At 41.8% G+C, this 142,493-nt stretch overlaps 4 protein-coding genes across 9 annotated transcripts; 2 read left to right on the top strand and 2 right to left on the bottom strand.

Annotated features, from left to right (window-relative positions):
• The first annotated feature begins 3,300 nt into the window (after nt 1-3,300).
• 42sp43 (P43 5S RNA-binding protein) lies at nt 3,301-5,324 on the top strand. The gene is made up of 9 exons (XM_061712601.1): nt 3,301-3,345; nt 3,416-3,510; nt 3,694-3,787; nt 3,895-3,983; nt 4,137-4,210; nt 4,356-4,436; nt 4,516-4,745; nt 4,847-4,900; nt 5,032-5,324. Exons 1-9 carry the CDS (start codon nt 3,301-3,303, stop codon nt 5,290-5,292), a joined length of 1,023 nt encoding a protein of 340 aa, XP_061568585.1. The 3' UTR covers nt 5,293-5,324.
• Nucleotides 5,325-25,430: 20,106 nt separating this feature from the next.
• Nucleotides 25,431-65,594, bottom strand: LOC133421720 (SH3 and cysteine-rich domain-containing protein 2-like). 3 transcript variants are annotated; one of them, XM_061711456.1, is made up of 11 exons: nt 65,113-65,594; nt 54,048-54,396; nt 52,091-52,185; nt 47,549-47,633; nt 43,137-43,252; nt 39,216-39,285; nt 38,922-39,028; nt 38,728-38,816; nt 33,224-33,275; nt 32,069-32,206; nt 25,431-27,523 (listed from the first exon to the last, which is right to left on the bottom strand). In XM_061711456.1, the coding sequence occupies exons 1-11, from the start codon at nt 65,197-65,199 to the stop codon at nt 27,425-27,427; spliced, it is 1,287 nt and encodes a 428-aa protein (XP_061567440.1). In that variant the 5' UTR covers nt 65,200-65,594; the 3' UTR covers nt 25,431-27,424. The 3 variants fall into 3 exon arrangements, with proteins under 3 accessions (XP_061567440.1, XP_061567438.1, XP_061567439.1); XM_061711454.1 differs by lacking the exon at nt 65,113-65,594 and having other exon boundaries at nt 39,216-39,279; nt 54,048-54,392; XM_061711455.1 differs by lacking the exons at nt 39,216-39,285; nt 65,113-65,594 and having other exon boundaries at nt 43,109-43,252; nt 54,048-54,392.
• A 7,417-nt stretch (nt 65,595-73,011) lies between these two features.
• On the bottom strand, nt 73,012-88,958 carry fbxl20 (F-box and leucine-rich repeat protein 20). Its single transcript, XM_061711464.1, has 15 exons — nt 88,601-88,958; nt 83,806-83,867; nt 83,063-83,117; nt 82,880-82,954; nt 82,657-82,751; nt 82,481-82,549; nt 82,297-82,392; nt 82,031-82,157; nt 80,597-80,671; nt 80,019-80,149; nt 79,748-79,808; nt 79,572-79,616; nt 79,422-79,478; nt 76,367-76,579; nt 73,012-74,312 (listed from the first exon to the last, which is right to left on the bottom strand). The coding sequence occupies exons 1-15, from the start codon at nt 88,640-88,642 to the stop codon at nt 74,205-74,207; spliced, it is 1,311 nt and encodes a 436-aa protein (XP_061567448.1). The 5' UTR covers nt 88,643-88,958; the 3' UTR covers nt 73,012-74,204.
• A 6,893-nt stretch (nt 88,959-95,851) lies between these two features.
• On the top strand, nt 95,852-121,558 carry cdk12 (cyclin dependent kinase 12). 4 transcript variants are annotated; one of them, XM_061712589.1, is made up of 15 exons: nt 95,852-96,440; nt 96,537-97,709; nt 99,407-100,114; nt 101,914-102,093; nt 102,187-102,326; nt 102,412-102,582; nt 107,879-108,068; nt 109,739-109,795; nt 110,092-110,193; nt 113,181-113,258; nt 115,146-115,262; nt 115,352-115,483; nt 117,717-117,940; nt 118,144-118,566; nt 119,925-121,558. In XM_061712589.1, the coding sequence occupies exons 2-15, from the start codon at nt 96,568-96,570 to the stop codon at nt 120,335-120,337; spliced, it is 4,077 nt and encodes a 1,358-aa protein (XP_061568573.1). In that variant the 5' UTR covers nt 95,852-96,440; nt 96,537-96,567; the 3' UTR covers nt 120,338-121,558. The 4 variants fall into 4 exon arrangements, with proteins under 4 accessions (XP_061568573.1, XP_061568575.1, XP_061568572.1 ...); XM_061712591.1 differs by having other exon boundaries at nt 95,852-97,709; nt 118,144-118,536; XM_061712588.1 differs by having other exon boundaries at nt 95,852-97,709.
• The last annotated feature ends 20,935 nt before the right edge of the window (nt 121,559-142,493 follow it).

Genomic DNA, 142,493 nt, shown 5'->3' with positions numbered 1-142,493 from the left:
AGAAAAAAAGAAATCATGAATAGCCACCCCAAGTTATCTTTCCACATAAATTAAGTTCTAGGACATTATCATAGAATTCAGACTATCACAGTGGTAACAAATTAGCTAAATCCAGCTAAAACACAACACAAGAAATCAGGGATGCAAACACAAACAGTATAGGATGAAAATAGTAGATACTTCCAGAGCAGCAGTTCTCAGGGAGCTGTCAGGGCAGACACAAATCCACATTTCACACAATTCACTTCATTACCATATTTTGGGAAATAAGCGGGCCGTAACCTAAAGCTGACAAGTTTGCATCCCTGATCTTAAAAATATAATCAATGAGAGCTGAGGTTTTGCATCCTTAAAGTTAGTTACACTAAACCTGCAACAATCAGTTCACAACATAACATGCATACCAGTGAAATACATACCATATTGTGATTGTGGTCACCCTTGATAACTTGGACAAGAAACGTTAACGTTAGTTAGTGGTGATACACAACTATTGTATGTGCTGCATGATTAAGTCGTTTTTCGAAAAGAAAAGGTACAATTTAAATATGTCCAAGCATCCCGAATCATACCCACGTTAATGACGTTTATAATAAACCAAACCGTTTGTAAATCCGTCAAGATTTCAGCAAGTTATGAGTATTTCTGTCTGTACAGACCACTCACCCTCCAACAGCAACAACGATAGCGCACCAAAGAGTCCCCCGACCTAAGATGGCCGCCGGTGAACGACGCTGGAGACTCCGCCTTGAGTCATCTAGCCTTTATATATATATATGGGTCCACTGGTTGACATTCAGCTTGAATCATTTCAGGACTCTTCCAAGTTGACTCACTGGATCACTAGCCAACACGTAGTTGAGTGCAGCAGCTTTCCCGCCACTTGCAGGCCAAGCCTTTTAACGGCAACCAAGCGACCATAGAACCCAACAGAACTGCGCCCAAGACTAGTTTTGGATCTTGTTTCTTTATTGAAATAAGGATGCTTATTTGATAGTAATTAAAATTAACATTATAGATTAGCACAAACCAGCCAAGCTAAAACAGCTAACTTGTGGTAAAGCAGACATGTTTCAGCGAACCTCCAGGGCTGCTTATTTCTACAATTTGCTCATTTTGGATTGACCAATGTTGGGCGGTGTGAGTTAGGGCCTGTTCAGACTGCAGGCAAAAGAGGCCCAAATCTGATTTTTTGGGGGTCAGATGACCAGATCAGACTTCTTCAGGAGTAGCGTGAACGCACAAATCTGGCCCAGATCTGATTTTTTTTAAATCTGATGTTTTAAAAATCCGATCTGGGCCACTTCCATATGTGGTCCTGAATCAGACCCAGGTCTGATTTTTTTCAATGTGGCCGCAGCGTGAACAGCCAAGGTGGATTTGATACGACTTTTACGTCAATCTACATCAACGTTTGTCACTGTTTATCCCTACCATAGTTCCAATCTGTTGCCTTTGCCCTCTTTGTTATTGTTCTTCTGCGCATGCGGGTCAGTTCTAAACTGCAAACAGTTCACACTGGAATCTGATATAAGCCACATTTTAAAAGGTAATGTGATCAACCAAACAAAAAATCATGAAAATCAGATGTGTGGAAAATATCTGAATTAAGCAGTGTGAACAGGGCCTTTGTGACATCAGGGTGTTTGTCCAGGTCATGTTTGAAACATATTTATATAAGGTAGCTAGGTTTAGTTTGGTATCACAACACAACACATATTTAAAACCTTAGATTCACAAATATAGCTTGTTTTCTTAAAAAGCATAACCACGTATCGTAGAGGCCTCTCCATCCAGAGAGGTGTTCTTCAACCCTGATCCTACAGGACCCACTGCCCTGCATGTTTGAGATGTTTGTCTGCTCCGATACACCCGATTCAAATGGTGTTTTCACCAAAGTCATCAAGTCTGTCCAGATTAACTCGGTGTGGTGCCCCAGGGTGACCACACTTGAAGTGCCCCCTCCTCCCACATTTTACGGTAAAAAAAGGGAAATTTACTATGGTTATAAAGACTATAGATGTACATGAACCTATTGCTGGAGTACGTGCTCAACACTAAATAACAATAAATGTAAGACAAGCAACCAACTAAGAGTAACACCACAGATAGACATGAGTCTACAAACGCCATACTGATGCTCCAATCAGAATGCTGTCTGAGGACTACATGCAAAACTATTACAGCATATGACTAAACAATCAAACAGGCCTACTGAACGAGCTGATGTGAAGGTAGGGAACAGCACATTAATAAAATAGCAATGTGTAGGCTGTTAGATTTAAAGTTATTAAATTGTTAAGGCTCTCACTCAAACGTAATTCTTTTTATTTTATTATTATTTTCATGTATTTTTATTATATCATTGGTTACTGCTGTACCTGTTTGCTCATCATCCAGCAAATATATAGAGAAAATAACAAAATACGACATATATGTTCCAGTTAGTCATTTGATCTGGTGCCCCCTCATTGGTTGCTGCCCCTGGGCGCTTGCCCGGTTCAGTATACAGGACTGTCTCAGAAAATTAGAACATTGTGATAAAGTCCTTTATTTTCTGTAATGCAAAAATGTCATACATTCTGGATTCATTACAAATCAACTGAAATATTGCAAGCCTTTTATTATTTTAATATTGCTGATCATGGCTTACAGTTTAAGAAAACTCAAATATCCTATCTAAAAAAATTAGAATATTCTGGGAATCTTAATCTTAAACTGTAAAACATAATCAGCAATATTAGAATAATAAAAGGCTTGCAATATTTCAGTTGATTTGTAGTGAATCCAGAATGTATGACATTTTGTTTTTTTTAATTGCATTACAGAAAAAATAAAGAACTTTATCACAATATTCAAGTCTGTCAATGCCCCATTAATTTGAGCCAGGTGTGTTCAAGCAGGGTCAAATAAACATGCAAGACAGCTGGGTCGAGAGTTTGAGAACTGCTCATATGTTTTACAAAATAACCCCCCCATCCAGCCTTATTTTTATTTCTTTCTTGTCTTGATTAAACACAAAAAACACAATCTACCCCTGTACAGAAGCACTGATGAGCATCAAATGTTCTAACAACGGGTCCATGTGCCTGTGGCTGCACGGGCTCAGCGGGGCAATTAGGTTAATTAGTTTCACATTTCCATTTGTGAGCGACTTGTGTCCGACCGCATGATGGCAATTAACAATTAATTGCTTTCAAGAGGCTACAAAACAGACTGGAAAGGGTGCGGCTTCCCGTTACAACGTTTTGTTGTATCAAGAAAAGAAAAGAAAAAAACAATTACATTTAGTGGAAGACTATGACCGAAGTTGTGAAGGAGCCCGAGAGGATGCGCACTCTAGAGGTAAAGATTCAAATGAATTGGTTTTATTTTTGTGAAACGGGAGTGTTAAGTGTGTGCCCAATGTCCACAGTCGTTTCCGTGCCCAGTTGCTGGCTGTGCCCGTGGTTTCAAGAAAAAACCCCACCTGCGCCGCCACATGCTCCAGCACGGAGGCGTCAAGATTCAGTGAGTAAAGCCTGATTTATGGTCCCGCGTTAAATCGACGCAGAGCCTACGGCGTAGGGGGCGCGGCGACGCACGCCGTAGGCTCTGCGTTGTAACGCGGAACCATAAATCAACCTTAACAAGTCACCTCACTTTTTTTGCTGTTCAATCGACGGCTTATTTCAAACTTTCTGACTTGTGCAGATGCGCGTCCGAGAACTGCCCGAAGGCCTTCTTCGACGCCAGGAGGCTCAAGAGACACGCACACTTTGCTCACGGAGAGAGCGATTATTTCAAGGTTTGTAGTGCGGAGTTCAGCCGCCAGATGGCGACAAAGTCGCGTTTTAGTCGCACGTTTGACCTCGTTTGTCATTTTTAAACCACTTCTACGTTTTCCTCCCATAGTGTAACCAACCGGAGTGCTCCTTGACCTTCAAGAAACGCAGATTATATAAGATGCACTTAAAGGAACACAATGTGCCTGTTGAATTCAAGTATGTTGTGAGCCTTGTTCAACTTATTGAGTTGTGCCATTTGAGGCTGTTCTGTAACAACTTTGCTACTTGGAGGCCAGGAACATCTAAAAGATGGGTGGGTGTGTTTGTGTGTGTTTTATATTTACCTTCTGTCTTTGGCTGGTTACTAAGATGTTCTCAGGCTGGATGTACAGCTACATTTGACTCCCACATTGCCCGCAAAGCCCATGTGAAGAAGCATGCAGGTTGGTCTGAGTCACTCCTTTCTTTTTAGCATCTTAAAAAGCAGCAATGTGTAACTGTTTAATGTCTTCAGGATAAATGGCTGTCATGACTCAGTTAGGCTTAGAAAAGAGCAAAGGGGCGTCTGATGATTTTTGTCGTCTGCAGGTTACCGCTGCCCTAAGGCTGACTGCCAGGTACTTGAACATAGCTGGGGGAAACTTGTGAAGCATATGGGCACACACCCAGGTAAGTGTAGGTAATTGTAAAAAAAAAAAAAACTACATCAAAATGTATCATGCTTGCTGCATTTCCAATTGTGTTCCAGTCATACGCACATGCAGCGTGTGCAAGAAGACGTTTCAGAAGGTGGGTGCCCTGCGGAGGCACAAACGGGTCCATGCTTCCCATAAACCAGTCCTGGCCTGTCCCAGGGAGGACTGCCCGGCCTACTTCTCCACAACCTTCAACCTGCAGCACCACATTCGCAAAGTGCACCTTGAGCTCCTCAAGTACAAGTGTTCCTTTCCCGACTGCCCGCGCATGTTTGCCATGCGGGTGGGTATGCATTAATATGACTCCGGAAACTAAGAAGTGTACAGAATCAAATGTTGAACATTCCACTACCATTTTTCATGACTGTATAACTTATTGTACAGGAGAGTATGACCAGACACCTCCTCCGCCATGACCCAAGTGCTGCTGTTCTGAAGGTAAGCCCCCATGTCTGTACTGTTTACTCTTGACTGACTTATAACTCAAGTTCTTCAGGCTTTTAAACAAATGAGAAGCTGGTCGTATCAGAAACTCCAATTTTAGCTTGTGTAAAATCTTCACTCTTCAGAAACGTCCAAGATCCAAAAAATCTTGGCAGAAGCGTTTGAATGGACAACAGTTTCCCTTTGTGGAGGAGAACCTGAATCGCCTCTTCAGTCAGCGCATGCGCATCTCCAGACGCACCAAAGTGGAAACCAACCTCTCGGGTCTGTTTAACGAACGCAAGATCCCCCACTACGTTGATCCGGAAGTCAACCTCCGCGGCTTGTTCGGGATCAAAAGGCCTTATCCTCTGGAGGGCCCTGAGGCCGTCGCAGTGGAAGGATAAGTGAAAATGTAGACAAGCAGAATTTATTTTGACTGTGAAATTGGGTCTCAAGTTTTATAAGTACAGTAGCTGACGTATGCTAACATTGAACATTTAAGTTTTCAGACTTACTAAAATGTTTTTGTTTTACTTTGACCCAATAAAATGAGTTTGTTTTTGCATCAAGTGACATTTAGTCTGACTTGTCTTTGCATTCCGTTCATCAGTAGCCCCTGATCAGTTTTAGTCACTCATTTAATTGCAATGAGAGCGTCGTATTGCTTGCTGGCCTGCTCAAACAGCTGCTCTCCTCCGGCATCCTTTGTGCCGCTCTGGCTGCACATATCGGTTGACATTTGAGCGCGTTGGAGCTCATTAAATATGAACAAAGTGCTGTGAGTGAGGGTTTAATCAGTGTGAAAGTTTGGGGGCGGCTGAGGCGTTGAGCACAAACTAGATGCTGCTTTGCTGTTGCATCTGCATTAGAGGTTTAATCTCAGTGCGTGTGGACTCTTAATATTTGGTAAAACAAAGAAAATGGGTTTCATGTCGGAGTGTAAATTTAGCCACTTGTTTAAAAGGCAGTGTAATGCACCGTTTCCACCTAACTAGCTGTCCTCTAAGGGCTCAACTCTAATTTCTACCTTTTGAAACTCTTCTCCTTCTGGAGACTACCAGGTTATAAATGGTTGCCTATTGTGATCCTGTAGTGACTGCCAATACTTGCATTATATTTGGAATCTTAAAGTGGATCTCAGCGGTTGCCTAAATATTGGTACTAAAATGTCATGTTTAAATCATCAAGATTTTTAAAGGTCTCAAACTTGGAGTAAAGGGAGTTCTCACTAAAGATGTTGAACTCTCAGTTGCTCTAAATGTTTTGTTTTTTCTCCCCTTTGACATTTGGAAAACTATGGATAAAAGCTCTTAATGGCCCTGTACAAAAACAAATGCTGAGCTTAAATGGTTTCACATTTTGACTTTTGATTCAAGAGTTCCTGTGAAACTATTCATTTTCTTGGGCCAGTGGAGCAGGACGGAGCCCGTTCCGAAGCTCGTCTTGTCAGGGTGAGTTGTGTCTTTACCGCACTTTTTCTTTGCTGTGAAGGTCATTTTCTACCACCGCAGCCTTGGGCAACTTCTGCTGCTCGTTAGGATCCATGCATGAGCTTGTCCTGCAGGTTCAGTTTGGGTTGTTGCTATGAAGCTCATTTTACAAAATGCAGATCACGCCATGTCATTTTTGCTTTGGATGTGCAGTTTGGTTCAAATGACAAGTCAAAAAGCCAGGTTTTGTTTCTATGGTGATGCAAAGTTGAGGTTTTCTGAATCTTCAAATTTCATGCCTTTTATGGTTTTGGACAACTGGCTTTCAGGTGTGTGGAATTTTCAAATAGTAGGATGTTGTATACGGTACTTTCCAGAGGTGCCACAAAGTCCAGCGTGAATGAGGCTTTCTGGTGTTCACGGGGTGAGTGCTGGACGGATCCCAGCAACATGATGAATCACACGTTTAGCTGCATATCCGTCATTCTCTGGCTCCCAGAAAAGGCCATGCCAATTATGCAGAGAGAACATGACCTTTGCAACTTTTTGAGGTGGATTTTGCAACATGTGCTTCACAATGCAGCACAAAGAGGAAAAAAAACAGGACATGGGAGTCTGCAGTGCCATCCCTTCATTCACAACTGCTTAATTAGCAAAACTTTGATGCAGTCTCAGGCTGTTGCCAGAGAGTTGCCCAAATAAAAATTCCTTTTCACTTTCAGTTTGTGATCCCACCTGTAAAGACCATTTTTACTCCTTTTCCAGTAATACTGCAAGTACTGGTTCAAAAGCTCAGCAATACATTTCTTTTTCTGTCATTTGGTTGGTTTTTTTCTTCTCCCCACTCAAGGGGAAAAAGTGCTTCAATAAAGATTGAATCACCTTTATCCTGCAGTCGACAGTCTTTACTCCAGTGTCAACACCTTGTCGATGAAATTGCCTCAACCTTCAGGAGCTGAAATTGACCGTGTGGCCTCACGGGCAGCACGATGACTCATGTCGCATCTCCACTGAAAATCTTCTTTTCGGTGACATAAGTACACTCTTTCTGCAAAAAAACTGGCGGATATCTTGCAATCAGCAGTGCTGCGATACTACAAAGGAATGATTTTTTTTTTTTTTTTTTTTTTTTTTTTTTTTTGGTACCATAAGCTTTTGAAAAATGTAAGTTAAAATGTTTTTATTTAGCGTTGGTGACAAAAGAAGGCAAGAGGTTGAGGAAAAAAAAAAACCTTTCAATCTCATTCACAGAACATCTAAGAAGGAAACAAAATTACACCCGCTGAGCAAGGAAAATGAAACAAGGAACTTGATCAAAGTAGGTTAACCGTGCACTCGTCATGCCCTGATTTAGCCTGCTTCTTCCAGAATAGATGACCCAAAACCCTTCCCTCCTTTTTCCCATGGCTCTTTCTGAAGCCTTTCATAGCTGTAGTAAAACCATACATGCCGACCAAACCCACAAGAGTTGCAAAATGAGCATAAGATATCGCCCACGCAGGTGCAAAGACGGTGGGGTCATCTGAAGGACTGGGAGTGCACAAAAATGAGACGTAAACACACAATCTTCGGAAATGACCATTTGTAATGTTAAATGGAGGCAGATTGTGCAAAAGGTCAGTGTGTAAGTTTTGACAATCTCTCTGCTTTTAAGATCAGGTTTAAAAGGCTGGACTCATCAGAGTCCGTTAATAACTTTTAGTCACAGAATTTCTAGTGCTCACATTTACATTTGGCAGGTGCGGTGGTCCTGTTCTCCTCAGTGTGATGCATCCCTCGCCTGACTTGAGAATAGACAGGTATTTCCCTGAGGAGATGCCTAGGAAGAGGGAGGTCCAAGCCTCTGTGCTTACACTTCTTCCCCTGTGACCCAGAGTTGAATGAGCAGAAAAGGATGGATTGATGAATCTCTTCAGAGGTTGGTCTGTCTTCCGTCATCTCGGACCTCCAACCCATCAGAGCGGATGGCTGCACTTTCGGAGTCTGGTTCTGCTGGAGGTTTCCTTGCTCAGGATGGGGGATTGCTCGGAGGTGATAATTCGATATAGTGTGTTGGGTTCATTATCTAGGCGGCTTTTTAAGGACTTACCATTGTTTGAATTTAGGATATGGATTCTGCTGGGATGAATTACAATGAGTTGTATTAAATTGGAGCTCAATTGATTTAATTGGACTGAATTGTGTGCAAATGGTCTTGAAATCTGGGTTTATTGTTTTTTTTTTTCTATTTCACTCATGCATTTCGACGTGTTTTCTTTTTCCCCATTTTATTAGTGCAAGAGAAAAAGCTGCAGATGAACTGTTTAGCCAAAGTAAGAGTGACTATCTGGCCCGTCTCTGCCACAGCCACCTCAGACCAGCCTCAGAGGGTTTTCACGAGCTTCTCCCGTCAGACACTCGTGACTGGATTGCAACGTGTTACACACCAAGTTAGAACAACCCATCTGACAGGTCGAGGTGATTTGCACAAAATATCCAGGATCAAAGTGCTGCCACCTGTCAATGCCGCTTGAAAGGATTACAAACAGATTAATTTTGGTAATTCAATTCCAGCAGTTCGTCTCTGAAGCTTTGCTGACAAACGAGACAACCGTGCTCCTCTTTTATTTGAACAGTGAAATGAATCCCTGCCGAGAGACCAACATGATCTTATCTTTCAAATTAAACTTTAACCCTCTCCGTCGTCTTCATCAGTGATCTTCGGGCAAACTTAAAACCTCTGAGAGTCCCGTAGCAATTGCTTTCCTTCTGTTTTGCTTGTTTTCCTGAAAAGTTAATCAAGCTGCAAATCCATGAGTCAGACCAAATAATAATAATTAAAAAATCCTTTGAGGCAAACGCAGCATGGCGTCCTCTGATAGGGATGTAATGCATTGTGGGAAACATTTTGCCTGCACGAATTGATATGGTTCTCAAATGGGCTTTCCAGGCAGGAGGTTTGGGCTCCTAGGAAACCGCAGCAGACACAGCAGTGAGCAACTCATCCGAGAGGCGTGGATTGATAACGTTTGTTGTCAAACTCTGTGATGTAGCCGTTGGAAGCTTTTCTCTCCACTGGACCGGGGCATCATCGACTATTTCGTCCCGTACTTTATGTCTGCGGTTATTATAAACACTCTTTTGTGACTTAACCATCAGCCGTTGTCTATCATTTTTTCCTCCATCAGTAAATCATGTCTCTTCATACAGCAAAGCTCTCTTTGGCTTCTCTGCCCGTCTTTCTCCGCCTGTCTGGCTGACGTGATTTTCACATCAAAATATTCTCTTGTAATTATTTTTTTCCTTCTTTTGTCTGTCTATGCAATTTGTAGGCCTTTCTGTTTCACTCAAAAAAATCATGCATGGACAACAATCCGTGAAATGGGCCTAATAAGACGCAGAGGTAGTGGCAACAGTTATTTTTCTCTTTTATGGATTGCTCTGTGTCTTGTTGCTGAATAATACGCCGCCAGAGCTGACCTGCAGGGATTCAGTGTGCAAACACACGTGCTGGTGATAAACTGCGTTAAGAAAAACGTTCACAATTTCATCCCTTTATGCAAATAGTGTATTTCAAACCAAAACACTAAAATGAATCATTTCAGCAGACTATCAAAGCCGCTTTGATGAGATTAGCAGTGATTTTCTTAGCCAAAGATCTGCACTGGCTGATATGAGGCCTGATTACCAGAGACATACATTTACATCTGATTACACTTCCTTTCGTTGACGTACACATTACAGCATCCAGTCATTTCCTCATAGTTGCTCAGTTTGCTGTTTCATCAATCACAGCCTGGATTTCGATAAGTGTCTTGTGTTGCCGTCAAGCTCCATCAGTAATTAAAAGTGCTACAAGTGATCAGATCAGGGGATGTGACAGTTATCTGACTTTGCGACATCACGACTTCAATCCAATAAAAACTCGATCAGACAAGTTTCAGACCTCGTTCAGTTCGTCTTCTTGTTTCATTTAAGGTTTTTGTGTCTGTTTGCACACCTCTTGGGTCCAGTACTCGAGTTGAGGAAGGATGAGGGGGGGATGGCATCCCCCCTGAAATAAAAATGGTCAAAATCATCCCCCCTGTAAAACTGCAATCCCCCCTTTCCATCCCTTTTGTCATTTCATCAATGAATGTGGTTTTACTGCTATTTCAACATTTAGAGTCATCACCAGAAAAATAACACCAGAAAAATGTGACAATTTTCACCTGTTTCAGGTAAATTTTCACTTGAAATAAGTAGGAAAATCTGCCAGTGGGACAAGATTTATCTTCTTATTACAAGCAAAAAAAATCTTGTTCCACTGGCAGATTTTTCTACTTATTTCAAGTGAAAATCTACTTGAAACAGGTGAAAATTGTTGTTTTTTCCAGTGATGAGTCTTGTTTTAAGTGTAATGAGATTTTTTTTACTAAAATGAGACATTTGAACTAGAAATAAGACAAATATTCTTGTTAAGATTTTGAGTTTTTGCAATGATCCATTTTACTTATCCTGTGAAGGACAGAGGCATATTGATAATTTCAGAAAACTGTTTTTTATTTTTGTGTTTTGATGTATTTGATGTAAGCCCAGTGGATATTTAAAGCTTACAGAAGGCTGCATTTAACTGCTGCTATGTCATTCCTGCAGTATTTCTGCAGGAATTCTATTCTATTGGTCAGTGCTATTATTTGTAATATATTATATTATTTGTAATCAGCACAAATTATCTGTCTCCATATGATAAAATCCACCATCCCTCCTGATTTTTTTTTACAACTCGAGTACTGCTTGGCTCTGTGCGAGACACTTCTAATTGATTTTAGCCTGGTGTTTTAACAACTGCAGAGGAAAATGAACGGAGAGCAGCAGGCGGGCCGGGGTTCGTTCAACAGCTGTGCGGTTCGGAGGGATTAGTTTTCATGAGCCCAGCGGTGTCAGGGCAGGGGAAAGGTCACACGAACCAGCAGGCCCAGAGAAAGCTGTATTATACGCACTTCTGCGACTTTATTGATCCCTTTAAGGGGAAATGTTATCATCATCTCAGACAATGACATGCATCGAGGGACCAACTGAAACGGAAGTTGGGCGCAGAGGATGAATGCTGCAGCAGCTGTAAATACAAGCCCGGGGCTGACGGCAGGCACGGGACTCAGATGGGAGTGTTGAAATGATTTCATACTTTTCAAAGCAAATGGATATCTAACAAAAATAAAATACACACTGCACATAATTCAACAGTGCAGTTTAAATATGTTACACCCACCCACCAGGGGCTGAAGAGCCAGTCATAAGCCTCGATAAATCAGGGAGCTTGCATTAGAAAGGTCACTAAAAAATGCTCTGACCCTGATCCTCTGCATCCTCTTCTCACACTTCAACTGACTTCATGTCCTCTTTCACGACATCTATAAACCTCCTCTTTGGTCTTCTTCTCAGCCTCCCTCCTGGCAGTTTTAACGCCATCATCCTTCTACTGATACATTCACTATCCCTCCTTTGTCTAAACCAGGGGTCGGCAACCCGCGGCTCTAGAGCCACATGCGGCTCTTTAGCGCCGCCCTAGTGGCTCCTGGAGCTTTTTCAAAAATCTTTTTCTCTCTTTTTTACTCTTTTTTTGTTCTTTTTTTGTTCTTTTTTATTTTTTTTCTCATTTTTTCATTTTTCTCTTTTAACTTCCTTTTTCCTTTCCTTTTTAATCTCGACATTTCGACTTTTTTCTCGAGATTGTACTTCAACATTAATCTCCACATTTCGACTTTTTTCTCGAAAATTTGACTTTTTTCTTGACATTTCGACTTTTTTCACGAAATTTTTACTATTTCCTTGACATTTCGACTTTTTTCCCGAAATCTTGACTTTTTTCTCGACATTTCGACTTTTTTCTCTACATTTCGATTTTTTTTTAGACATTTCGACTTTTTTCTCAAGATTGTACTTCAACATTAATCTTGACATTTCGACTTTTCTCTCAAAATTTCATAATTTTTCTCGACATTTTCACCTTTTTCTCGAGAATTTCGACATTTTTCTCGAAGTGCATAGTGAAAAAATAAATCTCCCCCAGTTATATCTAATATAGATACATGCAGCATGTGTTACCTTCATTCTAAGGCTGATACAAGACTTTTCATTTTTTGCGGCTCCAGACATATTAGTTTTTTTTTGTTTTCGGTCCAATATGGCTCTTTCAACATTTTGGGTTGCAGACCCCTGGTCTAAACCATCTCAGGCTGGCCTCTCTGACTGTCTCTGCAAGACATCTAACATGTGCTGTCTCCCTGACATTCTCATCCCTGATTCTGCCCGTCCTTGTCACTCCCAGAGAGAATCACGGCAGTCCTCACAACCCTTAAATCCCACCACACAATTACCTCCAAAGGTAATATGAATCCAACTGTGTTGGATTAGGTGAATTTTCAACTTTTCCCTCAGTGCTCCATGTGACGGATATGGCCCAGATATGTCTGTCAGTTGCACTCGTGACTTACAGTAAGACGTAGGGTAAGTGCAGGCTGAAGTGCAAACTGGGAATAAGATGTTTGAGACAGTTTGAGGTCTTTAGCTTAATTGGCTGTTTTAGAAAAAGGCTTTTGTGTGTGAGTTTGTGCACTCGTATGCAGAGGTGTCAAAAGTATTCACATTCATTACTCAGGTAGAAGTATAGATACTAGAGTTTAAAAATACTCCTGTAGAAGTTGAAGTATCAACTCAAGTTTTTTACTCAAGTAAAAGTATAAAAGTACTGGTTTCAAAACTACTTAAAGTATAAAATATAAAAGTAATGTAAGGGGGAAAAAAGCCATTAAGGACAAAAGCCATTGAAAATGAATGAATATTAGTATAATGCAAATATATTAAAGAACCATATATGTGTACTATTGAGCATTAACATGTGTTTCAGAGGGCAGAAGATATGATGACTAGTTGCCTATAAGTATTGTAATGGTGCAAAAAGTCAAACTTCAGAGGCATGTTATCATTTATCCTAACCTTTATTGGAATGTACATCCAAGTTTAGTTGCAGGAATCTGAGGGAACGGATGTAAGAACAAAACTGGACAAGAACATCTGAAACAACCACAACCAAATTCACTCTATCCGGATGGAGCAATTTAACTGGATAGTTTTTTTTAAAGGCCGAAATGAAATAGAGTAACAAGGCTGTTTTTAAAATGTAAGGAGTAAAAGTAAAAAGTCGTCTGAAAAATAATTACTCCAGTGAAGTATAGATAACCAAAATTTCTACTTAAGTAAGGTAACAAAGTATTTGTACTTTGTTACTTGACACCTCTGCTCGTATGAATATGTTTGTTGGGGGAAGCAGGGAGAGCGTTTACTTCAGATGACACTGGGAGATAAATCTGTTGCAGGGCTGATCTGGATGTGCCAGACTTCTGCCGACAAGAGACTTTGTGAGAGATCATGTATGATGCTGGAGGCTTTCCCGGCGCGCTGTGCCTTGTATATGTTCAGGAGAGGAGGGATAGATCATCATCCTCTCTGTGGTGCTCACCGTCCTCTGTGGCCCACAGCAGTTGAGTTCTTTTAAATTTCCCGAAGTCCTGCGGCGTCAGATAGCTTAACGGGTTGAGTGGCGCCTCGTGTAAAGAGGCTTAGTCCTCATGCAGCTGGCCCAGGTTCCAACACCGGCCCGTGACCCTTTGCTGCAGGACTTTCTCCGCTTTCTCTGCCCACATTTTTCCTGTCCGTGCACTTTCAATGGAAGCCCCGAGTGCTGTTTTTTTACACCTCTCTCTAAATGTTTTCATTGACTTTTACGTCAAGACTTTGACCGCTGGCCAGCTTGAAACAGCAAGTATTTTCCTTTGGATGCATGAGTGTTTTCCTCTAAAATGTCATGACAATCATCCAGTTTCCCCGAAAGAGGCAACAAAAATAGCAACGGAATAAAACCTACACCACATTTGACTAAATGGGCTTGAGTTTGTTGTCGGCAAACAAACAGTCATCACGTAAAACCCACCTGTGCCCTTGTGTGATTGCCAGACCTTTTTCACAAGAGAGACTTTGTAAAGTGAATGAGTATTGCTGGCCAGGCAAATTATTTTAAAGATAATTTACCTGTATTTATTTATGAAATAACAATAAACCAGTAGCAATAAAACTCAATATGACTCTGCATGATGAAACTCATTATTAAAGTGGGATATTTGGAAAGTAATTGGCCTAAAAACATTTTGGCAGTGAGTGGCAATTAAAAATCCATGAGAATGACGACGGACAGAGATTAAACTTGTAAAAAATGGAGCTGTGCTACTTTCTCTGCCTTTCTAAGGCACTCCTATTTTCATTTAATCTGTTGACTAAAGTAAAGGTCATCTTTGTAGAGAGAAGGGTGACGTGAGTTGTTCGCTATAACAGCTGAGTGTGTGTATGTGTGTGTGTGTGTGTGTGTGTGTGTAGCTTTCCACCACCAGCCTTCGGTTGCAAGCTCTTGGAGAGAAAGAGAAGACCAAGAAAGTGAAACAGGGTTCGGCAGGGGGCTGAAACTCATGTTTCTTTAATGATGCATATCATGGAAAGTGTGTGTGTGTCTGTGTGTAGGTGTAGTGGGAGTGTGTGGGTCGCACATAGAGAACGCATTGAGCGAATGTAGGGCAATCACTGATTCAGAGGGGTGTCTGCGGTGATCTACTTCTAATCAGGCGCGATCGGAGCGGAGCAGAACACTGATGAGTCAGTGGCCAGTTAAAAGCATCATCATAGCTGAGTCAACGCTCGACCGCATTAAGAGCAACGTCCTCTAGTAATACTTTCCACTGAAAGGCACTGAAGCTCCCGGCACTCCGGCTTCTCTCCCATCTCCTCTGCCAAGCGTCTTTAAATCATCATACAGTATCTGTAATAACCTGTGACCGGTCGAGCAGCGACTGACCTCCCCAGCCACCTGTCTGTCTGTCTGTCTGTCCAGCCTGCTGCCCTGCACTTTTATCTTTGCAGCCTTTACCCTGTTAACAATCACAGCCAACCTCCCCCCAAGGGATCTGGGAGTCTTGTTACAATATTCTGAATTTGTTTATTTTGGGGAAAGCGCATTTTTCCTTTCCTACTCTATACTGCAGTTAAATTGTAACTTAAAGGGACCCTATTATGAAAAACATGTTTTTTCTTGCTTTAACATATATAAAGTGGTCTCCCCTCAGCCTGCCAACTCAGAGAAGGAGGAAAGCAACCAAATTCTGCAGTGTCTGTACAGCCGCCCGGATGAGCCGTCCAGTGTGATGTGGATCTACGAGCCGTTCAGATTCTGCTCCCTTTCGTTACGTAACCAAAATGCAATTTACATCTAGGTTCTCCTCCGATGCGTGAAACCATGCCCACAACTAACTCCGCCGGCCGGAGCTTCCGCCATTTTTCCGTAGCGGTGTATCGCGTCATTCAGGCAGCCAAATCAGCACAGAGCCTCATTATCATAGCCCCGCCCACTCAGAATACTGCATAGATAATGAGGTTAGAGACTGGGAAGATAAAGACATGGCTCAGAGGCTGATTATCTCATTTATTTAGCAAAAACAATCCAAAGCTTGTTTTTAAGACATTCAAGGCCTGTTTAAAATAGGTATTAGATGCCATAATAGGTCCCCTTTAATAGTGATCTAATTAATATTTTCTTCTCTTTCTTTAGACCACCTCTGGCCCACACAATACCTGCCATATCTCATGTAAAATCGACTGTTGCCTACATTTGGTATAGTAGCGCCAAACTTGCCTAAACTCAGAACTTAAAGTTCATAATCTTTGGGACGTGGCCGAACCAAACTGCACTTTCCAAGCGAAAAGTGCCAAAAATAAACCAGATTAGGCCAAAATGTGCTCACTGGGAAGCAATGCATTATTTGAGGTAGTCCCTGAATGGAGATCATCCTGACGTCGCCTCGCCGGTACGTCTCAACCACCTGCACACATTTACAATCTGCTGCAGCGATCCTGGATTGAAGTGCTCCACCTTCTACTAACGCCTAGTCAACACAGAACCTGATCCTTGCTGATCCTTCCTGGAGGTGGCTGGGTCCTGGGTAAAGCCCCGCTCTCCCTAATCTGGGTTTGGTGTCTCATAAGAGTTCCCGAAGCTTTCAGATGTGAAACCTGAGTTTAACTTCTTGTGGAAAAAGGTATCTTCTTTTACTCTTTTGATATCTATATTTCAATGCTAAGTCGCTGGCATTATCGTCTTCTTTTTTAATCCTTTTGTTCCCATGTACAATCACTCTGCTTCCTTTTAGCAGGTCATTCATTTAATCATCCTTACTTTTTTAAATATATGTTTTTTTGTCCCCATTTCTTAATGAGATTGCACACATTTAACTTTGCTTAAAATACAGTAAGGTTTAATTTGTTTGAATAATCTGTAATTATTTGTGAGTCCCCAGGAAACAAATGAAAGCTCTGATAATTTAGAGAGCAAACATCTATGGAAATAAAAGATTTAAGAGCAGACCTTGCTTTAGGTCACAAATGTCAGGTTTTGAGAGATTTACAGGCAGTTGTGCAACAATTTTCAGCACCAAAATAAACACCCGTGGACAAGTGAAGGATGATGTTTGTGTTTTTCTTTCGTCTTAAGAGTAAACATGGCCAGTGGTCCAATCCTACTCTGCTGGCGCTCTCATGCTTTATGTCAAAATACTTTCTTAATCCCTGATTTATTTCCTCTTGTAGCTGGAAAGTAGGATCATCATATCTTCAGCAAGCTTTGTTCTGAAGCTGTGCGTGAAATGAAAACGACAGTTAAGAAGTTACGGTAATGTTTACCACTGTGCAGCATCCCAGCTTCTTTTAGCAGCGGTCCTTATTCACCTGGAAATGGAGGAGACCAGTCACTGGAGTCATGGGTGAGGAATGTTGACCCATTCTTGTCTTACACATTCAACAGTCAATCCTGATCGTCTTTGTGTTTTTTTTGTTTGTTGTTTCACAATGTGCCACACGTTTTCATTTGGACTCATATACCACAAAGCCATGCTACGGTGAAATGGATGCATTATGCCTTTCAGCTCTGGATTGCTGAAAGATGCCAGGCCTTCCTCCAAAATGATGTCATCTTTTTATGGGATCTAGTGCCTTTCAGTATTAATGATACTGTCACAGAGATCATGGCATAGGCATTACTGCACCCCCATAAAATCAGAAAGGTAGCTTTTGAACTGAGCGCTGGTAAAAGCGCTGGATGATCTATCTCTGTCGAACCACAGGTTCCACTTTTCCTCGGGCCGTTTCAAATGACCTTTGGCTCAGAGGAGATAATGGCATTTTGGGATTGCATTCACACATGGCTTCTTCTTTTGCAAAATAGAGCTTTAACTTTCATTTGTGGCACACCAATCTATGTTCTTAGACGGTGATTTCTGGGTACGCTCGGGAGCCCATTCCCTGATTTCCATTACCACGTCATGCCAGTTTTTGATACGCTGTCACCTGAAGATCACAGGTATCCAATACTGACTTTTGGCCTTTGCACACTGACAGTTCTCCAGAGAATTGCTGGATAACATAATGTGCTGTAGATAATTAGTTATTCAACGCCTTCACAATTTTAATTTGATTCAGAAAGGTTGACGTAGACGACTCTCTAAGAGGCTCTTTTTACACCCTATCATGCCACTGACCCGTCACCAATTAATCTAATTAGGTCAAAGATCTTCCTCCACGTGTTTCTTTTTAGTAGAACTTACTTTTCTAGGTTTTTGTTGCCCATCTCCCAACATTTTCTAGATTTATTGGTGCTGTTAAATTCGAAATGAGTTAGTATTTTTCATGAAATGGTAAATAAAAATGTCTTGCTTTTAATGTTTGATATGTTTTCTATGTGCTAAGGGGATGGAAAACAAGAATAAAATGATACATTTCAGGCAAGGCAGGATTATCATGACCACGGGCCCTGGACACAAACTCGCTATGGGCCCCTACCTACAATATATCCTACGTGCATGCCCTCCCCAAGCACTCAGTTTGGTCACACACAATAGCGCAGAGAATCCACAATCACAAACCATTACTTTGAAATTATGTTATTTATTTTCACAGGTTAAATTACTGGCATCCTATGTATGTTTCTTCACTGGTAAAAAAACCCAAAACATTTACCATTAATAATGAAACGTAAAAAAACTAATCATTTTGGATAAATGTGTCTGCTAAATGATATTGCAACATCGTAAAACATCAAACGTACAGCTATACGTGCCTCGGAGGCAGCCCTGTAGCAACGGCACCGCTGCCAAGACCATCTTCTTCCACGTCCACCCGTTTTTTGTTAAAAAAATTTGAAATACTGGGCGTTTGTTGCACCAAAGCAGCAAGAAAAAGAAAAAGCGTCTTTTTCTTTCTTTCTTTTCCTCTTTGCCACCCCGCTTATTGTTCGCTTCTCCATTTTGGCCGCTAGAGTAACGGTTTGACCTGCGTTTGAACTATGACCTACGCCATAACGTTATATGTCATTAGGACATTGAAATGATTTAATACAATAATTTGCATAACATTCAAACAATTACATAATAATTACATTTTCAAAATCACATTTATGTAATTTATATATTTATTTTATTTTATTTGAATTTACACATAAAAAAAAAAAATAAATGTTTGAAAGCCGAGGGCCCCCATTGGCTCCAGGGCCCTGGGCACACGCCCACTTTGCCCAGTTAGACGGGAGGATATAACCAAACAACCATCGCTGCCCGCACACCCCTGCCCTCCCGTGGAGGGAAACAAATTTCAGCTGTTAATGTCTGTAATCTTATTCTTTGAGTCACTACCAACAGTTTGTTACCAAAAGTTGAGGTAGGAACATCAGTCGATTGGCAAACACACAGCTTCAGTTTCACCTACCTTCCCTATTTTTAAATTACATACAAAACATTATATTTAACAAATGCTCTTATCTAAAGGGACTTAGAACTTAAGAAGACATTGTCTGGCAATATGGGGTTTAGTATCTAGAAAAGAACCGTTTGAAAGGTAGACAGAGACTGAATCATGTACCTTGAAGGAAGAATGATGACTCCCATTCTTGAGTTACAGAACGTCACGCGACATTGCGGTATGAATCGCAGTTGTCTCCATTTTATTGTGCATATTAATTTGGATTTGTGCGGTAGTGTGAAGCCAAACGTAGATTGTTGTATCGCAGTCGCTCTTGTGTGGGTGAAGTAGAAAGGGTAATAGCATGTTGTATACAGAGCAAAGGAAATCATTCTTTATGGTTCTGTTGGCTATTATCAGCGACAGTGATGGCTCTTGTGCGCGTGTTTGTTTTATAACAGCTGATTATTTGCTATTCTTAGAGTAACTATTCATTGGATCAGCTCTGTTTTTGCAGTTGGGTTATGGTGACAGGTGCTTTTGTTGTCGTTGGCTTTTCTTAACTTGCTGCTGCTCTCTAGACTCAGAAAGGGTGAAAGGTCTGATTAAAGAAACGGAGACGCCGAGAGCGCTTCTGCATGTGAATCTAAACACTACCTGTTTTTTTTAATCATTATTTCGTTGCAGCTTGTATTTGGAAGAAACTTAGACGAGAACTGTGGCTTTTGGCAGATCAGGTTTAATTTGACTAGTCACTTGTCAAAGATCAGAAGGGATCTTTTGATGGACATCATATTTACATCCTCTGGCTGTTCTAAGAGCACTCTGGAGACATCAGCGGTCCAGACTTGCTCATAAGAGGATTATGGCTCAATCCAGTCTGCATACTGAAATGTCTTGAGGCATGGATTGAATGTTAGGCATTTTGTTTTGATAATGTTGCAGTATTTGATACGAAAAAAAACCCCACTGTATGCAGGAATGTACAAAATAACTAGAAAAACACCATGCGAATGCAGGGGGATTTGAGCAGAAAATGAGCTACAAAATTGCTGTATAACAGATTATTTCTGATCTTACCGCTGAATATTATGTCTTGCCTCCAACAGACGAGTGAATGTCTACTGGGTGAATGACATAGTAACCCTGCATCAAAGGGGTAATGTGCTGCTGTTTGGGCTTCTATACGTCTTTGCTGCACATATAAAACCTGTGAACAAAGCCCCAGTTCTACACTGAAAGGTGTTTGGCAGAAGTCACTCCTCCTGAGCTCCCTGAAACAGTCAGAGATTTGGTTCCATTACTTAATGACATTGTTGTATGAGAAAGTCCCAGTCAGAGTGTTGCAGGACATGCATGAGGGTGGTAGGTGTCACAGAGAGGTGCAGGGTGGAGGTGGGACTGCATCAAGGATCTGCTCTATCTATTTATAGTTGTAGAACTCTACTTCTAGTTGTAGAATGCTGTTTCTAATGCCGGGCTCAAGTAGTCGAACTTCACTTCTACTCTAGTTATACCTTTACCTGTAGAATGCTAGTTCTCAGTCCAGAACTGTATTTCCAACTCTAGAAACTCTACTTCTTGTTGTAGTTTTAGAACTATTGTTGTGCTTCTTCTGCTTTATAAACCTATTCTTTGACACCTGAACGAAGCTATGATGCAGTGAAATAAAGCTGGGCATACACTGTGCGATATTTTAAATCGTTTGATTCAGCCCCATCTCAAACGGCACGACTAGATCGCTGAGTTCAAAAGTTCACAGCCCACGGGTAACGGTCTCACACTGTACATCCCGATCCTCTGATGCGACCCGTCTGCTCACACTATACGTTCATAATACTCACGTCGGACTTCAGTGTACTGGAACTGCAAAAAGAAGTGGAAGAGGAGGATCCCCCGAACTTGGCAATTTGTGCCATTCTGTGTGGCGATAAATCCAAAAAGATTAGACAACGCCGTGATTGGACAAGGAATTGGCTATTAGAACATGATTTGTAATGTGAATTTGCAACACTTTAAACTACAAATAATAGTTTTTGACGTGACATCAGAGATTGCGCATGCTCTCTGCGAAAGGATGAGGCCAATCGGGTTGTAGCTGCTTCAACTGTGCGATTCCTTCACGAGGAGCGACCAGGATTTCAAACATGTTTGATTTTGTGGCGAGCACACGATTTGTGATTGAGAGCTCGTCGTGAGGTGTTAATCTCTCGTCGTTACCCCACGTTTACTGCACAAGGCACGACCAACGATTGGGTCGAAATCTGGCCCGATCCAAAAAATAGTCGCACGACTGGAAAATCGGTTCAAAACGAGCCGACAATCGCACGGTGTCTGCCCGGCTTAAGCAGCGTCTTGACTATTTTCCTCCTGTGCCAATTAAGATAACCAGCTGCTCACTGAAGTTTCACAATAACATGCACGATAGTTGTAAATTGTTTATCGTTTGAAAATGCTTTTATTCATTGTTGAAATATCTGTGACATAGTCTTGTGCGGACTTCAAGGTGTACCCGAAGACAGCGTGGATACGGCCCTGCAGATCCCTGTGACTTTGAGAAGTGGGTAAACATGATGGATGGATGATGGATGTATCGATTTATAGTTTTTGGTCATGCTGGTGTAATTTCCAGTAAAAGCTTGTTGTTGTTTTTTGCCTCATTGCCTACAACAGGGGTCGGCAATCCGCGGCTCTAGAGCCGCATGCGGCTCTTTAGCGCCGCCCTAGTGGCTCCTGGAGCTTTTTCAAAAATGTTTGACCATTATTTTCTTTTTTTCTCTTTTTTTTCCTTTTTTCTTCTTTTTTTCTTCTTTTTTTCTTCTTTTTTCCTTTCCTTTTTAATCTCGACATTCCGACTTTTTTCTCAAAATTTTGACTTTTTTCTCGACATTTCCACTTTTTTCTCGACATTTCCACTTTTTTCTCAACATTTCCAATTTTTTCTCGAGATTGTACTTCAACATTAATTTCGACATTTCGACTTTTTTCTCGACATTTCGACTTTTTTCTCGACATTTCCACTTTTTTCTTGACATTTAGACTTTTTTCTCAACATTTAGACTTTCACTATTTGTCTTCATTCTAAGGCTTATACAAGACTTTTCATTTTTTGCGGCTCCAGACATATTTGTTTTTTGTGTTTCTGGTCCAATATGGCTCTTTCAACATTTTGGGTTGCCGACCCCTGGCCTACAACAATGTTGGATATTTATCTTCAATCCCTTTTTCAGAGCCATATGAATGAGGAATAAAAGATGAGACACAAACGTTCAGCACAGCAGCTGATGTTCTGTGTTTCCTCTTCCTTCCTCTCTCTTTCTGTCTGTTGTTATTGATGTTACTGCTCGCTGCTCACCCGAACCCCGACACAAGGCACCGAGGCTGGTGGACCTGACACTTGCTGGGAGGCACTTCCAAAGGTCATGGGACGTAATAATAACATGGGGGGACACTGTGGATAATGATAGTAGACATTTATTATACAAGCGCACAAGCAAGCCCCGCAGGCTCTGTGCAGGGTCAGCCAGACATGATGCCGGGACAAATGTTATAATTAACTGCATTTACACCAGGTCTTAATTATTCCCCTTCTCATGTTTTACTACCTTTGAAAATAGACATTATGGCCAAAGCAGAACCTGAACTTCCAGGTGAAACGCACCATTATTGATAGTGTTGTTCATTTCAATAATAAGAAAATCGGGCGATGTGTGCAGATTAAGCTTCTCACAATAACGAAGGAGGATCAATCAGTGGAGGAGCTGGTCTCCATTGCAACTGAGAGCCACACTGATGCGAGAAAGAGCACCGCTGACACGAAGGTAGTGACAAAAACAGGGTGGAAGAGGTGGTTGAAAGCCGACTGGAGCCTGATGATCAAGTGAAAGACACTGCAGAGTGTGAGTGTCTGTGGCTGTAAAGTGCGAGTGAAAGGAAGGAGACAGGGAATGATCAAGAGGCAGATCAAAACAGAGGAAGATTAAACGAGACCCTGTGAGGCGGGAGAGAACGATGGGACTGCTCAACACTCTCCCACACTGGGAAAGTTTCATCAGCTTCGGAGGACTCGCCGTGCTCTGAGTCACGGCTGATAGGAAGTGCTGTCAAGAGCTAATAGAGGTGTGTTACTGTCACTGTCGGGGAGGTAAAAATCAACCAAAGATCTGTTCCTTCAACACATTGCCTGCTTTTGAAAACTAGTGTTATATACAGGACTGTCTCAGAAAATTAGAATATTGTGATAAAGTTCTTTATTTTCTGTAATGCAATTAAAAAAACATAAATGTCATACATTCTGGATTCATTACAAATCAACTGAAATATTGCAAGCCTTTTATTATTTTAATATTGCTGATTATGGCTTACAGTTTAAGATTAAGATTCCCAGAATATTCAAATTTTTTGAGATAGGATATTTGAGTTTTCTTTAGCTGTAAACCATGATCAGCAATATTAAAATAATAAAAGGCTTGCAATATTTCAGTTGATTTGTAATGAATCCAGAATGTATGACATTTTTGTTTTTGTAATTGCATTACAGAAAATCACAATATTCTAATTTTCTGAGACAGTCCTGTAAATAAGGGACCAGAAAAAAAGAGACACAAAAATACTAAAAACAATTTAAGACTTTCACAATTGACTTTTACATGTAAAATAAAAACCCAAACAAATAAAAAAAACAGTCACTGTAAATTGATATTTGGACTCATGGTGTTAAAAATAAGAGCAAGAGGAACTGAAAAAACCTCTTGATTGAGGTGCTTATTTGAGCTGTCAGGTGCATGCATAAATTCATTTCCTCTCTGGCGTGAATAATTTCCTTTGAAACCAGTGACAACTGTTTGGCTTCAGGATGCTCGGCTAACGCCACAATCTTGTCTCGTGCAAGGGGGTAAAAGGACGGATTCACATCGCTGTACTTTGATGTTACCGTGGATAATGCGGTGTAAAAGTTCTCTTGAAATGGCAGCAGCATCGTGCTGCACTATTTCCGTCATTACAGAGAACTGCAGCGGTTTAAACGCTAAAATAAACACAAGCAAAACAAACATCTGTTTTTATGTCATTAACCCAACAATCAGGTCATACGGTGACTTTTGTTCAGACATCGCCATGAGCTCATTTATGGTTTGACCGCGACCCCGAGGTCAACAGAGTAGTAAATCTCTTGTACTGTATTGTTCCTCACTTGTGGCATGTCCTATTATATAACAACCCTTGCATTACCCATGAACCATGGGTGCCGGCTGTCAGCTGGTGTTTCATCTGCTGCAATAAATGAGAAGCTATTAGCAAATGATAGATGCAACCGTCGACCTGGGAACATCGCTTCTGTTAATGGCACATTTGGAGCTCTCTAGAGCGTGGAGATGTTATGCCACAGCTTTACATAATAGTCATTTCCCCCAAAAATTACAAAGAAAATCAATGATTAGATACACATTTCATAATAACTGAATCGGTTTGAATGAGTGCGGTGGGAAACTATGCCTCTTTTTCTCATTTTCTGCTTTTCACTCCTTTTAACGTACACGATCGGTCATCCCGCTGAGATTCACATGCTGTGAGTGGAGACAGAACAGAAAGAGGGAAAAGGAGGACTGAGAGAGTTTCTTTTTAAATCACACCTCTGTTAGATTAGTTTTTGTCATAACACAATAACTAATTGATCACAAAGGGAGGGAAGAAAAAATGAGTGGCAATGGGGACACAAACCACTATCGACTGCTTTTAAACTGAACCATGCAATTCTTGTGAGGATTGATATTCCCTTTTATCAAGTGATGCTCAGGTGGATTTTCATTTTCACTAATAATCATGACAAACCGTGCAAACCAGCACAACATTGTTCTATATAATACAAGGTTTTTTGAAATAGGCTGGCCAAACTGTTTTAACTGGCTGCTTGGATGATTAAAAACACTAGCATAAGAAAAAGAGATTGGCTTCTTTTTATCCACTGAATAACAAATAAAATGTAATTGCTCCTCTGATTTGTGTAGCTGTGTGATATAAGGTAAACAGGCCTTAATTACACTCCCTCCAGCAGTGCTATTATCTGCTATTTATGTTGCAGCTGTCTTGAGCATCAGTCTAGCATTCCAGCGTGCACGGCGATGGTACATTATGTACGGACAACACTGAAAAATACTGAAGAAGTGGCCTCAATGTGGAGCTCGCCATTATCTAAACAGTGCATGACAACTAAGTGAGATAAAAACAGCAGAAGCTGCATCCCCCGGTTACCCAGACCTGCATGAACGACCTGAAGCATCACTATCTGTTGAAAAGGGAAGACGAGGTTTTGTAAAGACCTTTTATTGAGGTATGTACCAGCCACTGACTCAAGACACCAAAAAAACCAAAAAAAACAACCAAAAACATCAAAACTTCATACTTCAGCTTTTGAAATCTGTGAAGCGTGAGGTGTGAACTAAATTCCAGTTTTGCTCTGTGGAGCGCATGTTTTAAAACAAACTAAAAATTCTTCATGTTGAAGTGACGGTAGATAAATCAGATACCACCATGGTGATGATGCAACATAAACTTATTGAAAGGACGTATAGGAAAGTGTTACTCTTGTCATTAAAATGAGAGATGCATTTGCAACCCCTTCTAAAGGCCTTCACACATGAAATGCAGACTAAAATGGATAATATCAGCTAAATCTCAAAAACAGCAGCTCGACTATTATATATGATTTCATAATTTCTCATTTTATTGTTGCATTAAGCATCCAGTTTTTTTTTTGTCTTCCTCTGCAAAGTGTGCGCTTCACCTCTCAAGCGTAAGGTACTGTACTCTCTTAAAGTAGCGCATCAGACAGATTGAATACATGATGACAAAAACAAATCAGTACATATCTAAACTATCTAACGCGTCTTGCCATACGGGAAAAGAATGTGCCCACTATGTCAGAGCTGACCAGTCACATCAATAACAAGAGGACAAGAGAGGCCAAACAGGGACTGAAGGATGACAGGCTGACTTTTGATCAATGATGACTTGTGCATCCATGGGTGCAGGACTACTCGGGCACACGCTGACTCATAACGGTTCAACAATTGTGTCCTTCCCCGTGATGCACTGCTTTCCTCCTGCTGTTTCGCTGCATCCTGGAAACCGTGAGTGAAACTTAAACTCGGGATCAGGGCCCAGAAAGATCCCCATTGCGTTGTTGTTTTTCTGGCAGACTGGCTGCAGTTTATTACGTGCTGTTTGAGCTCGAGTGAACAAGTTAAAATGCCAAGCAGCTCTCACCAAAACACCCGCTGCTGCTCTTAAGCTAGTCTCTGCAGACGCCGGGCTGTGTGTGCACCCTGCGAGCTGCTCCATGTGAAAACAGGAGGACGGATTCGGACACTTCAAACTCCGCCGCTTGTGGATATTTCTTGCATGCTCCGTGATCACGCAAGCCTTCAAAACAACCACTTTTCTGAGAGAGGCTCAAGTTTCACGTATTTTGTGCCGGAAATGGTAACATAAGACGACATAGACCCTGGACAATCACTGCAAAAAACAAGTGGTCAAGAAACACCTAACACACAAAATCTTTCAGCGTTACTATCTGTAAAGAATTCTTTTTAAAGCTTTTGAGTTCAAGAGTTTCTTGATTTGTAGCTGCTTTTGAAAGATCATTTGAGCCTGAGGTCCATACCAAAAATTAAAAGATGCTGAAGCACTTTTCTAGCATATTTTAATTGTCATTTTACACTGGAAAAACTCAGGAAAATACAGGTTTAAGTGGTGCATGACAAGAATCTTCAGAGGCTCCTATTCCTGCAAACTCCTTTCCTTTGATTGTGGCGGCTCTCGGGGTGGCAGTATAGCTTTCCACGGGTGGCAGTGGTTGTTCTTGGCAAGAGTCTCTTATTGCGTAGCAGTGCATGAAGCTGTTATCAGTCCCCAGGGCAGAACAACCCTAAAAAATGAGCGGATGAAACACAGCAGCAGAAACAAGAAACGGACACTGACACAGGCATCATCTTCCCATGACAGGACTCAGTCTCCTCAAAGGGTTGTAGACATGTTCATGATGAAGAAAAAACGACATCTGATTCAAAAATGAGAAAACTCTTTTACTTCAGCATTTTACATTGACTCACTGAGTTGGAAAGGATGAGCCCAAAGCAACACTTGGCACAGTCCAGCGATTCAACGGGATTCACGATTCACGCTTGTATGCTTCCAGATTTTTGCAGTTTAGTCGGAGAGGGTGAGGCTGTCATTTCTCCAGTGGGGACATGGGGGATTGGTGCTGATAGTCTGGAGATGGGCGAGTCCCTGGGTGGAGTAGGAGTGGGGTGACGGGGGTTCAGATCTCCTCTATGGAGTCGGCTGGGACCAGACCTCTCTTCTTCCCACTGCTCAGCTTCAGAAACTCTTCACCATCCTCTCGCTTCCCGACACAAATCTAAAAAGGAGGAGACGGAAATGGAGAGTTTGTTTACTGAAAGAAATGTATTTTTAACATTTGGGTAGTTGCAGTCCCTTACTCTCATTGAGTGACTGTATTCGTCAAATCAATGAGTGGATGTGCCAGATTTTTCTCCAGCTAAATGCAGAAAAGACAGAGGTGATCATTTTTGGCCCTAAAAATGAAAGGGAAAAGATCAGCGCTCACCTTGGCTCCATGTCATTGACAGCTACAAATCAAGCCAGAAATCTTGGTGCAATTCTTGACTCAGACCTGAACTTCAACAGCCATCTAAAGTTTATCACTAAATCTGCCTATTACCACCTGAAAAAAATTGCTAGAATTAAGGGGTTTCTGTCTAAACAAGACATGGAAAAACTTATTCATGCATTCATTTTCAGTAGGTTGGATTATTGCAATGGCATCTTTACAGGCCTTAACAAGAAATCTATCAGGCAGCTGCAGCTGATCCAGAACGCTGCTGCCAGAGTCCTTACAAACACCAGGAAACTGGACCATATTACACCGGTCATGAAATCACTACACTGGCTTCCAGTGAGTCAAAGGATAGAGTTTAAAATCTTACTGCTGGTCTACAAAGACCTGAATGGTCTTGGACCAAAATACATGCTGGATCTGTTAGTTCCCTATGAAGCTGCCAGACCCCTGAGTTCATCTGGATCTGGTTTGTTGTGGTTCCCAAGAACCAGAACCAAGCAAGGTGAGGCAGCGTTCAGTTATTCTGCTCCTCACCGGTGGAACAAACTTCCTGTAGACCTGAGGTCTGCTCCAACTGTAGATCCTTTAAATCAGGGCTAAAAACATTACTGTTTACTGAAGCGTATACTCTTAAATTAAATACTTACCTGCTGTACTCTACTGCCCTTACTTTTTAACAACTTGTGCTTTTTATTATTTTACCTCTTTTCTTATCATTTTATTTCATTTTATTTGTTATTTACTGTTTAATTGTGTCTTGCTGCTTTGAATGTTGATGTAAAAAAAAATGTCAAGGTGTAAAAGTGTCGAAGGTGTGAAACTATGGAACTGCCTGGATGAGGAACTAAAGAAAAAGTAGCTCAATTTACAAATTTTAAAAAAATTATGAATCTAAAATAATAGATAAATATAGAACACTAATATAAATTATCTTCATATTAAACTGTCTAAATTATGCAACTTTCCTCCTGCAGCTGTCCTCAATCGTGAGTGACCACATTTATTTTCTTCTCTTCTTTGTTAATTTTCTTTGTTTTGTTCATTCGTTTCATTTTTTTCTTATTAGTACCCTTTTTCCTTTTCTGTAGTCTGCCTTTTGTTGAAAAGGATAGGCAAAATAAGCCAGGAGGCTTCAGCCTATACCTTTTTGGTCAAAAAAAAAAAAAAAAAAAAATATATATATATATATATATACACACACATATATATATGTATATATATATACACACATGTGTGTATACATATACAGTGTGTATATGCAAACATCTTAAAATGTAAATGACCAAAACAAGATAAACTAAACTAAACTAAACTGAAGCACTTTGAATTACCTTGTGTTGAATTGTTCTATACAAATAAACTTGCCTTGCCTTCCCTTGCCTAGTTGTGTCTTTTAAGAGAAAGGGCATAGGAATAGGCGGATGAGTCCAGCATCCGCAGTCATACAGCCTCAGCATCTGTGGTGAAGAAGGAGCTGGGCCAAAGGGTGAAGCTCTGCATTTACCAGTCAGTCTACGTTCCTACCCTCACCCATGGTCACACGCTGTGGGTAGAGATCCAAAGAACAAAATCGCAGATACAAGCGGCGGAAATGTGTTTCCTCCGCAGGCTGTCCAGGCTCTCCCTTACAGGACTGTCTCAGAAAATTAGAATATTGTGATAAAGTTCTTTATTTTCTGTAATGCAATTAAAAAAACAAAAATGTCATACATTCTGGATTCATTACAAATCAACTGAAATATTGCAAACCTTTTATTATTCTAATATTGCTGATTATGGTTTACAGTTTAAGATTAAGATTCCCAGAATATTCACATTTTTTGAGATAGGATATTTGAGTTTTCTTAAACTGTAAGCCATGATCAGCAATATTAAAATAATAAAAGGCTTGCAATATTTCAGTTGATTTGTAATGAATCCAGAATGTATGACATTTTTTTTTTTTGTAATTGCATTACAGAAAATCACAATATTCTAATTTTCTGAGACAGTCCTGTACAAGCGGCGGAAATGTGTTTCCTCCGCAGGCTGTCCAGGCTCTCCCTTAGAGATGGGGGTGACAAGCTGGGTCATCCAGGAGGGTCTCAGAGATCCACTGATGATGCAGCCCGGGCATCTGCTGAGGATGCTCCTGGATGACTCCTGGATGACTCCATGGTGAGGTCTTCCTGGCACGTCCCACTGGGAGCCCCCACTCAGCCAACAGAGCCACCGCTCAAAAGTCCACAATGGGTGCAGAGTTGCTAATAACACCTTGGATCACCAGTGTTCCTGCTCCACTGCAATTATCTGTCACCGCCTGTAAACACAAAACTCTAATTGCACCCTCCTCCCTCACTCAGTTAGTTCTACAGATGGGTTACAGTTCTCTCAGCAAAAACACTTCATTCTCCAAATAATTCTCAAAGGATAAAGATGTAAGGCGCATAAATGATCCAGAGTTCTGCACATCCACGCAGTTCCTTTTATTCTGTGAGTCAGCAATCTTAGCAACTGCTTAAATTGTGTGACATGTAATATTCTTTCAGTTTATATCTTTATCGTTTGAATAGATACAGAGGGTTTTCCTGCTTTATGTCAGGGCTTTTGAGCTACATGCCCCCCCCCTAAACATTTGACTTGAATATTTTTAATAGAATAAATGAATAAATAAAAAGATTGGAGTCCTTGGCTGCAGATGGACTCTATTGTTATGCCTACTGGCCATGCAGGACTCCAAGGACGAAGCATGACCTCAGTAGTCTACAACACATCACATGAACCGGCTTGTGCACTGACTGCAGTTTAACACTCCTCCGTTTATTATAATTCATAATCCTTTACACGTGTCACGGTTTGATCTTTCACACATTTTTAGGTTGGCAGACATTGGCAGCTGTGTGGGGGGCGTTTTTTGCATGTAGTGCCTCTAGATATGCATATAATACAGTTTTTAAGGACAAGATCGTTATTTTAAAGAAACCTCCTGCAGATAAAGTAGCTAGTTAAGGTGCTGGCGGACATTGCTGCAAGAACCAGTCCCTGGCTGTGGATGGAAAGGAGGGACTGGGGTCCAAAGCAGCAGTAGCAGAGTGTGTAGACGGGGTCAGAACAGAGGGCGCCCCCCCGGGATGCCAGATGTTGCTGAAGAGCCCTCTGGAGGTGTCGTGTGCCAACCATCCAAACATCACTGAAACACGGTGCCTACATGATGACCCTGGTAAAGCTCTTAGACCTCTTCCACTCTTGGTAAAACTCTGTAGCATGGCGAGAGCTACGGGGCCCGACGGACAGGATAGAGAGGACACGGAGTTTAGTGCAGAGCCCTTTTATTCACTCACACGCGTGCACCAGCTTCAGCAGCCTCTCCAACATCCCCAGCTGCAGCTCCAGTCTCTCCCTTATAAGGCTGGCAGGGTGGAGAGGTTGACGGGCCACACCTGTGTCCCATCAGCCTGAGTGGCTGCCGCTCCTCCACCCTGCCACAAACTCCTAGACATTACTTTCCTGGCAGGCATCTTCAGGTATCCCATAAATCAGAAGTGGTGATAAGGGATTGTAACATCCAGTCCTCTTACTGAATCCTCTCATTTAGACTCGGTTTAGAAATCCACCTCCAGAGACTTGGCTGAGCCAGGCTGGCGGGGGATTTGTTAGACGTGGTCAGCCGATGTTCAGAGAAGTAAGAGAACTCTTATCAAACTCTGAGACAGGTGGCAAATGAGCTCATTCTCAAAATGTTTAAAGGGGACCTATTATGAAAAACACGTTTTTTCTTGCTTTAACATATATAAAGTGGTCTCCCCTCAGCCTGCCAACTCAGAGAAGGAGGAAAGCAGCCAAATTCTGCAGTGTCTGTACAGCCGCCCGGATGAGCCATCCAGTGTGATGTGGCTTCTACGAGCCGTTCAGATTCTGCTCCCGTCGTTACGTAACCAAAATGCGATTTACATAGGTTGGCCTCCGATGCATGAAACCACGCCCACAACTAACTCTGTCGGCCGGAGCTTACGCCAATTTTTTCGTAGCGGTGTATCGCGTCATTCAGGCAGCCAATCAGCACAGAGCCTCATTATCATAGCCCCGCCCACTCAGAATCCTGCATAGATAATGAGGTTAGAGAATGAGATGATAAAGACATGGCTCAGAGGCTGAATATCTAATTTATTTAGCAAAAACAATCAAAAGCTTGTTTTTAAGACATTCAAGGCCTGTTTAAAATAGGTATTAAATGCCATAATAGGTCCCCTTTAAAGTTTGTAATTTGTCCCTTTAGCCTTTTAAATAAACAAAACAGCATGTTAATATGTAACCAAGCGAATCTTAAATCAGCGTGTGCTTTACCTGGGATTCCTTCACCGCCATGTGTCCTCTCTCCAGCCTTCCAGACTGACCCTGGACAACGCGCCAGACCCGCTCCCCGGGGCGGACCCGCTGCACAAAGTTGGCAGGGAAAAAGCCAACTTTGTCACCACTTTTACCCTGGAGAGCACACGTGAACCGTCAGGAAACAAACATTCATCATCTGTCCACCCAACCTTTCTCGGGGTCCTTGAGCTGACTTTCATTCTTACGCAGAGGTTACCAAAGTGTCGTATTTGTCTCTTACGTTTCATTCTGCATTGTTTTTCAGTGAAGATTGTCTGTCTGTTGTAGGGACTTACGATTAATCCGTGTCTCTCTGATAAATGCACCCCAGAAAAGCTGACCACTATCGAACTGTCATCATCTATTGAGTTATTTATAAGAGGAATCAAGAAGGACATTTTCATTTGTCCTTTCAATCAAAATCCTGTCTGATTGAATGAATAATCGCCGAGGCTGCAGAGCCATGCCTACATTTGTTTTAAGGAGTATTTAAACAAAAATAACAACAGATAATGTCCAATTCTCACCAAGTAAAACCAAAGGATCCTGTTTAATGTGGCAACTTTTTTACCCGCCTCAGGTGTTGAAGTATTAATTGAAGTTATTCACAAATTAGGCGTTAGTAATGAGCGGACGATTCATGCATTCACATTAAGCTTTCTTGGAATGGGTCTGTTGATTGAGAGTGTTTTACAACAACTACATACGTTCTAGTGAGTACAAGGGCAGCTGATTAAACACACAGCCACCACACATCCACAAGTCTGGGTGAAACTTGCCTTTGCACTGAAACGGAAACAGGCACGAGTGCACTCACACAAACACATTTATTTCCACTGGGAGTAAGTGGAGCTCATTACAGACTCAATAGACACCTTTTAAGGCTGAAACACTTGTTACGTTCATTATGTTTAATGCTTTTTTTTTTATTTTCGGAGGAAATGATGCTCTATTTCTGTCTGTGGCTGCCTGCATGCTGATGAAAATGGAGCAGGTGCAATACACAAGGATTCATTTACAGACTTAAATTAGCACGTGCACAATAATGGGGCATTCGCACCTTTTCTGGGCACGCAAAAGACACACACATCTCAGGGGATGGACGCACACATGGAGATGTTTGCAACCTACCTTCCACCACTCCTCATTGGAGTCGTCTATGACCTGCACCCGGTCACCGGGCCTAAAGGAGATACAAAAAAGAGGAGGGTTTGGAGAAAGGATGCATGAACAGGGGAGGGGGGGTGGTGAAAAAAAAAGTGGTCAAAAGAGACAAGAATGGGATACGTGATGGGGAGATGGGATGTTGTAAGAGCAGAAAAGGAAGAAAGGAGCGCTGAGAGCAGGCACAAAAGATAACATTATCTAAGTGTCACAGAAAGCTGTCGTACCCATGGTTACAAAGCTGGGTAAAATGTGGAGGAGTCCGTGTCCCTCTGGAGAGGTTACACAGCAGCCGACTCCAAAGTCAGGAGGGCTACGTGGACTCTGCAGCCGACCCCACCAACAGTTTCTGAAGAGACCTTTCTACGCACGAGTACCCCCCTGTCCTAGAAAGACGGGGAGAAATGCTGTCCCAGTTGTTTGCACGTCTAATCTCTTGGGTTTGCGCTTTCACAACTGCCCTATATAAAAGCGCACAAACACAACCTGTTTAACACGAGAGTTAAACCAGCATCGCCTGGAGAACTGAACTTGAAACTTTTAGCTTTCGAAAAGCTCTTGTAGCTTTTTCTCTAAACCTAAAAAGACCTCTCTCTTTTTAGGTTTTTGCATATTTTACGTAGGATTAACCTGCTTAAATGATCACTGAAGGAACAGCAGCCTTGCTTATATTCCTCCAAAACTGGATGGTGAATAACTTTACACCGACTCAAGAGACTTATTTTATCTTTGAAGGTACTTATCTTTTGCAATATGAAAATGTGAAATATCTACTGCATAATATATCTTTATATATGCCTGTACCTAAAGCAGTAGCTTCGTTGTATAATTACTTTATTATCAATTATTCAGACTCTGTGGGTTTTCTCTTTGGAAGAGATTCACTTTTTCTAACTACACTGACCCAAAATATAAATGCATATGGTCATTTTGCTTCAATATTTGTTTACCAGCACCAAAACATTTCAGAATAAACACCACTAAATATCAAATGTCAATAGTGCCTCAACATTAACAGACTGCTGTCACTTTTCGGTGCAAAAACCCTCAGTTTATGCAGCATTAGACCATGGCAGGCTCTGGTTGGAGTTCACAGCTTTGGGTGTGGAGTGTGGCCACCACGTGCGTCACGGAGAGCAACAAACCTCCGAGGTGTCGGGGTCACCAGGTTGCCAATTGTGGTCTTTGGAAGATTGTCCCATTCTTCTCGGAGCTGGAGCTGGAACATGCTGTCCCCCCTCCGATCCAGAACGTCCCCAAAGGTGTTCAATGGGCTGCCGGTCTCTCTAAAGCGACTGATGGTTTAATGAGACACGTTCAGTCCTTCTGACACAGCTGTGACAGACATCCCTCCGCTGAGGATGCCATTAGTTCCACATTCAGGGGTGTCCTTTTACTGGAGACGCTGGAAGGATCGGCTGCATACTGTTCACACCGACCTCCCACAATGTGGACTTGCTGCATGTGAAAAAACCTCAACAATTCACTAATCTCACTGGGAGAAGTCAAGACTCAAAGTTTATCTATGCGGTATGTGCGTTGATATTATTGGTCAGTGTATGTGTAAGATTCCTGCTAAAAAAGGATATACCTATTTTATCATGAGTGTGTCTTAGTAACCACATGGTGCATGTGAATACATTTGGTATGAATAAAGGTAAGCAGCAGAAGTTTAAAATCAAGTATAATTATTTTCAAGGGGGTAAAAGAAGACCGACTGGCAAAATAAGGATAAGTCTCCACATTCCGCTTAGTTGTCTGTACTTAAAATGTTTCGCCACATTTTAGACAGTTATGTGCAGTACTCGAATTGTAAAAAAGAAATCAGGGGGGATGGTGGATTTTATCATATGGGGACAGATAATTTGTGCTGATTACAAATAATATAATATATTACAAATAATAGCAGTGACCAAAACACCTGCAGAAATACTGCAGGAATGACATAGCAGCAGTTAAATGCAGCCTTCTGTAAGCTTTAAATATCCACTGGGCTTACATCAAATACATCAAAACACAAAAATAAAAAACAGTTTTCTGAACTTATCAATATGACTCTGTCCTTCACAGGATAGTAAAATTGATAACTGCAAAAACTCAAAATCTTAACAAGAATATTTGTCTTATTTCTAGTTAAAATGTCTCATTTTAGTAAAAAAAATTTTCTCATTACACTTAAAACAAGACGCATCACTGGAAAAAACAACAATTTTCACCTGTTTCAAGTAGATTTTCACTTAAAATAAGTAGAAAAATCTGCCAGTGGAACAAGATTGTTTTGCTTGTAATGAGAAGATAAATCTTGTCCCACTGGCAGATTTTTCTACTTATTTCAAGTGAAAATTTACTTGAAACAGGTGAAAATTGTCAAATAAGTTATTTTTCTGGTGTTATTTTTCTGGTGATGACTCTAAATGTTGAAATAGCAGTAAAACCACATTCATGATGAAATGACATAAGGGATGGAAACCCCCTTTCCATCCCTTATGCCAACAGTGTGGCAGTTTTACTAGGGGGATGATTTTGACCGTTTTTATTTCAGGGGGGATGCCATCCCCCCTCATCCCCCCCCAATTCGAGTACTGCTTATGTGTACCCAATTGTTATATTCTCTAGTTTATAATGCTTCATGCCTGCACACACTTCATTTCCACTCCCTTATTTATCAGTGAATAGATATAGACACCATTTCAACTCTTTGCACCACAACATTTTGGCTCAGAAGTGGGAGAGGAGTTGTTTCAGTTCCAGGTCGGCAGTTTGATGACCAGCTCCTCCACGTCACGAAGGGCCTTTGGGCAAGAAACCCAATATTTTCTTGACTTCAGGTCTAAAAAAAGCTGTATGAGTGTCTGCGGGAGCAGGTGAACCACACTTGGCAGCACATTGTGCTGCTGTTTAAATGCAGAACTCTCAATATCCGTGAGAAATAGCGACTGAAGCAGCAGCGAAGAAAATATTTAGTTCGACCGAATGTTAAACACACCTGTTGGAGAAGTGGATAAAGCTGCCATCATTTACAGTGCGAGGAAAGGATTCAGGCAAAAAGATCCAATTAAAAAAACTGCATGAGGTCCAACAACACCAGAGCAGCCCTCCTCATAAGAACGGAGCTGCAGCTATTTTTAGCCATCACATTACAAGACAAAAAAAAGAAAGGAAGACCAGAACAATGATTTACACTAAGCTTCTTTTTGCTTTTAATGCAGTTTGTGAGTGTTAAATTGTGCTATTCATAGAAGTGATTAATGGTAAGGAATGCAAGCCCAGAGAATGTTTCCCTTTTATGTTTTAAATTAAGCCCCCCCCATCAGATTTGTTCTGAAAATTAATTTTGTCCACATAAGTGCATGTTTAGGGGGAAAGGCTTGTTTTTGTCCTTGTATATTGATTATTTTTTGGTCCTGCGCGTTTTTCCATTTATTTTCTGTCGTAAAACGTCAGGACTGTGGCGCTTGATTGACGTCTTTCATTTTGCTGCGGGCTCTTCTGCTCCTTCTAGGCCGGGGCAACATAAGCCTGTATTAGTAACATTGTTTATCGGCCTTTTTGGGCCCAAAAAAGCTGAAAGACTATAGTAATGCAATTTTTTATTTTTTTAAATGCAGTGATTTTTACATCTGCTTTTACTTTCCTTTGCAGACAGTGTGAATGTTTTTCACTTGTCTGCTTAATTTAATTGGTTAATAAACATTAATTTTTGCATTTCAGGTCGGAAAAACATTCCAAAACAGAAATGGAGGCTAAAAAAGCAACAACAGGTGAAACAATAATGATTCGAACTGGTGATGTCATTAGGTGCAGGATAAGATAAACGGAAGATCTCCATTTGATGGTGTCAACAAATGTGTGAGAAATGATTTTGAAATATTTGAAAACATATTTGCCCTTCTACACTGCAAATTATTATTAGTGGTTTCAAGGAATCAGGAGACATTTCAGTACATGAAGAGCAATGGGGGAAGGCGGCGCTTGACGAACGTGACCTTGTTCCTCAGACGGCAGGGCGTGAAGAACGGTCCTTCATAGCTGATAGAACCAACCGGACAATGGATTACTGTGGCAAACCTGTGTCATTCACTACAATACCAAGAGGTGTGGAAGGCAGCAGGAATGGACCCTCACACGGTGGAAATGTTTTCTGGACTGGTGGTTGCATCAGTGCCTTTAGCAGAGCGGATTTCCAATTCTGTCATAGCCCCATTACTGCAGAAAGTAAACTGACATCACGCTGCTTTAAAAACAAGACATTCATGCATTTTTCAGCAAGATGATGCAAAACCACATGCAGCGTACTGGTGGCTGCAGACGGGACTGGCCTGCATGCAGCTCTGACCTGACCCCATTAGAAAATGTTTGGAGAGTTTTGACATGAAAAACACGACAATGGTGACCCCGTACTGTTGCACACCCTTTGATGCTTTAGCAGGAAAGTGGAACAAAATGACTATGGAAACACTCCCTCACTTAAGTTATGCCTGCATAACTTTATGTTATCGCTCCGATAGCTTTGAAAGCTCAACTGTCCAAACCTTTTTCTTATTCAGCATTATATCTGCTCTTTACATACTCTACAGAGAAGCACAAACGTGTGAAGAGCCATATTTGGGGTAATCACCGATGGATGTCCAATCTGAAAACATCTTTGTGGGCAGGAGTTCCTCATAATCCAAGGAAATCTAATCTGTTCTTCATTTGTGGGTCTTTTGCATTAAAAGTTTAATCGTTTTTTTATACACAGATATATAGAAACGAGCTCCATGCACACCAACAGAAACTACAGTCAAATCCTGACTTCTTTCCAACATATTGTAGTTTTTCGCATCCCCTCCAGGCCTCTTCGTTAAAAAAAAAATAGATTGTTCACCAACATATCTCACACTCAGACAGCCGCAACACAGATGGTTGTTAGCAGTTCTCCTGCTCTACTTTTATCAACACTGTCCTCTGACCATCAATGCATCCACCCACAAAAACAGCATGACGCATATCCTGTCCCCAATGTACTTTCCTCATCCTTCATTTCCTACTTTGATATTTCCCCTTTACTTCCTATGCCTGTTTCGCCCAGTCGATGTCTATTTATGCTTCACTTTCACGGTATTTCACTTTATGTCAGCCGTCCCTTTCATCTCCCAGTTCCACATTGTCTCCATCCTCTCTGCTCCTGCTGCAAACGGAGCTCAGTCAGAAAGCTCTATGCTGGGACAGCGTCGGGATCCGCGTTTATAATTAGTCATCCTTAAAGCCACTCCAGCACCGTCCTCCACAGATGGTGGGGACGTTCACATCCTGCAGGAACAGCCAGGGCAAATGACAGAATGGGACTAAACACAGACAAAAGCAAAATGCTCATACTTATGCATGCAATGGTTTAAAGGAAAACAACCAACAAATAAACCCTCCTGCACTTGAACACGTGTGGTTACAAAAGTGCTTGGACACATTCAGCTGGTGTGGCGTTTACTGACTGTAGTTCCAGGTCGTTTTGTTCCTGGGGCAGGAACTTGTAGAGCGCTACGTAGGTGTGGATGGAGTGGACTTCTATGCGCTTCGGCACCTGGACACGGGGACATGATATATAGGGAGGGCAGATGGTGAGGCAGCAAAACATCCTGGAGGAGGTCAAAACAAATATGGGTGACCTTTCTGCGTAGCGTGATACCTTTACTTCGCTGTCCTCCGCGGGAATCTGAGCTTGCTCGCCACTTTCCTCTACCTCCTTCTCCTTCTCCATCTCCATCTCCATCTCCGTGTCTGGGACAAGGATGTCTAAAAGCAGCGAGGAGAAGTCATGAGAAGAAGTCGGAAAACAAGTTCTCACACATGCAAGTCGATCATTTTCTCTCTCACGCACGGACAGTCCTGCACAGGTAAACGCAGCGTGGACACACACGTAAGCATGAGCATACAGCACAGATCCACACACGTAAAGGCACAAACATGCAGCAGAGTTTACCCCCTGTCTCCTCAGTTATCTCCTCCTCCATGCTGCACTGTCTCTGCTGCCTCTCTTCACCTCCCTCCCCCTCGAAGAAGGAAACGATAAAATGTTAGGACCAGGCTATTGCAAATGACATTATGTAATAAATGGTTCTCCCTATTACTTTGCTATACTGAGGTCTGACTAGGCCAGGGGTGTCAAATGTGCGGCCCGAGAGATTTTCATGCGGCCCGCGAGACGTTTCCAACGCAAAAAAACTTAAATGTTAATTTACTAAAAAGGAAGGCATAAATAATTGCCATGAATCGCAGCATATCCGATAATATATTTCTTCTACAAATCCATAGTTATTCCACAAAGAGAGCAGTTTTTGAACATTTTTTAGTTTTCTAGAATGCATTTGCCGATTTTATTTCTTTTTAGACGGTCGTTTATTTTTATTAACTGACTACTATTAGATATTTTCGTAGGAAAGATATCACTGCTAAAAAAGATGATAGAAGATATTTATTTGGAGAATTTCAGTTTTGAATACGAGGATAGTGACGTAAAACAGTTAAAAGAGAAGTGCTGACTTTTTTGGCACACTGGCGTAAATATCCGCGCCAATTTTTAAAAATACATACTCTTAATTGTACTGGAAAAATCTGTAAATCACAAAGAAACACTCTCGGATGTAATAAGAAAGATTTTGCTTTTGATTAAATTTCCTATAAAAAAGCGAAATATAAAAAAAACATACTTGTTTCTGTTTATCTTTGTAAAATGATATTAAAAGTATCTTACATAATTTGAAAAAAAACAAGAAATTTCAAGAAAAGATCCTGAAGAAATATATTTTACATAATTAGAGTGTAAACAAAGTGCATATTTCCTTTAAAATTAACTAAACTGATATTGGATTATTGGATTGGATTCGCACCGTTTTTGTTATTTTGAGCGTGCGGCCCGCGAGAAATAAATTGGTCAAATCCGGCCCGCCAAGCAAAATGAGTTTGACACCCCTGGACTAGGCTATTGTTATGGACTGAGGACGCACTAAACTTTCGGACTAAACACAAATATGATGTACTCGTGCTAATTACAAAAGTGAAAAAAATTAAAGTTTTTAATCATTGGGCCAACGCCGACTGATTTGTCATAGTTCTTTGAGCCCCAATGCGTAAAACCTCCCCTCTCTCACACAAACACAAGCTCAGCAGGCCTGATTGTTCAGCTGCAAGACGTTTCACTGTAAAGGTTAAGTTCCAAAATGCCAAGCCTTTCCTGGACAGTCATTTGTTTACACATATTTAAAACAAAACGGTGGTCTCTGACATGAAAGTCTTTGAACAGCTTTTACCATATAACCCCACTCGGAGGGGAATATGTGTTCCTCAAACTGTTAAACCATTACTTTAAACCTGAATAATCAGTGCCCACTTTTTCTTCTTTTCTATTATCCAACAAATTCTTGCTTGATCGAGGCTTGAATGTTTATGCAGGGACGATAGAGACTTTCTACATTGTTGGATTTGGTCTGAACGTCCTGCTCTGCCACAGCTGTCAGTCAGTCCGCTAAAGGCGTCCCTCCGGATACAAATACAAGAACAGATTTCACACTCAGCCAGCCCAAATGTTTTTTTCCCATTAATGGTTCAAAATTTCCATAATTTACTAACCCAAAATCCCCAAAACTTCTGACACCGAGTAAAATAGATATAAAAAGCAGAATGCAATTATTTGCAAATGTCATAAGTGCATATTTTATTCATAACAGAACATGGAAACATATCAAATGTTGAAACTGAGACATTTTACCCTTTTGTGAACTGAATACAAATTGTGAAACATTTTCAGGAAGATTTTCCTCAGCATGAAGCTGCGAAGACTCTGAGTATCCCATCATCTAAATGATATTGTCTAACAAGTCAGAGATTCTGGAGAAACCGCTCTGCACAAGGGATGTGGCAAAAAAAAAAAATCAATCTGTGATCTTCAGACCTTCAGGTGGGCACTGCATTAAAAACTGACATGATTCTATCATGGAAATCACTGCAGAAGCTCAGGAGAAAGTGTAGACGTCAGTCTTACGAAGAATCAGCCATATGCCACCATGATCCAGAAATGTAGCAGTTTTCTAGGCGCCAAAGTTCATTTAAAAATGGCCTTAGACAAAGTGGACAACTGTCCTTTGGACAAATTCATTGGAAACTACATCCTCTGAACGAAAGAGTGTGGGGGGGGTCATCCAGTTTGTTATCAGTTCAACAGACTTCATCTCAGGTGGTACGGACAGTACTTGAGTTGAGGGGGGATGAGGGGGGATGGCATCCTCCCTGAAATAAAAACGGTCCAAATCATCCACCCTGTAAAACTGCCATCCCCCCTTTCCATCCCTTATGTCATTTCATCAATGAATGCAGTTTTACTGCTATTTCAACATTTAGAGTCATCATCAGAAAAATAACACCAGAAAAATAACTTATTTGACAATTTTCACCTGTTTCAAGTAAACTTTCACTTGAAATAAGTATCTGCCAGTGAACAAAATCTTGTTCTACTGGCAGATTTTTCTACTTATTTCAAGTGAAAATCTTCTTGAAACAGGTGAAAATTGTTGTTTTTTCCAGTGATGAGTCTTGTTTTAAGTGTAATGAGATTTTCTTACTAAAATTAGACATTTTAACTAGAAATAGGACAAATATTCTTGTTAAGATTTTGAGTTTTTGCAGTGATCCATTTTACTTATCCTGTGAAGGACAGAGTCATATTGAAGTTCAGAAAAGTGTTTTTTATTGTTGTGTTTTGATGTATTTGATGTAAGCCCAGTGGATATTTAAAGCTTACAGAAGGCTGCATTTCACTGCTGCTATGTCATTCCTGCAGTATTTCTGCAGCTGTTTTGGTCAGTGCTATTATTTGTAGTATATTATATTATTAGTAATCAGCACAAATTATCTGTCCCCATATGATAAAATCCACCATCCCCCCCTGATTCTTTTGTACAACTCGAGTACTGGGTACGGAGGTGCGTTCCTGCCCATGGACCGGTCGGCTTGTACAGCTTCTGGTTTCAGAGTGCAAGGGCGTATAAATGCCGCTATCAGGTAACCCGTCACTTTTTCTTCCGCTCTTATGTTGTTGGTTTTTTTTAGTGGACGCCGATAACAACGAGTCTAAATGTCTGCCAGCGCTTTATTTTCCAATTTTCTCCAGTGACCTTGTTTGGGTAGTATGAGACTTTTTATCGTCATGTAGGACCCAGAGGTCGGCAGCTGGATCTCTCCTTTTTATTTTATTTCATCCCAACCCTAACCCTTGCACCTTTCAGCAAGAAACTTCCTAACCATACGCTGCATTCGTTTCAAGAGCATGGCTTCATAGTCCGACTGCCTGCAGTGCAGACCTTTCATCAATTGCCAACATTTGGTGGATCATGGAAAAAGAAATAAAAAAGGCAAGGAAGATCCAAGACGGTTGAGCAGGTCCAATCCTGTCAGACCAGAATCTCAGTTCTGAGACATATTAAGGGTTGTTGTTACACAGTCGTAAACATCATCTTAACTTGTGTTGCCATCAAATTCAAAATGACCTTTTTTTTATCTTTAGATGGTAAATTTCTTCAGTTTAGACATTTGATATTTTTGTCTCTGTGTTATTTTGAATGAAAACGGGATTGTTGGATTTGCTAACTGTTGCATTCTGTTTTTAGTTAACGATTCTGGACCTGAGGTCGTATTAGCTGTTAATGTCCCATTTTACTACATGTTATGCACCTTACACCGTATGAAGCATAAACATGAGAGTAGCGTTTTAAGCCTCTATCCGGGGTGTCATGACTTGATAGCTGATAGGTAGGTTGGACAGCGGTTTGGCCTTGTCACAACTTACTCTACGTCTGAAACACACATTGGACTGTCTTCTACCTGCACCCACAGGGGGATGTTTCCGTACCAAGCTGCGTGTTGGTGATTCTGACAAACTGCCAAAACTGGAGCGGCTCATCTGTGCCAAGGACGTCCCATAGCGCAAGGCGGCATACACAGGATCTACCCGCATCCGTGCCACTTCTGAAAACACACACACACACTCACTCTTTATATCTGTGAGGGAGAGAAAAAATTACGCACGTCAATTATTCACTCAACGTCTCAGTTCCAGACACGTTGCAATTAGGACTACGCACACCGAGACCATGTGGTTGTCGTCCGTGCGCCAGTCTGGAGGAACCGGTCTAAATATATCCGTAGTAACGCAGCCGGCCCAAACCAAAGTGACCCACTTTAGATGTGAGCGTGCTCTGCAGCCAAAAATTAAGAAGACGTCAAGACATTTATATAAAGCTACACACTGGACGCGTGTCTTAGTTTAATAGCTGTGATATATCTGGAGCTGTAGTTGAGTAGAAAGAGAATAAGAGATGACAGTTCCAATGAGCTTGGTTGTTACATGTCACGGAGGAGCAGCGTTTTAGAGGCTTTGAACTGGATCTGCTGCTTCTGTTACCCGTCCAGCTCGGCAACAGTCAAATAAAGAGCAGGGAGAGATTTTGTTTCCTTTTATTTTCTGTACAGCCAGATGTTCTGTGTGTCTGTGTCGCATAAAGCTGCAGCCTTTGCAGCTTCAAAATGCTTTCGAGGGATTCAGAACATTTCAACAGAGTCCCTAGAAAGTCCAAATTTAATCTAAGTATTTAGAGGTGATGGAGCTGAACTTCACTCAAGGAGGTGCTTCTGCAAAGAGAAATTAATTACAGAAGAGAAAACGACAGAGAGCAGCGCTGAGAGACTACAGTTCTCAGCTCCATACAAATAATTATCTTTTAGCAGTTTTAAGCCCCTCGACTTCCTTTTAAGGAGAATACATTATTTGATATGACTTCAAATTGTTCAATTTTTTAACTATCTTAACCTTTTTTCTTTTATTTTTAAACATCAACCTGGAATGCTTGCCTTGGCTACACAGGGAAATTAATCCTTGCAAACATTGTTCAGTAGAACATCAATAAAACTTTAATTGTCCCTCGTTGACTGAAGCTTCAAGCATTAACTCCTCTCCTGCTGCTCTAAACGCCTTTGCACACCAGACACTTTCTTTTTCTTATTCGTGCCATTGATTTGCTTGCTAATGCTTCTTTTTTAAGTTATATCAACCCAACGCAGGCTTTCACATCAAAGATGTAATTTGGCGGGGCGATCGTGCAGCTTCGGCTGCAGCCTGGAGAAAATGAGCTCCACTCTGGACTGAAAACACGACGCCTCCACTCTCCAGTGGTTCGGACAGAGATGTCTGACTCTGTTATCCTGGGCCGCATCAGCATTAGGGTTATAGTGTTGTACATCAACTGGAGTACTAGCTAAGCTGTATTGACCAGCTATGTGCGATGGTATTGAAATCAAGATATGTTGTGGGACGTGTCATTATGGTCCATGTCTTCACAAGTCCAAAATGATCTCTGTGTGTTGTTGTTGGCCAGATAATATGTGGTAAAAGACCCGATTTAACGCTCAGGTACGGTGGCCGAGACCCGCCATTGCAGAAAATTAAAGAAACGCTGCAAATATAAATAAAAGCCGCTGCAAAAAAAAACAAAAAAAAACGCAAATAAAAAAGCCACAACGGAAGTGAATTACCGGGGACTATTTTTGCTGATGCACCGGTGTTTTTACGTGAGAGGAGAAGAAGAAGATGAAGAGGACGTAAGTGAAAAGGAAGAAATAAGAAGAGCGAGGAATAAGAAGAACAACGAACGAGAAAATAAGTGAAAAGGTTAGTGTTCAACGTCGCTACGTGTAATTTTTAATGTGCAACACCGGTGCATCGGCAAAAATAGTCCCCGGTTATTCACTTCCGTTGTGGCTTTTTTATTTCCGTCGTTTTTTTATTTTATTTGCAGCTGGGTTTCTTTATATTTGCAGCATTTCTTTTATCTGCAGCGGCGTTTCTTTTTGTTTGCAGCGTTTATTTTATTTGCAGCGGCGTTTGTTTCTGTTTGCAGCGTTACTTTTATTTTCAGCAATGGCGGGTCTCGGCCAGGACTTGAATTTGACATTGAGTTCCACTCCACAGTCTCCAGACAGATCCTTCTCTCTGTTTTCCAAAAGTTATGCTCCCAACATAAACGCACCTGACCAACGGAACCAGGGCAACCCCTGAATGGACCATAGACTCACTGTGCACAGCTGTTTGCAAACCTATACGACTTTTAAATAAAAAAATAATGTAAGTATATATGATTTCACCTCAGACATGTGGTCAGCCGTTGCTCCGGGTCAGTCTGCTTGGATCTAGTTACCGCAACAGTTCTCCAAACTGTTTACGTCCCACAGGGACTGTGATACAGTTTGAGCTCCTAAACCGAGCAGCTGAACTCACCAACTTCTTCTCCAGGAAGACCGTCTCACTTTTCCTCTCTTTTTACGGTAAAAGCAACAAGATCATCGTCATTTAAATCTTTATTTCTTTAAAACATATTTGCATTGTGCTTGATTCGAAGAACGTCAATATTTTGTCTCTGAATTAATCTCAGTTTTATGGTGTTTATTCACTTTGTCCTAATGTGCAAAGACTTTTAGACCTTTAGACCCTCCAATCAAATTAAACTTCATTTTTATAGCAATTTTTTCTCATAGAATAAAATGCACCACAAAGTGCTTAACAGTAAAAACAAAACGTTAAACAAATCTGAAAAATATAAGCATAGAAATAAGAGAAAGAAAGAAAAATGTAAAAATTTAAATAAGCAAATAATAATAGTAAAAAATAATCTTTCTATTAATAATAATAGAAATAGACAAGTAAGTAAATAAATAAGATATCAGCAATAAATAACAGTAAAATGTGTTAAACGGGGCAGGTTGGGTGAGGGAGACTGGACTTTTGGTGGGATTGGGGGGGTGTAGTGTGTATGTGGGTGTGAATGTGTATACGAGTATCAGTGTGTAGTTGAATTTACAACTTTAACATTTAGTATTAAACTAATAATTAAATTAAACCTTCCGCATTACTTTAAATGTTTGTTTAGGTTTTTTGTCTCATATTGGTAGGTGTCAGACAGACAGACAGACAGACAGACAGACAGACAGACAGACAGACAGACAGACAGTATATTCTATACTGACTTTGACATGTCTGGAATGAATCAATAAATGAAATGAAACTTTAAGAGGCTGGTGCTGGAGGACCTGAGGGTACGTCAGGGTTCATAAGGTAAATCCGTACAATAAGAAGGCACAAGACCATTGAGACATTTAAAAACCATAAGAAGTACCTTAAAATCGATCCTGAAAGACATGAGGAGCCAGTGCTGTGATTTTTTTAGAATGGCTGTAATGTGAGCTCGCTCTCTCGTCCTCGTCGACACACGAGCATCCGAGTTCTGAAGACGCTGAGTCAGGAAGGACGCCCAGGTTGTTTAAGGATCGGATGTCTTTAAAAGGTGGTGCATGTCATTTTGACAGATGTTTCTGTCTTTCAGCCTTGGGACTGATAACTCAACGTTCAGTTTTAGCTAATTAAAATTTGATGTGAGGCATAGAGTTGTTTCCAAAAGGGCTTTGAGGGTTCTGTAGGGACCGACATAACAAATGGAGGGGGGCCCAGGTGTCATGCTGATGAACTGTGGATGATGATGGACGTCCAGGTTAATTGTACCCAGATGTATGAATAATACAGGGATGTGACAGCATGAGACACAGGGCTTTAGTCAGCAGGGTGGACTTGATATGCGATGAGGCGCTGCATCACTGAACCAGGTGTTCCTCCATAAGAAAAACAACCCGGAGAACAGTGAGATGGAAAGAATTCAAAAAGAGCTTCTCCCTTTATGTCTCAGCCACCGGCAGCTTTCTTTGCCAAATGTAAAGAAAACAAACCCCGAACAATGTGTATTCAAAACCTGTTTGTGAAATATTGGTGGATGCTGGGATACAGATCGCTGCAGGGGCCGAGTCAATGTTTATGAAACTTTTAAACATGCAAACTGAAGTGCCCGACCAAAAAATGAATACCCCTCACCGCTCGCAGGGTTTACAGTGCAAACCATAAACAGAGATATCAAAACATAAACATCAGAGCTTATAAATATTTATTCACATACTTTCAGGGTGCCGAGCGTCCGCCAGCCTCCCAGAGAAGCTGGGTTTGTTCCTCCGCTTTATCTCTTTCTGCTTCATGCTCCTCGCTTGTCAGGTGAGACGGAGGCAGTTCTTACAGTAGACACACGCGCACACACAAGCACACATAAATCTAAAAATAAACCCCAAAAAAGGGCTAGACAAGAGCGACGTTGCAAAACAAAAGCACGGGGACGCCAACAAGCCGGCGCACGCACTCACAAACCCCCTCACGCACAGACAGGCGCTCACCTTGGCTCGGCGTGACTTCCCTGACCACGGCCAGTTGGTCGTTGACGAGCATCGGCGAGCTGAAGTTTCGCTTGAATGCTCCGGACTAATGGGAGAGAAGAGAAGGCAGAATGGCTTTTCAGCTTCCATTACTTCCTGTTTATAGATTCAGGCGCACAGGGAAGTGGATCTGACTGTGTTGCGACTGAGGGGCCGTAATGGAGCCGTATGGAAATCGCTGGATCAGAGGTCAGACACGGGCGCGTGAGGGCACTCAGACCGGTGTTCCTGCAGGAGGAGAGCACATCTGCACCGCTCATGGTCATGCACGTGGCTCAGACCCCGGCGTGGACGTGTGATTGTGTTTGTGCGTTTGTACAACTGCAATTTTACACCAAATTAAGCACGCTAATACTTCCAGCTGAGATTGATCTGTGTTTGCCTCCATTAACAAACTGGAGACTGACTTTCTCACGCTGAGGAGAGAAAAACTGTGGATTAAAGGCGAGAAGGCAACATCACTGGTTCCCAAAAAAGATGCTGGAGAGGGACCGATTTTAAGCTGCAGAGATTCTCGCCCAAGATTGTCTTTTTTTTCTTTTCAATGTGGGAAAATTGATGAAATACTCAGTTCACATCATACTATCTTGCAGCTTTTATCAGTCTGCCTTAATGTGGTTTCACAAATGTTCTGCTTTGTTCTGGACCAAAAGTACAAAAGTACAAAACTAGCGTGAAAATACCCTATTTAAGTTTAAATAAGCTCCTTTTTCCCCTTTCGATGTCTCATTGTCAGTGATAATGTAGATGTTTTTCTTCATCACAGGGCCTCCTAAGCACATTATTCAATAAATTTACTCTTTAAATAGTTCCATTTATCACGGCAGAGCTGCCCAGTTCTCGCTAGAACAGATTACCACCCACTCCGGTTCGAGCTCATGCGTGTTGATCGACTACACGGAAAACTTGAAGAGATTGCTGAGAGAATCACCTTGGTAAGTTCTATCTTAATGTATAACTGCATTTGACAACTAACTAGCGCATCTGCACCGCTCATGTCGTGCACGTGGCTCAGACCCCGGCGTGGACGTGTGATTGTGTTTGTCCGTCTGTACAACTGCAATTTTACACCAAATTAAACACGCTAATACTTCCAGCTGAGATTGATCTGTGTTTGCCTCCATTAACAAACTGGAGACTGACTTTCTCACGCTGAGGAGAGAAAAACTGTGGATTAAAGGCAAGAAGGAAACATCACTGGTTCCCAAAAAAGATGCTGGAGAGGGACCGATTTTAAGCTGCAGAGATTCTCGCCCAAGATTGGCTTTTTTTCTTTTCAATGTGGGAAAATTGATGAAATACTCAGTTCACATCATACTATCTTGCAGCTTTTATCAGTCTGCCTTAATGTGGTTTCACAAATGTTCTGCTTTGTTCTGGACCAAAAGTACAAAAGTACAAAACTAGCGTGAAAATACCCAATTTAAGTGTAAATAAGCTCCTTTTTCCCCTTTCGATGTCTCATTGTCAGTGATAATGTAGATGTTTTTCTTCATCACGGGGCCTCCTAAGCACATTATTCAATAAATTTACTCTTTAAATAGTTCCATTTATCACGGCAGAGCTGCCCAGTTCTCGCTAGAACAGATTACCACCCACTCCGGTTCGAGCTCATGCGTGTTGATCGACTACACGGAAAACTTGACGAGATTGCTGAGAGAAGCACCTTGGTAAGTTCTATCTTAATGTATAACTGCATTTGACAACTAACTAGCGCATCTGCACCGCTCATGTCATGCACGTGGCTCAGACCCCGGCGTGGACGTGTGATTGTGTTTGTGCGTTTGTACAACTGCAATTTTACACCAAATTAAGCACGCTAATACTTCCAGCTGAGATTGATCTGTGTTTGCCTCCATTAACAAACTGGAGACTGACTTTCTCACGCTGAGGAGAGAAAAACTGTGGATTAAAGGCAAGAAGGGAACATCACTGGTTCCCAAAAAAGATGCTGGAGAGGGACCGATTTTAAGCTGCAGAGATTCTCGTCCAAGATTGGCTTTTTTTCTTTTCAATGTGGGAAAATTGATGAAATAGTTCACATCATACTATCTTGCAGCTTTTATCAGTCTGCCTTAATGTGATTTCACAAATGTTCTGCTTTGATCTGGACCAAAACTACAAAAGTACAAAACTACAAGCGTGAAAATACCCTATTTAAGTTTAAATAAGCTCCTTTTTCCCCTTTAGATGTCTCATTGTCAGTGATAAAGTAGATCTTTTTCTTCATCACGGGGCCTCCTAAGCCAGCGAGCCTTTTCTTCACAAATGTCAGCATTGCTTCTCTTACTGATAATTTAGTAATAACCTGAGTTTATTTCCACTTTGCTGGGAAAAATTGAAGGTCGTATTTGGACGCGGTAGAGAAGAAGATATTCACACTCAGAGCTCCCAGCAGGGATGCCAGCAGCAGAACTAACTCTGCTGAAAGGGTGCGAGTGCCTGTGATGTTCGTATTTGCATGTGAGGTCACACAACTCACGCCGAGTTAAATAAAGCAATTGAAGTAATGGTCAGTCATTTCCTGTGACTTCAACTGCAGCTCACATGCACGTTAATCAGGATCAGGAGCTCCTGCTGTACAAGTTCTCGCACATTATTCAATAAATTTACTCTTTAAATAGTTCCATTTGTCATGGCAGAGCTGCCCAGTTCTCGCTAGAACAGATTACCACCCACTCCGGTTCGAGCTCATGCGTGTTGATCGACTACACGGAAAACTTGACGAGATTGCTGAGAGAATCACCTTGGTACGTTCTATCTTAATGTATAACTGCATTTGACAACTATCTACTAACTAATTGACATTGATTTGTCATGATTTAGTGAAAATAGCGCAGGGATACGGTACCAAAGCTCTCCTTCTCGTCCATGTTTTTCAAAGCAGATGCACAGGCATCAAACTAGAGGACCAAAGTCAAAATATGTACATATATATATAATATGTATGGGAGACGATGCGAAGACAGTTACAGAACTATATCAGCACTTCTGGAGACACTCATGTCCAACGATACATCTGGATTTTCATACCTCTTCCATTGTGGTTTATAGACAGGGCCAGTGCCCAAAAACACAGATTATGTTTGACACTAAGCAAGGAGCCCAGTGTGTGAACCCCAGCTAATAATTGTAGTATTCATCATTATTATTATTATTATGTAGCCTGAATGCAGATTTATATATCGGATGTCTGCTACATTATTGTAAAAGTCAAGAATTTATATCTATAATTAATAGTTAAGTGTAGTGCAGTTATACAACATGCATTTTAAAAACAGGAGAGATCTTGAAATCGCCTTGCATTTCGCCTTGCAACCATCTTTTGTTGTTAACTATAACGCTGATTTGACCACGGATGAAATAACACGTGACACCCCTGGTTTCAAGGGTCGGGGTCACATCTGAACTGCGTGTAACCCTTCTCGTCCAGCTTTCCCGTTAAGCTCTTCAGAGGAACGGCAAATGCAGCGAGACGTGAAACTGGTTGGGAAGAAGGACGATGTCGCTGTGATGTGGCTCTATGACGTCGCCGTACCCTGAACCAGACAACATATTTTCGGACTGAGTCAGAAGCGACAGGGGTTGTGTTATCTTAAATTTCTTTCTAGCTGATTTTCACTTCAGATACCCAAATATGTACGCTCAATCACAGATTAAATATATTACTAATTTAAAATAATACTGAAGTCCATTTTTTCAACACATGTTGGTGGAACTTTAAATACAGCATTATACAAACAAAAAAGTGCCAGACATTTTTTGGATTTAACAGACTTGAAATCTGCTTTGGACACATCCAAACAAGCCGTTTCACCTCATTTCCCCTCCAGGAACATTATAAATAAAATTCTGGCTCATTTTAACTTAGCACATTACGTCTTGCAATACTTCAAGGGAGTGAACTATTCACTTTGTATCATGACTAAATACCGTATTTTCCGCACTATAAGGCGCACCGAATTATGAGACGCACCTTCAATGAATGACGTATTTAAAACGTTTCCATATATAAGGCGCACCGCATTATAAGGCGCACTAAATATATGGTAAAATACCATACTATAGTGGCTGGGGTTGAGTTACGTATCTACCTGATGAAGCTGCGCTACAGGAAATGCTACAAAATCCTACAGCAAATGCAAAAAAAAAAAACAAGAAGAAATGTACCGTATGTCAAACTTTATTAACAAAATAAAAACCAGCTTTGCTCCGTCTCGTCAAAGTCACCATTATGCGAGTTGGCGTCGCTGCTGTTGACTTGACGATTCCTGCCGTTTTTAGCGCCATTACTTCAGCGACACCAACTACATTACCCACAATCCCCCTGACTACAGTAACAGAAATTACCGAAATGATCATATATAAGGCGCACTGCATTAAAAGGCGCACTGCCGGTTTTTGAGAAAACTAAAGGCTTTTAGGTGCGCCTTATAGTGCGGAAAATACGGTAATTTGCTTCTTAAATGAAGGTAGCATCACGTCCTGTACATGTACTCGCACCTTCCCGTAGCACGGCTGCTGCGACAGCTCGGAGGTGCACCACAGGTGAGCAGCCATCTTGCAGGTTTTACATCGCAGGGCTTGTTTGGAGTTTCCTGCGGAGAGGGACAGGGGCGATAATAAGGGCAGAGGACAGAGATAAGTAAGCGACAAACATGAAAAACACAGCAGGATACGGATCTGCAGCAGGAAGAATTATTTAAAAAAGAAAAAGTCCAAAGAAAACAAAGAGCCCTGCGAATCATTTACGCGTTTCTGATCAGGTAATCAAGCTCTGTCTTGGTTTTATCAAGCTGGCAGAGACTAATCAACGGCTCCACTTCCTTTAAAAGCTGGAGAGATTGGAACGCAGCTGGAGGCATTTCAATCATAATCGATTTGGCAGGGAGTCATCCAGCTTTTGCTTATCTGATTTCAAGTGCTGGAGTGATAAAAATCCCTTGGGTATCAGAATATTTTCTCCCAAAGTGTTTTATAATTAGATATCCTCTATTTGTTACGTTTTTAAGAATGAGGAGACTGTTTTTATCCTCCAAATCAAAGATGACTGACTCCTAAATTTGCAGTGGATGTAATGAGCCACTTCACAGTAGTGAAAGAGAAAAAAAAAAAACAATTGTGTGACCTGATGAAAAAGAGTATTCTTACATTACGGAGGAAACATCGATTCTACTCAATCCGGTTAACAAGAGGGAGAGAGGCCAGACTTTGTTTGAGGACTGCTGATGAGCGCAGAAAGAGCGAGGCGATGCATCACATAAACAAACTCGCAATGCATGCAAGAACCAGCACAGATGCAAGCACGGGGGATCAGTGTAATAAATCACGCTGGCAGAAGGTAGATTTAGCAGAAATACTAGCGGCTAGTGGCATCAAATTAGAGATAAAAGCAGCCACGTATCTAAACTGAAGACAAGTAGTCTTGTTTTAATCAAATGTGTTTTTTTAAGACTTTTTCTCCAGACTTTGTGTTCCCTCAAGTCTGCCTTAAAGCGAAGTTTGACACTTTGAACCTGCTCATTTACTTTGGAGCAGAGTTGACTGAGAAGACTGATCCCACTCACCCATCTGTAAAATAATTATAAGACCAAAGGCAGTGAAAAAAGTTGGGTTTCTTTCAGTTTTAAAGCACTCTGGGAGGCATTCTGTTCTATTAGCTCAGGGGTCGGCAACCCAAAATGTTGAAAGAGCCATATTGGACCAAAAACACAAAAAACGAATATGTCTGGAGCCGTAAAAAATGAAAGCCTAAAGAATGAAGACAAATGGTGAAAGGAGAAATGTCGAAAAAAAGTCAAAATGTGGAGAAAAAAGTCAAAATTTAGAGAAAAAAGTCAAAATGTTGAGATTAATGTTGAAGTACAATCTCGAGAAAAAAGTTCAAATGTTGAGAAAAAAGTGGAAATGTTGAGAAAAAAGTCGAAATGTCGAGATTGAAAAGGAAAGGAAAAAGGAAGAAAAAAAAGTGGAAAAAAGGAAAGAAAGAAGAAAAAAGAAAAAAAAACAAGAAAAGAAAGAAAAAAAAAGGAAAAAAAGGAGAAAAAAAGAGAAAATAAAGACAAAGAAAGAAAAAAAGAAGATAAAGGGAGAAAAAAAAGAAAAAAAGAAGAAAAAAGCAAAAAAAAACAAGAAAAGAAAGAAAAAAAGGAAAAAAAGAGAAAAAAAAGAGAAAGAAAGAGAAAAAAAGGAAGAAAAAAAAGAAGCAAAAAAGAAGAAAAGGGGGAAAAAAAGGAAAAAAAGGTGAAAAATTATTGAAAAAGCTCCAGGAGCCACTAGGGCGGCGCTAAAGAGCCGCATGCGGCTCTAGAGCCGCGGGTTGCCGACCCCTGTATTAGCTCAACATTTTACATTCTTTCTATAAAATGGTTCTGTTTCCTCCAGATAGGAAAGCGCGGCGGCCCCCGAATCCCATGAAAACGGCCAATAGGTCACCCGGATTCCTGGGAGATTGTCTTACCCACTATCATGTTCCTGCAGTGCTGACAGTTGGTGGGCTTCCTAAAGACATGGTCCTGGAAAGAGTGGTTGATCTGAGGGCCGGGAGGCTTGGGGGGCAGCGACGGGGAGAGGCTGAGGGAAGGGGAGTGGGAGCAGATGGAGGGGTTGGGGCTCAGGGACGGGGAAATGGACGGCGAGCGCTCGCCGATGAGAGGGGAGCCGGGCAGCATCGGGGGGGACGGAGGCGGCGGGTCGGTGATGAAGTCCGGGGGCAGGCGAGCGTCGCTGTAGGACCTCTGGAAGAAGTTCTCCACGCTCTTACTGCGCATCAGGGTCTTGAAGGAGAGCGTGCGTTTCAACCTCTGGAGCTGCACGTGGACAGAAAGCGGGGAGGGAGAAGGCACACAGAGAACACACTCAAGATAAGCAAGAGGCCGTAACAAATGTTCAATACACCCACAGGACAGGACAGGACAGGCAATATCCCAGCATCCATAAACACAACAGTCTGCTCCGGTACGGTACACCAGAGGCGAAAGAGGGTGACTCATGACGTGCAATATTCCCTCATAAGGGAACAACACATTAATAGCAAACTATCACTGTGTTCCCTTCGGTGACACATAGCTTTATTTTGTTTAGCAGGGCTGCTTATACACTTGGCTCGTGGTTAAATAAGATACGGCATTTGTCTTTGAGACCACCTGCAGTTATGTGTTGAACCCCCACTTGTATGTAAATAGATTTTCTTTACTTGAGGTGATGAAATAATACAGTCTAAACAGTCTTATCGTGTGTCAGCAGCTTATCTCACGGGTTTGCTCTTAATGTGAAGGAGCCTGCACATCTTCTCAGCTGCAATGAGCACACAAGACCAAACTCACATAGCGTGCCCTTATTGCACGGCAAACGCGTGCATGGGCTCATTTGCATTCTGACAAAACCAGCTGCCGCTGCATTTCAGCTCAGTTGTCCAAGACAAATGCATGTTTGCTGACATTTGCCTGCAGCTCTGTGTACAGATGAAGACGCGAGCTTCCTGGAGGGCGGCGGCTATTTGTTACCCTGCCGTGACATGTGTGAGGGCGTGGCCTCTTTGCAAAGGGGAGAATGGTTCAACATGGACAGAGAGGGAGATGGATAATCAGCGGGCCACAGACACTCAGAGCATACGCTCCGTCCGTCTGCCTGTCCGCACTCGTTCTGTTCCACGCCAAACATAATCACTTTACAGGGACATGTTGTTTACAGCTCTGTGTGCCTGGTAATAAGATATGAAGACAGTTTGTCTATTGAGGGCATGCATGCATGTGTGTATGTGTGTGTGTGTGTGTAGGACACATCACGGAGATAGAGCCAGTGTTACACACGTTTAAAACTCACCAAGAACTGCTTCCATTGGATTACAGTGATGGATGCTTTGACTGTTGCACGGCTGAGATGCCGTACGCACACGATGGGGCCATCTGCATTCAGTGCCTCTTTTTCTTTCTTGCATGAATTTACAGTTTGAGCAAGAAGACATTCCTCGGTTTTTGTTGTGACAGTAAAACCATCTTAATCCTTCTTCCACCTGCCAGCTAAGCTACTCAACACACCAGTGCTGCTACTTGCACTTGCTTCTGTGCTTGCTCTGTGTGTGTGTGTGTCGACAGATGAATCTACTTATGTGTTTTGTGTGTTCTGCGGATATTTATGTGTTTCATATTTTTCCCATCTCACTGTGTCGGCTGCAATATGAACCTTTTTAATGGATATATGTGATTGTTTCTGCTTCAGATGGCTCTGAAATGTGTGTTGTTTGTTCTGGTGTACTCGGAGGACGTGTTTAAATGAAATCCCATAAGTTCACTGATTTATATTAAAGCTGGGGACATACAAAGAGAGGATTTATCTTTAAAGTTTGTGTCTTTAGCTCAATTTAATCATAAACTTTATTTATATAGCACGTTTCAGGCAAAAGTCGCAGCTCAAGGTGCTTTACAGTAACAGTACAAATAAGAAACAACAACAGCCAATAAAACAAAAAACACAAATATTTTAGTGCAGTGATATAAAACATAACCCTCACAAAATTCAGTTCTAAATTCCTCCACAGAACAACTACTAAGATAGGATAATATAAAAAGGAATATAAAAATTGAATATATGAATATAAAAAGGTAAAAATGCTGCACGAGTCGTAAGCATATGAAAAATAAGAAGATAAAAATATCAACAAACAAGAGTACAAGATAAAAATTATCATATAAAAACATTTAAAAGGTATAAAAGTAATGCAGACAGTAAAAATCAATGATATATACTGTAGATAAAAGGAAAGTGGCAGCTAAGGCGCGGTTATCTTATGTTTAAATGCTTGAGTAAAGAGATTTTTGAGTTGTCTTTTGAAAATATCTACCGACTCGGCTTCCCTGATTGAATTTGGTCACGTAAAGGTACAAAAATGTCCTTATTTCTTATAAATAAACAATGTACTGTGTCTGAATGTAAAAAAGGGTGAAAAAGCCGTGAAAATCTTTTATCCAGCACATCACATGTGAAAATTATGTTATGGTCCCCAAAGATTTTTTTTTTCTCGCAATACAAGCCCTGTGAATGCAGTTTCTGTACTGTGCAATCAGGAAAAGCAAACAAAAAAAACTAATTATAGGAAAAAAATTGTATGCAGGTGGTCAGCTGGGCCTTAGTCTTCAACCGGACTAACAGAACCCCCCCGAGATCATAATACCTGCCCCACCTGTTGCTCAGACTCCAGGGATGATGGGTGCATCACTTCATTACCCTCTCTTCTCACCTTGAGGTGCCCATCGCTGCCGAACGGGGCAAATCTGGACTCATTACGACATGACCTTTTCCTTTGCTCCAGAGTTTGTCCTTTAAGCTCCCAGGAACATCAAAGGCTGTTTTTTTTGTTAACCTCACTGATAAGAGGTTTTCTTAAGGCTGCATAGCTGTTTAATCCTGATCCATTTCTCTTCACGTTGTGCGCGTGTGTCGAAGCGTTCTTATTGTCGCTATTTAAAATTTCTGCAGCTGATTTTCTTCATTTATTTCCAGTCATGGTGAGCCTATATATATATAAGTTTTTTGCAACCTCATTTCCTCCTTGAAGATCATGGTTAACTACGACCCTTCCAGATTTTAATGAAGCATTGATGTTTATTAAACGAGAAGCTACTCATACGTTGATAAATAACTTGTTGCTATCGGCAGGGAATATGACGCTTCTACAGCTACACACATTTTGAATTCATATGTTCTTTGCCGCATCATCGTGCTCTCTCAGCCAGAGCTGTTAAGGGCTAACATAACAGCTCCGGCTTACAGCTCATGTCTCAATTACACCTAATCTAATCATCTGTTAGTGTGCCAATCTGAAAAGCTTTCCCGTTAGCCTCTTTTTGAGCATTACTGTAGCTGAGAGCATCTTCAATGTGAGTCAAAGCCAGCGTGACCTCACACACGAGGGCTGATGTCAGTGCAGACTCACATGCACCGTTTTCCCATGACAGGTGGATGACAGGTGATATTAAAGATGAGTTGGATTCAAAGAGTTACACGCACACAGTCATACCCATCATCAAAACATGTGGACAAAATGATGTATCTTAAGGCCTCTCCTGCTATCTAATTATAGACAACCAGTATCCCGACCAGAGCAACAGGAACTAACGACACGACAACGAATTAAAAACACAAAAATTATCCATGTAGGATCCGTTAAGAGAAGCTGAGTCTTTGGGAGCCAGAGCTGTTTTAGATCCATCAATATGTATTCAGGTTTAAAGGCAGTGTAAGCAATTTCTGGACGAGATGTTCTGATGTTTAAACTACAAATGAACAGCTACCTCCTCCTTTCCGTCTCTAGGGCGCTCTCTGAGAAACACAGGAATATTCACTGAAAACGTATTCTGTTAGAAACTGCACAGAATTGTTTACACCTTTACGGCAGTTCCTTATTGGCTTATTGACACCCGAAGTAAGCAATGTCATCTCTTTCATTTCTCACTCCCATGTATGCACTAAAAGTGTCCACACTGTTGCTGTCCATCGACTCTGAACGGGGTAACGTCAAGCGTTACCAGACTCAGTGTTGCCACGGTCAAGGTCAAGTTAACTTTATTGTCAATTTTGACATGTGCAGGACAATACAGGACTGAAATTACCTTCCTCAAAGGCCTATGATGCAGCAGCAAAACAAAAACTTTAACGAACGTGCAAATGTTGCATGTGCTGTAGGACAAAGAAGAGCTGCAGCGTCTGCAAAAGTTTGAGAATTTTCTACCTTTCACGGGTCAACGCAAGCGTCAGCCAATTGAATTGAACCAGTGAACTCTTCCCAAGTATGTAGCTTGCTATAGCGAGTGGGAATTAATGTGATGGTTGTATGTGGTATGACAAAAGCATGCCAGATATACCTGCAGTCGAGCACTGCTGCAGCTTTGCTGTATGAACCCCTGTGGTCGAAATGAGGTGGGCCTTGTCTCGGATGGCTCAGTGATGTGTGAGATTAAACAATTAGAATTTTTGCTACTACCTATATTTCAAAAACCTTAGCCTTCAAAATAAAATTTCTCCCAAAAGGAAACATTTGGGTCAAGACTAATCTCAAATAATTCCCTCTAAACAGTTTTTGTAGTAAAACACCAGTAAAAGCCTACGTTTTTCACATCTGCTGTTCTCACATGTCCAAAACCAGGGGGCGAGAGACATAAATCAATGATAAGACTTTTATTTCAGCCAAAAATGTTTGTCTTTCTGCCTCCGTTGAAATTGAATGAGGTCAGACTGAGATATTTATGGGATGCAGGCTACGTCCAGAGGTCATGACTGAGCAACAAAGCTCTGGTCTCACTGGGAGTCCGGTGATAAAAACAGCCTGTGTCCACAATGCGCTGTTGGTTTTCATTGATTCCCCCCAGTGTGGAACATTTGAAATACAAAATCGAAATCCTGTATTCCCAGTTATGTCTTCTTTTTGTGGCTACATTTAGTTTTTCTTTAATTATACCCTTTAGATTTTGATTGTTTTTTTAATGGTCTTTGTACTCAGGTCTGCATCTCCCCATATCTGTTTGTGTCTTAGTCACTGGACAACCATCCCTTACTGGAGAACGGTGAGACGTTCATCATCTTGCTGTTTGTCATCCCGTGCAATTTTCTGGTATTTATTTTCTCCACATATCACTGTTCTCTCCTGAACTGTGGATATTTCCCTTGGAGCTGTCATCAGCAGAAGAGGAGGAGTGCTACTGACAGCTGCAGACCTACACCATCACCTGATGCAGTTAAAAAAAAGGCACCACGTATAAAACTGTTTTTGAGATAAAAGTGCATTTTCTAAATGATTTTTTGGGGCCCTGAGAAGGATAACTGTTGTTTAATTGTGTTTGAAAAAGTAGTTTCCCTGCTCGCTCTAGTTCTAGGTCATCATCAGTATGGGGTTTTGGAGAAAATGATCATCATCCAGAAGCAGGTACACAAGCATTTTGGGTAATATCTATGTGCTCCTTTGCTGTGGGACTCAAGTTGTTTTTATTTAATGGTCAGATAAAATATTTTTTCATGAACATACAGTAGCAAAAGTTACAATTATCCTACATAATTCTGCACACTTTAAAAATCTCAAAGCGAGCAAAAAGCTATCTTTACAAGAGGGTGTATGGACTAGTTTCACATTTTCATGCTAAAATGTATTATGCACAGGAGATTGTGAGATTCCCTGCTTTGAATACAAGATGATTGATACATAATCCCAGTCTGTTTCCAGTGTTGTGCTCCTATCACACATGCTTGTACACACACAATCAATCACAAGACATGCACAAAGAAAAACACACCATCACTCCTTCACTCTCTGTCTCAAGGATGCTTAACGGAGCACAAACTCTGTGAAATAGGAGTGTGTGGAGTATCTTTTATAGGTTTGTGACTTGGAGACTGATATTTCAGCACCTCACACCTTTCCTCATTGTGTCACTTCAATAAAACTCCCAGCAGTGAAGGTGTAACATTAATTAATGATGAACTTGGGCTTTTTCAACTGGGGTTTCAGATCACATCGCATAAAAATCAAATCACGAGCCATTTTTGATTGCTGTCAAGGATTTTTATTTTGTGCAACAGTTCCTTAACTTCCTCACTGCGTCTAATTGATTAATCATTCTACCTCGATGTTTTTCCGGGCTCACTCGTGCTGTCATTTCAACAGATTGAATGGCGCACCTGCAAAAATGAAAAATAGATCAAAGTGGCACGGAAATCTACTGGATGTTTGAGCTCCGCTCACGCGCATCCCGGTGACATCACGTTGCAGGCCTCTTTGACTTGCCCAGCTCGTCATCCGAGCGTGCGTCAAGCAAGGACTAATGAGGTGTGAAGCGAAATTAAGAGGGTGTGTTTTTTCAAAGAGCTGTTTGATTCACTGGCAAACTTTGTAGATCAGAAGCAGTGTTCATCAGAAATCCCCCGTGGGTTTCAGGTAGTTCATTAGCAGCTATTCACATTTAACTATGCAGCATAATTCCTCTCCCATGTGGACTCCTGTCCCATGTGGTCACGACTGCTCAACAATACTCCTTTTTTTTTTTTTTTTGGTCCAACCATGAAGCGAGTAATGATGGGGACTCACTTTCTTCCTCATTTGATGCTCTTGGTAACTTTCTCTTCCCCACATTTTTAAGGGGATTAAGCGAGACTTTGGATTTTCTCCAAGTTATCACAGTTACCCAGGCGTTCGTGGTCCCCAGAGCATGTAGAAAATCCTTTTGAATTTCTCTAGCAGCTCCGTGAAGTTGACATTTTCATCTCAACCACTATTGGATGGATTGCTATGAACTCTGGATCCTTTCACGCCCCCCCCTAGATTGAATGTTAATGAATATGGCAGTACCGTAACTTCCTCTCGAGTGACAGATTAAATTTCACCTCACGGTTGGTGCTATTCAGCAAATACTCCGAAAATATGAGATGGGCCAAGAGATTTCAACCCAGTTGATCTGCTCTCCTCCCTCTCCATTAGTATGTTGATCACATCACACAGAAATATCATATCTTCTGTGTGGAAATGCAGACAAAGGCAACGATACATTTTAAGAGAGAAAATCATCTGCTTTAGGTGGAAGAAGGCATGCCAGAGATCCCAATCTGTGTCCCATTAGGACATTGGTACGTTTCAACTTTGTTTTGTACCTCCATTGCATTTTAATGATATTTAAAGCAAAGAAGCAAAGAACAAAGTGTTTATTTTCTTGTTCAAATATCTTTTTTTTTCGTCTTTCAAAGTAACTTTGGATTCCCGTCCCAGTTGTCTCCTGCCTCCTGACAACTTGATCCATGGCACTATGTCAAAGGTCAACAATGAAACTAGCCCACAGTCCTGCAGTGGATGACAAAGGTGAACGAAGGACTCAAAGAAATAATGACATAAAAGAAAAAACAAAGTCGTGACCAAGTAAAAGACTAAACAAGTGCCAACTCTCTAACTTCGGGGTTAAGTCTCATGTGGAACTAGGTTGCAGTTCCTAGACTGACCACTAGGGTCTGGCTGCAGAAGTGAGTCAGTCTCCATTGACTCCCATGTTTAAATGTCCAACTTTAGAGCAGAAATAAACATATTTACAGCCTGGATCAAAAACTGTTTAGGTCTCAATTGTTTTATTTCACAGCCATGCCAATTCTTTGTGTACCATGCCAGGATAATTTATATAAAGCATTAAATGTATTTCTAATATGATTGATTGACAGTCAGCTCAGCCAATGGCTAGCCATTATCACTTCCTCATCCACAATCTTCATGCTACCACGCTTAGCAAAGCGACAAGTCGGTTGTATTAACCCAACGTTGGCTAAATGCAACAGCAATTTTTGATTTCACTGCAGATAACATGTTAAACAATATATTCTGCTGTGAACATCTGTCGGCTCTTTTGATATTTTGATGGGGGTCCACTGGAGGAGCTGGTGGCAAAGGCTAATTAAGTTGGCAGTGTTGCTGTTGGCTTCCTGAGCAACATACCTGTACGCAGTATGAAGAAAAACGGGCTTTGAAACAGCTCTTCAGAAACCCGTGGGTCATGTGACTAATGCTTCATCCTTTGTTTTTTTAATCTATGAGACCAAACAAGACTAAATGAGTAAAAGCGACTTAACATCCACACCTATAGGGGACCCGCTACGCTTAAAAAAAATACCAAAAAAAACTCATAATTTTACTTATGTGACAAAACCTGACAAAACATTTCTTAAGGCCACACACAGAAGCTTATCTTCGTCACACATCAACATTGATGAAGAAAAGCTTTCACAGCATTTTGTTGCAGCTGCGGAGCGGAGGTATGAACACCTGGAAGACTGTGATCCAGCCGAATCTGACCACGAGATGAGCAGCGCCATGAGCAAAGTCTGCAGGAAGACCATAGATCTCAACGAGTGGATGTGCGTTTCCCAAAAAAATCTGTTGAACTGCTGATCCTGATGTGATGTATTTGTGTATTTGGTGCCAGTTTTAAGCTGACGAGTCAAAAACAATCAGGGACCAAGATGCTTACATATTTATGAGGTCAGACTCGTGTTTTTTTTCTTCCCACCCATATCATCCCATTTGCCATAAGATGTCCTCTAATCTCTTTCTGATTTCCTAAAAGCCACGTTGATTGGTAAAGTCATCTTCAACTCTTGTTCTCTCCAACTTTTGAGGTGAGACCGGAAATGCTCGTGTCTGCTAACCCCACGGTCCCGCCCCGCTGAATGATGATGGCCTGCGGTTTTCGGGTTGACGCAGTGTCAGGAAACTCAGCTGTTCGTGCAAATTAGCATCGTCTTTGCCAGAACCGTCGGTAACAAAGTGAAGTCTGAATCTCAAATCAGGTCTGAGTCACATGTCAGGGGGGAATTATCGACCAGTGAAGAATATCTTTTCAACGTATCGCACCCTGAAATTCCTGTTTAATTCTGTGTCTGTCCTCATTGTTAAAAGGCTCACAAATGTACTTGATTTGGACCCAAATCATTTATCAAAAGGGAAACCAGCTGTTTCCCTAAATGCTTTTTATTGCAATAGCGCTGGTGTCACTGTACCCATTTACGATTTGAAATTCAGCCCCATCTCTCCCACTGATGATTTATTTATACAACATGAACAAATGTGGGTGAGCTAACTGTGTATTGCTGCTAATGGGCTCTCATATTGTCCTGTGCACTTAACTCGGGGGGACTTTGCAGTTTACCTGAGTACACCCTCACATGAAAAGCCCCAACAGCATCACAGATCAAATATCGCTCAACAAAACTTGACACTATAATACATCGCCGGGAGCTGTGGGAAGAATATTCCTTTCCTCTCCTCTTAATCCTTTGGCAGCTTTTTCATCCGTTTTTCATTTCAGATATTCATCTATGAGGGAATTTTCTGCCTGTGGATTTCTGGGAGCGCCTTTTATCAAACTGCCTCTCTCATCCTGACTTTCCCGTCAAATTAAATCATCACGGGCACATGACTGCATCTTCCTTTCAAATCACACCCCGTGGCGGAGATTTATGTTTCACAAATGGTCTAGATTAAATGTTTAAAACAGATATGAGTGAAATGAATCACATTAAATATTATTATTTTCTGACTTCTGGAACCAGTTCGGAGAAAATCCGAGCCACATTGACATTATCCCCCTAAACAGAATATATCATGACTGTAATTTCAAACCGATTCCTCAGTGGCAGTCAACTAAACCCTTTCAAAGGAAGTTATCATCGATGAAAACTGGAGGTTTGTCTCAAACCTATTCTAAATAAAGCCCTGGATTTCAACCAGGGCAGCATCTTTTGACTGAATGAGCAGGTGGAGCTAACCAGAAAGATGATTTTGCTACCCAGGATGTGATGTGGCTAAGCCAAAGCAAGCCAGCAAGACGTGTGAATAGTAATCAGGCCTGCCTGCCAGCAGACTCCCTCCTGATTTTCTTTTGTAGCAGCTGGTGACGAACAGGAGGCTGGAGTGGATCACCCTGGAGTAAGCAGCCATAAAATAGCTTGCAACAATGTGGATTTGACTTTCCACAGAGGACATCAAATATTTAGGTGAAGCTCAGAGGCAGTTGGCCACTGAAGTGTCTCACTGTGCTGCACTGGAGTATCACTTTGCTTGTATGCGCGTGTCGGTGTGTGTTTGGGGAGGCGAGGCGTGAGGTGGAGGCAGACCTTTCACTCGAGGAAAGTTTTGTATAAAGTAGACTAATGAATCAAGTGCCCATCCATTACAAAAGCAGGAAAGCTTTCACAGCTCCAACTCCTGGAGACCAGTGCTTCAAATCTTTGTTTATGCAGATGAGACAACAAATCAAATGAGCCCCAAATATGCTGTGTGAGGTCTTGACGCTCAGATACAAATGGATATATACAGTAAAAAGCATCTGCCTCTGCAGGTAGAAGCAGCAGCTGTCATTTATGAATCATGCAGCATAACAAAAGCATAGACAGGAGACAACTCAAGGAATGCTGCACCGTGGAAAAAGCACAAAAAGGCAAAAAGTAACAGACAAACAAATGCATTAGTCATGCATTAGTCTTTCCAATTTCTCTGATCCTCATCCTAAATTTAGGAGAGTGGCTTTTAAAATACACTTTGTGAAATAACTGAGCACAGGTATTGTGTGTGTGGGCGCAATGTGTGACATCATACTCTACGTATAAGGTTACACCTAGTGACGCAGTGAGCAGAAAATAGTACAGCAGCGGAATATAAAAAAATACAGGTGGAAAAATACAAAACAGTCATCTAAATTATAGAAGGAGCAAACACATCAAGTAAACTGTTAATGGTTTTGCTCCAATCAGGTGGAGAAAAAACTACTCCCAGAAGTTGGCAGCTTCCATTGATCTGCCTTTGCTCCCTTTAAGGCTGATTTATGGTTCCGCGTTACACCAACGCAGAGCCTACGGCGTAGGGTACGCGGCGACGCGCACCGTACGGCGCGCGTCGCCGCGTACCCTACGCCTAAGGCTCTGCGTCGATTTAACGCAGAACCATAATTCCGGCTTTAGTTGTAGTGTAGGATGCAGCAGGGTGTAAAAGTGAAGCTACTTGCCTTGGATGGCACGGGCTGGATGGGGACGTCGCTCGGGGAGCGCTGGAGCTGCGAGTCGCTCTCCATCTCGCTGTTCTCAGTCATCATCGCTGCTCTGCTGGGAAGAACCTCTCGCTTCGTAAAGAATAATTTAGAAAATAATGATAATAATCATTTAAAAAGAAAACTTTTAACTCCTCGAAATGGGTCCAGGCAGCAGGAACTCTCTGGTTTTAGCCATGTAGAAGATTAGAAGAGTGACAGGTCCACATCAGAGGGATTACTGCGCGCTGCCGCTACAAGCTCACTACTCTCACACACTCACACACACACTCTCTCACACACACACTCGAGCGCTTTTTGGTTAAATCAGATATTCAAGCAACTCACAGATCAGCCGCTCGACCTACATCTACTTCATGTCAGCCGAGGACAAGCGTCCAGGACGAGGCTGTTGTATCGGCCACCGGCGCGCTCCGGAGAGAAAGCTCCAATATGGCACAATCCCGTTCAGCAGGTGTAAAAGAAGATTTAAATCAGCAGAAAACCGACGCAAATGGGAGGGCAGGGTGGGAATATGCAACTATGGTGGTGACTGTTCGAGATGGCAGGGAATTGAAGGCAAAGTGTCCTCTTGACAACACCACACACTTAAATTCAAGCGCAACGCGAGGCACGCCTCTCCACGCGTCCGGGGCGCACGATTGGGGGATTGTATTTTATTTATTTTTTTAATTTACAACTCAATCGGGATTCGTGGTAATGGAAAGCAGCACATTCAATTAAAGTATAGAATATCTTACATTACTACCAGTACTCGAGTTGTAAAAAAAAAATCAGGGGGGATGGTGGATTTTATCATATGGGGACAGATAATTTGTGCTGATTACAAATAATATAATAGCACTGACCAAAACACCTTTAGAAATACTGCAGGAATGACATAGCAGCAGTTAAATGCAGCCTTCTGTAAGCTTTAAATATCCACTGGGCTTACATCAAATACATCAAAACACAACAATAAAAAACAGTTTTCTGAACTTATCAATATGACTCTGTCCTTCACAGGATAAGTAAAAATGGATCACTGCAAAAACTCAAAATCTTAACAAGAATATTTGTCTTATTTCTAGTTAAAATGTCTCATTTTAGTAAAAAAAATTCTCATTACACTTAAAACAAGACTCATCACTGGAAAAAACAACAATTTTCCCCTGTTTCAAGTAGATTTTCACTTAAAATAAGTAGAAAAATCTGCCAGTGGAACAAGATTTTTTTGCCTATAATAGGAAGATAAATCTTGTCCCACTGGCAGATATTCCTACTTATTTCAAGTGAAAATTTACCTGAAACAGGGGAAAATTGTCACATTTTTCTGGTGTTATTTTTCTGGTGATGACTCTAAATGTTGAAATAGCAGTAAAACCACATTCATTGATGAAATGACATAAGGGATGGAAAGGGGGGATGTCAGTTTTACAGGGGGGATGATTTTGACCGTTTTTATTTCAGGGGGGATGCCATCCCCCCTCATCCCCCCTCAACTCGAGTACTGATTACTATACAAGATATCGGATTTTCTTTTCATCCCTTTTTGTGTCTGTTTTTTTTTTTGGTGAAACATCCCCGTTGCTTTCATTTGTGCCAAAGCTGCCCCAATTAAGTTTTCTTTGCTGTTTTTGCGAAAATGTATTTAAACATTGTTTTCATAAGTGACAATGATACATTTAAATGACAGACGGACATCCAGGAGGGGTATAAAGATTTAAACGTAGTTATTTGGTAAAACTAAAGCGGGGAAAGAAAATCCCATAGTTGGTGTTGTTGATTCATCCTGTCATCAACAGCCCTCTCTCATTCTTCAATAACTGTGGCTGTGTTGCCATGCAGGGTTACTTGTAGCAATAAGGTTTAGTATTGGTAAATACTCTGTCTTAACCACGCTACTGAGAAGGATTTTTAAATGCACACTTGTGAGGAAAAAAGAAGGAAGAAATAAGGATGTCCACAGAAGCAGCTATTTAACCTTATGAAGGTCAAATAGACTGAAAATGTATCTCATTTGTTTCTAGTCTTGTTGAGAGCTTTACACTTAAAAACACACAACCATCCATCCATCCATCCATCCAGCACTCTCAATGAGATTACACAGATGTCTCTTCTGTGGAGTCTAGTGCTTCTCCTTCTTTCAAACACACAAGTACACTGATGAACACTTTGGAAGTAATGCGCATTTCAGGGCACAACCACACATGGACTGAGGTCAGGAATCAAACCACCATCCCCCAGGTTGGCTAATAACTTCCAGCTGACTCCGTCTCCTGTTGGTGATCATGGATCAGAAGGTAGAACAGTTTAATTTAACATGTCAAACGCATCATTTCAGTGAAGCCTGGCATAAAACAAACAATGCTTGATGTTTTGGCATGTTTTGACACAGTCCAGTACCTGTACCCTCATCTTCCACCAGTCAGACCTTCTATGTGCTCAGAATCTGGTTTTCACATCTTTGGAAAATATGCTCTTTTAAAAGCAGTGCATGATGCTCTGATATCTCAAGAGGACTTTTCTGCGTTAACGTTACCATCACAGAGGTGAAGTGAACTGGTACAATCCAGACTGTTGGACTTGTTAACAGTTAACAATTAATGCTCATCATCAGGGTCTGCACAAGTCTGTTGATGACACAGTCATTTGTATCAGGGTGTTCTGAAGCAGGGACACATGCAGGGAACCAACCGTTGAGGACGTGGATTGTCCACGGCTGGTCTAGACGGTCCTTATATTTGGTCTGGGGGACTCAATGTCCATTTGCTCCAAATTAAAAGATCTTAAATACTGATTAGTTTGACCACAATACATCTCTCCACGTGAAGATCCATCCCAGATGCCTGAGGCCAGAGACATTGTTGTCACCTCTGGACAAAATTGCAATTTTGACATAAAAAAACTTCAAGTAGCATTTGTAAATGTCCCTGAGAAAGATTTCCCAATGCGATCATTTGTCATTGTGCATATGAGCTGTTGATCAATGCTGTGTGGTGTTGTGTAAAGTTTACACAATAAAAACCCTATTTTCTTTTGTGATATTATGCACAGTGAAGGGAGAAAAATGCAAATGCTTTCAAGTCTGCCCTTGAGAAACATTGTTTTTAAGCATTTTTATGAAAAATTTTCATGCATTAATTGGCAAATTGGAAGTCCCCTGGTTATTTTTTCTCCATAAAAATTCAGCCTTTCATGGACACAGCTTTTGCTACCAAGCCATCATTTCAATTGTTTACTGACGTCACTTGTAAATTACCAACAACTTATTTTTTTGTCTTTGGAGTGTGTTTTTAGGCCTGAAGTGCAAAAACAGATGTTCATGAACATCTGAAATGAAGCTGACAGGAAGACAAGGCATTAATGGAGAGTGTTGTAGATACAAAAGGAAAAACAGAAGGAAATTCAGTTTTACTAATCACCAGTTCTCAATGACCCACAGCTGCACTGGTGATGCTGACAGAACACTCCCAAGAAAAAAGTCAAAAGGAGAAACGAAACAGAAAAAAGGGACGTTTTTAGCATTGGCTTTGCTGTTAAAAATAAGGAGCAGCACAGTAACTTGGTGTTGTTCTGTGAGCTATGATCAGAACTGTCTGGGAAACAGAAAAACGTATCCCTCTGAGCCACCCTGCTGCTACCCTGTGTGTGATACCCCAGGTGCCAAAACTCCACAGCTAAAAATGAACGCTGAAGAGGGAGCGAGCACATGTTGATCACAGCGATTCACAGGGAAGGGAGGAAAAACTGCACGGTGAGAGGAACAAAATGAGTCTCATGCGGCGGAAGACAGATCCCAGCCGTGACAGTGGTCGTCATGGTGCACAGGACCAGAGCTGCTGCTCTTTCCACTGGGATAAATTGATACTGATTGTTGATCTGTGCTTCCACCCCAGACTTGTGAACGTCAGCACACTAATTGAGAGTGTTGATTCAGCAACCCTCAAGAACCACATTTCAAAGACTCCCACCAACCTGTGAAACAAGTATGTGCTCTTTGGAGTTTAGTTTGTATTCCCCTTTTTAATTCAAAATATATTCAGAGAAACTTTGGAGAGACAACTGTGGATTTTGCCCTGTTTCTAAAACAAACAATTAATAAAAAAAAAGGTATAATTGCATAAATCCGTATCACATCACAACTAATTAGGTTCAGTTTTACCACCATCAGTGAACACAGTTTGACTCTGCAACTTCAAATTAAAACACTGCCATGGAAAGAATATGAATTATTTAAACTATAGCAAGAGATGCTGCCACCTCCTCCAAGCCCGAGCTCATTTAAGATGGACTGAGATGACGCATAGAACTGTTCTGTGATCTGGTGAGTCAAAATTTGAAAATCCATTTGGGAATCATGTGTTATGACTAATGGCTGAAGATCAGATGCACCATTTGGTTTGTTTTCAGCTCACGACAGTCTGCATCCATAATGCATTTTAAAACTTATAAATGCAAGGTGCACATGGTCTGGATGACTCACACATGTGTAAAGCCACCACTGCTCGTCGTTTTTTAGAGCAACATAACCTTGCTTGTGACATTTCCAGGGACGCTGTTACTTTTTTTGGCAAGGCAATGTGCATGTGCATCAACAGAAAGGATCTGCAGTAAATCCAGGAGGTAAAATGGCCCGCAGGCAGTTGGGACCAGTCATCCACTGAATGCATACGGTCGATTATGACAACTGATGCACAACAGGGGACTCCAAATAGTGAAGTGGCAGATATTAAACGTCAGACGAGTGTGGAAAATAATTTCGCTTGAGCAAACCACACCTGCTCTCCTCTGTCATTAAACAGGTAAACAGTGCTGTTAAAGAAGCTATGATGCAACCCCGTAGTAATCATGTCCTGACCCACTTTCTTTTGAGACAGACTACTCAGCAGGTTAAAAAAGAAAAATGCCTGCATTTGAAAACGGATTTAAGTGTTTATCCACCCCATCTTGAAATTGCCACCTTGTTATGTTGGAGGGGTTTGCGTGCTCGAGTGATTCCTGGATTCATGTTCTCTGGGACATTGGTTCCAAGTGGAGCTTTTCCATGGCAAATTGGTCCTGTGGGATCGAGACAGACTTAACGGGACTCCATTAACGCTTATGAATAAAAGCTTTTAGTGCCTGGCCGGAGGTATGCCGGGGCCTGACCCCGGAGCCAAGCCTGTGGGAAGGGCTCCGTTGGCAGGTGTGTGAGGCCCGGTACGAGCTGCCCACCTGTGGACTCACTGCAGGAATGGCCATATGGGTCGGGTATGATGTGTTTTTGGTCAGCAGTCAAGAGGTGTGGGCCTTGGCGTGGCGACTCTTGGCTGCCAGAACCGGCTCTTGGGACATGGTGTGCGTCTTTGTAGCATTTCCAATTTAATAAACTCCATTTCATGTAATTTCCATTTTACAACGTCTCAACCCTCTTCGGAAATATTGGAGGCATCCAACTATTGTGAAGACCGACTTAATAAAAAGCTGTAAACTCATCTTTATATCTTTCTTCTAACACCTTTGGGACCAACATTTCGGGAAAACACAGACCTCCATCCAGCATGAAAACCAAACATTATGCAACTTAGTCTCAAAGAGGCACATCAGTTATAAACAGCCACGGCTAATCAAATTCACTTCAGCTGTTAGGACAAACACAAAAAAAAGGCTTTCGGGGAAAATAAATGATTAAATCCTAGAGATTTTTATTATTACAGCTTTGTTTAAAAAACATAATCCAGTCTGGCAATTAGCGTATTCGGTTAAGCCTCTAACTAGAATGAAATAAAATGATTTATACTTTTCAAATAGCCAGTTAATCCTGAATGTTGCAAGCAGCTGATCTGAGGGTGGCAGAGATGGAGCAGCAGCTACAACTGGAGCTTTGCTGCCATCTACTGCTGCACCGTTAAACCTCCACCAACCGCTCAAGCAGAGCAATTTAAGAACCATGAGAGGAGCAGACACGGGTTAATAATATAGGTATATATTTATTCATACGTACATATTCATTTATACTGGTTAATTATAAAAAAAAGAAGAAAAAAAAAAAAGGATAAAGATTTACAGTAATTACATGAACTACAGTCATTGTCAAAAACAGTTTTTTGAAGTTTCTCGGGTGTCAAATCTACAATCAGACGCACTGCAGAGTCACCTCCTGCCCTCCGTCCCAATCTTCGACCGTACTCCAGTGTTTAGGACCAAACGTGCCACATAAAACTGATTCAGAGCACATCAGCTCCACCTCCGTGTGAACCAACGGGAGGTCTAACGAAAAGACACACGGCCAAAAAAGAAAAAAGAACGAACGCCTGGAGGTTGGCCACGTGGAATCTGTAGTGTATTCAAGGAAGTACTGCGGAGGCCATTTCTTTTGTACATTTGTGACCTTTGGGAGCAGGTTGGGAGCACGTTGTTGCTGTTGTTAACAGCTGCACTGATGAATCCGCAGGTAAAGCATTACAAGGGCAAGCAGGGATTGCGTCCAGGCTCTTAGTCCTCATCTTATTTTGAAAGGACTTCTCCTAAGAACTTTTACTTGGAGTGAGCCGTCTTAATCTCAAAAGGGTGACAGAACGTTACATTTCTCATGCCAGTTTGACTCTTGGCTCTTATGTAATCCCCATTCAAACAAAAGCGATCAGAGTGGTTTACACTGGACTCATCTGTGCTTTTTGCAGCGGCCAAGTCTCACATCAAATAGAATAAAATCAACAATTTTTCTTATTTCCCCCCTCCTTCCTGGTGCATGTCAAACCTTAATGAGAACATTTGTGGGTGATCTGATACTCTACACTGGGTTAATGAGTTTGTGTCTGGTTTGATGCATTTGGGCAGAGGGCATAATGGGGAGGAGGGGGAGGGGGCGGGGGTTATCAGGTATTGCAAGGCATAAAAATCAAGGAGAGGAGAGCGTGATTATGGGAACACAGCCTTCCTTCTAAAGCAGCAAACGTTGCCTTTAGAGCCTCCTCCTCGATGGAAACATTCAATAAGAAGATCCTACATCGTACAAAGAAAACTCATCAACTCAAAAAAAAAAAAAAAATTCAAACTCACATTTAACATTTAATACAATTGCACTGGTCTCAACACTTCCCCTGGACAAAAAAGGCTACACTCTGGACATTTAGTAACAATAAACTGAATGAAAAGCTCCATCGGAGGAACGGAACGAGGGCTCGAACTCAACTTGGGGACACTGAACTCATGACTTCAAACACAAAGCAGGCAAAATCCAAACCACAGCAAAATAGAAGAGCAGAGGAAGAGAAAGTTAGAAATCCAGAGGAAGGAGAAAGAAAAGCAGTAAAAGCACATTTATAAAAAGAAAGAGTAAAGCAGGTCAAAGTGCAGGACAAAGTAACCCCTAGGAAAAGGCTTCAAATACTTAAAAAGGGCAGGAGCTGGTGTCTTTTATAGCCCTCTGTGACAAAAATCATTCCATCGTGTCTCGGTTTAGTCGACTTCCTCTTTAAGTGACTCCACACATCTGATCTGCGCTTAACCTCACTGCTCTCGGATACAGGGAGAAAAATCACAGGTGGCAGGGTTGAAGCGTGCCGTCACTCCGACCCCTGCAAGGCCTCATGGGAGTCGAGGAGTCAACCCCCCCCGACGTCGAGCACGTTCTTCCTCCACCGCGCGCAGTTCACCAGTTCTTCACGGTCAGAACCATCGGCAACGCCAAACCAAAAGTGGATTTGAACTGATTGTTGGCTTCTTCTTTTTTTTTCTCCCCTCATTTTCATTTTTCTGGTCTGGCAGCATCATGTCAGGTAGTGATGTCAGACTTTTCTTTTTTTCTTTTTAAATTATTCTATCAAAGAAGGGACATTACTTTTGATGACAGGAGCCGTTAGAAGCCAGCATCAGTTCCACTGACTGAACTGGCTCATTTTCGTCACCAAAAAAAAAAAAAAAAAGTCCAGCACATCTGTACATAAGAAAAACAAAAAAAAGAGAAAAAGAAAGAAAAAAAGCACGCACAGGCGTCCAGAGTTCCCGTCAAAAGGGCCGGCGACAGCGGCCTCTGCTCCATGTCATGTCATCGTGTTGTCATGTTATCGCTGGCTTGGGCTCGCCGACTCCCACAGTCCTCATATTTACAATTAGATTTTAAAAAACTAGGAGTTACATGCAACATTTGGCATCCACATTAATTCCCACTTGCGAGTCTTAACTGGTGTCCAGTTTTAGAAAAATATTAAACTGTCCATTCTTGTCATCCCCCCCATCTCCAGTATGGTGAAGCTTCTGATTGTAACAGAGACGGAGGTGAGTGCAGCGGCTCCGAGCGCCGGTTTGTGGTGTTAGTAAAATGCCAGTCTTCACTTCTGAAATGGTCATCTTTGTAAAGTGTCTTTTTTTTTTTTTTTTTACTGTAAGTGCAAATAGCTGCAAGTATTCTTTTTAGAAAAAAAAGAAAATTAAAGAAAAAAGCTTTCTGCTTTGTTTTCTGTTTGGGGCCGTTGGCAGTTAACTGGCTACATCACTAAACTTTTTTTTTTTTCAAATTATATATTTTTTTTTGTAAATTTAAATAAACAGCTTGCAGAACTTAAACAAACCTTGGTCTTCTAGAGTGCAGTTCCTGTCCAGAGGTAGCTCTTAAGTGACCTTCAACACCAAAGGAATTGGGAGGTTAAGTGGGATCTTTGTATTTAAAGAAAAAGAAAAAGTCTCAGAAACAGAACGTAATGCTTTTGCTGCAAAGATCTTTGCTTGAACAAGAAATATTTCGTGCTGAATTTGATGGATATTCAAATCCATTAACTGTCCTTTCTTTCTCTTTTTAATAAACCCAACTCTCTCTAGACAGCCTAGGAACATTTAGGAGTTAACTGCGTGCCTGGGTGTCAGCCTGTTGTGTATGTATGTGTTGAGGAGATTGAAGAATATTTTCTGGGACAGTTACCAAGACCCCATGGCGTTGTTTGGCTCTCGCCCACTCTCTGCAGCTCCAAAATCGGGCGACACGCATCAGCATGTAGTTTGAAGACAGAGGGCAGCAGTTCATGGGTGAAGTGTCGCGCTGCGGGGGAGGACGTGAAGTCGGGGAGGGGAAGGGGGTTGTTGTCTTTGCATCATAGAAGAACACAGCAGCGGCAAAACCTCTGGCGGCTGCCCCCGACGGAGGGGGGTGGAGTCACAGGAGCAAAGTATGCATGCACTTTGATATTAGGCAGATGAGTCTAAAAGGGAAAAACAATAACAACAAAAACGGGATATTTGTCAAATGATTTAAAACGTGCAAAACTGCTAGAGGAAATTCAAGACACTGGCGGGAAATTTCAGTGCACAAGCCCGTCATACCAGGAGTACTTTCAATTAAAATGAAAAAGACAACCACGAGTAGGGCTGTGCGATTAATCGATTTTAGATCTAAATCGGATTTATTAATCAAGACGATGTTAAAAAAAGGAAAATCGGAAAATCGATTTTCCTTTTTTGCAGCTGGCTGCATTACAGACAGAGCTCGTCTAGTCATCTTTGTTTGGTCAAGAAAATTGTAAATGTTGTCACTTTACTAAACTCAAGGAGGATTTACAGTCTTACAGTCAATCTTTCAATTGCACTTCATTCCCAATAGGGAAATTTGTTTGCTATTTTTCTTTAAAAATAAAGATAAAATATTTGAAACAATTTATTCCATTGTCTTTTGTAGTTTTACCAAAAAAAAAAATCGAAATCGAAAATCGGGTTTTCAGAGAAAAAAAAAAAAAAATCGGGATTTTATTTTTGTCCAAAATCGCCCAGCCCTAACCACGAGGCTGACTGATGACGGGTCCAGCTCGATCTGGACGTCGTTTTCACTCACTGCTGTCGAGGAGAGTAATTCCACCCTTCAAGGGGGCAGTGCAGTGACACACATCTGAATTCAATTTGGACAAAATATGTGAATGAGATGAGATGCATTCAAAGACGCCAGCGAGATCTTGTTGGACAAAAACAATTGCCCTTTTCTCATTTCCAATTTTCATGTGTGGCTCATTTAACTGGCAGCCTGGAGGTTCAGAAGAAATAAAAACTAATAGGTTAAAAAAGTCCACAGAACACTGCAGATTGTGTATAAAGTGCACATATATGCACATATATAAATAAAGGATAATTGTAAGGCGCTTTGTAGAACCTGGACAATCATGACGAGCCTAAAGCCACAGTTGAAGTCCATAGTTCATCATCCCTGACCTTTTCCAGGGGAGCTAATGTTTAAGGCCTTGAATTTTAATCTGCCTAAGAAACTAAAAAGCCAAGCTTCATTATGTTTTCATTTAAAATTAACTGCCAGAGTCTTAGATGCATAATTAATGGCAAAATGTCTTGAGAGAAACCTGTCTCTGAGGGAGAACTACAGACACCAAATGCAGAAACAATAACGACCTTCCCTTAAACAAATATCGCTTTGTTTACATTTTCATCTTATTCAATAAGACGCTTCCTTCTGCACTGTGAAAATCGTGCTCTCTTTCAGATATTGACGTTCCTCCCTTGATGTCATTAAGGTAACAAACAGGTGACAGATAAGGAGACGAGGTAACATGCGCTCGGACAAATATGGCATAACCACGGTTTTATTATAGCCTTTTCTCTCTGTTAGCATTGAAGACGCTCGTGGCAATGTAAACACTTAGTTTTGATCATTTTTTTAATCCTTAGAGTAGAATTTAATCCTAAATGTAGGATTAAAAATGACACCACCCTTTTGATGTCACAAATACCAAAAATACAGCAAGCTTCCCAGAAGTGCCTCTGGTACCGCGACATCCTACACAATGTTTTGTTGGGATCAATTACCGTGTCTTACACGAGGACAGAGGAGGCGATAAGTCGCAAATGAGAAGAGCCTCCAACTTTTCTGAGTTACCGTGGTAACATGAACGGGCAACCAGGGTGATCAGCAGTTTTGTTTTTAGTATCTCATTTTAAGGTCAAGAAAATGCAGCGGTTTGTGGGTTTTTTTTTGCAATTATGTAAAAATGTAGTCACTTATGAATATAATATTGCATTTCTACCAATGGTTGTGCATATTGTTACACATGGGAACTTTTAAGCACACCATCCCTCGTTAGTTCATATGTTCTGAAAGGTTAAAGAACATCCCAAAAACCTGAAAGCGTTGGGTTCATGTATGTACTTGATGGTGGATACTTATTCACACTGGATGACATGGGGCCTGTTGAATGTTTACAGAACATTCTGCACATGACTCAGCGCTTACTCACCGCTGTTGGGCAACACAACTCACCCTTAGTCTCTTGATGCCGGCGCGGGTGATCTGCTGGCAGTCGTAGAGCTCGATGCGGTCCAGACTATGGCAGTTCTTTAGGTGCTCCAGGGAGGCGTCTGTGATGAGGGGGCAGTTGTCCAGCTCGATTACCTCCAGACAGTCGTGAGCGCAGGGCCCACTGCCGAGGTGTCTGATGCCATCATCGGTGATCAGCTCACAGTGAGACAGACTCTGCAGGACACGGTAGTAGCAGAGCACGAGCTGCATCACTCCAGCGTTACAACAGAATGCCATGTGCTGGATAAAAATATCATAGGGCCTTTTCTTTTTCTTTTTCTTTTTTTTCTTATCCAAGTAAGGCAAGCTCAGAGACTGAGGTTTTAAAAGGAGACTGAAGCAGCTGTGGTTCAGAAGGACGTCATGATCGGTCCTAGGTATATATTGTGATTATTGTGCAAATTGTAAGTATATTATAAATTTAATAGTAAATATATTCTAAATCACTGTAGGCTATGAGTGTATATATAGTATAGTAGTACGAGTATATTATAATGTATGAGTATATTATGATATGTAGTATATTTATACTACTATAAATAGAGGTATGGGTATATTATAAATTATAAAGTCGTTGCTAAATATTTTGCTCAAAAGTGGATACAGATCTGGTGATAGTAGCCAATATTGTTACTTAAGATGTGGATGGTTGGTTACTTAATCTTTTATTTTTGTTTCAATTTATTATTTCAGAAATTCTAGTGAATGTTTTTCACCTTTTTCTGAGTTGTATTATTAATCTTTTGTATGTCTATGTGTGGACCCCAAGAAGAATAGTCTTGCCATGGTGAAGACTAATGGGGATCCTTTTTAAATAAACAAATAAACTGACGTGGATACACATTAAAAGCATGATGCAGTATTTGAAAAGGAAAAAAGGTAAAAATATAGTCAATCCATTCATTTCTGCTCATGTGTGTTCGAGTAGTGGGGGAAACAGCCTCAGCAAGAAAGAGCAGACCTGCGTTTCATTGGCCCCCACCTCCAGCATTTCCAGGGGGAGTGCCATATTTGCCAGCCAGCCCACAGATGTCATCTCTCAAGCATGTCCTGGGTCTGCCCTGGAGCACGCCCAGGGGGCATCCAGCATCCTGACCGAGTTCCTGAATCATCGTAACTGGTTCCTCTAAATGAGGAAGACCAGCAGCTCTACTTTGTCTCTCCCAGACAACTAAACTTTTCCTCCCCCAATAAAAAAAAGATAAAAAAATAAATGAATGAATGAATCATAATGTTATGGAGGATCCTGCTCCAAATGCCATGTTGTGCAGCATGTAGACCCGCTGTAATGACTTGGCCTCAGAATTGTGACTGTGCCATCTCGATGTGTAACAGATGTCTAATTAATTAACCGTTAACGGTCTTCACAGAACTGCATCTTCTCTGTATGCCAGAATTTGTAGAATTTGGACTACCTGCCTAAGTTATAGAGAGGTAATAAGAAATAGATGTTGAAAGGCGATGCACAAATCAAATCAGTCCTTGGTAGATGGATGATCCCAGGACCACAGATGTTGGGGTAAAATATGTGCACAGTGAGATAGACCCTGTGGATTAATTACCTGAAAAGCCAACCCGCTCTGCAAATGATCAAGGTTCCTTACACGTAGAGACCATAAGGTAGGAGCAAGTAAGCTTGGTGGATGTGGGACTGATTTTAAAGGGAGACCATAGTCAACATCTACCTTGTTTTGGTACTCTACAGCAGTGGTCCCCAACCTTTTCTGCACCGCGGACCGGTTTAATGTCTGACAATATTTTCACGGCCCAATCTAAAAGGTGTAGCTGATAAAAACTAAATAAAATGACAAGATCGGCACTAAAAACTGTGGTATTTTCTCTATAGTAATGATAATAATAATAATAAATAATAAAACATAATTTTCGAAAAAATTAAATGAAATAATGGAAATTGTAAATTACCTTTAATATGAGTATTTCTATAAATGTGTTTTTATGTTTGTTTTCTCATGAATGTTATTTAAAGCCAGGCTTTTATTTTATTTGTGATATTAATTAAGGAGACCAATATTTAGCACTTTTATTTTGAAGGTGTCTCGCCGAGACCTTGTGAACATCCAGCGCTTCAGACTTTTAAAGGACGGTTAAAGTTTAACGGCAGTAGAAAGTGTGTCTGAAAGACTAAACTAGTGTCGGGAATGCTAAAGTGGTGCCTAACTGACACAAAAATCACCTGCTGATGAGAATTTGTGCAAATTTTATACCGTATTTATGTCCAGCTTGAGTTTGGTCGCTCATGTATTGTGTTAACGGTAGCCGTTATTGCCGACCGACGGTCTGTAAGTTGAATGAAACTTATATGAATGTAGAAAGACTAACTTTATTTTATTTTATTCCTTTATAGCTCTTACGGTGTGTTTGCAGTGTATTTACATCCAAGGAATAAAAACATTGCGAACCATCAGTTTGAGAGTCAACCATCATCAGTCGGGGCTACAGAAATTCATTTTTCTGTCTGTGCAGCCCGGTACCAAATGACCCACGGCCCGGTACCGGGCCGCGGCCCGGGGGTTGGGTACCACTGCTCTACAGCCGTTCGTACTCTAAATTGCATCTGGTGCTTTTGTTTACTTCACCAGGGACAACTGGATTAACTCTCTCCGTCTCCTCACATCAGCCGACACCACAGCGGAGTCTTGGTGGGAGATGGACAACACATGAGTTTAAGTTTGAGATTCTAACAAACGCCGGCTTCTTCTACAGCAGAAAGATGAACAAAATATTTAATACCTGCAGCGTCCTTGAGATTTAGCACTCAGGTAGTCTGATTCTGTTAAACCAAATTACTTCTCATGATGAATTCAACATGAAGTGACGTACGTGTCCATCTCCAATAGATGCACCCCCAGAAACTCAGCAGAGGACATAGTCCACTGTCTTATAACTTTGGAAAATGATGTGTGTTTATTTTCCAACTGCTTTAAATATTCCTGTGTGACTGAGTGAACAGTTATTTCTGCTTTACTTTTCCTTTCAGAGGGAAGCGTGAACTCACCAGGACTTGCAAGCGAGGGCAGTGAATAGACAGCTGGATGAGTGTCCCGTCTGTTATCTGAGGCAAAAACCATATAAAAACAAATGCAATGTAAGTAACTGCAAAGAAAAATGTCCATTACTGTCATAGCTCGTACATTAGATGTTTTACCTGCACACATTCTTCTAGATCCATCTTCTCGAGTTCATGACAATTCTACAAAGAAATTGTACCAAAAGCATTTTTATGAGTCGCGCTTGTTCAAAACTTTTGAGAGCAAAACATTCACGAGCAAAAAGACTTCCTGGAATTAGATATTTTAATAGAGTATACAAGAGCACACTTACCCGTGCTAATGTAGTGAAGCCCACATCTGTAAGCTGAGAACACCGGGCCACTTCTAATATTCTGAAAAGAAAAACAGGATGTTCACACGCGAACAGAGTCCAAGCCTTTGTGTCCTGCCTCTTTTTCAAGAGATATCTTAGGCATCATCCTGAAGAGGATTAATATTTCCAGTCAGAGAGCTAAAATGTCGTGATTGTCTCCCACACGGTCTATGAAACTACCCACAGCTAGATTCACAATGAGGTCGGGTGTGTAGGTGCGTAGATTCACCTTAGACGGGGGCAATTCTGTCCCAGGGCATGCAAGATGGCATCTGTGATGTTGGCACAACCCGACACACACAGAGACTGCAGGCGGTGACAACCCCGACAAATTGTGATGAGGCCCTCATCTGTGATCTGCTGCTCATAGAAAGAGAAAAGTCCTGTACATGTTGGTGTGTGCTGATCGGTGGCGTTACTCTCAAAATCAACATCCACAGCTCAAAGTGGAAACATGCCATGACCAAACGTTTCCCCTGTGCTGTGCTTTCTGGTGGGTTTACAACAAAAGATTCATGCACAATCTCAGCCTGTGAACTTCCTTTGCTTTGCATTTTCTGTTAAAAATATGATTCAGGAAAACTCAGATTTAGACAGGTGGGAGAGAACAAAACACTGGGGGATAAGTGTACAAACACCACTTTAGACAAGACGAAATGAGATGTTGAGGCATAATAAGGGGAAATAAGGTGTTACGTGGCTGCAGGCCAGATGACATCCGAGTAATTGTTAGGAAATCCCAGCAATTCTAAAGACTTCAAACTCGTTACTGCAACTGTATCTTTCATCCTTGATGAGAGCACTTACTGAGCATGTCTGCAGGTTGAGAGTGACCAGCTCTGGACAGTGAGCCCCAATGTGCTTCAGGGCCTCATCTTCTAGCTGCAGGACAGATAAAACCAAGATGAACAAATAATCTCACATTGAAATTAAACTAATTTCTCATCACAGTACAATGCAAACCCTTTTTATTTAAGATATCATTTCAAAACATTCCATAAAGTCCTCAATATCGCCCAATAAAGCTCAGCAGTACATGTAAAAACTGCGTATAAGAACAGTAAATTTCAGTTAACTGACATTTGAGTGACTATGCTAGTGATTCCACTCAAAATTAATGATTAATTCTGTGACACCACGGTTCTTCTTCAAACACCGTAATGTTGACTGTTAATATGATAGCATCTATTAATATAAACCTATAAATTTGGTGTAAATATTGACTGGAAGGTCTTGCCACAAAAATATCTTCTGCAAGACAGGAAATGATGCATGTTATGCACGTTAACTGGTTTGCTGAAGTCTAAGCAACGACCCCTCAGAAACTAAATCTCCAGAGAACAGTGTTCAGATGGTTCCGATGTTCTTAAAAGGTAAAGTTCATTTTTTTACAACCTGGACCTTATTTCTGACATTTTTTATGGTCGTATACTCACCCAGGCAAGTTTGGTGTCATTTGGAGTCCTTCGGAAGATATTAGGGTTTTTTTGCGAGCCGCTTCTCCATATAACGGTAGTGAATGGGGCACAGCGGGACACAGACGATGCAGCGTCTAATTAACACATGATTGTCGCGAAACTCGTCATTTCTTTTATGAATCACTAGATCTGCTTCCAGGACCTGTTGTCTACATCCGGGGCTGTGTGTAACAAATAAATCAGTTTGTAAACAAGAACTCATGATGTCATCTCTGTGCGCGCACTCTGTCCTCCGTTCAGTGAGCTCTTCAGCCGTATACTCTGGCTCAAAACGGTAAGGACGTCCATCATATTCAAAGTCGTCGTCCACAACCTCAGAATTTGACAAATATTCAGACATGTTTCAAATAACTAACAGTAAACTAACAGTAGCGAACTCCAGCTGTACACGGAGCTGTGTCTGGGACGCGCGCACAGAGATGACGTCATGCAGGTCAGAGGTCTTGTTTACAAACTGATTTATTTGTTACACATACAGCCCCGGATGAAGACAACAGGTCCTGGAAGCAGATCTAGTGATTCATAAAAGAAATGACGAGTTTCGCGGCAATCATGTGTTATTTAGACGCTGCATCGTCTGTGTCCCGCTGTGCCCCGTTCACTACCGTTATATGGAGAAGCGGCTCGCAAAAAAACCCCTAATATCTTCCAAAGGACTCCAAATGACACCAAACTTGCCTGGGTGAGTATACGACCATAAAAATGCCAGAAATAAGGTCCAGGTTGTAAAAAAATAAACTTTCCCTTTAAGTCTTTACAGTACCTGTGTGCAGCCCTTGAGGAAGAGGCATTTGAGTCCAGGGCAGGAGCGCACCAGCGCCTGAACACCGTCCTTGGTGACCTGATCACACCAGGAAATGTTCAGCTGCTCCAGCAGGGGACAGCCCTCACTGAGAAGGAAGAGAGAGGCAGATCATCAAAAACCAGCCGTGAGAAAGCAAACATGTACAACTCTGAAATGTGGGGAGGGTTTCTTTACGAGTTGTAAATGTGTGACTGGGTTGGTATCCCTACGCTGAAGCAACAGACCTGAGAGCTTTAAGTGACAGGTTGGTGATGGAGGTACAGGAGGCGAGGTCCAGGTGCTTCAGTTTTGGACAGAACTTGCTGAGGCTATTACATGTGCTGCAGAGGGAAACACGACGGGAATGTTTTCAAGATAAAGGTTTATTAAAGAGCATTTGCTGAAGTTCTACATGAACTACACACACACCTGTCAGTGATCTTGGTGCAACCGTTCAGACTCAGCAGCTCGATGTTCCTGCAATTCTGCGAGAAGGTCCTACAGAAAAAGATGAAGACTAACGTGACATCAGTCCGCCGGACCTCGTTCATCTCTCGCTTCAAGATCTCTGAAGCAGGACGGGAACTGTGTGAAGTTGGACTCACCTTAAGGCGCTGTCACCCACACCCTGGCACCCCCTCAAGCTCAACTTCCTCAGGAACCCTCCGCATCGCTTCGAGATGTTCTCCACCACCCGGCCCTGCAACACAGCAGTCGGCTCAGCCTGTTGCATGCGCTCGCACAGCTTGTTTTGGAGTCATGACGGAGTGACGGGTAACGCAAAGGTGGTTTGGATTTATTTTTCCCTTCCCTATTTCCCCTCCTCACCTCGATGTCCCTCTGGAAATCGAAGAGGTCAATTCGCTGCCAGTTGCTGCCATCCAAGGCAAGGACATTCCAGGACTGAGAGCAGCGAAGGAGGAAAAGATATTTTTAGTCATGTTTATTGTCAAAAACGGTACAACTTGCGTACAGAGAATGCAGCCGAGCACATATTGAAGACAGACTCACCCGTGAAACCTGGGCACAGCGACAGAGTGTCACCACATCCAGGAATGAGAAGATTCTGGAAGAAAGACAAAAGACGATTTAGACGTTCTGACTGCTGAAGCCAGAAGTCGCACGAGACTCTCTCCGAACTCAAACCTGCATCTGCTTCCGCTCGAGATAAAGCCAGCGTAAATCGTCTTCGACTGTCGGCAGAATAAATGTCTGCAGGAAAATTGTTTTCTTGAAATAAGGAGGACTTTAAAGAACAGATGCTAAAAAGTGACAACAGGATCCCACAATGCACCAGAAAGTGTGTCGTTTAGGTTGAAGGCAAGGATGCAGAGTCGGCAGGCGGCACAAATCACCGCGGTGCACCTGGTCAAGCCGCCACAGCAGAAGCAGCTTGTCTGGCGAGGCCAAGACTTGAGTTATGGCCTTCATTTCGGTTTGCCAAGGGACTTCAGTTTTTTCTCTCCCCTCGATCAGTTTAAATGTTTTATACCCACAAGCATCTGCTTTTAATTATGCTTTTCGAATTGAGGCAGCAGAGCAGGGCGGGGAGCATCGGGAAAAACTGGCATCCTGGTGGCGGAGCAAGTGAATTCATGATCTTGAGATGCAGCGTGTTTGTGTTGGTTAAGGTTAAAGAGGACAAAGAGAGCAAGGCTAGCAGCGCCTTTGAGAGACTGAAGTATGCAACATGCCATTTCTGTCCATTCATCCAGACAGACAGTCTTATTGAAGTATTTCGAAATGTCACTCACCGTAGCAACAGCTCCTTAGGCAGCTTCTTATTTATGACTGCCTCATCATTGTTTGTGAACATCTGAAATGAAGCAGAAGAGACTGTCAGTCCTGGCATCCCACTCAAGGACACATGATGAGATTATGATCATCCATCCATGCTTATCTGAGATGAATTCAGTGTTACTTTTGGGAGACAGAGGTTGACAGAAGATAAAGAAGCACAAGACACAAGATTTTTGTTTTTCTAAGCAGAAATCAGCAGGGTGGGACTTTGTCCCGTCCACAGATGAGCTACGTTGGCCTTTGCGTTATCCTTCATACATCCATATTCTAATTTCTTGTATCGTACTACTGAATTTGCACCAAAGTCCACATCAACTATGACTGAGAGTCTATATAGTGAAGTTATGTACACAATACATCTCCCGTGACTCAGGCAAAGTGCTCCAGCATCTGCAACAGCTGATGAATTTCGCAATCCCGTGTGAGCACAAATACACATCCTTAACCCACAAAAACAGCTTCAGTAGACAAAAACAATAAATTAGCAGTTTTTTTTATAGATGCAAACACACAGTCAGTGAAGAATACCCATAATTGGTGGGAAACCATACTTTGCCAGATTGTGAAATGCAAGACAATACCATTTGGGATTGTCATTGAATGAAGCAACGTGTGGCTGGATCCATTTTCCCCGTCATAAACAGGGAAAATAAATCTGAACCAGGACATTGTGGGCTTTGCTGTGTAAATAACTGCACAAGGCATTTTTAAGCCTTTATTGCCAAACTGGAAATATAATCTGTAAATCATCCAAAAGTTAATTAAAGTCTTACGTATTGTCTTAAACTCAAAAGGAATAATTTATAGTTCTCAACAGAGTACCATTTTAATTATGGGTGCCTATCCAAAACCACACAATAGCTTCAGATTTTAAAAGGAACTTGCAAACCAACCATTCACCAGCACAACAAAAAGCACACAAGTAAATTAACATGTGTGCCAGCTGAAATTAACGCCTGGACTCTTACACAGGCCTCATAAAAAAAAAAAAGAAAAAAAGCCTTCTAAAACCTGAGGTGTTTTCAGGAAATCTTAAAACCAGTCACCCTTTAACATCCTCTGAAGAAACTTGAAAAATGAATTTAAAGTCAATCTTCCAGCCTTTACTGTGAGTTACTAACTTTGCCCTCATGTTTATTTGAATTAAAAAAATAAAATAAAATTGTTTGTGCATTTTGAAAATGTTGATGTGACATGTGGGTCCTGTTCCTGACTTTGAAATGTAAAAGCACACATGTCACATCAGGTCGTAAAGAGGTGAAAGTGCCAATCAGCTCTAGTCAAAGGTTTTCTATGTCTCTTTGATAAACATACAGATTCTGTACACGTACACAAGCACGTGTCCACACACACAGGCTTTTTGCCAGTGCAGACGTGTAAAATTGCGCAGGGAAAGAACGGACAGGCATTTGGCGTTTGGATTTGGGGCAAACCGACTGACGGCTCGCCTTCCAGAGTGCTTCTTTCTGGCCAAATAATCCAGAGTCATTTCCAAAGAGGCAGCTGCCCATGGTCCACAGGCAGACACTATCCCCTTTTGTAATCTAACATAAAATGCAAACAATGCTGCATGATGCAGCATTATGTTTTCTCCACTGGCCAACAATAATCAGCGCTGCAAGCCTGGCGGGGGGCTTAAAAATGCTGGGCAAGTTGTGAACTCCAGCTAAAGATCACAGAAAAGCATAACAACATGATTATACTTTCAGAAAATGCTGCAGACCCATGACCAAACCCCACGTTGCAATTAATGGCTAGTGGCCACACTTGACCAGATAAAAATAAAGACTGAGTAATGGCCATTAAAACAGATGGAGAGTTCACCTTAATCACATTGTATTATTTCATAATAATTAATATTTGTTAAAGAGAGATCTTTTTCACTAGTACATAATTTGTTGGCATCAGATACGGGAAGCTGCCGCATTCACAGCAAAGACACAACAAGAGATTGCTAAAAAGATTGTAAAGAATGTAAAAAATGTTTTGAAATGATAAAACTGAAACATCCACATTCAGAGGGGCTTTTAAAAAACACATTTTTTGATTACTTTAAACAAATCTATTAAAAAATGTAGATGTAGGCAACGAATGACTGCTTTTGGCAATAAGCTTGGAACTATACTTGAATAAAACACCAATACCCAACATAGACTCCTTGTCAACTCAAAACATGGTCATACATCCGTCTTTGCCTTTTTTCTTTTTTACATCACGTGAAAAATAATTTCCATCTACTTCTAAGACTGTTGAGGTCTTTAGTTGTGACCTAATTTAAGAACAGTTAATTCAATAGAACCTCCTACTGTACTTTTCAAAGTAAAATGCTCATCTGACTTTTGTTCGTCTACTTAAACAGCAGCAGTTTTGGGGTTATATAATTAACCTTAACGACAAATGTATGTATGACATTGATAATGATTTGCCACATGAAAAAGTAAAAAAATAATCTCAAAATAGTTCACCACACATGGTATATCTAGGCACACCCTGCTTTCATTTCTCTATTATTCAAAAGTGACACCACAAATTACAAGACAGCCATCATCCAGCATGAATGAGAAATAGAGACAAGTTATCAAAAAACATACACTTATTAGAAAAGAGTTACTTTTCGAAATAAACATCTACATAACTTGACCTCTTGCAGAATTCAACATGTCGCCTGTTACAATTCAGATTAGCTCCTTATAACTTAATTCTAAGGTCTGAAATGTGCATATAATATAATATAGGCCTGGACTCTTTACAGACATGGAAAATATATGAACTTAAATTTTCAGTTTCATCTCTGGTCTCTGGTCTCGTGAAACATGGTTGAGGAAGACTACAGCTGTATAAAAACAACAATTGAAACTTAAGAAAAGGGAACATACCAGCCCCCTTTTCACAAGTTGAATTTTGACCTTCTGTGGATAAAACTATGATGTGCAATAGTCAAAATTAGGGATGCAATACAAAAGTTTGCAACTGTGCTTTGGAACTACGCAAGTTGACACCAACTAGAAATATGCCTTTAGGTTTGGATGAATAGTTCAACTCTGAGTTGATTATCAGGTGCTACAGCATTCTTGGCCTAACTGTTTGAAAAATAAAGTGTTGATTTTGATGTTGGTCTCCACATGGTTGCAGTGTTTCCTGGACAGAGTTGGTGGAGCTCATTTACACTTTTTTTGCCAGCTTTTAGTACCCTCTGATAACATATCAGCAATACTTGACTGGACATACGCATCTTTTCCTAAAGTGAAAATCTTAAGTAGATATTCAAATTTCAAGTCTAGTCAATCGCCTGTAAGGTGAACAGGTTATTTAAAGGAGCCGTCTGTAAGAAATGGCCAAAACTGGTACTGCAGTCACTTTCAAAATATTGTTGAGCGGCGTGTACCCTCCCCCTCCTCCCCCCGACCAGAGGTTGCCAGGTAGGCTGCAGAATGCAGCAGGAACGTAGGCTGCCATGGCTGCCATAATTAGAGCCGAGCTGGCAACCCGGATGCCGAAACAATACTGACTTTGTGATTGGGAGATAGGTGGAGGGTGGAGCTTCAGGCCAAAACAAAAAATGACAACATAAACATCAGTTGAGGGCTGCAACTCCTCTTTTTAAACTGGAATATCCTGGCTTGAGTGCTGTTGTCAGTGACATAAGTATTTGAAATGAACATGATTTTTAAATGTCTGTTGACATATCGGGGTCATTTTATGATTCGTTTTATTATTGCTCTTACATACAGCTCCTTTAATCTGCTCAATGTTTTTTTTAAAGAGCCCCAATAAACAACGCTTTTATTTTGAAAATCCATTGGCCCCATTTCCTATTTTCTCCTGTCTGCAATCCAGTTACCTTACCAGTTTCATCGCAGCTGTTCGACCAGAAGGTAACGGCCTGAGTCTTCTGAGTCGTCAGCTGTTGCACCGTTAAAAATAAATAAAACCACACACACAAATCCCACGCTGGCTGGGGATTAAACAACATGGAGTACACAGGCTGCACGGACTAATGTCACCACCGGCCGGACACACAACATCTCCCCAACACACTCACCTACGCGGCTGTGACTCAAACTTTATGTCTATCCCCCCGATCAGCCTGCTTTTTGTGCGTTTTTGCCCTTTCAGATGGTCGTCGTGTGATTAGTTGACGTCGTGGTGTGAGTTAGAGTGTATTTGTTGAGATGTGGATGTTAGATCCAGCAGAGCTGCGAGCAGCAGCCACGACCAGAGGCCCCCCACCTCCCCGACGGCCACGCATATACACAAACACCGGGCTCTGCCTTTACAAAAAGGCCAGACAAAATTACGCTAAAACACACAAATAGTGTGTAAAAATAGTGAAGTAAAGAAAAAAAAAAAAACCAACATATTCCCCCTGGTGTCCTGGTGTGTTCATGTGCTTCGGCGTGCTCTAGTGTGGCCTCATTGTCTTTGTTTTGACGGTGCGAAAAGGAACAAAATGGACATTTTAGGATTATTAAAACGCAAACAAAAACTCAAGTTTAACTAAAAGCAGACACGTCAAGGGTTTTCCTCGATGGAAATGACATGCCAGGCCTCGGTTGAGGGCTGTCCGGACGAAAACAACAGTGTTTTGAACCTAATCCCAGGCACCGACTGCGGAAGCTGCATCCGTATAGCTCCAACCACAGGCGCATGTTTGTAATAATCATTACACTGCGAGGGTCGTCGTGCAGGACGAACACCTAAATGCTTCCTCTCGGGGCTGCTGTCAGCTCGTTTCCGTCGTGATCTCACCTCAAACCGGCTCCGGGAGACGCCGTTCACCTCCTTGCCCATGTCGGAGCTGCGGAGCGCCTCAGTGCGGGCGCACACACACGCAGATGCGGGCCCTCTCCGCGATGACCATGTCCCCTCGGCGGAGCCCCGGGGCGACGAGACACACGGCGCTGTTTTCACGGCCTGAAACGCAAAAGCTGGTTTTCTGGTCAAAACAAATATGGGTTAATGTGGTAGCAAGGCAGCCAATAAGCCACTTCTCTTCTTATCGACTCGGCTCGGCTCTTCCTCACCTCCTCCTCCTCCTCCCCCTGTACAGCTTTATATCCATCCACACAATAGCAACACAGGAATTGGATCTGTAAGCCTAAAAGCCGAGTTGCTGCTACACCTACCTTATAAAATGAAATAATATATTTTCCACCCAAGTCACGTGATTGTCAAAGTAGAAAACGACGGTTCTATCTACTTACTTGTGCACAAAGATATCAATGTTGGGAGGCAACCTTTTTTACACGCACACGTAGCACAGATACCTGGCAGGGCCACATTAAAAGGTAACTTGTATCTTTTTTTTTTTTTATTAATAAAATTAAAATCAAAATTGATTTTACCCAAGGCTGTGTCTTTTGTTAACACACTATGATAATAAAAACATTACGCGTGTACAATCGATTTTATTCTCAACTTCCTGTGGTGAAATGAGAACTAAAGAACCAGCCAATATCAAAGCTACTGGTTCGATTTTTTATAGCACACTTAATCATTTTATACTTTATTGTCATATATTTTCATGCATTGCAACTTTTTTGTTATTGTTGCAGAGGAAATTCCACTTCCGCGTTCCTCTTTAGCCACGCCCCATCTAAACACTGGAGCCAATCAGCATCCAGATTGGCTTATACGTAATCGTACCGAGGGACACGCTTGACAACAGCTCAATGTCCTTTGGAGGGGAAACACCATAGATTTTATATCTTTTTTTTAGCCTGTTTAATAAGGCGCAATGACCAGGATGAGACAATAATGTACTCAAAACCGTGTTATGGGTGGTGGTTGTGGTGTTTTCTCCTACTGGCCACTTTGCTTCTCAGATGTATGTTTTTTTTCAAGTCAGACTCAGAAAACTTTATTGATCCCGATGTTACTGCTGCATGTAATACAAAAACAAACATACATATAATGACGAGAATATAAATACAGTACATATAATCACAGAAGTACTTTAGTAAAAAAATATTGCACATAATAGCTCTTCGTCCCAGTGATTTAGTAAGAAAGAAATAACTGGCACATTAATTAGCAGCAAGTTATTGCACAGATTATTGTGAATATGTGACAGAAGAATTTCCATGATACACTAAAGCCTGGACTATGTCTTTTCAGCCACACTTTCTAAAGAGCTGTCAAGATCCTCACCCACCACTGAGCTTGCTTTTCTGATCAGCTTATTGAGTCTCAGCCACCTCCATGCTGCCACCCCAGCATAGAAAAATGCAATTGACACCATAGACTCATTAAATATCCTTAACAAGATGCTGCAAACGCCATAGGAATGCAGTCTCCATAGGAATACAATGTAGTTTGACCGCTCTTGTAGGTGGCCATATTGTTCTTTGACTAGTCAAGATTATCATCCATGTGCACTCCAAAGTATTTGTAGTCCTGAACAATCTCCAAATCTACCCCAGTAATGGGTAGTGGAGAGACAGAAAACTATGATCTTATAAGGGCCACTAGCAGGTCGTTGGTCTTGTTCATGTTGAGCTACAGACACCAATCAGTGAAACTGTTTAGCTCTATGTTTTCTATTCATGTCCCATTTTGATCATTTTGTATATTTATTGTGATTACTTGGGTCATTGTGTGTCTCATTTCAATCATTTTATATCTCTTTGTAACTTTTTGATGTTCCTGTAATTATTTTTCCCCTTTTTTCCCCTTTTGTGGTTTGTGGTCATTTTACACCTCTTTATTTTATGCCCTTTTTTAATCTATGCACATTTTTGTCCAGTTTTGTTCATTTTCTGGGATGTTGGCTGTAATCGAATGTAATATCATGTATATTTGAGCACCTTTTACAGTATATTTTGAGTATGCAAATATAACTACACCTGTTAGATGTGCTGCAACATCTACAAAGACTCAAATATGTGGTTGTGATGAAGGGTATCACTTTGGACTGATTTAAGTTATATTGATCTGATAGATTTCATTTAGTTCTTTTAAATGATGTTTTCCATACACATAGTTATGGTGTTCCACAAGGTTCTGGACTTTGAACAATTTTGTTCCCTCTTTACATCCTTTCTTTGGGCGATGTGATCAGAAAACACGACAAAGAACTCCACTATTATTTTGACAACATTAAACTGTATGATAACTCGTACCTCAGGAAATTGAATAGTTACTCAAGTGCCAGGTTTGTCTTGGTTAGATGCCACCCTAGATGTTTTAATTTTTTACTTTAAAAAAACACAGGCTAAACATAACACATCATTTCTGGCTCTGAAAACCTCAGAAATGTATTATTTAACCACATATTTAGCCTTGATGACATTTCCATAACCTCCACCATGCTGTTAGGAACACTGGAGTAATTTTTGATCAGGTCTTTTTTGGAACATATTAAACAGGTGTCAAATTGACTTTTATTTTTCAATAAGTCACGAACATCAGCTCACAAAACAACACTGAAAAACTAAACCATGGATTTGTTACATGAAAGCTGACAACTCCTAATTGTGGAGAGATGTCTAATCATTCAAACTGTGCAAAACTGCACAGTCCGAGTCCTGACTGTTACTGCCTGGAAAGGTGACATTTCTCCAGTTAGTCTTTCAACCTTGGCTCCTCGTAAAGTCAGCATTTGAATTTAAAGTATTTCTTATCACATACGAAGCCCTCAATGGTAAAGCTCTGTCTTACTCTAAAGATATAATTTGTCCCATTCATGATAAATGGTCTGGACTTGTAAAGAACATTTTTAATCATGTCATGGTTCTACAGGACTTTATACTGTAATGTGTTTTGATTCACACCTATACAGGGCATCTAATCAAAAATTGCATGAGTACACTCTACATATACAGTATGTGCTGCTTTTTTGAACATGGAGCAGAGCTGAGGACTGAATTGTCAAGCTTCTATTGAGCTCACCTGTAGAAACTTAGAGCACAAGTTTTCCTGAGCTAAAATATAAGACACTGTTGGAGCCAGCTTGTTTGAAAGAGATGCAGAGACCCTCTCTCACTTAAGACCAAGCTCAAAACGTTTCTCTTTATTTAAATCACCTGTTTTGTGAAATAATTGTGTTTGTAAAATTTGCTTTTATTGCACTATTTAGTTATCCCGGTCAAACATTCACTCAACAAAAAATCTTTGTTTTCCTCTAGTACCCCTCTCATTCACAGCCATTTCCACTGCTGCAGAACATACTAAACCATACTAAGCCAAAGGTCACAAGACATGCTTCCTTTCTCTAATTAGCTGTGTGTCTTATCCAATGGCATCCAGAGGCAGTTTCCCCTGTGTCTATAAGTACTGCCCCCTAGAAATCAAAACCAAATCTAGAGGAACGAGACAAACTCTTGATTGGAGAAGAAAAGAATTAGGATGACTGGCCAGACTAAGGTTTAGTACTATTAAACAAACTGGCATATCTGCAACGTTAAGCTTTTAAATGTTATTTTACTTCCATGCTGTGTCCTTTAAAGTTGTTCCTTTGCTCGGCAAATCACATCTAGTTGTACTTCAACTGCATATATGTGAAATAAATGAATTTAAGTGAATTTTGATGGTATTGTTTTATCTATATATATATATATATATATATATATATATATATATATATATATATATATATATATATATATATTTGCCTTCTTAGAATCATAAACATGAATATCTTCTGTTGATGGCATAGCCTTTATTTAGAGTCTTTATGGCTTTCCTCTTTGTAACAGAGGAACCAGAGGAAAGGGGACAGATGTGACTTAAACTTAAGTTAATGATTATTCTAACCTTAAATCTACAAGCTGGGGACATGCATTGGAAAATTCTGTAGAACTCAGTTGAGATAGAAGTGAACTTCCTGCACTTGCTTGTATGTGAATATTCTGATACTTGAAGAAAAAAACATTGTGCTTTCAGCATCAATCACAGTTTATAATTGTTATCTATTTAATGGTATACTAATCAAATAATACATATTGTTATCTGCACTGCTATCATTGCTATCTTCTAAGGATAAACAAATCTATACTTTAATGTAAATTTTGAACACTCGTGATATCACTGCTCAGTTTGGCACACAAGTGGCTGATTCTGTGACAGCAACTATACTTCTATGTTTCCTTAAAAGTACACATTTGTGCAATATCAAAAAGTAGGATGCCAGGGTTACCAAGATCAGCAAATTTAAGCAAGAATCACCGAGAAAAAAATCCTTATCATTCCTTCAAGGGAGAATGTTATTCCACCACCTCATGGAGTCTTGTAGAGGGTACTAATTTGTCATAGAATCAATTAATTAAATCCATTAAGTATTTGGAACTTCTTTTGGAACTTGGAATAACTAAAAAAAGTCTGGAAATTGGATTACGTTTTATAATTAAAAAAAAACCCACGTCTTTAACCACGTTAATAAAACCACGTCTACTTTGTCAGTTGTGCCTTAAGGAGGTGAATATAAGGTTTTAAACCTTTAGGGTCTCGTTGCTTCTCACCAGCTAAGTACTTACTCTCCTCAGTTGTTTTTTTTCTGCATTCTATGATAAAATCGTGACACCTGACAGCCTAGTAAAACTAGTCTAACCTGGAGAAAAAGAAACACTCAGGACACAGTCTGTTTGAACTCCTCCCCTCTGGACGGCGCTACAGAGCACTGTACACCAAAACCTCCAAACTGAGACAGTTTATTCCCCCAAGCTGTTGCTCTGATGAACTCTCATCACTCATAGAGTCTCAGAGTAATCAATCACTGTGCAAAAATAATAAAAATAGTAATAATAACCACAATCATATGTTGCAACAATGCACCTTTCAATAACCTTGTCTACCTCATACGGCTGCACCTTCACTTTTTTTTAAAATTGCTTAGAGCTGTCATTTGTCTATTTACTGTACAGTGAGCGAAAATAACCAAGTCAAATTCCCTGTCTTTGACCTGACTTGGCCAATAAACCTGATTCTGATTCTGATTCTTTATTCATCCCTCAGTGGGGAAATTTGCTTTGTGCAGCAGCAGTACACACACATGCAGCGAAAGAAGGATGAAAAAGTAAAAAATAGCACAAAGCAGGTAGGATATGTATGAGGTACGGTATAAAGATACTGTATAAAGATATTGCACATCTTTTTTCTGCATTCTATAATAAAATCGTGACACCTGACAGCCTAAAACTAGTCTAACCTGGAGAAAAAGAGACATATGTCAACATGTTTGTGTTGTTATGCTGTGTCCAGGAAACGGGCAGGTAACATCTCTGCAGACCCCTCACACCCAGGACACAGTCTGTTTGAACTGCTCCCCTCTGGACGGCGCTACAGAGCTCTGTACGCCAAAACCTCCAGACACAGAGACAGTTTCGTTCCCCAAGCTGTTGCTCTGATGAACTCTCATCACTGATAGAGTCTCAGAGTAATCATAATCATAATCATTATCATAATCAGGTTTATGGGCCAAGTCAGGTCAAACAAGACAGGGAATTTGACTCGGTTATTTTCACTGTACAGTAATAGACAAACGGCAGCTCTTATTAACATATATACAATTAAAAAAAAGTGGAAGATGCAGCAGTATGAGGTAGACATGGTAATTGAAAGGTGCATTGTTACAGCATATGATTGTGGTTATTATTATTATTATTATTATTATTATTATTATTATTATTATTATTATTATTATTATTGCACAGTGGTTGATTACTCTGTGACTAAATGAGTGATGAGAGTTCATCAGAGCAACAGCTTGGGGGAAGAGTCTGGAGGTTTTGGTGTACAGTGCTCTGTAGCGCCGTCCAGAGGGGAGCAGTTCAAACAGACTTTTTTTTTTCTTCTTTATTGAACACGATAAAACAACATAGAAAAGTAATTAAACATCTTCTCGTAAAGATGATAGTATACTTAGTAGACATAATATGAGATGCTGTCAAATATAGAGCTATATAGAAAAACAATTAAATATATATTGAAATAAAAGACAAACAGGGTTTTTTATAAAGTACAAACTATAAAAGTATCACAGTAGGAGTTCAAACAGACTGTGTCCTGGGTGTGAGGGGTCTGCAGAGATGTTACCTGCCCGTTACCTAATCAACCACTGTCCAATAATAATAATACTAATGATACTAATACTAATACTACTAATAGAAACCGAGACTAATACTAATACTAATAATAGAAAGCAAGTATAACTTAAAAGGAACAGAGATTTTTTTTAAACCAAGATGAAGGACAAAATTGATGGAACGTTGTGTTTCTGTGAAAGGAATCAGTTTATGGAACAATCTGAATAAAGAAAACAAAGAATCCAAATCAAACATTACATTCAAAAGAACAATTAAAGCCTGTATGTTAAGTAAATATAATGAAATATGTTAGTTGAGTTTGATTGACATACCCATGGACGGCGGTATTTTATTTTATTTTAGTTTTTTATTCACTTAGTTGTTGTTTTTTTAATTTTTAATTTATGTTATTTGTGAATTTATTTCTTGGAAAAAGGGGCAGATTAGATAAGATTCTTCTTCTTTCTGCTCCCTTTTCATTCACAATTTATTACTATTTGTATTTGTATTAGTATTGAATTGTTTGTTTTATATTTTGAATGAAATAAAGAATAAAATGAAATGAAAAAAATAATACTACTACTACTACTTCTACTTCTACTACTACTAATAATAATGATAATAATAATAATGATGATAATTATATTCACAATCATATGCTGTAACATGGCACCTTTCAATAATCATGACTACCTCATACTGCTGCACCTTTCACTGTTTTTTTAATTGTACATATGTTAATAAGAGCTGTCATTTGTCTATTTACTGTACAGTGAGCGAAAATAACCGGAGTCAAATTCCCTGTCTTGTTTGACCTGACTGGCCAAATAAACCTGATCAATCTGATTCAGATACTTCAACATGTTTGTGTCGTTATGCTGCGGCCAGTAGGCGGGCCCTCCGCGGTGATAGGCCGTTGCTAGGATACGCCCATGATTGACAGCGCTCCACCTTCCGGCTCACTCGCTCTGCGCAGAAGTCGCTAGTCACAGGAGCCACAATGGCGTTTGTAGTCTCCTTGAGATAGGGCTGTGGATGATATTAAATCCACTAGCATCGCCCTAAATATAGGCCTGGTTGACTTCCAGAGCCATTGATAATAAACTGGAACATCTACTGCACACGAAAATACTATAATTTCTTATCAATATTGAGTTTATAGGGAGTAAAACTTACATTAAAGGGAACATTTAAAAACAGCACCAACCGGGTCAAGTTTTCATTTTGTTCCCGAGAAACGAGCGTCTTTTTCCACTGAAGACGTCGTTTCTGAACGCTTAAGACCGTAATTCTGTGGAATAAAAAAACTAAACTTAAGGACAGCTTTCACAAAAAGGGACTTTTTTTTTTATTTTTGTCATTTTTTTTGGTCGTTTTCACGAGGCTAGCGGTGCTAGCTACGTTGAGACTGCTGGAGACGACAACACACAATGTTCCCGTGTTGCTCCGTTTGGACCTTTTTCCACCGCAGAATAATCCAAAGTGCACTAAGGGCTTGACCGCCTTTTCGTGCTGTTTTTCTGGGATCTAAAGCGGAATGAATCGGCGCTGCTGAGGAGGACTAGGACGTGAGCGGGGGCCTCGACCTGTTTGTGTGCTTTTTATTTCCTGCTTTCTGCTTTAATAATATTTTTTTTTTGTATTTTTTCTGTGTGGGGGAGCAGCTGCTGTTTTTACACTGTGAATGAATGAGGTATGCCCGGGTCGGACCGACACCATGGGACCAAGAGGAAGTCGGATTCCCGCACACACCTGAGCCCGGCTGCGACCCACACCTCCGAGGGAGACATGGCCAGCAAAGACCCCAAACTGCAGCTCAAATCCTCCTCCACGTCCTCTTTTGCAACCAAACGCAAGCGGCATAAATCAACCAGACACAACCGGGACTCGCTGCCGGGATCCGGAGATCTGACCCCCGGCGAAGCGGGGGCGCCGCCTGGCGTCCACGCCGTGAAACCTCTGGTGGAGTACGACGACATCAGCTCCGACTCCGACACCTTCTCCGACCCGCCCTCCTCCAGGCCGTCCGAGAAGGGCTGTGGGCCCGAGCTGTCGCCGGACTACGACCCGGAGGAGGTGGGAAAAGAGAGCAGGGGCCACAGACGCTCCAGGAAAAAGTCTAAAGACCCCAATAAGATTAGAGACTCCGGCAATGGTGAGCATGGATTCAAAAAGAGGAGCAGCAAAGACAGTGAGAAGGGGATCTCGTCGAAAAGCAAGGAGAAGATCACTCCCTCATCATCCTCGTCGTCATCCAAATGCCAGCTGCAGATGGAGGGTGACACCAAAAGAGGGGAGCTGCTCTCCCCGCAAGTGCAGCCTGCAGTCAGTGTGAGTGTAGGCAGCACCACCTCATCCGCATCCTCGTCCCGCAGCAAGGAGAGCAGCCGCTCAGGGAAGTCCAGGAAAGACAGGCAGCAACGCAGAGAAGGCCGAGGGGAGGGAGGCCACGGCTCCTCTCAGAGGACCAGGACGGACAGGACCCACCGCAAGTCCTCCAAGAGCAACAAGTCCAGCCCCAAGGGCAAGTCTTCCAGCAGGAAGGGCAACAGCTCGGCCCTGTCGCCCAGTCCCCGGAGACGGGCCGGCAGCGAGAGCCCACCGGGCGGCTATGGACAGCAGGGGGAGGACGGCTACTCCAGGAGGAGGACGGCGGTCCAGCACAGCCCCAGCCCCTATGGGGACCTGTCTCGCCGCAGCAGGCAGAGGTCAGACAGCCCCTACGGCAGCAGACACAGGTCCTCCAGCTTCGAGCGAGACAGCAGTCCCTACTCAAGGAGACGCTCCATCAGCCCCTACGGTACCCGCAGATCGTCCAGCACCAGCCCCATGTCTAGGTACGTATGTCTGGTGAGGCTCCGGTAAGATCCTGGGAACCATGTTGGGGTGTACACCTACACTAGTCACATGTTGACTGATGACGGTGTAGGGGAAATGTAAAATGATGAATGTTTTATGGAAACAAGGACCAAAACTGCCATCTTTGGTAGTGTTTTATGATCCTACTTAAAGGGGACCTATTATTATGAAAAACACGGTTTTTCTTGCTTTAACATATATAAAGTGGTCTCCCCTCAGCCTGCCAACTCAGAGAAGGAAGAAAGCAACCAAATTCTGCAGTGTCTGTACAGCCGCCGGGATGAGCCGTCCAGTGTGATGTGGCTTCTACGAGCCGTTCAGATTCTGCTCCCTTTCGTTACGTAACGACGGGCGCGATTTACATAGGTTGGCCTCCGATGCGTGAAACCACGACCACAACTAACTCCGCCGGCCGGAGCTTCCGCCATTTTTTTGTAGCGGTGTATCGCGTCATTCAGACAGCCAATTGGCACAGTGCCTCATTATCATAGCCCCGCCCACTCAGAATCCTGCATAGATAATGAGGTTAGAGAATGGGAAGATAAAGACATGGCTCAGAGGCTGAATTTTTAATTTATTTAGCAAAAACAATCAAAAGCTTGTTTTTAAGACATTCAAGGCCTGTTTAAAATAGGTATAAGATGCCATAATAGGTCCCCTTTAAAAAAAAAAAAAGAAAAAGAGAGTGGTAGCCTAGTGGTTACAGAGGAGGTTCCAGGTTCAAGCCCCTGGATTACAACCCAAGTCAACCACTTTGGGCCCCTGAGCAAGACCCTTAACCCTTACTGCTCCCTGGGTGCTGTACAAAAACGGCTGCCCACTGCACCTAGTTGGATTAGAGATGGGTTGCATTGTTTTAAGTTATTTTATGTCTTTTCTATTATGTATTCTATGTATTTTATTGCTCTAAGCTTATTCTAAGCTTTATTCTGTAAAGCACTTTGTGACAAATGAATGTCTCTGAAAAGTGCTATTTAAATAACCTTTGCTTACTTAAATCCAGAGGAAAAATTTCCCCATTGTGGGATTACTAAAGGAAAAATTTATTTAATTCATTTTTTATTTTTAACCTGCATCGTGAATGTTAAGTCAGGAGTATCGAAAAACGGTCTGGAGGAGTTGAGATTAAGTTGACTCAACACTTACATAAAAGGCCTCAATTGTCAGCAAATCACAGGAAACGGGTGGGAGCTCTCAGACACTGGTCTGAACTCTTTTTAAATCAAATTTTCATTAAATTTGAGTCAAATGACAGAAGGTACTAACTTTCAAAAAGCTCAGATTCATTTATTGGTGATAAAACTTGTAATTCTTTTATAGTTTCTGGTTTCAGCTCATCACACACGGCTTCGTGTCATTTGCAGTTACCCTTTTTTGTTCTATAAAAAAGAACTTTCTTACATGTTAAAGTGACTGAAGTAAGAAAGCAGAGATGGAGACTGTGCATGTGCAAAAATACAGTTACTGAAGTTTAGTGGGTCTTCATTCAGTCCTCTACAAGGCGGTTACTTCACTATTCCATTATCTATATTTAATTTGGTAGCTTTGCAAATGTTACGGTTTACAATGTTTGATATAATGATGTAATCAATACATATTTTGCAGATGCATTGTAATCCACTTGATATTTGTTGCACCGTTTAATATTTCTTTGAAATGCTTTTGCTTTCTCTAGACGCTCAGGCCGCTCCAGAAGTCGCTCACCACCGCTTCATTACTCTTCATCTCGCCGCTCTTCTTCTCGCTCCCGTAGTAAGAGACACACTTCCTCTGGAGCCGGCGGGAGCTCCTACAGTAGCCGGCCAGCGAGCCGCTCCCCTCCCTCCTCCCGTCTGCCCCTCAACTCCAGCTTAGGAGCCGAGCTAAGCCGCAGGAAAAAGGAACGCCAGGCTGCAGAGGCGGCCAATGCAGCTCGTGCCAATGCAAGCGGCGCTGCGTCCCCTTTACCAACGACGCAACGCAAAGTTGCAAGCTCTGCACCATCGCGGCCTGCTAAACCTGAGCCACCGCTAGAAAGAGACTCGACGACAGCAGCAGATACTCAGCTTCCAAATGCTCAGTTGCCCACCAGTGCTCCCAGTGCTGAGGAACAACTTTCAGTACCTGTACCTTCCTCCTCCACCGCATCACCCGCACCGCCTCCTCCAGAGCCCTCCCTGCAGGCACCGCCCTGTCCAACCCCACAGGTACCACAGCCCCCTCCTCCACCACCTCCTCCTCAGCCTGAAACAACTATTCAGCCCCCTACGAATCCCACGTCCCAGGCCAAATCACCAGGTTTGGTTCCCGCACGCAGCCCGGTCCGCCAGACGCCTCTGCACAAGACGTCAACCCTGCCCCCCTTGCCTTTACCGCCTGCACTGCTGGGAAACGCTCAGGGCAGGTGAGGACTCCCACCAGTCACACCTGACAGTGCTTACATCACATTTAAACACATCGTTTAAGATAGCTAGTTTGACTAGTTTGAAAGAAAAAGACGTAACTCAGCTTGCATACTGATACTACAAAATCTGTTACCACTTGACTTAGGGCTGAACGATTTTTGAAAATAATCTAATTGCGATTTTTTTTCCTCAATATTGCGATTGTGATTTAATATGCAATTATTTTTTCAAGGTCCTGTTCTCATGTATTTTTCAACTACACAAGCAATAAATCAGTCTGTTTTATAATAAACAATGTCAGATTTATTTAAAGCACAGATTACAACAATAAAGAAAACAAATCTGTAGCTTTACCTCTTTAACACGTCTACACACGATTGTTATGGGTCGTTCTCTCTGAACCCAATCGCACGACACCAAACCGGGTTAAACTTTAACCAAAACGAGGCTTAGTTTAATAGAAAAACACAGAAAGAACTCCCACAGGGAACAAAAAACCTTCCTCACAGGGAACTCAGAACTTCTTCACAAATAACAAAAAAATCACAGGGAGAAAAAAAAAACACCAGCAAACTAACAAACAAACCAACAAAGCTCAGAGTTAACAAAACGAACCAGCAATGAACAACTGGCAGCCCCGCTCTTTAACCTCTCCTCCTGATGACGAGCTGCAGGTTCAGGCTCACAACGCGACTCAAGGCTGATTTATGGATCCGCGTTACACCAACGCAGAGCCTACGGCGTAGGGTACGCGGTACCCTACGGTGTAAGCTCTGCGCCGATTTAACGCAGAACCATAATTCAGGCTTCACTGTCTGCCGGCGTGCCCGGCTAGTGCTCCTCGCCGCGCGCAGCTCCTCGCCATGCCGACTCCGCGCTCATATATTTAATAAATTTATAAAGCCCATATATTTAAAAAGCCCTGCCTGGCCGAACCCTAACGCTGAGGCCATGGTAGATTTAGGTAACGCGGCACCGCTCTGCTCACTCGCACATTACGTGACCAGATCACATGACTGGTCAAATCGCAGCCTTTGCGGTTAGAAAATCTCTTTTTATCACATCGCGATATTATCGCAAATGCAATTAATCGTTCAGCCCTAACTTGACTAATATTGTGTTTCTGGCATCAATTCCTTTGTGAGCCACAATGCTAAAACATAGGAGAACCAAGAAAGGCAAAGCTCATGCTACTTAGAACTTAAAGCATCATGTGATATTTTGCTTTGCTGTGTTGCAGTGAGGGCATTGGAAATGTACAAGTACGTGTCTACATCAGGGTTATAATAGTTTTGAATTTTTCATTTTAGTTTAGTTTTATTTCGTTTTGACTTTTTCTCCTTCAATTCAGTTAGTTTTAATTCGTTTTTAGTGTGGGTTTGCTAGTTTTTATTAGTTTTTATATTTTCAAAAATGCTTAGTTTTAGTTTTGACGTCACAGACCGTGAGGCGTTAAGGTGCCGTAGCTGCCAGTTGGAGATAAACGGCCAGAGTGGAATAAATTGATCATACCAAGAGGCTTATATTGACAGGGACGAAAACGGAGGAAATTATATCTATAATTTCAGTTCGTTTTAGTTAGTTTTCTAAACACGCAATACAGTTTCAGTTAGTTATCGTTTTTGTCTTTTAATTTTCGTTTTTATTTAGTTCAGTTAACGAAACTGTTTTTTCAATTTTAGTTTTCGTTATTTCGTTCGTTTTCGTGAACGATAATAACTCTGGTCTACATTAGGTTTTGTTTCGCTTCTCAGACAAAAGCCATTTTGAATTAAGAATGTATTTTTTGCTCCGACAGTCCAAAGAAGTCCACCCCTCCTCAGAGGTCATCAAGAAAAGAGAGAGAAGTTCGCAGCCGGACTTCTATCATCGACCTTCCTCTACCGCCCACTTTGTCTGGAGCCGACGCGTCACCTCCTCAGTCCCCTGTCCGCCAGCCTCCTCCGCTTCCCCAACCAGCCCTCAAGAAGAGACCAAAGTCAGATGTGTTTACTGCTCTCAGACCTACCTTTGTTCTTTTATTAATCCTATGTTATCACTTACATTTTTCTTTTTTTTCATGGTTCTTCAGGATTTGCTGCCCACGATACGGTGAGCGTAAACATAACCTGAGTGACTGGGGCAAACGCTGTGTAGATAAATTTGACATAATCGGCATCATTGGTGAAGGCACCTATGGTCAGGTGTATAAGGCGAAGGACAAAGACACGGGTAAGCTTCTACTGTCACGACAGTCACTCACGATCAAATCGTCAGTATAACTCCACGTACAATTTCTGTCTTTCATTCCTGTTAGGTGAACTGGTTGCTTTGAAGAAAGTGCGTTTGGACAATGAAAAGGAGGGTTTCCCCATCACAGCCATAAGAGAGATTAAGATCTTACGCCAGCTCAAACACCGCAGTGTTGTCAATATGAAGGAAATAGTCACCGACAAGCAGGATGCACTTGACTTTAAGAAGGATAAAGGTAAGATGGACATGCACACCCAATAATAATAATGATGATGATAATAAACTCACGGAGCCATCAGTGCTATATTATTGCTGGTCTGAAAAGTCATTCTTGTTCAAATTAGGGTTTCTCCCAACTTAAACGTCTCCTGGTTGATCAATAGCTGCAGTTAAGAATTAGAGTAGACATATCTAAATCTGTGGAAATGTAAGCAATAAATTTGCAATATCAGTAAATGGTTTAGAAAGATAATCTAATGAGCTTTTTTAAAATGATTTTCAGCCCACTTTCTCAAGGAGCTGAGTTACCAGTTAATTGGTTATTAAACGGCAAAAGGGACAGTCTATAAAAATGAAAGATGTCTGAAAGAACAGCTTGAGTAAAGAAATAATCCCAATATTTTATTGGTTTTTATTTTCAATTTTAACTGTTAAATAACTCAACTTATGTGGTAGAGCGGGTCGTCCAACGATTGAAGGATTGGTGGTCGAAACCCGCACCCCCAGTCATCTGTCGTTGTGTCCTTGGGCAAGACCCTTCACCCTCCTTGCCTGCAGTGAGGGCTAGGAGTTGGTGTGCGTGAATGTTGTATGAATGTTCCAGTGATGGTCGGAGAGGCCGTTAGGCGCGTATTCGCTGCCACGTTTCCGTCAGTCTGCCCCAGAGCAGCTTTGGCTACTCCTCACCTAGTTTACCACCAAGTATGAATGAGGAGGGAATGAATAATTGGAACTGTTGAGCGCTTTGAGCATCCTTAGAAAAACACGATAAAAATCAAATCCATTATTATTATTACTTGTGTTTGACAATAGTCTGTTAATAATAATAATAATAATAATAATAATAATAATAATAATAATAAAAAGCTTTCATCAGGAACAAGATGCTCACTGAGGTGCTAAATGGAGTTTTGCAGGAGTTTTTTTTTCAGCTCTGTAAAATGGCCTCAATATAGATTTGGTATTTTTGAGATATCCCATAGCTTTAAGAGCAGTGCCGAGTGTTTCTGAATGGTTGACTAACTTTTTATATTTCTGGCTTCTTGATTTGTTATCTAAAAGTCAGAATGGACTGTGGACTAATGGACTCGTGTGTGTAGAAACAAAGCGGTTATGTTTGCAGAGTGCAATTGGGACAGAGGCGCTGCGTAAAGGTGTTTTGTATGAATGGGAGAAAGATAGACCCGTAGATAAAATAGGTAACATTTTGTCCCAGAAATTGTGGTTAGTGTTTTTAAAGTCAACGTTCAAGCTCAGACATTCTTAGCTGCTTCACTATGAGCTGCAGTGATCAAAAAATGCCTAGAGCTGTTAAAAATGTGAGATTTGTGATAAAGCTCAAACACACCATTTTTATTTACTTTTTTTTAATTCCATTGGATTTTTGTACGGTCATCAGTCATGATAGACTGTTTATATTCACTCAATAACCCTTTTAAAACCTGAATATTGGCAATAACCCGAATTTGCACTGCCATGGAAACACCAATAACCCCTTTGAGTACGGTAACCCAAATTTGCTCATTCAGGTTTTTAAAAACCCGAATATGACCCCTGGGTTACTCCTTTTAAAACCTGAATATTCGGTCATGTAAACGCCAAAGGGGATATCCCCATCCAACGGAACATGAATTTGTTTTCTGCGCATGCTCTGTTCGCAAGGAATCCTGGTCTTTTTAGTCCAGGACGTACTTCTAAACACGGAGAAACGCAAGACCACGCCACACTTTTGGAGTGAGGAGGAGACTAATCACTTCATAAATGTAATGAAGGATATGAACATTTTGGCATTTGTAGATGGTAGAAAGTACCGGGATAGCGAGATTTACAACAAGGTGAGCGAAAAGTTGCGCGAAGCAGCATTTGTTTTGAATTTGGATACAGGAAGAAGTGGAAATGACTGTAATTGCGTCATCACGTTCTCCGCGCGTCCCTGGTTTGATCGGGATATCCTGAATGATTAATTACCATGTACAGTATACAGGGATAACCCTGTTTGCTCACGCATGTAAACGGAATATTCCGAATGTTTCGGTAACCGGAATATTAGCAATAACCCGAATTTTGACTGCATGTAAACGTAGTCATTGATAGATGGATATCTTTGACACTGTATCAGGACACAATGAAATTGAAAATGCGCAGTCCAATGAGAACAGACATTTCATTCTATGTAATAAAAGGCTAATCTTTTTTTTTTTTGTTTTTTTCCACTGAGAAAGTGTTGAAACAGTGTTTACTTTTGCATGTAATAACTCAGCAGGAGTAGTGGGTATGTAGCACCTTCAGCTTCGATTGACGTTAATGAGACCGTAATATCAGGTGCAGGGTTTGTTTTCAGGGGGTTGCTTTGCTCAGGATGGAAGATAGAACATGACTCTTTTTTTTTCTTCCCACAAGCATGTTTGATAATTGTAACATCTTCCATTGAGGCTCTGATGGTAATATCAACTGGAAATAAAGGCAAATCTTTTTTTCCCCATTCATTTTCTTTCTTTTTTTTAATCAGTCTGCAAGACAGCTGGCAGGTTTACTCTCAGTTTTGGTCTGTGTGTGTACTGCTGCTGTCTTGATACGATAAGAATTTAGCTTTATTATTTTACAAAGTTGGACTAATCAGAAACTTTTCACCACACAGCCTGCAGGATGCAGCGTAATGCCATCCCTTCGTGCTTCTATATCTTGTATCTTCGGAGAAAGGGCTTCTTGACTGGTTTTGAATGCGAAGATGCCTTCAGGGAACTGAGGGCAATAGTTTCACTGCTGGCATCGGATAGTATTGGGTTGAATGTTAAATATATATTACAAAATGCTCTGTGGAACATAGATACGGTCAAATGACGCCAGACACACTAGTTCATTTTGAGCCTGGTTTGCCAGTGGCTGAGCTTGCAGACTGGTGAGCACTCCATGCTCACCTGTCTGCACTCAGTTGTCTGTGAATAGCTCAAAAACTCATCTAAGATGCTTGCCAACTCATTTGTGAGCCATCTTTGGTGGATATCCAGCTCCTGAGCAGTGAGACAGCAAGGCTTGGGCTGATATTGCAATGAAGGGAAACACCGGGAAGTAGGGATGGGCGGTATGGACAAAAAAATGTATCACGATCATTTCTGGCATTTATAACAATAAAAATGACGATAGATAAAATACCAATTCAACTCCACCTTTTTAACTATAAATCTATCACCACATTCAGTCTTTGGAGCCCCTAAAACACTGCTCTAAAAGAATACTAAATGCTACTAAAGTACACCAATTAAATTGAATTAATAATGTATGGCTTAAACAGTGGGATAACAGTGCAAACAGCAAAAGTACCATTGTCCTTCAGTTTTCTTAGCTTATAAAATGGTAAATGGCTTACACTTATATAGCGCTTTCCAGCTGTACTCCTACAGCCCCAAAGCGCTTTACACTGCAAACATTCACCCACACACGCACACATTCACACACCGGTCGTCGGCGGAGCTGCCATAGACAACGGCGCTGGCCTGACAACCGGGAGCAACCGGGGGATTGAGTGTCTTGCCCAAGGACACTTTGGTGGACACAGGCGGAACTAGGGTTCGAACCACTGACCTTCAGGTTCATGGGCGAACGCTCTACCAACTGAGCCACCTTCCCCTTTGATTGATAAAATCACAAAGGTGAAAAAAATACAACCTGATAAATAAAGAAACAGGACAAATAAATAAAAGCCATCCTTTGCACTCACTGTTTGTTTGCAGACTCTGCATATAATAGATGATGTTTGCTCCTCGTCACTCTTTTTAAATCCAAACCAGTTCCAGATAATGGAGCTGGAGCCTCGTTTAACAACGAGCTCCTTGCTCTCAGATCCGCCTTCCGCCATGTTTGTTAAGGCTGACCGTACGTTTCGCGTCGTCGCGTACCCTACGCCGTAGGCTCTGCATCAATTTAACGCAGAACCATAATTCAGGCTTCACACAAAAACTTCAACGTTTTTACCACGAGATGACAAATTCTTACCGTGGGGAATTTTTTTGACGGTATATCGTGAACGGTAAAATATCGCCCATTCCTACCGGGAAGCTGTAAGCTTTCAAGAACACATTACCACAGTTCAGACAGTCAACTACTTTTTGCTTTGTGCACAGCTAACGCCTCATAGGACACATGTGCGTTGCTTACAAAATGCAGTTTGGAGACCAGACTGCTGATCAGGTCGTGTCTGACCCTTGATTGATAAATAAACACGGGTATAAGACCAGCACATCAATTGGCGGAGCTGAAAGTCATCTAAGGTGAAATGCGCCCAATTTTATTTAAAAGAGGCAGGTTGTCCGAGTGGAGAGGCGTTAAATGTATTAAAATCATTACAAGATACAATTAAGATGAAATAAATAGTGTAAAAAACAATATAGTAGTGGATTTTAGCAAGTCAGACCGTTTGATCTCTGTTGCTTTAGAAATGTCCATAGAAGATGAGCAAGAGGTTTTATGGGAATGATAGATCATGTGACACTTGTGTGTGGCTATTTCATATTGCAGCAGTGAATAAATGATCCTAGTAGAAACCTCTTTCCCTGTGTGGAGCTGCTTTACATGAATATGTGGTCTTGTAACATGGCCTGGGACACGTTTGCATTCACACTTTTATAAGGCTGATCACACGTGTCTGAGACCAGTTCTGGATGTGGCCTGAGTGAAATCCACACTGACTGCATTCACACTGGCTCTTAGTGCTATCAAGTAGTGATTGAGTCATCTAAGATCTCTGTATGCATCAGGTCTTAACAGGACTTATTCCCGTAGCTACTTAGCAGCTCATTCCACGAGCAGGTCACCGCAGCTTTCCTTCAGCTCCAGTTTCTCCACTTGTAATTAGATATATGTGTCTCTCTATGAGCAAGCTTTCACATTTGGTTTTGACTGTTTGTCTGGGTCTGATTGCTGTTCATAGTAATTTCCTAACATCACATATTCCCCATTAAATGAGTTTCACAGTTTTTCGTTAAGAAATTCAAGACAAATATGATGTGTTATATCAAAAACAGATAATTGGAGCTGATGATGTGCTGTACATACGGTTTCTTCATGTTTCAGCTTGCAGAGTGCAACAGCACAACAGTTACTAATAATTTACACTGTAACTGTTTTGTTGCTGGTGGTGCAGTTTTATATTTTCAATAGAGTGCAGACTCTACAGTCTTTCAACTTGAAGATATGAGGCTATTTTAATCTTTCTTTGCAGAGGGAACATTTTAATCCTCCCCTCACATGGCCAATCATCCAACTTCCATACATTTAATTCTTTTTTTCCCCCTATGTCTTCCCTCTGCTTGTAGGTGCTTTTTACTTGGTGTTTGAGTACATGGACCACGATCTGATGGGCCTACTGGAGTCGGGCCTGGTGCAGTTCTCCCATGAACACGTTCGCAGCTTCATGCGTCAACTGATGGAAGGTCTGGACTACTGCCATAAGAACAACTTCTTGCACAGAGACATCAAATGCTCCAACATACTGCTCAACAACAGGTAAGAAACAGAAAACATCTGGAGTTGCACTCGGTAACATCCTTTGGTTCGACTGTTCTGGTTTCTTTGCAATAGTAGCCACAGCCCCCCCAGTCAGAGCCTCTTGCTTTCCCAGTATCCAACTTGTTTTTATCTAAATGATAACATTGCATTGCTTCATATTTAACTCATGTTAGTTGACGTCTAAACGGCATAAATAAAGCGGTGTCATTCACCTTGGTGTCTTAAAATAAATCCTGTTAAACGACTTGTGCTTCAGTGATCCGGTTACAAGTCTCTTGAGGTGTGTTTACAAAAGAGTTCATTTCTTAATACTAGGGGTGTAACGATACACTAATCTCACGATACGATACACGATATTGAGGTCACGATAACGATACAATATTATAGCAGTATATTTTTAACAACCTTGAATGAGGAACATATGACTGGAAAAAATTGTCTTTTATTTGAAAGACACAAAATACAAAACAATACGGTACGTTTGCCCTATTGTTACAGTTTGTAATGCTTTATAACTGTTTAAGTTTTAAAGAGAAAGCCAGGCCAACCATTGTCCATAAACTGAACTAAAAGTAAATGTCAGGTTTGCATTATGCATCTTCAGTTTCATACAAGTAAAAATATTTTGCCACAAAATGAATAGTTTCTCTCATGTATGATTTGACTTTTTTCTTTTCCAGAAATTTAACAACTAAAATTAAATAAATAAATAAAAGTAAATAAATACGTACAATTTTACATCATAAAAAAGATTGATTCATGCTCACCTTATAAGTGTAAGAGGAGATTTATTTTTGTTAAGAAGGTTATTTTGGTAATTCAGGGTTCATTATTTTATAAATATATTCTTTATATTCTGATGTAAATCAGGGACTATAATTACACTAGTCAGTTTATCTGTAGTGATTAGTCTGTTTTAGATTGGGCGGAGTGATACGCCACAGTACAGCACTAGCTGCTGTGTTGATGTTCTAAAATCCTACGCTGTTGAGCGGACATTAAAGTACACTCGAACTCACGCAGAAGTTTTCCCCGTGTTTATCCTACTCACGACCCGAAAAAGGTTTAATATAATAAGGTAAGGCTTAACTCTACACCAGCCTTACATAAGTAAAGGTTCAGAGCTCAAAACGGGACCGGAAAACGGTACTAGTTTCTTCTGAGCGTAGTAAGATTTTGGTCCGCAGGTCGAGGCGCGGTCGTCACGCGTGGTCGGATGCACGTTTCTAGTCAACACAATAGATTAATATTAATAACCCAATATCGCAATACACTTTGTCACCTCCACGACACGTTTCGTGACGTTTTTGTATCGAGAAATTTCGTGGCACGATATATTGTTACATCCCCTACTTAATACTAATTTTTCACTGGGTTCTTCAAACGTCTTCAAGGGTGTGCAGCAAGTGCTCAGATTATTTCTGCACTTATTCTGCAACCATTACAGGAACATTAAGCTACATGATCTGCCAAGACTAGGATGTTAACAAAAACAGTCTGTTTCACCATTAAAAGTAGATGCAAATCATTCACTGACAACTTTTGGATTTTGTTTTTCTCCAAGTGCACTCAGTCGTTTTGGTGAATGCATGCTGACTACAACATTCGGTACCATGAAACTGACAGAACAGATTCGAAATCAAAGTTCTTCTTTTTCTCCATAACAGAGGTCAGATCAAACTTGCTGACTTTGGTTTGGCTCGACTTTACAATTCAGAGGAAAGGTAAGACAAGTCATTTTGTAAATATGCAAATATTCTGGCACGTTTCCTTGAGCTCGTATAGTGAATCTGAATTCATCCCATGTTTAGATATTTTTATAGTAAATGTGTTTAAACTTGATCAGAGCGCCACTATTATGTTTTTAATTTTTTCCATAGTATGTCTCCAGTAGATGGAGCTGTGTCTCAGTAACTGCCTTCTTGATTTCAGCTGAAATGTTACTGTGGGGACACATGGGGGCAGAGATGCTGTATGAATGTGCTCTGATTCGCTCTCTTTTTTCCTTCCTGGCCTCCAGTCGGCCGTACACTAATAAAGTAATCACACTATGGTACCGGCCCCCCGAACTCCTGCTGGGGGAGGAGAGGTACTCCCCTGCTATCGATGTCTGGAGTTGTGGGTGAGTCTAAAACATTCGCCCAGTCACTCACAGATAATGTTATACTTTACATAACTCCTTTTCCTGTTTTTACCAAACAACGGTGTATAATGTAAGCCGAAAAAAAACCAAGTGCAACATAACCAACGCCAAATTCTTCATTTGTGCTAAAGCTAATTGCGACTCCATAAAGTTGACTCTGAAGTGGAAATATGATGTCTGCACATTCGTTACATTGTTAATTGATCAACTGACAAATGATCAACTTTGGAAAGAAATGGTTTTGGATTAGGTCTTGTTTTGTGTGTTTTATAGGAAAGCTACTTTTTTTTTGTCAGATGAAGCTAATTTAGAGAAAAGAAAAAAAATTTATAAATCATTTGTCTATACATTTTTTCCCTAAACATTCAGAGATCAATGTTACCCTTTTCTGAGTTTGTTTTCTGGCTCAGAAGCAACTTTTCACCTACCATGACCAACTATCAGAACAGAGGCCATAATTAATATGCTCTCAAGTTTTGTCAACAGATAAACATCCAACCTGTACTTAAAGAGCAAACAGTTGAATATGTTCAAATGAACCAGACTGGCATTTCCTGCCAGTTATTTGGCTGAGGTGTTTGGGCCATGAGAAATTGAGTTTATCAGTTTATCTAAGTAGGATAAAAGGTCAGTGAAGCATCTATTAGTCTCACCTGTGTCTGGTTAAAGTTTGTAAAACTATGAGGTAAAAAATGAGGCAGGTGTTGGTTGTAGCCTTCAACTGTCTATTAAAATATAATCACCAAGCTTCCACTTGACTCCTGTAGCTTGACATCTGTCAGTAGGTGCTCGGCGCTCTAACTAGCTGGATCCCGCTCGTGGTGTTTTATCTTGAAAGTTGACCGGAGTCTCCATGCAATTCTTGTTTTTGGCTTTTTGACTAAAGCAAACTAAAGACTCGGCTCTTTAAGGAGTATTTCCACAGTTAGTTAACTTCTCTGCTCATCAGAATGAGTTAGATTTGTCCAGCTCTTTGCATGACTCAGCACTGAGAAAGCTGCTTGAACTCATGCCAAGATGACAATGTGATGGTGAATTTAAGACCTAGTTTTGCTGAATAAAGGGACTGTTGTAGGGTGGGAAGGGAACAAAAAAAACTCTAGCTGTGGCATGGCAGCAGTCTGACCAGCACTCATCCATCACCGGTGATGGTTCCCGAGATGCTTCTAAACCGTTGTGCAGAGCTTTGGGTAGAGATGCGCCGGTCGATGAGCCATCGGCCGATAGAGCCCTTATCGGTTGTGTTTAGAGTTCTCAAAATAGTTAAAAGCAGACCGGATCAGATCAGATGACGTTTACAACAACAAACTGCATTCCCACATCTCAGACCCAGGTCACCTAAGGGGGCGTGGAAGTCTCTACAGAGCAGCAACACTGAGAATGGAATCGCTGGTATGGGAGTTTCACAATGTCTGAAAAGGACAACAAATTTGCAGTTTGCAAGGTGTGTCCAAAGAAGATACCCCGAGGAGGAATGTTATAAAATAATTTCAACACAACGAAGCTGATGAGACATTTGAAAGTTTCTCACACTGAGTATAAAGTTCAAAGTTGGCTGCTGCTAAGGCAGAGAAAGAGCACATGTCTAATATAAGCCGGACTTATACCAAACTATACAGTACAGTCACATCCAACCCTCACTAACCCTTACGCAGGATCACAATCGTGTCAGTCGGCTTCACGAGTGACATTTGGAGCTCTAGTGTGAAGAGTTTGTGCTTCACGCGAGTTTCCTCATGCGCGGCGGATGCTATCGCTAAAGCTTTCGCAAAGCTTTCATAATTCATTTTTTATTTTAAAATTGAATTCCTTTTTCCACAGGAAACCTAAGGTTTATAGTTAATAACTTGAATCAACTCCAGGAGAGTGAAATATCTGCTGTTGTTTGTGTTGGTGCACATGTTGTGTTGTACACATGATTGTTGCCACAAGAAAGCTTAAGCTAGTAAGCTACACTTACTCTTTATAAGAGTCTAAGTCTATAGAGTCTCTAGAGGGTGAAATATTGCACCTCAGCCTGCAATAAAACAGTCAATTTATGATACTTTCTCATCTCCTAATTTTTATACCTAATATAATGTCAGTGTCGTGTACATGAGACAACAATATTGGCGAATTTATGGATTTGACGCTGTGATCGGCAATATTGGGATTGGCAGATACTGCTGTGGTGATCGGTGATCGGCCCTCAAAATCCTGATGGGAGCATCTTTAGCTTTGGGTGAGACCCTCCTTAACCAGGGTAGTTGTGATTCAGTGTCTGGCACGTTACATCCGGACCCTGGTGGGACCGAGGCATTAAAACACTTGACATCTTGTGTTACTCCTGTAAAAACTTCCCTGTCAAGACCCATAAAACCACAAAACAATGTTGTGAACTCAACCCGTCCACCCAGTATAAATCAGACTCTCTGCACTGTAGCTCCTCCAGCACATGCAGCACCATATTTCAATTTAGCTTCTCTAAAGTTCTCATTATTCCTTTGCACGATTCCAAAACATGTTAGCATCCAGAGAAAATTAATTTCTGTGATAAAGGAAAAACATTTAGTTAACACATTCGTGTCAAAAAAGGGAGTCCAAGGCACTCTTCTTGTGGAAAAATATTAAAAAGCCTTTATTGAAACATGGCTAATAAGTAGTTTAGTTAACAAATTTTTAAATGCACAAATATATGAGATGGTTGGCTCCTCTAAATCCCTCAAAGACACCTAAAAACCTTTTATGCTGTGTCATGGAGTCTCAATATCATGGTGTTTTGTTAGTATAACTCCACAATTCAGTACACCAAAGTTCACCAAACCTTTAAATTTGCCTCAATCTGACTTTGACAGTTCAGGGTTCAAACTCATTAAAACTATCACACTATTGCTTTGTGAAATATTGTTTGATAGATCTTTTAACATAGTTTACATCACACACATTCACAATTCCTGACCACAATTCTTCTGGTTTTCTTGGCTCAGGTGCATTCTGGGAGAGTTATTCACGAAGAAGCCCATCTTCCAGGCGAACCAGGAACTTCTTCAACTGGAGCTCATCAGGTAAGTTGCCCCACACACATGAATACCGTATTTTCACGACCATTCGGCACACCGTGTGAAAAGGCGCACCCTCAGTTTTGTGTGTAATTTTTGGATTTTAAACACACATACGGCGCACCGACCCAAAAGGCGCAGTCTACACAGACGGAGCTGCACACACGCGCGCCGCAAAACACACGTGCTGCAGAACACACACACACAAGTGTGCTTATTTAAAAATAGAGTGGGAGCAAAACTTAGTTTGATATTTTATTTCACTTTTCACATCAATCAAACCCTTCAAAGTCTTCATCTTCTGTTTCCGCATTAAAGAATTAAAAAAAAAAACACCGGGTCGCCGCACATAAACCTGTCTCAGCCACTTGATCATCTCTTCATCCATCCAGCCCTTTTCATTTGCCTTTATAATGACTCCGGCTGGAAAAGTCTCTTTAGGCAACGTTTTTCTTTTCAAAATCACCATCGGCGGCAGTGTCTGTCCATCAGCGTGGCAAGGCAAGCACAACAGTAAATAAACTTTTCATACCCCGTTGTTCGGATCCCGACCGCGGTGGTCCCGGGTCCCGGTCCGCTCCCCCGCGGTGGTCCCGGTCCGCTCCCCCGCGGTGGACCCCGTTAACTCCACCATGTGATTCACCGGGATGTGGAACGTGAGCGGCACCTCGTCCATGTCGGTGATGTGTTGCTGCAGAATGAGCGGACGCTCGCCATCTTTTCCATATAAACTCACGGGCGCTGCTGCTGCGCTGGCACCGTTTCATGAGGCGAAAGCACCAGGACGGACCTCCATGAAAATGTTCAATTTTCATTTCTTCGGACTCAGCGCCCCTTCTCCCTTTACCGTTCTCATGGTGGCTCCACCTCACATTACCGTAATTTAGGTAATAGATACGGCGCACCGTTTCATAGGCCGCGTGGCACATTTTAGAAAAAATAAATAAATTTATGTGCGCCTTATGGTCGCGAAAATACGGTACATGCAATTTAAGTGAATCATGACCATCTTAGGTGGTCAGCCACACCCACATCCACTTTTGGGCAATCACCATCAAGATAAGAGGATCGTTTTATTCCTATTGCATGGAAATAAAGGGGAAAATGTCATGCTACATAACGTTACTATACCATATAAATGCTTTCTAACTTGACGTTAAGTAACTAACGTAAGGAAGTTGTTGAACAGTTTAGCAGCTTCTTACTTGTGAATGTTGAGTTCCACCAAAGATGTGTTGTTGTGAAGATGCTCTCCAATACACAATTTACGTGAATGACATTTTGATTCGAATGGGGTATGTCGCCTAAAAAACGACACAAGATTGCAGGCATGTGAATAATAATGATGGGAGATGTATTTATAATAAAGTCCTGGGTCAGTGCAAAGAGTTTTATCTTTTATAAATAATCCCTGCACACTTGTCTGATAGGACATAGACTGGTAGGAGTTTTACAGAATTAATGAACGGCTTCTTCTTAAGATGATTTTACTTTTGATTTGTAGTCCACTTTACGACTCATGGAGAGGGATGTCGTCAATGCTTCAACGTTTCCAATATGAGTTATTGATCTAGGAAGTTTAAGGGAGTAAGACAGATGCTGCTTCAGGGAGGAAAAACAGCTCACTGTTTATCCGCGCCTGTTGTACATGAAGTAATATTGGAATAAATTAGTCTTTTAAAAAAAAAAATCAATTGTAAATAACTTTAAACCCAACGGTATATTAGCACGTTTATGCTTCTGATGCTGCAGTCTAAACTTTAAAGTATACCTGACATCTTGTGGCTCGTGTGTAAAGCTGACGATTCCATTATCAGACACCTTATTACCTTAATTCACTGAGCAATAAGTCATCGGTGATACCCGCCGCTCAAACTGTTACTTTTCTTTCAGCCGTCTGTGTGGAAGTCCCTGTCCTGCAGTCTGGCCCGATGTCATCAAACTTCCCCTCTTCAACACCATGAAACCCAAGAAGCAGTACCGGCGGCGACTACGAGAGGAGTTTGCTTTGTGCGTAGCCGTGCTGCAGCGTTTCCAGTAGCAGCGATCCTCCCTCTGCTGGGCCCACTGGTGAAATGTCTCCTCCTCTCTGTGTATAGTTTACCTACTCCTGCTCTGGACCTGCTGGACAGAATGCTGACCCTCGACCCTGCACGTCGATGCACTTCGGAGCAAGCTCTTTTCAGTGACTTCCTGTGTGACGTAGAGCCGAGCAAGATGCCGCCACCAGAGTCAGTAGCTCATGGCCTTTTTGTGCACAATAACAGACCAAGTATTGACATGAGCTCAAAAACAAGCCCATTAACCCTCAGCGGTTTAAGCTGCTTTTTTCCATTACTGTTAAAACATATAGAAGCTATAAAAATGTGCCTTATATAATTTTTTCCAGCACTACCTAGGCAATATAATCCTTTTTTTTTCATTTTCACCAACTATATAAACACAGCTGAGCATAAACTTCTCAATATGCTCAAAATGGAATTGGATTTTTTTTCTTTTCTGAAACTTCACAAAACTACAAAAAAAAACAGGGTTTAAAGATTTTTCAAAACTTGAAATTCTAAAAATATTATTTCTGGAACTGGAAACTTGAAGAAATATACTACAATAGTGTCCAAAAGACTTAAAATATAAATAACCTTAATTTCCTGGCAGAATTTTATGTCGAGACATGCTGTTCCACAAGAGTGTCTCAAAAACTTGTTTATGCTACAAAAAAACAAAAATCCTATTTAAGAGACAAATATTTAAAATCTCATTATCTCTTTTCATGTAAAGTGCTCTCACAAACATAAACAGAGATCCAACTTTCCAAATAGCTATTTGTGCTCCGACATCTTCTGCTTTTCTGTGGCGTTGGTGCTGACGGTGGGCTTTGATCATCTGTTTTGCCACAATAATACAATTTAAAAACAACATAATTAGTGTTTCTTTTTGTGGCAGCTGGTAAACCAGTGAAAATTTGAATCTGGATGAAACGACGAGTCTTCCATGGAACACCTCATTTTTCCTGCTGTGAATCTTCTGGAACATCGTTCCAGCTGCTCAGCACTATAGTTGCATATTATTTTAAACTCACAAAATGCATACAATTGAGAATATAAAGAACTCTAGACATAAATCATATTTTATCTATTTACCTTCTTGAAAATTCTCATAATTTTCCTTTAACCACAGAGATAAATATCACAATATGCATTCAAGGATATGATTGAATTTTGGCTCCCAATCACATTTTGGGAGTCAATTTACTGCACAGATACACAAAAAGTGTACACACACACAGGGCTTCCTCTCCCTCCTGCACATGTTTCTGCTGGAGGTTTGATGCAAACAAAGTTAGTTCTGAACTGGCCACGAGCTCAACTTGGCTATATTGATAAGATGGAAACGTACTTATATTATACATGTGCACTTCTATAATAATATTTTTAGAAAACATAAAGTTACAAACAAAAAGGTTTGTCCATTTACAATCCGTGGGCAATGCCCTTTAATCCTTCACTGTTCAACAGTGTTTTCATTTAGTTTCATGCGGTTTCCGCGTTCTTAAGAAAATTACAGTTTGCAAAAGAGAGGGAGTGTTGAGTTGCAAACAGGGATAACGTCAGTAAAATATGTAACAGTTCACAGCTTGTTTATATGCACAAAACTAACAAAAAACTGTTTATTTTGGGAATTCTGCACAATGCTCCTGTTTTTGTTTTGAAAAACCAGTGATATCAAATTAATTAAAACTTTGACTGGATGACATCTAGAAGGAACAGAAAAGTGCCTTTATAAAGCTTGATGATGTGACCTATAGACAAACTACTCCCTAATGTCCATACCATTTACAGAGGTTCACATCCGGCAGGGAGCGGTGCCTTGTGAACTCTAAAGCCTGAATTATGGTTCTGCATCAAACCAACGCAGAGCACTCACCGTGACGCCGTCGTGAACCCTTTGGACTTCTCTGTCACTCCATTTCGCCGCGGTGCAGTACCCCCCGTGACCGCTAATTCGCAACCTTTTCCTGAATGGTTTATCCGACTTTTTCCGATCACAGTGAATCAAAGAGATAAGGACAACTATTGTGCAAAAAACAAAAACAAAAAAAATCACACATACACGAAGAAAAGAGCGCTGAAAGTTCATGACTGCTTCAAACCGGAAATGCGTTGCTACCAAGCGAAACAATCACAGCCCTCTCCGTCTGCGCGTGGTCTGCGTCACCTCGACGCGTAGTTACAATTTTCGGGAGGTGCACGTCAGTGACGGCGTCAGTGACGGCGTCAGTGACGGCGTGTGGTCTGCGTCGACGCGTACCACACGCCGTAGGCACGGCGTCGTTTTGACGCAGAACCATAACTCAAGCTTTAGGGTTAATCTATGCAGCATCCCACCTAGGGGTTTATTTCCTAGGAGTTGTTTGTGATGGCTGAAATGTTTTCCCCGTGTCTGACCTGTGCATCCACTGTCCAGTCTTCCCCACCACCAGGACTGCCACGAGCTGTGGAGTAAAAAGAGAAGGCGTGCACGCCAGAGCGGTGTGCCCGAGGAAGTGCCTGTGCCCAAAGTGCCGCGTAAAGATGCAACTGGGACCTCCGGCGGAGAGAACAGTCGACCACAGAACAGCCCAGCTGGAGCCCCCCCGCCGCCTCCACCTGGAAAACCCTCCACCGCCAGCTTAGAGAGTGAGTTGTCAGGTAACAGATTTGGCTTGCAAGTCTTCTGCTAGAAGCAAACTTGTAGTTCAATCTGTTTTTTTTTTTTTTTTTTTTAAATGAAAAGCAGTTTGTATGTTTGTTTGGATAAATCTGATTGAACGATGAATGGTCACATCCAGATTATATTAGTATATTCATTATCTGCATTTTAATAATACAAGTTCTGGTTGTGTTGTGTTCAGGGCTGGGAGCGGCTGGAGAGCAACTGAATCAATCAGAGTTGGCCGTGCTGCTGAACCTTCTCCAGGGGCAAACTGACCTCAGGATGCCCCAGGTGGCCCAGCTCCTCAACCTTTCCAACCAAGAGACTATTACCCAGTTGGTGTCTGCCCTTAATGACGCCCCTGAGCCCCCCGGGGCTCCGGAGGAGCCGCCCCAGCCCCCCGCCGTGCCCCAGCCTCCGGAGCCGCCTCCCGAGCCGCCCGAGGGCTCGCCCACATCTGCAGAGCCGCCGCTCAGCCAGGAAGACCAGGCCAGCCTCCTGGCCCTTATTTTGGGGCAAATCATAAAACCACAAACCGAGGGACAAGGAGATGAAAGCAATGGCGTTCAGTCAGAGGAGGCGCTTACGCGCGGTTCGTCCACTTCTACTACTGATGGCAAGGGCAAGTCTGGGTTCAGTCTTTAGAGCGAAGGAGGTACCAGGGTCAAACGGAGATCATAATAATATGGAGGAGAGCGAAGCTGATTGAGGTTTAGAAACCAAGATTTTATATACTCTATCAATCTAATTAGACTTTAGAGTACCTGATGAAATCGACAAATGACTAATAATTCAAATGAATGTGGCTACGATAAAGTGCATCCACCTCTCTGTTATTCCTGACACACACATTGGCTCTCTTTGAGCAGCTGCTGTATTAAAAGGAAGAAAAAAAACAACCAACAACCGCAAATACCTATTGATCATTGGGTATAATGTGACCCTGGTAAACAGTTAAAGGTTCGGTGCACGTGGACGTCACTGGTGCATCACTGGTGTGCTCGGTAATGCAGTGTTATTCATTTAAGTAAAATGAAAAGTTCACACTGTTTCCCATGTTTTTCCCCCTCCTGTTTCATTCTCACGGTCTTTGTTTCTGTCTGTTTCATTTCCACATGTTTTTTCCCCCTCCTCACTTCATTTTCATAAAAGAGGTGTTTATGGATTCTTCACAGAAAGAGATGTTGCTTTAAACGGTCTGTAATGTCAGCCTTTTTATGAAGAAAGTCTAATAAATTATCAAGTGAAAATAAATGTTTGAATCTTTAGCTCTCACCTGCATGTTTCTTTTGAACTTTCGGTTTGTCACATTTTTTTTTTTTTTTTCTTTCTTTTTGCTGTTCACTCTAAGGTGTAGAAACGTTCGCAAGTTGAATAACCACTGCTGTCACTCGAGTAGCAATAATCCAAGGAAATGTTTTATCTCCTGGCGCTGTGTTAGGTTCCGAGGGAGGAATATAGAAACAAAACCCACAAATGGGGAGAAAAATCTCCTCCTACCCTTTAAGCAGTTAGTCCTACATAAGTCTCCATCACTATTGATCCACCTGCGCGTGCTTTACTTCTCACCTGTCACAGACCTCACCTTGTTTTAGGGATGTCTGACATCAGCTGCACATACTTTATAATCTTAATATTAATATATCAGTTTCATAAACAATAAGGACTAGTCACGGGTGAGATGCGTGTTTTTGTTAACGTAAGCTTCGTTTTGCTTGTATAGGTACATGTTCACTTTTTTTCACCACACAACATTGGAAAAATATGAACTTTAATAGGATGGTGACCTTTTGTGGCCTTACTGTCCCTCTTGTGGTGAAGGTAGGAAGGTCCACATTGTGCAACCTTGAGTCAGGTTCATTTGAGAAAAGGGAAGGTTTTATTTTCGTTCATCCATCAGGGCTTGAAAAAGAAAACTGAGGCATTGACATAGAATGGACCTCAGTTTAATTCTGTCTTCTGTCTGTTCTGCTTCATCAGATGGTGCAGTGTCAAAAAGGAAAGCACTGGTCGCCAGCCGGGCCCCCCCGCCCGGCGAGCAGCGCCCCCCTTCTCCGCCCGGGCCGCCCCCAGCTCAGAACTCCCAGCAGGCCCGGCCAGGAACCCAGCCGGGCCAGGACATCAGCCCCGCCGTGGCGGCCGCCCTGCTCCAGCTCATCTCCCAGCAGGACGGGGAGGCCGGCGCCGCCAAGCAGAGCAGAAACCCTTCTCCGGGCACGGACCTCCCGGCCCGGGCGCAGCCGCCTCCATCCTGGGCCGCAGACTCTCCACCCAAACCCTCGGCTGCTGCTGCCGCGGAGACTCCTGCAGAACTGGTGACGGCGGCTACCAACGCCGCAGCGCAGTTCCCCAAAGATCAGGACCTCCGCTTTTCCCACGGCGCCGCCCGCTGACACCTCAGTCCTCTGGTGAGGGGAACTCTGGTAACACGGGGCGGCTGCAGCCATCCTGGCCTGAAGGGGAAGGGAAGATGGAGAAATGCAGAGGAGCACCCACAGAAAGTAACTCACTGGACCAGGAGCAGGTAGTGAAAGTCGAATCATAGATTTTGAAAATGAATGTCTAAATAGAAGAGAGAGAGGTTTTTTTTTTTTTTAAGGTTACGTCACAAACATCTGGGCTCTCTGAACGGGCTGCTGTGTTGTTCCGGTGGGAGCATCGTAACCTGGCGTTGGTCTGTCCTCTGTTAAAGTAGGAACAGTCGCCATCTGCAAATCTCTGCTCTCTACTTAACTCTCGAAGGTTCTGGTCTTGAATGAAATGCCTCTTTTGTAACCGAGTGTAAACACAGCTGACACTCAAGTTTGAAAGCAGCAAAGAGCTCCCTTTTTTCTTTTCTTTTCCCTTCTAAACAAATGATTGTTGTATCCACTGCGGTGCCCACTTCCAACAGGATCATTAGCATTTTGGAGGAAGTGGTTTTCTGTTGAAACGTGCACGATGGCTCCCGTTTGCAGCCTTATGCGACATCAGCGACCCATGAATGATCTCGGCCTTGGGAGAAAAGAGAGGGTTAAGTTTCTCCTTTAGATAATACGTGTGTATTTGCCTTTTTTTTTTTTTTTTGTTAATGTTACCCAAAGGCAGTTTAAGGCAGTGGTATCCTGGCCTCCCCCAAGCTTAACTGTGATAGGCCACCTGAAGGCATCGCTCTTTTACTTGTGTTGTAACAGGTCTGTAGTACCCATGCTCCTGTCTCCGGAATGGATTAAACAAACTGATGAACTTCTACATAACACATGCTTTTCTCCACGATCAAGTATAACGCCAGAAACAGAAAAAAAAACCTCAGCTTTCCATGGTGGGCCCTAAAAGCCTCGTCTAAATATGTGTGCCCCTCATCTCACTGTTTGAACAAGAGCTTTTTTTTTTTTTTTTTTTTTTTTTTTGGTGCAGTTATTTTCTACATAAATAAGCTTAAAAAAAAAGATAATGGTCAGTCATTCTGTTTCCTCTTTTCTTTTTTCTCTTTTTTTGCTTTGGAACAAGAACGGGCGGAGAGAATCGTTTATTGTGACTGTAAGAAAAAAAAGAAAAAACCCCAGATATTTTGTAATGTGTTTTTCTTGGTTCAGTTTATTAAAGGAAGCTATGCGACCAGCTGAATCGTTTCTCCTGCTGTTTCTGGATGTTTCTGTGTGAACCGGCCACTAGATGGTAGGCATTTACCCAAACTGCAGCCCGCAGGACGTCCAAACAGTCAGGTTTCTGCAGGAAGCTCAGAGCTGCAGACTAGATCCCCTATGTTTTGGCTATAAGAGCTTTTTTTCCCCCTTTTTTTTAACAACACTAAATATTAAACTGACATTCAACAAAGAAAATAAAGGCATTCATGTAAAAATGCAAAGTTAATGAAATGAAAGTCTACAAAAAAGATGATTTAAAATAAATAAACAATGGATGGTTGCATCTCAAAGATGAGTTAAACTAATAATTAGTTTGCAGTGCTGAGTTAGGTATTTCATGCTTTTGTGGGATTTAAAATAATTTTCTGTTTAGTCAATAGTTTGTTTTTTTCTTTTTGTGCCCAGTTGTAAAACATTTACATGTGCAATCTGTAATAGATGCATAAAAAGATAATGATGATGCATGGGAAGCAGATAACGCATTAATAGTAAACCATAGCAGGACTGATTAATACTGATGCAGACGTGTATTTGTGATATTAGTGATTATATGTCGACCTGCACCCGACAGGCATCACAACCCGCCGCTCTGCAGAGACCAGGGCTCGCTGGAGCCGGATCCGTGCACACTGGCCTGGTATGCACATGTGTGCACACGCTTGCACCAGCCCCTTGGCCCGTGCACATGGCTGCCCCCCCCCCGGCCGCAGCTGAGCCTCGCATAGTAGTCCATGTTCCAGACCAGATATCAGTACCACTCAAGGTGACAAAAATTGCTTATAATTTTTGAAAAGATCCATGTCTATAGATATTTTGGTATGATAACCCTTCCTGAGTGGCAGCTGGATCATAGTTATCAGCTCGTGCAGTTACCCACCCCCTTCAGAAAATTACATTTTAGATGCTGGTGCATATCCTGGGTGGGTCAGACTCATATACAGGATATCTGTCAATGTTTCACAATATTGTCTTTGGTCCTTTTAAGCATTCATCAGATGTGAATCTTTCTGACCAACATAGAGGTCACTGCAGCTCTTTAAACTATAAACAATGCACATTTTTACACAATTTTTGCCTAAATGATATACTCTTAGCTCTGTGTTATCTAGGAACAACAGAGACACAAAATACAAAAACTGGAATACTCACAGGACGATAAGGATTCAGGAAATGTATCACATCTTGAATGAATGCTTCAAGGGTCCCCTTTAAAATGATACCAAAGACAATATTGTGAAACATTGACAGATATCCTGTACATGAGTCTAAACCAGGATATGCACCAGCATCTAAAATGTAACTATGATCCAGCTGCCACTCAGGAAGGGTTATCATACCAAAATATCATCTATAGACATGGACCTTTTCAAAAATGATAAGTAAGTTTTGTCACCTTGAGTGGCACTGACGAGTGAAATGTTGGGCTCTGGCCCGTGGACTACAGGCGGTGGGAGGCTCACCGGCTTCCAGCGCGCACGCGTGCGTCCTGCCCATCGGGACGCCGGATAAATGCGCCCGCGGGGAGCCTGCAGTGAAGGAGCCGTGGGCAGCGGCCGTGCCAAGTCCCAGGGACTAGACGAATAAATCAGGCGCTGAGGACTGAGGCGCGGGGAGGCTGCGCCATCAATCAGCGCGGCACCTTATGGGGAATGCCCGTAAAAGTGCCACGCTGCCAGCCTGAAGCACACACTCGCCCTGGCAGGGATGGGCCACGGCAGCTTCAAAATGCAGCCTCCATTTTGGATGCTGTCAGCTGCTGTGGTTCTTTTTTCTTTTTTGGTGGAAATGACTGACTGACTGAATCAGTCAGTTTGCACCAGTATGTAGTGTTTAACTGAACAGTTTAGTGTAGTTTTATCTGTGCAGGCTGATTGTTTTAGTGCACATATTCTGAATCTAACAGAGCAGTTTGACCTCAATGTCACAAGAGATGACCATCAGACAACTGGTCCAACCAAACATCACATTTAAGAATGTGGAAGTTGCATAAATGTGCAAGATGAAATGTCAAAAATGATCCTACGTAGGTAATCGTGTAGAGAAGCTTGGTTGAAGATGGATCAATAAGACTTTCTCCTAATATTCCTTATCGCTTTTTTTTTTTTCCTCCAGAGAACAAAACTGGACACATCAGTTGTTTTTTTTTCCTCAAAATTTCCCAGTTTAATTTGGAAAAACACTCAAGATGGAGATAACATAGATTATCATGTCTGCTCGATTCAGCAGCTTAACCTTGGGTTCAAGGAAGGTCCCATCAGTGACGGACAGGCCTGTGTCACACACTTGTATCACACCTCGACGAGGCCTTTGGCACAGATTTCTGAGTGGAGACGGGACCTCAAGCACTTCGTAAATTCAATTTATTTTCATGAACAGCTCTAATGAGCTGATGTGACATATCTAGATTCCATTTGATTATAAGATAGGATCATTAAAAGTATTTTAACTGACTCCCTACATATCTTGCATGATGCAGTTTGCACGTGTGTGTGTGTTTGGTCACTCCTTTGTGTGGCGTAAATGGGCTGCCATTGTCTCTGTAACCCATTCACTGAGTTTGATGTGGAGTTTGATGACTGGAGCTGTTTGATCAGTGTGTAAACTCTGAGGAGATGCAGAGTCTCACACGTAAGACACTTATTGAAGGGTTAAAAAGGATCATATAACATGTGGACCATGTTTTACACATGTAATGTGTTTTTTGGCCTTATACTTGAACCAGATATGGGAAAAAAGAAAATGATAAATGCAACTCTGGCAGTGAGAGAATATGCTGCCTTCATCACATCTTCTTTGTCTTCTCTCAAACAAAAATTTTACGTCAGCCATTTCGTTTATGGCTGCATCTTTATTTATGCAATATTTCAAAAATTGATTGACTTTTTTCCCTGGGAATGATGTATGCTTTACTGCTGCAGCAGCGTGCTTTATTGGTGCCATAACAGCTCCGTTCCTCCTCAGTTTTATAGTTTTCTGGGAGGCTGCTGTCACACACACTTGTTATTTCCTGACTGTTCAGTGGCAGCGAGACCCACTGAAGAGTTTCTCTAGGAGATGTTTGGGTTTGACAGTGCAAACTAAGTCGCTGACATCAGGGCTGTGAAAGTGCAGAAATCTGACGTCAGAGTATTTATCTGATGATAATAAAAACAAGAGTCTGGGGCAGATGATGCTGACTTTCTAAAAATCTTTCTCTGACCTTTTTTGCTGTTGAGCCAAAGACACACACACACACACACACACTCCTCTCTGCATGATGCTGCACTTCTGCAAAGCAAAGTATTTTTCTCAAGGTCTCACCATCTCATTACCAATTCAGTTCAGAGAGCTTGATCAGCAAGGCAACGCCGATGACTCGATGCTGCTGCTTTAAGGGCACGGGGGGATGCTGGGAAGGCAGTGAGGGTGGAGGAGGAGGAGGAGGAGGAGGGTTCGGGGTGTGAGGGGGGTGTGTGTATGGGGGGGGGCTATGAAGGGAGGACGGGCCCTGCAGGACCATTTGTGCTGAAGCTCATTTGCGCAGCGACACTTAATTGGCTACAACAATTAATTAATGTGTTGGAAAGTTGGCACAAAAAGTTCATTTAAGAGGGTTTTAATAAGCAATTAGAGGAAAAGCAGCGAAGAGGGGGAATTACTGGAGAGGAAAAGAGAGGAGCAGAGATGGAGTGAACGTCTGGCCCGTCTCCTCCGCTGACCCTCCACCTCTGCAGACCAAACCACTGATCAGGCATCTTTACACCCCCATCTTTACATCTTTACACCCCCGTCACAGTCTCTCTCTGATGCGGTCACCAGTCGGGAACCAGGACCGTATTTCCCCGGGTCGGCCCGGCCTCCCCTCATCCCTTCATCTAGTCCCGGCGCCCAGTGTAAAATATCGCATGACTAATGAGTGGAGCAGGTTGGAATCCTGGGGAAGATGTCCTTGGAAGACGAATGCATTTTCAGCAGAATAATTAACTTAATTAACAAATTCACATGCATATTCATCAGCCTATTAATGTCTCCTCCGCGCTGCTTGATGAGCAATGTAATAATAACCGTTTCATTTGCATATTTGCGTTCACACTCGCACCCTTTCTCCAAATAATTAAGAAAAAGGCACGGAGTGTAGGAGAGTGAAGAGAAACAAGCCACGCCGCTTCACGCTGCGTCTCGCAGGCCCTTTCCACCTGCAGCACGCGTGCAAATTACACCATCTATCCGTGCATGGCAGGCGCTTCCACATTTGCTTACTTCAGTAGACGCAGCTGAATTCCGACTGCGATGTGCGTGACACTGATCTGCCTCCCTGCACCTCCAGCCTGCTTGCAGAAATCACTGCAACCCTGACTCCGCTTCCTCCCGACTGCCACAGCGCCATCTCTCCTTCCTGTTTTGGGTCCCCTTCTCTTCTCTTGTCATTAATTAATCCCTATCAGACTTGCCTTTGATTTATTTAGTTCTTGCTTTTGAAGTTCGGCTTGTCGGCCTGTCAGTGTTTGTGTGTTGTTTTGCTGGAGAACTTTAAGGAGGGGGCTGAGTGAGCATTAAAAAGCTGGTTGGGAGGAAAAGAGCAGCAAGCAGCGGTAGAAAATTAAACAAATAAATGTGGGGTGTTTATGTCTTTCCTTCATTTCTGTTTATTTTCTAAAGGCTCCTACACACACAGACACATACACATGCGCCATGAGCATGTGTGTGTGTGAGCCTTTCAAGCTGGATTTGTGTGTGTTTGTCTGAGAGTGAGTGTGTTTTTCCTGAGAGGCTTTAAGCATCTCGGTCGTTAAACACTGTGTGTATTTGTGTAGATCTCTGGATTCAGCTTGTTCGTTGTTGTTTGTCTGCGAGAACCTCCTCTCTAATATTTCAGGTGACAGTGACGTGAAAAAGAAAAGCCTGTGTTGCATTTCTAAGCAGGTTACGGGGCCAGCTGTATAATATATATATATATGTTTGTTTTCCTTTGCCTGTTTTTCTCTGCTTTGTGTGCGTGTGTGTGTCTGTGTGTGTCCATCCTGTGTTCAGACAGCAGCAGTTTGGAGCAAGGATAAAAAGTAGGGAGATGTGCCAAGTGAGTCCCTAGAGACAGATGTAGGAGACGGAGAGGGAAGAAAGAGGAAATAAAAAGGATTTCTCACGTGCACAAGGATGCACAGACACAAAGAAAGCCAGTTAAAGCAAATCTGCACACTCTCACGCATTTAGGGTGGGCTTAATGTGAGAAAATGATCCCATATCTCTTATATCATTTACTCTTTCTGCAATTAAATCTCAACCTAATAACTTTATTCTCATAACCAATTTAAACCCTGTTATGGTTTGGTCTTTAGTAAAGTATAAGCTTAAAAAAAAGGTGTAAGAAGGTTAATGTCCTCGAATTCAGAAACTCAAGCCCTCACACAGCCTCTCAAAAACACGCACAGCTTGAGACAGATCTCTCACCTTTTTGTCTCTCTGTCCACTCTTTCCCTCTCTTTCTCTCTCTCCCTGTCTGTTTCTCTGTCTCTCTCCCAGCCTGGTGAGGTGACACATGTGTGTGTGTGTGTGACACCGAGCTGTCACCTCCCACTCCCTGCATCACACCTCTGCCCCCTGCTGGGCCAACCCCGTCACGACACCCAGACACCCAGCCGGGCCACGTCCTCCTCCGCCGGCAGCGCGGGCGTCTCTCCACGTTCTCTCATGCACGCAGTCACTGCGGCCTCCGTGCGCCGAGAGCGTCGCGTCTTTCTCACTTGTGTGTCTCACCTTTGTCTCGGCCGGTATATTTTCAGATGCCTCCTACGGATGGAATAGAGACATTATTTTCAAATAAGTCTGGATTGTGATCCCTGTGCAAAATGAACCTGTGTGCAAAAAGAAATAAGCCACTGGGACAAAAACATCTACCCCCCCAAATGTATAGGCTATAATAAAAGTATTTGCTGTAGAAAAAGAAATATTTTAAGGGCGACAGAAAAGCCTCGAAATCCTGTTGGTAAAATATTAAATTCAGAGGAGTAAGAGCCAAAAACCACTTAAGACCAGACACATCCAGCACATTCAACAAGGACACACATCCTGTTTTACACATCCTGCACCAAACCATCTTCAACATCGTATTCACTCTTTATAAACTGCTTCTATATTTTAAATTGACTTTGGATAGTCTGAATTTGTGTTGTTGTGGTCTTAGCTACAGGTTGCTAAAATAAATGCCTCCTCCTTTTGATTTCAGTGCACAACTTGTATGGAAGAAGCTCCCGAGCAATGTTTTTAAAAACCTCACAGCATTAAATCAATAATAATCTGCAATCTTTGCAGCACTACAGGCAAATAGCCCTTGAATATACCATTTACTTTTAAAATAACATCACAGTATTCCTCCAAGGAATCAACTGGTGGCAACAGGAAAAAGTACAACTCCTGTAAGTAATTACCTCAATAACAAGAACAGATTATATGCAATTTTCTTAAAAATCATGTCAATGAGGGCACTATCTCGAGCATGCAGCCACGTCCAACCGCTCTCAACAAACCGGAAGATTAAGGTTTGACAAATAAAATTTACTTTCAGCCCACAAATAACACAAATGGCTTCTAACACTTGCCTGTTTTGTCATAAACGTCTATGTTGATGGAAGCGGAGGTCATAAACTCACCCTCTGTTACTGGGCTTTACTGTCAAGACCCTATCCACAGTTTAACCTGATGACATTTGGGAATAACATTTTTGAGTTTTGTCAGAGGCTTAAGAGGGAAGTTTATTTTTTGACATGCTGTGCTGAAGTTAATTACCATTTTGCTTCAAACACAGTCATTCTTTCTCAAATTTGATTTTGGAACCTAATAAAAGTTTACACTTGTCACCATCTAATCTTACACCTAAGGATGCTTTAACTCCTGAATGTTCCCCTTTAATAAACTGGAGGTGAGCTGCACATTCCGACCTGCACAGATGCTCCGACATAAATCTGGCAACCTTTAAACACTTTTTCTTGGCTTCTGTTGCACAGATCTGATGATTTCAGTAGTCGTCGTAATCAAAAACAAGAAGTCAACCTCTGTTGCCAGAAACCAAAACCAAGAACAATTTGTCGTCTTTGTGAGTTTGTAAAGATTGCCTACAAAATGATCAAAGTGCAGGTGGAAGAAAGAGGGCTGAGGGGGGTGAATAAATCATATTTGTTCTTGGCATTTGCGTTTTCTGGTGCAAATTGCTTTTACAGGAAGGAATTTGGCAGCGTGGGCAGCCATGAAGCGAACCACTTGACTCCTCAGACCTGGTGAGGTGTTTTTCCTGATTGAGGAGAATCATCCAGTCTCACATCTGAACTGCAGAGTGATGTGAAGAGGTGAAACAGAGGTGGACTCTGCGGCTTTCGTGCTTTGTTTACCTGCGTGTGCTTCCGGAACTGCAGGCCTCTTAACCTCCGGAGTCGCCATGCGTACATGTGTGTGTGTGTGTGTGTGTCCAGCTGGGCCGGCCAGTGGCGAGCAGGGACGCAGCGATTGAGATATAGAGCATTAGCTGATGTCAGGAGTAAATTAGAGGCCAGATCTGTTTTCTAATCAGAGCACAAGCACCGTGTTAGAGGAATTAGGGCGACAGCTGCTGGGAGCTTTTTATTCCTCTCTCTCTCAGCCAGAGACAGGCAGACCCCAGCTCAGGGACCACCTCTTTACCGCAGCCACCTGTCAAACCCCGGTGTGTGCGTGTGCTCGCGCGCATCCCTGCTTCCATCCCCCTTTTTCTGACATGCATGCTCACATACATGTGAGCACACATCCACCGGCGTACATGCCTGCACACAAACACGCCGTCTGGTACGCTGACCTCCCTCCATCTCTGAAACTAATGACGGTGCAGGTTCTGTGCACACACAGCCACTCGTGGCGTGTTTGTGTTTTTCCTGACAAGTGTGAAAGGCCCTTACGAGATATCATATTTAGATAAGGTGGAGCGGTGGGCGGCCTTGCATATGTCTGTTTACTATGAATCCCAGCAAAGGACCTCATGCTGCAACAACACATTCATTCATCACATCAGCTTTGCAGACAAAGTGGTGATGTGATATTTCATAGTAACACAGCTGGTTAACAAAACAAATATTGTTGCTTACACTTCAGAGTAGACAACAGTAAGGAAGGGGAGGGGGGCATCCCTATTGTTTACTGTCAAGTCCAAAAAAGAAAAAGAAACCAGATGAAAATACACTTCCAAATGTTTTCCATTAAAGCACATGATAAGTGATGTTGGTATGACGGCTGATTCTAAGGATGATTGATGATGGCAGGGGTGACTAAACGGATGTCGTGAGCTGCTGGCTGTAGCTGGCGGAGGGGCTGTGGGCCGGACCGGGAGAGGGTGAGAGGTGTAGGAGGTGTAGGAGGTGCCATCCACATTCCCACACTCCACACGGAAATGTCACTTTTTTCAGGTGATGCAAAGAACAGATTTTTTTTGAAGATTCTTAGAGAAAGTTTGTGGTGAAAGACACTTTTTTTTTTTTTTTTAAATACTCAGCGGTACCAGCAACAACTAGGCCAGAAGCCTATAAGCCACTTTTTAAAGTGAGAAAATTGTTTTAAGACTTTATCTTTGTCTTTAGTAGTCTTTAAACCTCATCTTTGTCTACATCCTCTTAATTCAGGGGATTTCATCCCTCAAAAGGGGCTTTCTAAAACGTTTTTTTTACTCACTTACTGTTTACATTTCTAGATGGGAGTTTTATTTTTTTTATTTAGAAAAAGCCCAGAGTTAAAAATTCCATCTTTAGATTTGCATTTTCATGCTTCAGGTACTCCACTTCCAGGGATAACGATTTTATGGGAGTCAGGATAAATATTCAATTCAATTCAATTCAATTTTATTTATATAGCATCTAATACAACAGATGTTGTCTCTAGACGCTTTCCAGAGATCCAGAACATGAACATAAACATAAATATAGTTATAAATATAAATATAATCCCCCAAGCAATTATTATATAAACAATGGCAGCTAAAAACTCCCATAGTGGGAGAAAAGCCTTAAGCCAAACTATATAATATTGAAAAAAACTATTTATTTTTTTTCATGGCCTGAGACATTTCTAGCTTTGTAGTTTGTCCATTGTATATTCCTCCATTCACATGCAATTATTATTCTTATTTTGACTATTCCATTTTTAAATGACTGCAAACGGGAACATAACTATAATTACAATCATGAACTTAAGAGGGATATTTGGATGATGCCAGTCTTATTCTGAAACATTTTCCAGAAATAACTCAACTCCCACCATGGTTACATCACACTAACCATAACTAGAAAGTCCAGCAGACATTCAGCTATAAAAAAAAAAACTAAATTTCAATTTGCTTCCAACCTAACACATTAACACAAACTGCTTCATGTGAATCAAATGAGTCTTGCAGTGACAAGGAAGGAAGAAGACTCCGATTTTTGAGATGCACATGCCACAAACTTCACTTTAGGTGACAGTCTTGAGGCTTTGGGGGATAATTTGCTAATTGTTGGCTGAAGTCTGGTAAGGAAACACATGCACATCTTCAACTACGCACACACACACAAACACACACACACACACGCAGAGTCCTCTTCTCACTCTTGCACATCCCACACATGTGTGCCACCACACAGTGTCATAAATAGACAGACAGTGCCAATCGGAGGCCTGGACGGGAGCCAGCTCTGCAGCAGCTCAGTAGTTAAATTATTAACACCAACTGGGAGAGAGACAAAGAGAGGAGGCTGCTGAGCAGAGAGGAGAAAAGACGAGGTGAATCGAGACGAGCCACACGTCAGAGGTGCTGAGGAGGCTTCAGACGCTGTCGTGTGTAAAGATTAAGAGTCCAAACAGACATCCAAAAATAGAAAGATCTCCCTTGTTTTTGGTTTTTTTAACAGTCAAATGGGAGAATTTGGGATGAATGTAAGATCCAACAGGATTCTGGTGAAGGTGGTCTTTTAAGGATGGCAGCAGAATACTAATTCTGTACGCCGGTGATTGTATTTAGCAGAGTGAGAGGAGGAAGAGAGAGATGGAGCGAGATCTGGGGATGTTGGTTCTGATCCAGAGAGTTAATGTTGCGCTCATTGATGGATAGAGTGCCAGGAATGATCCTCTATACTCACACAAGATGGATGAAGCACTGCTCCTTTTCCCTCTCTCTCCTATGGTTTGATGTCCCTCGTCTTATTTAGCTGGCTTCTCTCAAAGCTAAACGCTGATCAGAGAGCTTTGTCAAAGAGACGCCATCGGACCCCCAAAAGACAGAGGCGGCGTTTCCGTAGAGAGGTTTTACGAGTCGCCTCATGTCAGCTACCTGACAGATGCTGCAACTTGTTCTGCGCCGTGTTCCATAAAAAATGTGCCCAAGTATACTGCATGCTCATGTGTTTGCGTGTGTGAATTTATAACTCACCAAATGCAAAAGACGGGAACCTCAAGCCCATTCCTGGTTTCAAAGACAAATCTTGTGACAAACCACAGTATTTATATAGTTATTCAGATGCTTGCATGCCTTTTTTTTCCTGAAAAGGATTTAAATGAGGGAAAAGTCCCGCACTCACCGGCCTTGTGGTACCTGATCAAGGTTTTTGTGTGTGAGCATGAGGAAGAATTACCACAGAAAGAGTCAGTTTTTCGAATAAAGGGTCGTATTTGGGTGCAAATAACTAGTGAATGAGAACGGATGTTGTGTAAAAACAGAAATCAAATATGAAGTACCATGTGTTTTGCATGTTTTGTCTGTTAACCCCCCCCCCATCTTTGCCACACACACACACACACACACACACACACACACACAGATACACACTTTCCACAGCTTCCTCCTTTATAGCAGGGGCATCGGGGGGTGAAGTGATCTGTGAGAAAACCTCCTGTTCTATGTGCTGAGGCAGAAAGGGATTGTGGGTAGCTGCTGTCTGCAGGGTTGGGGGGTGGAGGGGGGGGTGGTAGTGAGGAGGGGAGTGGTGGATGGGTTGCCGGGGCGGGCGGCAGCAGATGGCGTGCCACACTGTGAGGGCCGTCGGCTGGCATCCAGAGGAAGAGGGAGGGAGGGAGAGGGTAAGGGGGGGGAGCTGGGGAGGGGGGAGGGCAAAAAGGATTGGAGGGGCGCTGCTCCCAAAGTGCCAGCAGGCATCAGGAGAGAGAGGCAGAGGTGAGGGGCTTTGGTGGGAGACAGGCGGGTAGACGGGCACACTGGAGGGAAGCCACAGACTCTGAGATTAGAGCTTAAGCAGGGGCTTCAGAGCGGGATCTCATCACTAATTGCATCCTCTGAAGGAGAACCAGACCAACAGATCTTTCTTTTGAACCCTAATTCACTAGAAACTTTTGACCTTTCTCCACATCCGTATAGTGTTGCTCAGCGCCTGCAAAAAACCGAGGGATTTAAACTCGGGGCCAAGCGGAGGTCTTCCGCTGGCATATTGTTGTCGAAGGAGTGCCACCGATGTTGCACGAGGTTGGCAAGCGGGGGTCATCGGGTTGGCATATGTCCTGTGAGGAGTTGACACGGGGTCTGCTCTGATGTGACATAAGTTTGGCAGCCTTGGCACAAGGTGGCATAAGACTGGCAGCAGGTTAGTGAGGGGTGCCCAGTGGATGGTGTCTGTCAGCGGGGTTACGGATGAGTGTGTGCAGACGGCCTCGTGAGCTCAGACGCAGACCGGAGATGATGAAATAAGTCCCAGTGTGTCTTAAGTTTGCAAAGCAGGCATCACTGGAAGAACTTTTTAATGGTATGATCAAGAAATGTTGTAACTTTACATACATCTTTATGTGCAAAATAAGACATCATGTGAGTGTTGTCAAAAAGTCAAGATGATAAAATATAGATACCAAAGTGGGATAAAAGCACCACAAATCTTCAGTCTTTGAGAAAACATACTTCCACTTCTCCCTGGCGGCCTCGAAGCTGTTTACGTTGATGCTTTGAAATTCTCGCTCAGGAGATGGCAGGATCTAAATATTTCATTCCTAAAATCTCCTGTCGTTTTGCATTCTTGCATGCACATGACATGCTAACACTAACCCACATCCCACGCAGACTTCGAGAAATCTGTGTTAGAAAACTGTGCTAAATGCACTCAGGCTTAGCTGGGACACCCCTCTTTGGCCATTCAGGTTGACCTACTTGGTTTGCATGTTGTTGTCCCGCTACCAGCTGCAGCCCTCGTTCTTCATCTCTCCGTTTGATGATGGTGGGGGGAACGCTTCATTGTTGTTTTTAGCCAAACGGGGCGACATGCATCATGTTTTTTGATCAAAGACGTTGAACTTGAGTTGTAATTTGGGTCACAGTCCTGGGAGCCGGGGGCGGAGTCGCGGGGTTTGGAGGTGAACGGCTCTGTTTATGTATTCGTTGGGGAACGCTTCACGTTACCTGCAAGTATTGTCGAAAACGAGTCTCTGTCTCTTTCTAATTAAGGTGCGGGTAACAACCAGCACCTTCAGCAGAGCATGCACATATGCAGACAGACGCAAACACAACAACAGGCGCACACACTCGTATGCATCTGCAGACACACGCACACACACACACACTGACATCACAACCCGCTGCTGCTGCCACGGAGAAGGATTGAACAGATGTTGAGGAATTTAAGATGCAAAAGGGAACTGGGACTCCCCCCTTCACACACGCACCCACCCTGTGCCCCACCTTGCTGCACCCCCCCCCCCTTCACATATGCAGTCACACAACCGGTTTTACACTCTAACACACACAAATCTACATATATTACACCTAAAACCTGAAGATAGATCTCCCTTGTCTCTTCCGATAGGGTATGTACGGATGGTCACACAAACACATTTATGCACAAGTGCATGCACAAAAGCAGACACAAACACACATGTGCGCATGCATTGTGGCTCACATCCCCCTCCAGGCTGGCCCTGCTCTAAAGGGGCACCATGTGGCACTCTATTCCCTCTGGCACGAGACACCGACTCTGCCAGCTCTGCATTGTCCTCTGCCTGCTGGAGCGCACGTGCCCGGGCCACGGACCCTCTCACTGCCTTTCCTCTTGTTTACCGAGCACCAACTGAGATGGATGTCGTTTGCTTGCTTTAGGTCCCCAAGGTGCACCGAAAAACTTAAGATGAACGAGTGTGTGTGTTTGTGAGGGAACGCTGCTGGGACGTGTTCCTCCCGTGCCTCTTTGTGTTGCTTTTCAACCTTCGTTCTGCTGAAGTAGTAGATGTTGTTTTGTGCTGGCATGGTGGCATGGACTTCCATTCAGAGGAAAGACACAATTTGCTTCCAAACTCAACGAGCAACTTGCAGCCTCTCTTTAAAACGGAACATTCATGAGTTTTCATTTCAAAAATGTTAAATTAGTTTTGATCCGCTGCAGTTGTTGCTCTCATGATTTTCTCTGTTATTCAATATGACCGTCAGTGAAAGGTAAGATTTAAATGTGACTTGATGAAGATATGAAGAATGTGGGGATGGAGCAACTAGCGCTGCTGAGTTTGTTGTCTTTGGAGTCAGCTATGATACAACCAAAGTCTGGATTTAAAAAAAAGAATCAATTCATAAACAGACACATCCAAATTCTAATATAAATTCAGAGTTTCCATCATGTTTTCACTCATATTTGCATCATGACTAGATGATACGAGCTAATGCTGGTATAACACAGACTGAGATCTTTTCTGACACTGACTTGTGCTGCTAATGTGGAGGTGGATAGTTTTCATTTTAAAAGAGAGTCATAAAGCAAAAATTATTATAATTTTTTTATATTAACCATTATGGTGTTTATTAAGGGGAGAAACTTTCTAATCTCAGTTAGCACGTGGCTAATCAAACAGGACTTTAACGCAGTATCACTTAAATTGCAACATGTCAAGCTTAATTTGCATCTTAAATTTGAGTTTACGGTCAGAGGGGCCTGTGAAAAGATTTGCTTTTTTTTATGTTTATTTCAAAAAAACTTTTGTACCTCTGCAGTGACTTGTGTCTTTGTGCACAGACAGCAGAACAAGTCTGGGAAATCTTCTTCGTCTTTTGTACTAAACATGGGGGTAAAAAAAACACTGGTCACTGTGAATAAAGATTACATTTATATGAAATTGTTATGTATGAGTTTCTAAGGCTTGTAGTCACGCAATAAAGGAAGTACAGCCTCTTTCATATTATGACATTAGATAAAAATCTGGTTCTTATTACAAGTTAAAAGTCAGCAAACACAACCTCAGTTGACTAAGTACACCCCGTTATAGTTTGTATAGAAACATCTTCAGCAGCAATAACTTCAAATAATCATTTTCACCTCTTCCTATTCACAATATTGCTGCAGTTCTTTATTTTTGCACACCTGAAGTTGCACGAGCATCTTATCACGATAAGGTGTGGACTTTGGGCAAATGCAGCCTTTGATTCTTTTGTTTTTCACCTTTTCTCTGATCTTCTGGGGATCATTGTGTCATACGTATTTATTGTAGTTATATATCTTTGCGCTGTGCATTTTGGCCAAACATTTCAACTTTGGACAGATGAACATCTCACACAGGGGAGTCGGACTCCAATCCTGCATGTTTTAGATGTTTCTCTGCTTCAGCCCGCCGTGATACAAGGAGCCGTGTCAACAACAGCGCTGTCCAGACCTCGATGACAAGCCGTTGACGACCATTCATTTGAATCAGGTGTTATTGATGCAGGGAAACAACTAAAACATGCAGGACTGCGGCCCTTGAGGACAACTTTACCGTGAGCGGAGGTGTGCATCAGGGCCAGTATTTGATTTTATTGATCTAGTTTGCACATTGTTTTGGCACTGCTGTTGCTTTTTTCCTGTTAACCCCTTGTTGAAAATGGTCATACATTTTTTATTCTTTACCTTTATTTGACCAGGTTAGTCCCATTGAGATCGAGAATCTATCTTTTTCAAGGGAGACCTGGCCAAAAATGGCAGCTTTAAAAGTTACAGACAAAACAACAAATCAACAACAACAGAAATAGAAGGACAATGCAAAATACATCACAAAACAGGGCCAGTAAATAAGTTACAATTCTTAAGGACAGTAACAAGTACCAACAGAGTCATTTAAAAATGCATTTGTAAGAGCTTTAAAATCACACTAATGTGTTTAGCTTCAGGTCTTTTTGGAGGCGATTCCAAGCAAGTGGGGCAGAACAGCTGAAGACTTTCTTCCCTAGATTGGTCCCCCCACTTGATATGGACAGAAGGATAGCATCATTAGCTATAACTACTGATGGCTTTCAAATTGATCAGAGAACAAATGTAAAAATGGAAGTTTACCTAATATAGCTTCGTATATGAAGAAGTACCAATGACTAAACCTCCGCCATGTCAGTGAAGGTAAGCCAGCCTTGGAGTACAGAATGCAATGATGGGTTAGAGGTTTACACTTTGTAACAAATCTCAGTGCACTATGATACGCAGTGTCTAACATATGCAAGAACTGGGCAGGAGCATTCATATACAATCACCATAATCCAAAATTGGTAAAAATGTCACAGAGACCAGTCTCCTTCTGGCCTCAAAGGAAAAACATGCCTTGTTTTTACCTCAATTACCTCAAACTAAATGCAACTGAGGTGATGTTTGCTTAATTTATTATTTTTTTATATATATATATAATTGCAAATATATTTAGGAGTTAAGGGGTTATGGATACAAATAATTTATTATCAAGTCAAATCAAAGTTTATTTAGACGGGACAATGCATATCAATGAACACTACATTAAACAGTGTAAATACTCCGGGTTTTAGCAGAAATGCTAGTTTCCACCCGCGGTCCCCACAGAAAACATAAAAAACAATTCAGTCAAAAAATACAATCAAACAAGGGAACAAACATAAAACATACATAGTAGAAAAATAGATTTAGCAGCATTTAAAAGCAGTATGGATTGTATCTAAAGTGACTTGAGTTTAGCCACAGTGGTAGCTGGGCCGTTTGGGGCAGTTTGCCGTGGAATGGCAGCCACGCTTTCGTCAGTCTGCCCCAGGGCAGCTGTGGCTACAAAACGTAGCTTACCACCACTGGAGAGATTGTGTATGAATTAATAATGATCTAAGTGTAGCACTTTGAGATTCTTTGAATGTAAAGTGCGTTACAACAAGTTAAATTCATTATTATTATTATTATTATTAAAAGCCATCAAGTAGCCAAGGGAACAGGCACACAGGTAAGGGAGGATGTGGAAAAGGGGCACTCAAAACAAGTATGGATCACCTTAACACTCTTTATTTTGTTTTGACCTCATTCTATAAACTCCTGACCTTGTTTTCTGGCTTTAACATGTCCGTACAATTATCATGCTTTAATGGTTTATCTTTTATGGGTTACAGGAGACATCGGGACCAGAACCAGCCACAAGTGGTAGGGGTGGGGATTTCTGTTGTAAATCTACAGAGCTACAGTTTCAGAGGGATGAGGTTTGGAAAACCAAATCCTGACTAATTAATGTTGTTTTTTTTGTGTTCATTTTCATGCGCTGAGAAGAAAGTTAGAAGATTAGGTGGTGTAAAGCTTCATATCCTACCCAAACTATTAAACTACAACAAAATAGATTTTATCTGCAGATGTCACAGACATATTTGGTCAAAAAAATACCAAAACATCAGTACATTTGAGCCAGAACATTTCGGTTTTGAGCTCAAAGTCTAAAAATGAGACTTTGGCATCACCTAACCTGCTGGTAATGTTACCCAGCATTGTCCAGCACCATCAAAGGCTAGTATTATCTCATACCTGTCTTAAATTGTTTTTTTATTTATAGAAAACCACTCCATCTTGTATCAAAGACGAGATAGACCAGTATCATACTAGTGGGCTTAGTCTGCCTGTGAAATATGCTAATGGACAAAAAGTCATCAGTGTTTTCGCAGGAAAACAAATGAGCGATGGTGGGATTTCTGTCTCTTTTCCTCTGGTTCCTCAGAGGGAAGCGGCTCTGTCCCTCCCTCCACCACACAGCTGCTCTGAGCAGAAAGAGGCTCCGTGGGGCTCTGGGTAGCTCTCTATGCTTGGGTGAGAATTAGCCAGCTTTAGTGCTTGCCTTGCCTGCTAATCCCTTAATCTGGCAGCGCTGAGGAGGAAGGCTTTGGAGGAGAGATGGTGTGTCAATCTACGTCTTCACATCTCTCTTGGCACATGCAGCTACTCAGGAAACAGGAAAAGTTTGCAGTTGAGAGTTGCGATGCGCCGTTATGAATTAGGGCCTATCACTTTATGTGATGAATGTCAGCTCTAAAATTCAAAGCATCCATTAAGCAATCTCAAAATTACTGTTATGCATTGTCATAATTATAAAATGAAGCCGTGGTGGAGGGGAGTGTGTGTCACATTTCCAGTGAATTCTTTATCTTCCTGCTTCATTCATGATGATGCTCATTAAACATTATGGTATTTATATATTTTTTTAAACTCACTTGTTGGCATGGAAACAATCTACAACATTTAAGGTTACCAAGCACTTAAGAACATTTATTTCAGGATCTGTTTTTGTCTCTGTGGTGAACGTTGAGCTGATTCACACATGAAGCCTCAACATTTCCTTCTCTTCTGGTGCTGCATGCAGCAAGTAGCCATCGGTCTACCCGGTATAGAAGTTAAGAAAATACAGAGTTGGAACAATGTTTGGACACAGTATTCATGTGTGCTGTGTGTTAATTTTTTCCTCTCAATATAGCACATGCGCATCCTCATAAACATCCTACTGTATATAAGTGATACAACAATGGCTGTGATGGAGAAAATAACTTCATCCAGCGTTTATAGATGTGGCTCCCACTGTTATCCCCAAATCTTACAGGTTGCACCATGTCATGTGCACTTGACACAGACAGCACCCCGGAGGAACGTATTCTGCTGTGAAAGGCAGGTATGTAAAGTAACTACAATGAAAGTCCAGCACACTCTCCAGAAATGATCGATTTTAAGTCTAATAATCACCCGGACAGAAAAGTGTCTGTCCTCTATCTCAACAAGAATTACACTTTATACCCCATTATATTCGTAATGGCTGTCAACAGTTTGGGCCCTGGCAGGTGAGTGGGTTTTCACTGGGAACAATTGGATGAAAATGAGACTATGAGGCTCTGGGGACAAAAACAGGAGGGAAAATACAGTTATACTGGTGAGGGAAAAAAGGAGGGACTATAAAACTATAGTTTTAGAGTTCTGCAAAGCTAAATTAAGTTATGAAAGGAACTTTTTGTGGTAAATTCTGATTTATTCTCTCACAGCTTTGGAAGCGTTTTTTTTTTTTTTTTTTTTTTTTTTTTTTTAAGCACTCTCATAATGTTATCACTTTAACATGTTTCACAGCTGACATGAAGCAGAGAGATACGGGTTCTGTCCGTCTTTCTGGTCATGCATGGCACAGAAATTAAATAAGTATCAAAAACAAAACTTTCACTCAGAAGGGCAGCTCTTGTTGCAACAGCATCATATTCATACAAATCGGTTGTCAATGAAGTCAAGAGACTTGAGAATAAGTTGAAATCCTCAGCATGATAAAAATAGCTTATTAGTCCTGCTAAATAATACTTTTACATATATCTCAGGCCTAGTCTTCCCCCCATTACAATTTATTGATGTATAGTTTTGTGCCTGTTGAAAACTATTGAATTTCAGTGCCTTAAATTGTCTCATTATCTTAACCTGAACAATTTCTGTTAGGATATATGCACCTATATTTATTATTATTCAGTAAGTAAATCATGATTCCTTATGCCATGTAAATGAGTGTGTGAACAATAGATTTTTTTAATGCTTTTGAAATAAAGTACACATGACATTGCCTCATAATAAGTGATGGAAATATTATACCTCGGATAATGACCTATGAATAACAAAGCATGTCGTCGTGTTAACATTGTCACGAAAGCAATAACACAGAGGAAAATGATGAGGGGCAACCTGGTGCTCATTGTGAAACCACATGGTAATGAATGACTAATGTCGTGGTGCAGAGGAGACATCAATGCCAGCCTAATTCCCTTTCGCTCAGTGTGAAGCGCTGCGTCTATGAGCCCGTTAATCTGAGCCCCCTTTACACCCTTAATTCTTGGAATCATTTGCAAACACACACGCATAGACACACAAACCCCCGTCGGGTGCCGCGTAAGAGGCCGTACCTGTCACACTTCTGCCCGCCTCCCTCTCTTTCTCGGAGATGCGCCTGCAGCAGATTCTGGCATTCCACAGCAGGCCATTGAGAGCCGGCCAGAGGTGCCTGTGCCATGGCTGTTACAGGGATGGAGGCGGGCATGTGGATGCATGAGTCTGGATGGATGATTGGAAGAATGTGCGTCTGCTGCTCAAGTGTTGCGACTGTGCCAGGGTGATTAACAGCGTCTCTGCACCTCTAAACACCTCCCGTCTCTCTGGACACGGATAATCCCCAAAAACAACAATGCAGACAATGAGACGGACGACTCAGTTAGCTGCGAGGTCAAGAGATGCTCTTCAAGGAGGAGCAATGCAATTGTGCACATAAATAGTTTCACATTTCAAAAACATTGCATCAGAAATTGCAAAGGAAAAACAAAATCCTCTAGGTTGTTCCAGTATTTGGACAACCATTTTCCCTGTTTGGGATTGTCTTGCGACATCATCTGCTTCTTAGCATATATGACAAGCTCCAGTTTTTAAAGTATTAAGCATAGTAACATATTCATTTTTATCACTGCCTTGAACTATTTCATGGCCACTTTCTGCCGCTGCGGCCCACGCTGTGTGGTTTTCCGAGCCTTTCCATCGCGAATCATTGGCTGTGCGTCTTTCCCTAATTAGATCGGAATGAGAACTTTTTTTTTTAGGGGAGATGCTGTGTGTGTGTAAGAGAGAGTGCATTTTTGTCACATATTATCTTATCATTTCAAGTCGTTCCCCTCCTTTGTCCTCGCTTTACGGTGCGACGGTAAATATTTCATTTGCTCTGCCGTCTTTGCAGGCTGCTACATTAACCAGCGGTGCCAGTGGAGCTCTCTGCTTGTGGCTGGCTGTATAAAAATAAACACACTCTAGTTGTAATGAACAGATGTCGCTGAATTTAACCCCCCGCCCCCCCATCTCCGTCTTCCTCACACACACTTCACCCTCCTCTCCACTCTCACCCGCAGCAGCGCACACGGGTGCGTGCACACACTCCTGCATCCACACGCTCCTGCATCACTCCTGCATCCACACACTCCTGCACACACTCCTGCATCCACACACTCCTGCAACCACACACTCCTGCAACCACACACTCCTGCATCCACACACTCATCCACACACTCCTGCATCACTCCTGCATCTACACACTCCTGCAACCACACACTCCTGCATCCACACACTCTTGCATCCACACACTCTTGCATCCACACACTCCTGCATCCACACACTCCTGCATCACTCCTGCATCTACACACTCCTGCAACCACACACTCCTGCATCTACACACTCCTGCATCTACACACTCCTGCAACCACACACTCCTGCAACCACACACTCCTGCATCCATACACTCCTGCATCCACACACTCCTGCATCCACACACTCCTGCATCCACACACTCCTGCATCCACACACTCCTGCATCCACACACTCCTGCATCCACACACTCCTGCATCCACACGCTCCTGCATCCACAAACTCCTGCATCTACACACTCCTGCAACCACACACTCCTGCATCCGCACACTCCTGCATCCATACACTCCTGCATCCACACACTCCTGCATCCACACACTCCTGCATCCACACGCTCCTGCATCCACACACTCCTGCATCCACACACTCCTGCAACCCCACACTCCTGCATCCACACACTCCTGCATCCACACACTCCTGCATCCACACACTCCTGCATCCACACACTCCTGCATCCACACACTCCTGCACACACTCCTGCATCCACACACTCTTGCACCCACACACTCTTGCATCCACACACTCCTGCATCCACACACTCC

Source organism: Cololabis saira, chromosome 21 (assembly GCF_033807715.1).
Source record: "Cololabis saira isolate AMF1-May2022 chromosome 21, fColSai1.1, whole genome shotgun sequence".
Classification (NCBI taxonomy): Eukaryota; Metazoa; Chordata; class Actinopteri; order Beloniformes; family Belonidae; genus Cololabis; species Cololabis saira.
The sequence above is the reverse complement of the archived record's forward strand: the minus strand, read 5'-3'. Positions and strand labels throughout refer to the sequence as shown.

What these genes read in the sequence shown, in the direction of transcription:
- LOC133421720 (XM_061711456.1), bottom strand. Translation starts at nt 65,199, where the DNA reads ATGATGACTGAGAACAGCGAGATGGAGAGCGACTCGCAGCTCCAGCGC. An exon ending in CGGAGGACAGCGAAGTAAAG is followed by an intron (nt 38,817 to 38,921) that starts GTATCACGCTAC and finishes CCCCGTGTCCAG; the next exon opens with GTGCCGAAGCGCATAGAAGT. An exon ending in TGGCGGTGAAGGAATCCCAG is followed by an intron (nt 27,524 to 32,068) that starts GTAAAGCACACG and finishes CCTCCTTTTTAG; the next exon opens with ATTTGTGTCGGGAAGCGAGA.
- fbxl20 (XM_061711464.1), bottom strand. Translation starts at nt 88,642, where the DNA reads ATGGGCAAGGAGGTGAACGGCGTCTCCCGGAGCCGGTTTGAG. An exon ending in TCTCCCGGAGCCGGTTTGAG is followed by an intron (nt 83,868 to 88,600) that starts GTGAGATCACGA and finishes GCTTCATTTCAG; the next exon opens with ATGTTCACAAACAATGATGA. An exon ending in GCTGTGCCCAGGTTTCACGG is followed by an intron (nt 82,955 to 83,062) that starts GTGAGTCTGTCT and finishes CGCTGCTCTCAG; the next exon opens with TCCTGGAATGTCCTTGCCTT.
- 42sp43 (XM_061712601.1), top strand. Translation starts at nt 3,301, where the DNA reads ATGACCGAAGTTGTGAAGGAGCCCGAGAGGATGCGCACTCTAGAG. An exon ending in GCATATGGGCACACACCCAG is followed by an intron (nt 4,437 to 4,515) that starts GTAAGTGTAGGT and finishes ATTGTGTTCCAG; the next exon opens with TCATACGCACATGCAGCGTG. An exon ending in CAAGTGCTGCTGTTCTGAAG is followed by an intron (nt 4,901 to 5,031) that starts GTAAGCCCCCAT and finishes TTCACTCTTCAG; the next exon opens with AAACGTCCAAGATCCAAAAA.
- cdk12 (XM_061712589.1), top strand. Translation starts at nt 96,568, where the DNA reads ATGCCCGGGTCGGACCGACACCATGGGACCAAGAGGAAGTCGGATTCC. An exon ending in CTACGAGAGGAGTTTGCTTT is followed by an intron (nt 115,263 to 115,351) that starts GTGCGTAGCCGT and finishes CTCTGTGTATAG; the next exon opens with TTTACCTACTCCTGCTCTGG. An exon ending in AGCAAGATGCCGCCACCAGA is followed by an intron (nt 115,484 to 117,716) that starts GTCAGTAGCTCA and finishes TCCACTGTCCAG; the next exon opens with TCTTCCCCACCACCAGGACT.